The following is a 126,338-nucleotide window of genomic DNA, read 5'->3' on the forward strand; positions in this document are numbered from 1 at the left end:
TGGGCCTCTTCTAGTAGGCTTTCAAACTTCCATTCCAGCCTCTTTGATCATATATCACCTGCCGTCACCTCAGCCCACCTGCCTCTTGCTGCGGCTGCAGATTACGGCTGCCTGAATTGCTCACCTTTTAAAGGAAAGAGAGGCAATTTGGGGAGAACCCAGTCTCCAAAATGCCCTGTGGAAGAGGTCTGGGCTTGCCCGGGCCCTTGGAGGCCTGGTATGGTCAGCATCGCCGCCAGTGGCCAAGAGGCCTTTGGGATGTTCTCTCATTCTGAAAGAATTCCCCCCACTTGGTGGGTCTCGGTGGTGTCTGTCTCTCGGTTTTGGAAGGCTCTGCAGCTCCCTCTCTCTCTCTTCTCCCCCCACCCCCCTTTGATCTCCTCCGAGTGTTTGCCCAGTCGATCAACCCAGACAGGGTTAGCGTCTGAGGTCAGTCGCTTTTCCATTCCAAACTCCCAGCCCATCGGTGAGAGGGGAGGAGATTCCGGTTACACCCCCCTCCTTGCCTCTCTTTTTCTGCTCACCCCAGACACACACCCGGGAGAGCTGCTTTATAACTCTGTTCCTCCCTGACCCAGGAACTTAATTTCCCTGTTGATGTGCTCGCACTCTCTTTCTCTCTCCCCAAGGTTGTTCACCAAGCCATCTTCCTTCCCTAGAGAAATTTCTTCCCCTTAGCCTCTGGCCTGCTGGCTCCAAAAGATCCAGCACTTTGCCATTTGCCCCTGGGCCTGGATTTTATTATTTTTATTTAAGAAAAGAAACTGGAAGAGAAGGCATTGAGTGAAGAGAAGAAGAGGAGGATCAGGAGGGCGTACCCCACAACTGGATGAAGTTCGAGGGAAGAGACTGGGAGCCCCACTTGCTGGTGAAACATGGACCTTTCCCTCTGGACGGCTGCGCTTTAAGTGATGCTGATTTTTGGAAGGCCTCGTGTCTGGCTGCTGGTGGCAGAAGGCAGAATGGACACTGGCTCGTCCAGGACAGGCGATAAAATGAGGAGTGTGTGCTGGGGGGTGTAAGAGCGGAGGGGAGGGAAAAAAGAAGAGCTTTCTTTGGTTTCTAGTTATTTCCTCCTCCTCCCTTCCCTTCACCTTCCTCTCCCCACTCTCTTTCTCTCCCCCCCCCCCAGCCGCAGCCTCCTTGCAAATGTGATTGTTTTGTCTATCACACAAGGCAAAAGTGGAAGACTCTTCCTGGGTTTTGGGGGTGGGGGAACACACACAAAAAAAGGAAGGAGGCGCAGCAGTGGCTGGCAGGAGCTTGGTGGCGCGGCTGGATGCCTTTTTGGACTTTCCTCGGGAAGGGCTCGAAGCGAGAGGGCGGCCAGCGACGGCTCGGAGGAGAGCAGCACCTTCGCGACCCCATGCTGCCTTCACTCATCCTGTCTCTGCTGTCTCTCCTGGCAGAAGGGGCCAGCCTGCAGCCAATCAGGATGAGCCACCTAGGGGTGTGCCCCAACCAGCTGAACCCCAACCTGTGGGTGGATGCGCAGAGCACCTGCGAGAGGGAGTGCCAGGCCGATCAGGTGAGTCGGGGACGCTGTAGGTGAGCTCGCTCGCTCTCTCGCCCATCCGCTTTGCGAGAGCTTCGGCGCGCAGTTCCGGGCCTAACCAGCAGTGGGTGGTGCTGTGCTCCCCTCGGGTGAAATGCCCTTCTATGGCAAAAGAGTAATAGCTCAGCCCGGGAGGTCGCATCGCTCAAGGGTTTGTCACCGAGGGAGGCTTAGGAAGGTGCCTCATCTGAAAAGCGCAGGAGTGGCTCCCCTGCATTCGGGATCTCTAGGGATTCAACCTGGGACCACCTGCATGCAAAGCAGATGCTCTGTCCTTGAGCCACAGCCCTTCCCTGGTTTGTAGGCAGAAGGTCTGAGGGTCAGCGCCTGGCGTTTCCAGTTAAAACAGTCCCCGATAGGCATCGTTCATTCTCAACTCTGCTGAGACCACTGCCAGTCAGAGTGGACAGTGCTGTCCTAGACTGACCAATGACCTGATACAGCATCAGGCAGCTTTATATGCTCAATAAACTTTATGGTGCAGCTGAGAATCTGGCTTCCCTCGAGTTTTTTCGTTTTTGTTTTTTAAGACCTTCTGTTAAGAGGTCTGGAAAGAACCCTTATCTGAGACACAGGAGGGTCTTGATAGACCCAGTGGTCTGACTCAGAATTCAGCAGCTTCCTATGTTCCTTCTCTCTGCCACCAAGGGCAAAGGGACGGTGCCTGCATTTACTCAGCACTCTGTACGTGCTCAAAGGATCTATTTTATTTGCTTCTCTGGATGCTTCAGAGATGCTGCAGATTGTTAGGCTAATAAGCCTACATCATTTTAGGATTATTTTTCCATTTCTTTTCAGAATCTACACACCTTCCCTCTTTTGCATAAAACTCAAAACATCAATGTGCCTATGTATAAAAGTTGCAGCTGTAATCAATTTTCCCTCCATTTGTTTTGGGGTTTTGTGTGTGTGTGTGTTTTGCGCACCTTCTCTCACGCGCAATTCCCAGATGCAGGATGTCTGTTAGTCTAGATGGGTCACAGAAATAGGGGTGTCTAATCAAGTCATTGGGGCAAGTAGTACCCCCTCTTCACCTAACGATATGTTGTGCCCGTGGAGCAGTACAGGGTGGCTGACTCCTGAAGTGGTGACAGGTTTTTGGGTGCCAGTTAAGGATGGCAGAATGGGAGAGAGAAACAGTTTTGACCCATGGGGCACAATCAACCACGGAACTCTTATGTGCAATGAAACTCGTAGGAGCTTTGGATGAGCGCAAATGATATTTGCACAAGAAAACTCGCTAGTGCTAATCCTTCATGGCTCAGTAACAGGGCACATATTTGCACACCAGAGAACTCTGGTTCAGTTCTCCAGCATCTTCAAGTTGGGCTGGGAAATTATCCTGTATGGGAGCCAGCTTTAGACAAAGCTGAGCTAGATTGACCCATGGTCTGAGTAAGGCAGCTTTTGGTGTACCTCCAAGAAGGAGATCATATCTTGGGTCATCCTTGAGCAAATGCTGCATTTCCAAGGGGGGTGGGCAGTGGAGGAGCCAATGCTCGTGAATGTCTGCATGAATACATTCCAGTTTGGGAAACTGTAACATTTTGCTCAGCCTTAGGACTAAGCCGAAAGGCTGGTTCACACTGTCCCCTTTCCTCCTCCATGTGAACAGCCAGGATCATGGGAACTTCTGCACCTTATCTGTATGCAGCCTGCAGTGTACGTGGGTGCCTGCGTGCATGATAGTAGGTATATGCATAGCTCAGAATGAGCCAGGTGGCTCAAGGAGAAAAGGAAGTTGCTTTGTAAACCACACAGTCCAAGGGCAGTATCTAACGGTACTCCATCAAGTGTGGAAGTTGCTACAGTGTGCCTCATTCCCACACTCCTGAGACATGTGGAAGAAGCCAACATTGTGGCTCTTTCTCACACTTGCATTGCCCCAGGACAGGTGGCGCTGGCGTGGCAAGTAGACATGTCACTGGTGTTGTTAGTACAGCACAGGTGGGCATAGTGCCAATGCCCCTTGGGACTGGTGGGGTGGAGAGCAGAGAGGCGAATGGTAGGTGGAGTGCGAGCCAATGACAGGCAGTGCCAAATAATTCTCTCATGCACCCCACCCCATCCTCTGCTCTGCTGAGTTTTACAAGGGCAATGCTGAGACTCAGGAAGCTGATAGGCAGAACGACCCCCTAGATTGGTTCTAAGTAAGAGGAACAGTGGAAAAGGGCCAGCTGAGATGAGATAAGATAGCCAATATCTTAAGGGCTGTCACATGGAAGATGGAGCAAGCCTGTTTTGTCCTGCCCTGGAGGGAGATGAACAAATGGCTTCAAGTTACAAGGAAGGAGATTTCGACTAAACATCAGGAAGAACTTTCTGACAGTAAGAGCAGTTTGATAGTGGAGTGGACTCTCCTTCCTCTGAGGTTTTTAAGTGGAAGTTAGATGGCCATTTGTCATGGATGCTTTTGTTGAGATTCTTGCATTGCAGGGGGTTGGACTAGATGACCCTCAGGGTCCCTTCCAACTCTACAATTATCTGATTCAAAGAAGGCAGGCAAGTTGGGTGGGCAGACATAGGTTGGTGAGGCAGTTCCCTGTTCACCCTAATGGAGCAGTACCCATTCATGCTAATGGTGCAGTCGCCACTGATAGATGGGAATGGTAATTGCTGCTGAGGGAGTGGAAGCCCCTAAATAATAATAATAATAATAATAATAATAATAATAATTATTATTATTATTATTATTTATACCCCGCCCATCTGGCTGAGTTTCTCCATTTAAATATTAAAAACTTCCCTGAACAGGGCTGCCTTCAGATGTCTTTTAAAAATAGGGTATCCCATGCATCGTCATCATTTTCATTATTACATTTGAAACCATTAAGGAGCTCAAGGCAGCACACATGCTTTCTGGCTCCCCCCCCCCCCTTTATCCTCACAACAATCCTGTGAGGGAGACTAGACTGAAAAAGAGAGAGAGAGAGAGAGAGAGAGAGAGAGAGAGAGAGAGAGAGAGAGAGAGAGACTCAATGGTCACCCAGTCAGCTGAGTGAGGATTTGAACCCGCATCTCCCCACTCCTAATATGACACAGTATAAACCATCACATAGGAAACAACACACAATATGTTTCCATGTAGGAAAGTCTTTATTGTGTGAAGTGGTCCTTCCTTCCTGGGGAGGTGCAAGCGGTTGCTAGGAAACCAGAATAGGATCCTCCCTGACTCTGGCTTTAACACCCACCCTCAAATACTTGGTTAAGCCCCATCCTCTGCTTTTGCCATCCATCTCTCTTATCAGTCCCCCGCATAACTGGAAATTTATATATTTGCATATGTGATGGCAACTGGAGGAGGAGAAAGAGAGGACAGAGGGTGAAGAAAGAGCTGTGAGTGGAGGGAGGACTCTCTTCCCCACCTTTGGACCTCCTGGGAAACTCAGCAAACCTGCTGTACCTGGAACTGGGTGTGGAGAGTACAATTGAATGGGACACAGTTGTGGGTAGCCAGAGAAGGTGCCACCCACCTGCCTACAGAAAGCAAGTCTAGAGTGAGAGACTAGGGTGATGTCTGCTGTTTCCAGGAACTCTTCTCCCTGTAATACTTTTGTGGATGTTCTGAGAGTTTGTTTGGACCTCGGGTGAGAACCTGGAGGCTGAGAGGGAGGGCGTGTCAGAAGGAAAATGAACTGATACTGATTTTTAAAATATATTAGTAACTTTCTATTAATTTTTATATGCAGCTGTTTATTTTTTGTAATATTTTGATTAAGTTGTCTGTTGTTGCTTCAGTTTTCTATAAACTGCTTAGAAATATTTTTAATATATTAAGCAGTATAGAAATCAATCAATCAGCTTTGTCAAATCGTGGCTGTGCTACCTTGCTTTTGTCTGGGAAAGTTGAAAAATTCTTTCCAATTAATCTCTCCCTTCCTCTCACTCCCTTGTGTGAGAGACCATCCAAAAAATATTTTTTGCTCAAAGTGGTAAACTGGTTCCCCCATCCCCACCCCAGTCAGGGTCAATTTCAGTCAAGCAACTTCATACGTGATAAGGAAGCAGCAATGCCACCCCTCCCCCTCCCCCCCCCAGGTGAGAGCACAAGTACCTCAGAGGTAAAATTGTACCTCACAGCTTAGAGCATGGTTGGGGCTTGTGGTCCTCCAAACGTTGTTGAACGACACCTCCCGTCAGCCCAGCATGACCAACATGACCAATGGTCTGGGATGATGGGAGATGGATTCTGACAACACCTTGAGGGCCACAGGTTCCCCAGGCCAAAGCCAGATCTAGGGGAACTGGTTCAGTTGCACTGGGTGCAGATGCCGCAACTATGAAATGCAACAGGAGGCAAAGGGGCAGATTTTAGCGTTGCACAAGGCACCACTGAAATTTGAGGTTCCAAGGTCCTCCACTGACCAGGCCTGGTTAAGGGAACTGAAGGGTTAATGGAGCCAGAGCCAACTGAATTAAACTACAAGCAGAGCCACTAATTCTGGTTTTGTCCCCATCTTCCTCCTCCTCCTCCTCCTCCCCCTCCTCCCTGTTAAGTTCTACAGTGACAACACTGAGACTCAGGAAGGAAGAGGAAGATGGCAGGCAGGACAGCTCCCAGGACTGGTTGCAGTAAGAATGCAGGCAGGTGGCTGCAGGCAAGCTCAGCTTGATGGGCCACATTCACCCTTATGGACCAGGCTGCGCTGTAGATGTGTGTATTAGAGGCAGGTTGCTTGACAGAAGCATATAGGAAGACTTTGGGATGCTGCTTCTGCTAGGTCACAACCCAGAGGAGGCCCGTAGGCCCCATCTGCACTATGTGCTTAAATCAGTATCACTGATTTTTAAACATGACTTTTAAACAGTCATGGCTGTTTAAGGTGGTTATGCTGCTGCTGTAATTGCACTGAGGAGATGGGGCCTTACACAGACAGCTATGTATTTAGACACAGGGGCAGAGCGCAGGTGAAGCGGCCTGCTACCGGGGCATCCATTTTGTTCTCCCTCACACATTAGTTGATTCACGAGGTTAAAAAAAGGAAAAGGCCCTTTCCGCAAAAGCTGGGAGTTCACCAGGAGATGCTTCTCCTGTCTGAGCCTCTCCTGAGCTCTCTCTGTCTCCCTTTTTTGCTTCAATGGGATGCCAGAGGGAGGTGCTGACAGCCCTAGACAGGCCATGCTGCCTCATCCGGAGATGAGTGGCATTCTCTGGACCACAGACTTCCCTTCCTTCGAGCCAAATGATTCATCCCTGAACCTGCTCCAGTTCTCACTGAGGTGTTAAAAGGTTGGTGGGGGGTGGGAACTGAAGGGGCCTCCATATTCAAATTTTTTTAGTCCCCCTTGTGTGCGGAGGATTACTCCATCAAGGCCCTTTCCTTCCTTGCTTGTTTCAAGGGGTTTGTGGTTTAGGCCGCAATCCTAAAGTAAGATGAATGTCAGCTGAGGGGCCAATAGATGCTGCTTAACTGCTGCTCTGCCAACAGAGGGAGGCTCCCCCACAGAATGGCAATAATAATAATAATAATAATAATAATAATAATAATAATAATAATAATAATAATAATTTATTTATACCCCGCCCATCTGGCTGGGCTTCCCCAGCCACTCTGGGCGGCTTCCAAAAGAATATTAAAATACTATAATACATCAAACATTAAAAGCTTCCCGAAACAGGGCTGCCTTCAGATGTCTTCTAAAAGCCTGGTAACTTAACATCACTGGCACACCCACAGAAAACCCTCAGAAGCTGCCTTATACTGAATCAGGCCCATTGGTCCATTTAGCTCGGTAATCTCTACATTGGCTGGCAGCGGCTCTTCAGCCTTTCAGGCAAGGATCTCCCCCAGCAGCACTTGGGAGAGGCCAGAATTTGAACCTGGGACCTTCCGCATGCAAGGCAGATGTTGAGCTATGACTGAGCTACTATGGTCTTCCCGCAAAAGCAAAATAAGATGCCTTATATTGAATCCATCCAGCTCAGTTCTGTTGACACTGACTGGCAGCCGCTCTCCAGGGGTTCCAGGCAGGGGACATTCCCAGTCCTAACCTGGAGGTGCTGGGGATCGAACCTGGGACCTTCTACAGGGGTGGATGTGTCCGTGGTAGTGTGTAGATGTGTGGAAACAGGGCACTTTGGGGGGCAAATGAGAATCAGCAAGACCTCTTTGCTGCCCTTCGTGTTACCCCAAAGGGGCCCTCAAGTATGCCAGTCCTGCAGCCGGTGTAACTAATTCCCTCCCATTCACCACAACTTGAACGAGAGAAGCAGAATGTGGGGGTTAAGAAAAATCATGGCCACAATTTAGAGAAGGAAAAGGCTCCGCAACACCACTCTGGCTGCAGTGAGCCAGCAAGGTTTTGGAAACCACCACAGAAGTGTCCCCTCAGCCAGTGGCGTAGCGTGGGGGGTGCAGGGGGGGCCGGCCGCACCGGGCGCAACATCTGGGGGTTAGGGTTAGGGGGCGCAAATCCACGGGTTAGGGGGCGCAAATTACTTGCCTTGCCCCAGGTGCTGACAACCCACGCTACGCCACTGCCCTCAGCACCAGCATAGAATTAATTTATTTGCCCAGGTTTCTCCTGACCCATGAAATTGGGCCCTGGTTTACGTGTATGAAGCCCCTGAATCTGTTTTATTTGCTTTTTATGTTTGTTTTATTGATTTTAAGCTGTATGTTAATTGTTGTTTTTTGTTAGTAGTAGTAATAATAATAATAATTTATTATTTGTATTTTTCCCACCCGAGGGCAAAGCCTCATAAGGCTACAGTACCCCGCCCATCTGGCTGGGTTTCCCCAGCCACTCTGGGCAGCTTCCAACAAAGATTAAAAATACATTAAAATTAGGCTGTTTTAATGGGAGCTGATTTCATTTTGCACTTAGTGTGCACTCACTGCTTATATATATATATATAGAGAGAGAGAGAGAGAGAGAGAGAGAGAGAGAGAGAGAGAGAGGGAATGAGAATAAAGGCTTCCATAGTAAAAGTAAGATACAAAACCACACATAACTGATTAATAAGAAGCCAGCCAAACCACCACCAGTCAAACCAGCCCCCAAATACAAAAATCCAGCTAAAACTCACCAGCTGTCCAATAATAGGATTGCTCTGCCAAATAGTAGCAGGGTTTTTTGTTGTTAAACTTCTGGTTGTGAACTATTTTTTAATGTGATTTAATTGTTATAGGAGATGCCATTTCTTGCATATTTTGTTATTTCCGTGGAGTGGGAACTGCCTTGAGAATGGCTGCAGTTCCGTAATAGAGCATCTGCTTTGCATGCAGAAGGTCTCAGATTCAGTCCCTGGCAGGGCTGGGATAGTTCCTTGTCTGAAATCCTTGTCTGAACTAGTTGGGCTGAAGTTGGACTCCAGTATAAGGCAGCTTCCTATATGCATATTTATTTATTGAATTTGAATTCATACCCCACCTTCCTCCCTAAGGAGCCCTTGGTGGCAAACAGTTACACAACTTAAAAACAAAGCAGAAACATTCTTAAAATGTTAAATCTTACAATTGAAAACATTCTAAAAGCAATAGCAGTTAAAAGCATACTTCCATCCAGCTATCATATTATTGTAAAGTTGGAAGGAATCACGAGGGTTATCTAGTCCAACCCCCTGCAATGCAGGAATCTTTTGCCCAACGTGGGGCTCAAACCCACAACCCTGAGATTAGAGTCTCATGCTCTGCCAATTTAGCTATTTTATCTCAGGATTACCAGGGACAGTATTCTTCATCTACCAGATATGCTTGTGTGAACAGGTGTGTTTTAAAATTCTTCCCAAAAGTTAATGGGTGGAGACAGGCTCACCTCACAACAGAGGGCATTCCACAACTGGGGAACCACCACCGAAAAGGCCCTGTCACACCTAGTTTGGTGGAAAAAACGATGCCGATTCACTCAAATCTAAAAGTTCTGTTCCTCCTCTACAGGACTGCGAAGGCTTTGAGAAATGCTGCACCAACGTCTGTGGCCTGCGGAGCTGTGTGGCAGCCCGCTACGCGGACGGAAGCCTCTCCTCGCTGGAGCTGGTGCAAGAGGCCACATGCGAGAGCTTTGTGTGCACGCAACAGGGCTCGGACTGTGACATCTGGGACGGGCAGCCCGTCTGCAAGTGCAAGGACAGGTGCGAGAAGGAACCCAACTTCACCTGCGCCTCCGACGGACTCACCTACTACAACAAGTGCTACATGGATGCCGAGGCCTGCATCCGGGGCATCAGCCTGGCTGTGGTGCCGTGCAAGTACATTTTCACCTGGCCCAACACCAGCCCGGTGCCGATGGAGACCACGGCTCACCCAACGCCCGGCGCAGGCACCGAGCTGCCCATACCGCCGGCCCTCTACAACAACCCCTTCCACCAGTTGGTCTACGTGGGGGGCACGGTCAGCTTTCACTGCGATGTGAGTGGGCGGCCGCGTCCTGACATCACGTGGGAGAAGCAGAGCGACCACCAGGAAAACTTCATCATGCGGCCCGACCAGATGTATGGCAATGTGGTCGTGACCAACATCGGCCAGCTGGTCATCTACAACGCCCAGCCGGAGGACGCCGGGATCTACACTTGCACGGCCAGGAACTCCGCCGGCCTCCTGCGGGCGGACTTCCCGCTGTCTGTTGTCAAGAGAGAGCACTCCAGAGGGGAGCCGAAGGCATCCAGCCCTCCTCAGCTCCCGCCCGGCGAGTGCCTGAAGGAGCCTGACAAGCAGGAATGCGAGGCCTACCAAGTCCGCTGGCATTTTGACTCCAAGAGAGGCTTGTGCACCACTTTCCGCTATGGTGGTTGTGGGGCTAACCAGAATCACTTCGACACCTACGCAGAGTGCCAACTGGCCTGTGTCAATAACGCCGTCAACCTCTGCACTCTCCCCATCGTGCAGGGCCCCTGTAAGAACTGGGAGCCCCGCTGGGCCTACAACCACCTGATGAAGCAGTGCCACTCCTTCATCTACGGCGGCTGCGAGGGCAACGAGAACAACTTCGACGGCAAGGAGAGCTGTGAGGACGTCTGTCCTTTCCCCAAGACGCTGCAGTGCAAAGCCTGCCGTCTGAAGAGCAAGATGGTGCCCAGCCTCTGCCGCAGCGACTTCGCCATTGTGGGACGGCTGATGGAGATCATCGAGGACCAGGATTCTGGCATTGCCCGCTTTGCCCTGGATGACATCCTCAAGGACGAGAAGATGGGCCTCAAATTCTTCAACATCAAGTACCTGGAGGTGACCTTGACAGATATGGACTGGAACTGCCCCTGCCCCAACATGACCACCGAGGACGGGCCCCTCATCATCATGGGCGAGGTGCAGGAAGGCATGGCGGTCCTCGACCCCAACAGCTACGTCCGGGCCGCCAATGATAAGCGGGTCAAGAAGATCCATGAACTGCTGGAGAAGAAGACGTGCGAACTTCTCAACCGCTTCCAGGACTAGCATGGGCAGCAGTGACAGCTGCTGCTTGTCTGTGGCAGAGAAGGGAAGGCAGACGAAGGCTTTCCCCAAGAGACTCTGCTCTCCTTTTCTTGTGCTGTGCTGCAGCTATGCAAGGACTGGGTTGGAGACTGGCAGGACAAATCTGGCGCTCCTGGAAAGCCCATGAGCCTCCAAGTGGGTCCAGAGTGCAGAGGGGCGAATCCTTATTCCATGCCACCTCCACGGACCTGCCTCTCATTTTTAGATGTTTTCAGTTATTATCACTACTGTTTCAATGAGCTCCATTATTGCTTGTAACTACCTATTGTCTGTTTTTGTGTGTGAGAGAGAGCTGTAATTTATCTGCGCCTGTGACATCCCTCCAGCCCAGCCTATGTGGAATTAATAATAATAATAACGAAAAGGAAATCCTGTGTTCCTTCTACACTGGAGGTTATTCTCTACCAGCCCCTTTCTTTCCTGTTGTAAAAGCAAATTCTGCTTTTAGCCCAGCGTTACTAGCGAAGAAGGTCGTGAGGACTAGCCTCCCATCAAATGGCAAAGGGGAGGGGGAGAAACAGGCTTACTGTAGCCGGATGCGGGTGGGGAGCAGAGTTTGCAAAATGTGAGAGGGACCTTCCTAAGGAAGGAAGAACAATTGCTAAAGGAGAAACAGAAAGTGACAACCACCTGTCCCAAATGTGGCTGGATGAGGAAATTAGATCCTCTTTGGCATTGATTTGAAGTGCTCATGTGGCTATTCCACTTTTGGACTTGTTCTTAAGGCAGGGATGGGGAAAGTGCCCTCCGCATGGCTCGGGATGGTGGATGTTGTAGTTCAGCAACATCAAAGAACTGAAGGATCCCCAGCCTGTCTTAAAGCAATATTGTCGGTCTACAGCAGTGCTGGCCAAAGCAGAATCGCCTCCCCGTCACAAGCAATCCTATGTAGAGCCACACTTATTTGGACAATCAGTTTGGGGTTATTTAGCTGTGTGCAGCAATGGACAGAAAAACAACCACTTAAAGTCTGCAAGAAGCCTTTTTTAGTTCTACTCTGGGAGGGAAAATGCTTCTGATGACTGCCTGATGCTGGAAGCTCAAGAGTGGAGCGTGCTCTTGCTCTCAGGTCCTGTTTGAGTCTCCCTGCCTGGGCAACTCTCAGAACAGAATACTGGACTAGGTGGGTCATTTGCCTGATCCAGTAGGCTCTTATATTCAGAGATGGATTCTGGATCAAATTTTATCTTCTCAGGTTACATATTGCAAGGTTTACTCCTTTGTTATGTAAGCTGCTTTGAACATTATTATAACAGAAAAGTGGGGGTACAAAGATTTAATCTAAACTTTGGCTTTGCTTATCATCAACCTAGACTACATAGGAGAGTAAAGCTCTGGTACTTCAATCGAGTACAGTAAATGAATACATTTCTCACAAAGCAATACCCAAGCAATATATTTATTTGCACTCAAATGCAGTAGCGTCCACACAGCACTACATCCACACAGATCTCCCCGGCAAAGTTCTTCCTGCTTGCTATTCCCACAAGCTCAGCCCTTAGCTATACATTGTTGCTGCTCTAGTGGCTGATCACCACTAGAGGGAGCTATTACTTCATACAGATTTTTTTAAAGATGTGCTGGAGTGATTTGCTACCTCTTGAGGAACACTTGGAACAGGCAAAGGGGGGGGGGAATTACTCAGCTGAAGACTTGTTAAAGCTGCTAGACTGTAAGCTAACCTACAGATGCAGGTGGGTATGTTGTTATTGGGGTGGTAGCGTTTTCAGAATACAGGAGTGGAATTACATTATTGAATACCCAGTATTTTAACAACTTTCTTGTAAAGAGTCTGTAAAGAATACTAGTCATCAAATCCTTCTTTCCCATCTAGCTCTGCACGATAGCCTTCAGTTACTTGGGGAAGTGTCATTCTGAGCTTTCCTTCCTCCCATATTCCGTAATATTTTCTACTCCGAAATCCCCTCTTAACCCAAAAGTCACAGTTACAGGGTCAAAGGACATTAAGGTCTCCATCAAAGAAGGCCTGAAAAGAAAGCCTTCACTGAAGCAGGCGAAAGGTAATAATCATGCACAAGAGACAAAGGTGTTTTGAGATGGGTACATGGATGCCCATGTCTAACCCACAACTTCGAAACCAGCAGCGAATACCAAAATCGAAGCCTGAACGGGCTAGTTGGGGGACCCGCAGGCCCTCCAGATGTGCCTGGGCTCAGTTCCCTCCATCCCTGCCTCCTCCCCTGGCCATGCTGCCTGGGGGCTGATGGGAATTGGGAGTCCAAGCACATCTGGGAGGACTGCAGCTCCTCCATCCCTGTGCTGGCTCAACACTGGCCAGAAACCTTTGGGCAAAGCTCCATTCTCTGTAAAGGCTTTTCTCTCCTGATGCAGATTTTCATACAGGACATCATTCCCATCTCACCAAGAGCTATTTTCACCCAGGAGCCGAAGAAGCTACTAGAAACCTGGTGGGCTTGAGCACGACAGACACAGAGCAAATTTGGCGACGGCAGGCGACACTTTGACCGTCCTTGGTGGTCCCTTCTCCTTGGCAGAGAAAGTGGATGGGCTGGCTTAGTGTTTGCGGAAAACAAGACACTTGTTGTTTGCAGGCATGTCGACCTGGAAGCAGAAAATCTTGAGGTTACTTGAGACACTTGGCAGCCACATTATACGGACGCAGGCACACAGTTCAACCAAAGACACCACTAGGCCTCTTCAGGTGTCTCCCCCTCCAAGCCAGATTCTCATTGCAGGGGGTGGGGAGAGTGAGGGGCACATTCCCTAGAGCCTCTTCCTCCCTTGTACGACTTTCTCCTCTCCTGCAGCTCTCCACATGTTGGGGGCTGCAGTTCTGCACTGGCAAACCTGCCCTGCTCCTGTAGGCAATGACAATAATTCGGTGGTAGGGCATCTACCTGGCATGCAGAAGGTCCCACACTCAATCCCTGGCATCTCTGGGCAGCCCTGGCACAGAACCCTTTCTGACATTCTGGAGAAGCACTCAAGCGCAGGCAATACAGAACGGGATGTACTAATGGTTTGACTCCATATAAGGCAGTTTCTTAGGCTCTCCATGCAACTCAGAACCCTGGAGGGCCAGGAACCTAAATTGCTTGGAGAGCCCAGCATGTGTGGGGAACCTCTGGAAGAGGCGGTTGTAGGGTGGTGGAACCATTACAATGATACTGGGTGCCACAGTGCAGGGGTGCCACAACAATGCTAAAGAATGGAAGGTGGGGACGTCAAATTTTTGTGCTGCACTGGAATTTAAGAGCCCAAAGTCTGCAACCCCCTTTAGCCATCCAGCTGTTGACGAACTATACAACTCCCACCACCCCTGGCCGTTGGCCATGCTTGCCGGGGCTGATGGGAGTTGTAGTTCAGTAACATCTGGAGGGCCAAAGGTTCCTCACACCTGACCCACAAGAATGTCTAACACACTCTGCTTCAGAACAAGACAAGAAGAGCCCTGCTGGATCAGACCAAAGGCCCACCCAGCCCTGCATTCTCACCATGTCGAACCAGAAGACTGCCAGGAGAACCTCAGCTACACACTCCCTCCAGCTGCTGTTCCCAGCAACTGATTCCCAGTGGAGGGAGAACACAGCCACGGTGTTCTCATAGTGAAGGCACTCGCCAAGAGACAAATTTGCTCCTCCCAAATCAATTTGCAACACGTATTTCCCCCTCCCTCACCCACAGATATCCTGCTGCCGTTCGCGGGGGTGTGCTACTCCACACCTGGCCAACAACACTTCAGTGGTGGGAGAAACCAGCTGGGGAACCCCAAAGGCACTCCCAGGGGAAGAAGGCTCAGAGCCAGGGGGTTGGTGGTGGGATGACAAAGAGTGGTCAGAGGCAGAAGAAGGAGCAAACTGGGAGGAGGTGTGGGAAGATGAAGGGGCAACAGGGTTTGGTGAGCAGGAAGAGGCTGTGGCAGAGAGCAGTCCAGAAGAGGAGACTGGAGAGGAGAGGGACTAAGAAGCAGAGATGAGTCAGGCTGGTGAAGAAGTCAGGGTGTCACCTGCTCCTACTGCGACCAGATCCCCTCCCCACTGGTCTCCCAATTGCTTGGGAAGGACCATGGGGAGGAGGAGATTTAGAGAGCTGTGGAAGGCAGGGACCTTCAGTTATTGCAACTGCCTCATTAGGGCAATATCTGCTGGGAAGAGTTGCTGTGATTATTACGCCTAGCCTCCGAAGCAGAACTTGCTTCCTTGAATAAAGAATTAACTTTACTGATGTCGTGTGACTTATGCTCCTGACACCCATCCCTGACAGGTGCCCATCTTCCCAGATCCTTGAGCCACGCTAGCCAGAGCTAATAGGAGCCAAACAACAGTAGTGGGGCAGCACACTCCCCCTTCCCCCAAACCTATTTTTAGGTTCCTATGACACCTACCATCCTCTCCAACCACATCCTATTGATCTCAGCAAGCTGCTGCAGCAAAGCCGTGTCCCGGAGGCCCCAGGCTGGATTTCTGTGGTTGGGAGTGGAGGGGAGAAGAAAGAGAGAGAATGAAGTCTATCACTGTATTCAAGAGGTGCTTCCATACAGAGAGCAACACTGCTGCCTCCACATGAGGGTTTCCTACCTAAACATTAGGAAGAACTTCCTGACAGTAAGAGCTGTTCGACAGTGGAATTTGCTGCCAAGGAGTGTGGTGGAGTCTCCTACTTTGGAGGTCTTTAAGCAGAGGCTTGACAACCATATGTCAGGAGTGCTCTGATGGTGTTTCCTGCTTGGCAGGGGGTTGGACTCGATGGCCCTTGTGGTCTCTTCCAACTCTATGATTCTATGATTCTATGATTCTACCCACCCATGTCAGAATCCTGCTTGAGGTGATGCCTACAATGGCTTAACAATCACTCCCTCTTCCCAGGGAATTCTGGGAATTGTAGCTCTGTGTGTGTGGCTAACGATGGCCTGAATTGAGCCATGTCTGTGCCTTATATGCCAAGCAGTGTTATACCGCTTTAGCAGTCATGACTTCCCCAAGTGTGGCCAGGAGACCCCGATTTCCCTCACACAGCTACAGTTGTCAAGAATCCCTCTTCCCCGGGAACTCTGGGAACTGTAGTTCTGTGAGGGGAATGGGGGCCTCCTAACAATGCTCAATGAACTACAATCTTGAGGATGCTTAGTGGCAAGCCATGACTGTTTAAAGTGGTATAAGAATGCTTTGAATGGATGGTGCAGATGTCAACCAAGTAAAACTCAGGAGTAGAGCCACACTACTCTTCCTTATTTTATATACTGCTCAATCAAAAATAAATAAATCTCTAAGCCATTTGCATTTGTTGTTGTTTAGTCATTTAGTCGTGTCCGACTCTTTGTGACCCCATGGACCAGAGCACGCCAGGCACTTCTGTCTTGCACTGCCTCCCGCAGTTTGGTCAAACTCATGCTGGTAGCTTCATTTATACCATTTGCATAAAATGGTATAAAATAAACATTTAAAAATAGCAAAGATAACCCCAAAACCCAGAGACTTGAGAAACAGTAGACATAAATAAAACCACCCAAATATACATAAAAAACCAACAGATCTTTGAACCTGATAAAATTACGTGTCTGGCTAGACTTGCTAAAACAAAAACAGAAAGGGGTTGTTGTTGGGTTTTTTTACCAAGCATCAGCCATAGTGCTTAATATCAGCAGGCAGGGAGTTCCTAATGATACCTACTGCCATGCTGAAAGTGAAGATTCCTTGCAGTTGCAGAACGAACATTATGCAGGACTTTTGAAAGTGCCTTTTCTACAGATGGAAACAGCTGAAAGGGCACAGTAGTTCCAAAGCTGCTGAGGGCTTTATATGCTACGAGTAACTCCTTTGATTTGGCCTAGCTCCTCCTTACCTCTGCCTCAAGTAGCAATCAAAGTCCACGTTGCTCTGTGGGTAGATGCAGCCATTCACAGCATAAGGCTTGGTGTGGAATCAGGCAGGGGAAAAACACACCAAACAGTTTAAGACAAAGTGGTATCAAACAATCAATATTTTTTTTAAAAAAATGTTGTTTTATTAAAAAATCAAATAATGTGTGCCACCCCTTAACTCAGAACTGGCGGGGGGGGGGGGAATCTAAAAATTGAGACAGCTAAGTTCCTCTTAATGAAGCTTTCAGAAATTATGGAGGGCTTAGATTACAGAAAGCTTAAAAAAAAACAAAAAACAGCAACCATCAGCCCTGTTACCTCAAAGTTGCCAGTGTGAGAAAATGCACCTTGGATTTTCTGCAGAGCCAAGGCTTGCCACAAGGGGGGGGGACACGGCCTACTGTTGGCAACGAATGCGACCAACTTCCAAACCCCCCCCAAACCCGACACCAAAGCAAAACATTGCATACACAGAAACACTAGGCTGTTGCAAAGGATAAACCTGAAGCCCTCAAGAGGTGGTTAATGCAGCTGCCCTCAATCTTAGCCAGAGTGACCAATGCCAAGGATGTTGGGAGTTGTGGTCCAGTTACATCTGGAGTGACACAGGTTCTGCACCACCACCAGAGGCCCAAGAACGGCAGCTTTGCGTTCTGGTTACTTTAGAGCAGCCTTCCCTGAGCTGGTGCCATTCAGATGTTTCAGCCTACAATTTATACTCCAAAACATCTGGAGGTTGCCAGCTTGAGGGAAGGCTGTTCTAAGGAGACACAACATAAAGGAGTTCAGGGTCCTTGTACCATCACGCCTAGGGTCAAAACTACATGTGGCATTAAAAGCATCTTTGGGGAAAAGAATAATCAACGGTTTTTTAAGAGAAGTAAATATAATTTCTCCCACTCCTCTTTAAGTCATGAGAAAAATCCTTCCTCTGCTGCTACTTGCAAATGGAAGGACATTTCCCAGTGCATTATCTGTATGTACCGTATTTTTCGCTCTATAGGACGCACCTTGTTTTAGAGGGGGAGAACAACAAGAAGAAAAATCTCCCCCTCTCTGCTCAGCGCCCCTGCAGAGAAGCGGCAGGAGAAATGGAGCCCCTTCCATTTCTCCTCCCGCTTGGCTGAAGGGGCGCTGAGCAGCTCTCCCTCTCTGCTGAAGCCAGGAGAGTCTTGCTCTCCTGGCTTCAGCAAAAGGAACCTGAAGCCTGACTAGCACAGCAGGAACTCGTGCTGTGCTCCGCAGGCTTCAGGCGGCTATCCCTGAAGCCTCCAGAGCGAGAGGGGTCAATGCGCACCGACCCCTCTCGCTCTCCAGGCTTCAGCAAAAGCAACGCGAAGCCTCCAGAGCGCGGAGGGAGCACTCCCTCTGCGTTTTGGAGGCTTCACGTTGCTATCGCTGAAGCCAAGGAGCCTGCATTCGCTTTACAGGACGCAGACACATTTCCCCTCAATTTTTGGAGGGGGAAAAGTGCGTCCTATAGAGTGAAAAATATGGTATGTATGTAGCCAAATTCATGCAACAGAGGGAGAATTTAGCAAGTTGGGAGGAACTGCAAGTTTTGCACAATGTTTTTTGTTTTCTTTAACTGCTGGCTGGAGCTGACGGGAGTTGTAGTCCAAAATATCTAGAGGCCACCTACTTGACAAAGGCTGCTTCAGCAAAAGCAGCATCTAGATTACAAGGATCCTGACTGACAGCTTACCCCGTATGTGACCATCACCGCTTTAGGCTTTAACAGCTTTCCTGCTCCTCTGAACAAACCCTGTGGTTGTGGGCGGGGGGGGGGGGGCAGGGAATAATTAAACAAAATGCAAAGGAAATAGGTTAACAAGCACATTTGGAAAGAGCGGATTTCATGAGAATCACAAAGCGTTTGCAGGATATGTATAAATATTAGCAAGAAAGTGGCAACTGATCTTTCCAGTAGGATCTTTCCTGTGTATCTAAATTCTATTTCTTGCAGATTCCTTACGGAACAGTAAAAGAGCACAGTGTAAGTTTTGCAAAATTGTGGTTGGTTTCCAGAGCAAGAGGCTCCTTAGACTACCTCCTCTCCATAGATGCAGTTGGTCAACAATGGTGAGGGAAATGGACTCTACGTAGACTCAGGGGTGCTTCCTTTAAGCATGTGCAGAGTGCATTTCTCTCACTGTTGCATCAGTTTATTTGTAGGAATGTACGCAGGTCCTGCTTTCTGAACATTCAACGTGTGAAAATTCACTTATCCAAGCACAGTGAATTAGTACTCAAACCTTACTATACGCACCACAGATTCAGATATCGAAACAAAACCTTTATTTTTTATTTCCTTGTTTGCCTTTTACAGGTTGGCTGAGGAACAGAGGGAAGAAGGGAGGGAGAGTGATTGGACAAAATCAGAGAGCATGCTTTTTATATTTTTTGCTTTCGGGGGTCAAAATTCTGTGGTCAGGAACACATTACAAATTTCCCCACAGGAGTTGAATGGAAATGGAAATTTGGAAAAATGGAAATTATCAACTCATTATGCAAACACACTCATAACTAATAATATCTAGGGAATGCACTGTTTTCGGTAAGCAAGACTTGCGTGTACTTCTAACCTGCCAAATCATTGAAAAAGGTCTCATGGCAGTGTAATAATAAATTTGTTAAACCATAAAATTTCAAAATCATAAGATACAGGAGATATGACCAACACTGAATCAAATTAATTCTCTAAAATCACTTGGGAAAACAGAAGCATTTTCTGCAGGCAGCAAAATATCAGAATTGTTAGTGTTGGTCTGATTTCAAAGGGAATGGCATTCCAAAGGCCTGGTGCCACTATACTAAAAGCCTCAGCTGGCCATATGGTGCACCACTTGTAGGTGTATAAGCAACTGGGAGGAACACACTAGATTTCTGCTATTGGTGATGCCGGTTCCCTAAACAGCCCAGGAAAGGTTGTTAGCTAGAAGGACATTCAACCAAGAACCACAAGATGGCGCTTGCATTAGCTACACAGAGACCACTCAAGTCCAAAAGCAAGGAAAGTGTAACTGCCTTCATTGCAACTCACTGATGGGAAGCTGGAGAAGGCGCATCCAATCAGGGCAGCAGCAGAGACTAAAGGTTAAAGCCCCCGACTCAACCTTCTCCCAATCCAGCTCACTCTCCTCTCTTTGCAACGACTATTTGTTTTTGAAAAATCTTGAATGCCATAGCTGATCATTTGGGCTGCAAAAAGTCCAGGAGCTGGTAGGAACTCTTGGGTTGAAGATTAAGCAGAAATACAAAAACAAAAGTGGGAACTGATAGGACTAATACCCTGAACTCCACGGAACACACTCCCTGTTCCATTATTCCAATGAGCAAACTAAGGTTTGTCTCCTTCCTTCCGGTTTTTGTTTGGGCCTTTAACATGCAGCCTGCTGAAGAACCCAAACAAACCTGAAAGCTTGCTTTCTCTCACAGACCATTTGATAAAAAGGGATTACTCTACTGTTATTTTGGCTTTCATCCCCTCCCAAACGGATCATTTGAGCATATTCCGAGAATTTTCAAATCGACCATCTAAATCAGGGGTAGTCAACCTTTTTATACCTACGGCCCACCAACGCATCTTTCTTGATGGTAAAATTTCATTATCTCCCACCAGTGCTCGATGGAAGGAGGATTCAGCTGGTGCCGTAGAACCTCCTACTGCCCACCTAGAATCCTGAAACACCCACTAGTGGGCAGTAGGGACCAGGTTGACAATCCCTGGTCTAAATGGATGTTGCTTCATTTAAAAGCAGATTGTTAAAATCTTATTTTGGGGGGGGGGGGATTACGTGCCACCGTTCTTGGTGCTGTCTATGATTATATGAACAAGGCTTGGTAACATAAGTAACTAGAGACTACAAGGTTCTGCTGCTAGCACACAGCTAAACATGAATCTACTACTACTTATTAGTGCAACACACACTTAGTGACTTTAAAAGGAATTAAAAATCACTTTTTTCTTCCAGTTTATAAGCATTTCCTGACTTAATGGCCTGTTGTTGCTTACCAGTAGAAACCAGTTAAGGAGCTACTTAGGTATAATTTGGACCTACTGCCAGGAAGCTTCTAAGATATCCAATCAAAACAGTTAGTGTCATCTTTCCCCAACCTCCAGAATTGGATTTAGGGTTGTGCAGGCGGTTCACCTGTAGGGCATTGAGCCAAGGGGCCATAAAATTGAGAAGATCCATACTTGAGAAGATCCAATTGGCCCCTGCCAACCTGATACCTGCTTCCAAATGTTGCTGGACCACAACTCCCACCACCCCTGACCAGTGGCAATGCTGGATGGGGCTGATGGGAGTTGGAGTTCAGCAGCATTTGGAGAGCCAGGGTTGGGCTAGGTTCTTGGTCCAGCAAGCATTTGGCTCAGGTGGTGCCTGGCAGTCTGATTCTATTGGTGGGCGGGTTCAAAGGCAAAGGTGGGTGGAGTCATCAGTGTAAATTTTACCTTTGTACAGCTGACTACTTTTTTCATTCACACACCCCTTTCTCTCCCTTGATCAGGCAGGCAAAAGGCATTATCCAAATTACCCTGATAGAAATGGGCAGAAAAACGTTCCCCGTTCCCACTATATGCACTTACGTGGGAGTAAGAGGTGAAGACACTCCTTTTTACCTTCCGGTACCCTAGATGGATATTTTAGGGCCTTACCTTATTCCTGTGATTGTGTTTTAAACCTTTTAAATAAATTGCTTTCTTTTGCCACATATAACATTATAAACTTAAAAGAGATACAGAAATGAACAATGGCTTGCCTGTTTGGTGTCATATGGTCCACAACTTTAAAAAGAAAATGATACAGTGTGGACAAATGGTTATTGCAGAGACATAAATCCAATGCTACAAATAATATTATGATTCCATGGAAGCGCAATGGAGCAGTCGTTAATAAGTCCTGGGATGCAACCAAATTCACGTAAAATCATACTTTGCAAGAACTTTCCGGCCACAAGTTTGCCTTTTGACGTAAGTTAGGTATTATCACCCTGTAGCACCACATTTCAAACTGTTTTTAGCATGGTGTTTCTGTTGTTCTAACCCGCCCTGGCACCTTAGGGTGAAGGTTGGGTAAATAAATCAGAATAATATGAAGTCCCATTCAGCTAAGTGGGCTTGACTTCCCAGCAGACACAGTACAGGCTTTCACTGCCAAGCGGGCTGACAGGAGCGTGGCCTCACCTCCGTGCAGCTCATGTCCGAGATATGAATCATGTTGATGTTGACAATGAGGTCCAGAGAGTCCGGGCGCAAGCCGCCCCACGTCTCCCAGCTGCGCGATGCATCCAAGTAAATGGGTGGTTTGACATTCGGGAGGCGGTACGCCCTGATAAATTCAGAAATGCTAGAAAGAGAAGGAAGAGAGCCAGACTGCAGATGGGGCAAGGGTCAACGGTAGAGCCGGCACCAGCAGTTTGCTCTCAGTAGGGACAGGGGTGCCATCAGGGTGGGAGACTCTGGGGTACAAGTCCAGGCCCCTTCTCAGCAGGAGAGCCTCCAGGCAAAGCAGGGGTGGATGATCTCATGTATGAGATGCCTATTGCCATTTATAGAGGAGGCCTTGCACAAGTCCATTAACTGCACAGTCTGAATGTGGGAACACAGGAAGCAACTTTTGGTCCACCAAGCTCAGTATTTTCTACAAGGTTGGCAGCAGCTCTTTGGGGGTTTCATGCAGCCCTACCTGGAGATGCCGGGGACTGAACCTGGAGCCTTCTGCATGCAGGGCAAATAATCCTGCCACTGAGCTAAAGGCCCATTCCTAAAATGGCTTCATTGCACCAGTTGAAAGCATAAAGCAAATCCAGCTGATAAATGAAGTGCAAAGGAGGTTGGTTGTGTTACAAGCAAAGCTGCTGAAGAGTTCAGAAGAACCCTTCCAATTAATCAATTAAACCTGCATAAATTGTGCATAGGACGGAAATGACCCACAGGCTTCCTAAAAAAAGGAAAGAGCAGCCAACGTTGCCCTTAAAGAGGGTCTTCTCACAGACAGAACGCCTCTTCCCAGATCGCACTTGCCATCCACAGCTTTTATAAACACTTTTAAAATGAAAAGTACTCAGGCCTCTACCAAGGGCCACTGCGGGGCTGTCTCTCTCTCTCTCCCCCCCCCCTCCTGGAAACCTGTCCTCATCCATTGGCCAATTAAGCAGCAGCTGGCTTTCATCTCCTCTCCCTATCCTGTTTTCCTTTTATAGCATGTCTAGTAGAGTGTTAGCTTAATATATGAATGTGCTTAGGACATTTTAGGTGCCAATTGAAACTTTGCTTTCAGTGGAAAGAGCAAGTTGTGGGTTTTTTTGGGAGGGGGCTGTTTCTGGATCAGAACTGCAGTGGGAATAAAGTAGTAAGGCCCCTGTACCCATCAACCCATCCTGCTAGGAACCCAGTTCAGATCCTGTGACTATGATTTACTTTAATTAACAAAAAAAAATAATGCCAACCACTAAAGCAATTGCTAATTACACAAGTGATGTAATATTAAGGTAAAGGTAAAGGGACCCCTGACCATTAGGTTCAGTCGTGGCCGACTCTGGGGTTGCGGCGCTCATCTCGCTTTATTGGCCGAGGGAGCCGGTGTACAGCTTCCGGGTCATGTGGCCAGCATGACTAAGCTGCTTCTGGCGAACCAGAGCAGCGTACGGAAACGCCGTTTACCTTCCTGCTGGAGCGATACCTATTTATCTACTTGCACTTGATGTGCTTTCAAACTGCTAGGTTGGCAGGAGCAGGGACCGAGCAACGGGAGCTCACCCCGTCGCGGGGATTCAAACTGCCGACCTTCTGATCAGCAAGTCCTAAGCTCTGTGGTTTAACCCACAGCGCCACCCGCATCCCAATGTAATATTAAAGGTAAAGGTACCCCTGCCCGTACGGGCCAGTTGTGTCCGACTCTAGGGTTGCGTGCTCATCTCGCTCAAGAGGCCGGGAGCCGGCGCTGTCTGAAGACACTTCCGGGTCACGTGGCCAGCGTGACGCAGCTGCATCTGGCAAGCCAGCACCAGCGCCGCACACAGAAACGGCGTTTACCTTCCTGCTAGAAAGCGGTCCCTATTTATCTACTTGCACTTAGGGGTGCTTTCAAACTGCTAGGTGGGCAGGAGCTGGGACCGAACGACGGGAGCTCACCCCACCGCGGGGATTTGAACCTCCGGCCTTTCGATCAGCAAGTCCTAGGCTCTGTGGTTTAACCCACAGCGCCACCCGCGTCCCATGATGTAATATTAGTTTGGTACTAATTTCAAAGAATTATAGGCCTGACACTAAACTATGGTCTGCGCCATCCCCTAAACTAGGGGCTCTGACTTCAGCCATGCGTGGTATACTTTCCTCCCCAGCCCCACCTGCCCCAAGGATTCTTCTAATATGTTTCAGATTTGCAAAACCAGAATGAATACTGAGATTTGCTGAAGAGTTAACGTGTAACAGAGCAGTGCTCAGTGATCCTGTGTTTAGAGGCATAGGAGGTGCTTTGCTGGACGTGGTCAAGGTCCATTGAGACCAGCCTTCGTAGCAAGAATCAGAGCAACCAACTAACCATGAAGCTGGCCAATTATTATGGACAAGCTCACTTTCAAGTACAATTTAAGGGACACTTTTTAACTACTGCTTTACATTAATTTGCCCAACCTCAACTGTCACCAAGGAACAGCCATTCCACCAGGCTTTCGGATTTGTTTCCACCCCTGCTGGTAATTTTTAGAACAGCAGCTTCAAAAGCTGGAGCTTGAGTTTGCTTTTTTCCTCCTCCTTTCCCACTCTTTTTTCATTGCGTGTTATCTCTTTTTTAGTATCTGGTGGTTTTTTTTTGTAAACCTGAAGGGAAAAAAGAAAGAAACCTTCAAGATGCTCTTTCAGTAAAAGACCAGTTAAAGATGCTTAGAAGAAGAAGAAGAAAACAAGCAAACAAATACAGTAACGCTCACTACACGGCGTTGTCTTTAAAGGCAGCTCAAAAACACCATTTGGTACAGAACACAGCTGCCAGGGTGCTGGTAGGAGCTAGAGACCAGACTTATTATGCCAATCCTGTATCGCTTACATTGGGTGCCAGTTTGTTTCCAGGTTCGATTTTAAGGCACCTTTAATTTAAATCCCTTTAAATAAATACAAATGAAATATTTTATACTGACCGCAGCCCTAAAACCATTAATTTCCAGCATTAGTCTTACAGGTGGGCACAGGCTAATAGGAGATGTATTTCTTAACTATTGTCTATAATGCAGAGAAGATTCTGTACGTCCATTCTGCGGGGTGGGGGAGCGACAGAGAAAGCGAGAGACCGGAAAGCCATCGTGCCATCCTCTTATGGATGCAATAACTTCACCATGGGGTGGGGGGGTGGGGGGCTTATGATCCCTTTCCCCCTAACCAAGCCCACCTGCTGCCAATCTGCTGGTGGCATTGCGTGACGTCAGCTCATGGGCCGGGTAGTGGTGGCAGTGGGGCTCAGTCCCGCTGGGCACGGCTGCTTCGCCAGTGTGTTTCCTGCACGGAACTCACTGGCAGAGCAGACTCCCGCCCCCGCCAGCCAGCTGTGGAAAGTGGGTGGGAGGAGGAGCAGCACCCACCACCTACCAGCCACATGGCATAGTCCGTGCATTCAATGTATATGGTGCACATGAGGCCTGAAGCGCGTCAAGAACACGTTTCAGACGAGACCCAGGATGCAGGGTCTTCCTCGTGTCCAGACTGGACCGGCGGGGAATCCCGTGCAAGTCCACTCCGACGATCCATCCGACCAGCCTCCCAGGTCCGCCCCAGCAGCGAGGCTCCTACGCCTCGCCTTACCTCTCGATGCATTTCGGGTCCACATCCGAGGGCTGCCAAACCACGTTGGGCATCATTTGGGCAAAGTGGGCCGCGTGCTGCCCGGAGCCTGAAGCCACTTCCAGCACCTGGACTTGCGGCTGGCAGGGGCTCACGTAGTCCCGGAGGACCCTCAGGATAGGCTCCTTGTTCCTCTCCCCCGCCGCTGCTACGAACGCGGCACTCATCCTGCAAAAGAGGAGTGAGGGGGGCTTTGGAAGGGACTTGCCGCTTGCAGAGCAGAAGGAGAGCCGCAGGGCGCCTTGCAACAGTTTGGCTGCAGGATCCGCTTGGGCGCCCCTTGCAAGCAGCCTGCAAGGACTTTCCTGCTCGTCCTCTAGGTCTACCTTTAAGGAGGCTCGCACCCCCGCACCCAAGGATTGCAGGCTGGGAATTTTGTCCTCCGAGCTGCTGGGAGGGAGGGAGGGAAGGAGATCGAGGAAGTTAAATGAAGCCACAAAGCAAAAGACTACGATTCCCAGAATGCAGCGCGGGGGGAGCGTGGCTATTGGTTCCACTTCTGCCCCTCCTCCTGGTAGAGATGGTTTTGCAAGCGGGTGCTTGGAAAGTCCGGAAACCAGGTTTATGGAGGGATCGTGATTTTCAAACGATAGGAAGCGCGGGCTTCTTGAATGCGTGTTTGGACTTAGCAAATAAACCCTAGTAAGTGCCTGCGCTGCTGGTAAGTGCCTACTTCCTAGTAAGTGCCTGCGCTGCTGTAGCTAATTCATGCCTTACAGGTTCCTTTGAAATTTCGGCTGCAAAAAAGAAACGGGATATTTCAAGGTGCTAGTCCGCAGGGCTCTTTATTCCTTTTTGCTGCAGTAGCCGGTGAACTGGTGTACTCCTCTGAGACATTGTTGTTAATAATAAAAACAATTCGTATTATTATTATTATTATTAAGTTTTCTTGTGTTGAAAGACTTCATATTCACTGTCTAAATTATAATCCAACAACCCTGTAATATAGGTTTGTATTATCCTTTACAAATACTCTACAGAATTAAACTGTATTGGAAAACAGGTTATTCTGGATGTAATGAACGGGGGTGAGCCCTGAATACAGATACAGTAGCTTTTTCCCGTTCGTGTATACTCGAAAGTAATGCCCTTCTTCTGGGTTTAAGTGGGGGCTCTTCCCAGCTAAATATGCACGTAGAATTACAGCTTTAAACTCATGGAGCGGATATAGACGCAAAGCAGCCGCGTGACACAAAGGAGGAGAAGCGGGAAACTGTTATCACGAGTTTGTGCATGCAAATATTACATACGTATAGTGTTTGCGAAGTAAAACGAAACCAAAAATGAAAAAAATCCTGCGCCGCCCGGGAATCGAACCCGGGTCGCAAGAATGGGAATCTTGCATGATACCACTACACCAGCGGCGCGGTTAGGAAATTTGTGCTCTGGGGGTTCCTATCAAGCCGTAAGAGGGAGCCACCTATAGGTACGCAATGGTAAGCATCCTGTAATTTTCCCGTTAGTTTCGTGAAAAAATAACATGCTCCTGACTTTTCAGTGGTTTTTTTATTTTATACCAAAAAAAAAAGGGGCAAGTGACAAAATGTAACTTTTTTTCTGAGTTTGCAAACATTTAAAACTTACTTTGTTAATGTAGATAAAGTCTATCTTTATTAAACCCCATATTTTACAGGGGGGAGGACTGTGGATGGAAGTTATGTCAGACTTGTTGTTATACCCATTTTGCTGAAGGGACCATCCTGGAATGTATTAGTATTTTTATTAAAGATCTGTATCCCTTCCTTCCTCCCAAAGGAGCCCAGGGCAGCAAAACAATACAGCTTAAAATAAGACATACTTTAAACAATTCAAACTCTCCTAAACTTTTAAAAACTATTATGTTGTTAGCTGTTGTGGCTAATTTCATAGGCCAGTGGTTTTCAAACTTTCTTTTTCTGGGCCACAGTTTCGGAATAAAAAATTGCTTGCATCACGCCAAATATTTTATCGGTAAGAAATACATTGGAAAATAAAAAGAAACAACTAGCAGTGCTTGAGAACACAGAGCACAACTATTTTATAATTTGATCATGGGGCACCCAGAAAGTATAAAACAATTCAGCTACATAAGAAATGAATTATTCCCAAAATATAGTTATAAACGAGCCTCTTACATATGTACCTTACAAACTGAGAGATGTGAGCTTGCTTTTTCCACTAACCTCATTTATATTGGGTCTGAATTGAGACAAACAAGCTCTCATCTCATCAACACAAATGATACTTTCTCTTTTCTGATCTTTAAAATTTGTCAGAGTTGAAAATCCCAGTTCACAACAATATGCTGTGGAGAACCATAGAAGGTCAGCCAATGCTCTTGAAGAGAGGTGCAGATAATGTTTCTGATGGTATATCCAAAAAGATTTATTTTGAAACTATAGGATAGTACATTGAAATATTTAAATGTTTCTTTGATTGTCCTTGAATCTTCCTGCCACACTTGCCATCCTCTCCTGCCAAATAATAATAATAATAATAATAATAATAATAATAATAATAATAATAATAATAATAATAATTTATTTATACCCTGCCCATCTGGCTGGGTCCCCCCAGCCACTCTAGGCGGCTTCCAACAAAACACTAAAATACAATAATCTATTAAACATTAAAAGCTTCTCTAAACAGGGCTGCCTTCAGATGTCTTCTAAAAGTCTGGTAGTTGTTTTCCTCTTTGACATCTGGTGGGAGGGCGTTCCACAGGGCGGGTGCCACAACTGAGAAGGCCCTCTGCCTGGTTCCCTGTAGCTTGGCTTCTTGCAGCTAGGGAACCACCAGAAGGCCCTCGGCGCTGGACCTCAGTATCCAGGCAGAACATCCTTTGAGAACCACTGTCCTATGCACTTGGCTTCAAACACCAGCAGTGGGAGAACACTGGAGCCAGAGTGAAAACTAATGTATGCACAGCCATAATATCTCAACTGAACAACACTGTGGCTTAGAAGATTGTTGCCTATAATGTAGGACACTTGTTTGTGTCCCTCAGCTCCCAGAAGGGTGGAACTCTTGGAATTAATTTTGCATCCGTATGAATAGGGGGCCCGATACATAAGAAAGATGATCTGCCCACAACTTACGAAAGCTTCCGCATACCTTGGGATAATTTGTAAACTGTTTTCACCTATGGCCCAGACATTGGTAAATCCAGCTCTGAATCCACTTCATTCATGTAAACAAGCTCAGCTTCCAGAAGGACATGGACCTTGGAACATTTCCAGCTACCGGTGCAATTATATAATTTTTAAAGCACCACCAACATTGCTCTCTGATGTGAATCCAGCAGACCCTCAAAAATCCATGCTGTAAGAATTGGTGTTTCATGAGAATTGGGGTGCTAATGACACACACCCCTGTTGTCATTATGAAATGTTGATGGGTACGTACTGGGATTTCCCTTTCCCGCAGTTGCTCAAGGGCCAGACTAGACATCTTTGCATCAAAATGCAAGTTCCCATTTCCATTTCCTCCACATCCAGCGGGCTCCCATGGCTAGAGTTTGAAGCCACATTCACACAAACTTAGCCACAATCCATATTGATCCTGTAGATTCTTGACAAATACTGCTGTCTTTTTCTCAAACCAGCTCCAATCCGGTTAGAAAAGCAGATGCAGGGTAATATGAACATTTGAGCCAGCTGCCTGGCACAATGCACGTTTAGCTGAATAGGTATGCAAAGATGACAGCTTCGTGGATTGATTTGGGGGGGGGGGAGCTGTAGGGGCAAGGAAACCAAAAAGGCCATCCTTCTCAGTAGAAGACCTCCTCAGCTGCTTTCTGATGAGATGAAACTTTGTGCAAATGTGGTTTGAAACACAGCTGCAAGAAGGGATGACAATGTGATAGCTCAGTCAGTAGAATATGAGATTCTAAATCTCTGGGTTGTGGGTTTGCTAAAAATTGCTGCATTGTGTGTATGTGGGGGTGTCCCTTCCAGCTCTATAATTCTATGGCTCTAGGACTTTGCTGTGTCTTAAGTCCAGGGCCGTCTTTAGCAGATGCGGCACCGGGGTGCAAATATCCACCCAGCGCCCCCCAATTACCACAGATAGTGGGGGGGGGGGAGCTGCGCACTGCCAGCCATGGGGGGTTGCAGCTTCCATCCTAAGCCTCTTCAGGGATCGCTCTCCTCCCGTGGAGGCTTGGGAGGCAAGCTGCATGCCTGCCAGCCATATGGTTGACAGGGCACAGCTGGCGGGCATGCAGGGCAAGGGGAGGCCACCGGCAAAGCCCACTCTCTCCCACTCGTTGTGAGAGGCCAGTGCCCTGGCACAAAGCACCACTAAGCCCTATGGGAAGGACGGCTCTGCTTAAGTCACTAATGTGGACATAACCTAACATGCAGCTTTTGTTATATTATTATTAGGATTGCAGCAGGAAGGGAGGTGAAACGTTTGCAGTTTCAAGGGGGAAACCACCCTTTTTTAAAAAACTGCCACTTGTTTTTGAGTGGGTGTGCAGGGGAGTCACTGCATCTCGGCCAAAGTGGGGAGGGGGGGCACTTCTTCTCAATGCAAAATACTGTACCAGTTTCAGAAGAGTTTCCTCAGCACTGCAGGAGGGGAAGAAAGGCTTAAAATCCCACTACATATGGTCTTGTGAATTACCAGCCCTTCCCAGCTGTCGCAATCTACATTTTAAATATATATTATTAATTAATTAATTAGTTAATTAAAAAACTGCTTGTTAGGTGCAAAGAGGCACCCATCTTATTTAACTTCTTCTGTAGTTTGGCATCGAGTGCTCGTTAGGTAGGCTGGATTTGAATAGTAGTAGTCAATTGACTAGAGGGCATGTAATGCAACAGCGGGAGGAAAGCGGCACCTTTCACCTACAAACAGACAAAGTCACCCTTGCAACGTTGCCGACCTTTGGCTAGCTAGAGCAGGAATTCCCAAGGTCATCTCTGAACTTGGCTCACCTTGGAGCACATGGAGAAAGGTGAAGGCAAGGCAGAGCCCGCTGGCTTTCCCATGAAGCACTTCTCTTAATATACCTAGGAATATAAGAAGATGCATCATACTGTCTGAGTCATACTATTGGCCCATCAAGCTCAGTATTGTCCACACTGACTGGCAGCAGCTTTCTGGAATTTCAGGCAGGGTTCTCTCTCCCAGCCATACCCCGGAGATGCGGGGGCCTGAACCTGGGACCTTCTGCACACAGAAGCAGCTGCTCGGACAGTGAGCATCTGCCATCCTTTTTGAAGGATCTCAGACTGCAGGAAACAGCAGCACCAAAGACTAAGAGGTTTTATTTCCAGCTTTGGTGAGAGTAGAATCCTCTTCAGCAGAAGCGCCTTTGGCAGAAAATGCAGGAGGGGGGGGAAATCATATTTTGATGAAGCATTGAATTTGATTATTTGTGTTTTTCCTTTCATTTATGAATTGCTTTCTACAAAACATCACGAAGCAGTTTTACAATAAAACTGCAAAACCATAAAGCAAGTTCATGTATCAAAACAATGAAAATGATTTCACATATTCACAGAGTGGGATAGAAAATTTCACTTCAAAGGCTTGCTGGAGGGGAAGGTATTAAACAGGCATCAGACAGCAGAGACTGCGCTTGTCTGGTATATAATGGGAGGGAATTCCAAAGATATGTTCTCCCGCACTAAAAGCTGATTCCTATATCATAGGCAAGGTATCTCCTAATGAGATGATGTCTGCAGAATGCTCTCTCCTGTAGAGCACAGTGATAAGCTGGCTATATTTTGTTAAATTTATATGCTGCTTTTTGGCCCAAAGACTCCCCAAACACTAAACTGGTGGTGTAGCAGGAGAGGATGGTGTGGCAGGAAGATTCAAGGACACTCAAAGAAACATTTAAACATTCCAGTGTAATATTGTATACTATAGTATCAATTGCCTTTTTTATTTGCAGAATATGGATATTTTCAAAATGACAACAAGAACATCAAGTGATCACAACTAGGATTGCCATTCAAACAGAGTTTGAATCCAGAATTGCCATTCAAAATGAGTTCTAGAAAAGACTAATTTATAATTATATTTTGGGAATGGTTCTTCAAGAGCATCCTACAGTTCTCCATGACATATTGCTGTGAGCAGCGATTTTCAACAAATATGAAAGGTCAGAAAAGAGAAGGGCTTCTTTGTGTTTGTGAGGAGTTGAGAGATTGCTCATTTCAATTTAGACATAATATAAATGAGATTACCCAACAAAAGCAAGCTCACAGCTCTCCCTGAGTTTGTGTACATACTTGGGGCACACATGCACATATTACAGAGTGTGAAATACTGTTGCTTTCCTGCTATTGTCATCATTATCACAAATAGGCTGCAACAAAATATTGCATGTCCCGAATTCCGGCCACTCCATTCCATTCTCCTCTCCCCAGTTTATTTTATTCTCCCCTGAACACAATCAGGCAGCGTTCCATGGTCTCCAAACACGTTCAGCCCTCCCTGCCTGTTTTTGAGTCCCTCCTGTTCTACATTCCCCACGGTTGTTGTGTTTTGTGCTTCTGTGAATCATGGGATCATAGGAAGCTGCCTGCTACTGACTCATACTGCCAATCTATTTAGCTCAGTATTGTCTGCACTGACAAACAGCAGCTCTCCAGAGTTTCAGGCTGAGGATATTCCCAGCCCTACCTAGAGAAGCCAGGGATTGAACCTGGGACCTTCTGCATGCAAACCACTGAGTTACTGCTCCCCCCACTGCAGGCCAGCTGATGCCTCCCATTTTGTGTATGTTTGTGTGTGGTTCCATATTTTGGCAACATAAGGAATGGCACTCACAGCCTGAACATAAGAAACAGACAGTGGCGTAGCGTGGGTTGTCAGCACCCGGGGCAAGGCAAGTAATTTGCGCCCCCTAATCCGTGGATTTGCGCCCCCTAACCCTAACCCCCAGATGTTGCGCCCGGTGCGGCCGGCCCCCCCCTGCACCCCCCACGCTACGCCACTGGAAACAGAGCCAATTTATTATTATTATTTTGTGTTAAGAATACACAAAAAGCAAGCTGGTCTATGGGACCGTATTGCTTGACCCAGCAGGCTAGTCCTTAAGATGTTTTCACTGCACACAGGAAGATTAAAGATTGATCAGGAAATGGGAAGAAATGTCTGCTGATTGGCACATGCATAAACATCCCTTGATTTCACTGCATTCAGTTCCTCTACTCCAGCCTGGCTAGTAGAACCAGTTCACACATTTGGCCCTGAATCAGCAAGTAGAATAACTGCTCTCTTTTCTCTAGGCATGGGGCGGAATAAGGGGGTAAAACAGAGCACAACACTTAGGAACAGAATGAAATTTTTAAATCCTCCTTTCCATTAAAGAGAAATTAAAAACATAGCCATCTGTGACACTTTAAAGACAAACGCTTTTATTATGTGGCCCACAATCCACTTCATCAGATGTATGAAGTGTTATCCCATCAGTGTATACCTGCAACTCAAGATAACACTTACCTGAATCTGCTGAAGTGGACTGTAAGACCTGAAAGCATATGTCATAACAAATGTGTCTTAAGTCTTGTAAGGTGCCACAAGACTCCTTGCGTTTTTTGCTGCAATAGTTCACACAGGAGGCTACTCTCCTTAAAAGTAAATATCTAGTATGTGTGGGTGTACTGGACTACAGCCCTGATGTGGTAGTTTTCTCCTTGCAGGGAATTATTTACATAATGAAACATTCCAGATATTATTCCTGGTCAGCTGCCATGAAGCGGTCCAGCCCACTTTTATGCAGCTCAGGATTGCTTTGGGGGTGCCGAGAATCCCAGAAACCTGCTGCACTCGCGTGAATCAAGCCCAAGAGAGCCAAGAGAGTAGCCTAAGCGCACCTTCTCCCGCAGTTTCAAAGCCTGCTGTGCAATTGCGCAACGCATGAAAAGGGACCTCTGACTTGGAAAAGTTCTTGCACCGTCATCGGCAGACCTCTAGGCTGAGCCAAGCGCCGCGCTGCGCCTTTAAGAGGCGCGATGGGCGGGAGGGCGTGTTGCAGGCATGCCTCCTTCGCTCGCGCTCCCACTCGCCTAGTTAAAGGAAAACCGCGCCGCGTCCAGCTGCCGCCGCCGAGAAGTTAAAGTCAAATGCAAGCCGGGAAGACTTTGCCATTGCAACAGGCGGCAGCAGCAGCAAAAACAACAACACTTGGGAAGGTTTGCGGGGGAACCACCATCAGCGTAACGTGGGGGAGAAAGGAGAGCGCACAGAGGCATCTTATTATGATTATGTATTATTGCTTTTGTTAAAAAAAGCACACCTTGCCATGTAAAGTTGTGTGTGCAGGACACACACTTTTTTATTTTTTTAAAACTAAACTATTCTAGTTGGGCGCGCGCGTGCGGCAGATCGGCTCCTCCTTTCCCAGCCTTGACCCACATTTCAGTCATCTGGTGCTGCTTGGAGACGCAGATGATGTACACCATCACTAAGGGACCTAGCAAGTTAGCCACCCAACGGAGGACAGGTAAGGACGGGACAAGGAGGTGTGCGTTTATGTGTGGGGATGAATCTGCATGTGCGTAAGTGACTCCTCTCTCGCCCCCCCCCGCCCCCCGCTGCCAACCCGGTTGTGCTTTGAGAGGGAGGGAGGAGGGAGAGGACCCTCCGGAATCCTCCCCAGCCCGTGCCTCTGGGAAAGTTCCTTCCTTTGCAAAATTGATCCGTGTGTGTGTGTGTGTTGAGGGGACGTAAGCTCCGATCATTCAGCTCTCCCTCCAGGCCTGATGGGGCTCCTCTGGGCGGGAGGTCGCGCCCCCCCTCACCCCTTAAGGACGTTGCCTCGATTTCCCCCGCGCAGGTCCCACGCAGCAGGTGGAGAGCAAACTGGCCGACCTGAAATGCCGCCGGCGGCAGCAGCAGCAGCAGCAACAGTTCAGCGAGTGGCCTCTGTCAAGGTGAGCGAAGGCGGCCCTTGTGTTTCCCCTACCCACGCGCAGCCAGGGACGGGACCGCAGAGCTGGGTCCCAATGGCCGCCTGGGCAGCGGTGGGGGAAATCCTGCCCGGGCGGCCGGAGAGGACGATCCGGAGCGGCGGTGACCTTGCGCGCCGCGTGCGAGGCGATCTCCTTAATGCGGCGCCTCCTCCTGCTGCTGCTGCTGGGCCCTTCCAGTGACAGCCGCCCGGGGGAGTAGGAGGGGTGTGCGTAATCGCTGCGATCCCGCCTGGGCCGACTTGCTTGGGGAGGGGGCGTGAGTGGGGGGGGGCATCGCCGCGGCATGCAGCCCTCCGGTGTTGGGGGGGGGGAGACGGGGGAGGGAGGTGACCTTGTGGAAAGGTTACCGGGGTTGTCCTTGCCCCATGGCTCCCACGTGGAGGGCGGGCTGCTTTCGTAGGAAACGAGTAAGAGGCGAGGCGGGGGGTCGGGGGGGTGGGCCGGTGCGGGTGGGAGTGGGCTCAGGGCCCGCTGGGTGCAGGGACGCCCATTGGCACGTGCGTGCACGTGTTGGGCTGCGAGGGGATCTCCTTCGCCACGGCGGGGGTGTTTGGAGGCGACGTCATTGGAGCTGGAGAGGGAGGGGGCGCGCTCGTGTTTCCAGATCGATCGCGAGCCCGTGCCCAGCGGGCGACCTTTCCCCTGGAAAGCGCCGAGGAAGCGGACACACCCCCTTGCAAGGGGGCGGGACCAAGGAGGGGGTCCCAAAGACGGGGCTGGGCCGAGCCCAGCGGGGCCCCCTTCGGAATTGGTGACGGCGAAGGAATCTGGAGCGGAGGAGATCCTTGCCTCTTCCATCCTTGGCCCCTCGGAGGCAAAAGGCCCTAGGAAGTGGTGCGCTCGCGAGGTTTTGTAGAACAGATCTTGTGAGCCCTTAATTTTAAAGCTAGCTCGTATTCACTCTCTGTTTCTATTTATTCTGTTGGCTATTACATTTAGATCACACCCTTCCGCCAAGGGGCTCAAGGTGGCAAATTTGTATTTCCCCCCTCCCCCATCATAATTAAATTTGTTACTCACCCTCATGGGTGTAGCCAGGATGGGGGGGGGGGCAGAACCAACGTGATTTGGTCAGTTAAGTACAGTATTTCTATTGTCTTGCTCGATGGGGGGGCAGCTGCCCCCAACCCTTGGCTATATCCATGCTCATTCTTCACTGGAAAGTTATCTTCACAGAAACCCTCTGAGCTTTATGAGGAGCAAGGATTTGAGGAATGGAGGGTGAGGCCCTGAAGTTGTGGTCTGGCACTCCAACCACTAGAGAACTCTGCCTCTATTAGCCTGGAGGGTGGCGTCCTCTTTTACTGTTGAAATTTAACCCAGGAACTCCTCAGAGCTGGGACTTTCCTGCTACACACACACAAAAGTGCCCTGTCCTGTCTTGGATCTTCCTAGAAAGCCCTGGAAATTTGATTTTTAAATGGATAGTGTTAATTTGTGAGTTTCTATCCATCAAAAATTGGGTGAAGTCATGTCAAAGTCACATTTTGGTCTGCCATCTTGATTCAGAATGGCGCCTGGTGTCCAAATGTTGGCAAAGACATCACCCCCACATTGGGAACCCTCATGCCAAGTTTGGTAACAATATCTTGAGAGGCAGCCCGACCTATAGAAAACAAACAGACAAACTGTTCCCCAAATATATAGTAGCCAGCAAGATGGATAGTTAGATCGAGCTTGTATTACTCTGTGAAGGAACACTGATAGTGTATACAGGACTTCAGGCAGGGAATATCTCCCAGCCTTTCCAGGCAATGCCCAGGATTGAACCCACAACCTTCTGCATGCCAAGCAGCTGCTCTGCCACTGAGCTGGGGCCCTTTCTTCACTGCAGTTATCCTCCTTGTTGATTGCATTTCATAATGCAGGTAGCAGCAACATTAACAACTCACAACAAAATAGGCTCTTATTTTTGTTTATTTTTAAAAGTAAAGGGATCTGTGTCATTTGGCCAACATGCCTGGTCCGATAGATCCATTTCACCGATAACTGTCGCTATTTAGAGTGTATAGCCTGTGAGCTGAGGAAAGAGACTGGCAGCTTTGAGACTGGCATAATCCTGTACCATAGGAAATGGGGATGAAGGGGTGTGTCTTGGCAGCCCTGTTGCTTCCCCCAGCTCACCTGACATGGTCCACTTGGCTTGCACAAGTGTGTGCTTGTTAATTCTGGATTAATTATGATGATGATGCAAAATACACTAACATGGGGTTAGAATCCTTGCTCCATACCTAAACGTATGTTGAAATAATAGGATGAGACGGGGGGATAATCTTTACTCTTTCCCAATGGTGTGTTCACCCAGTTTTCCTGACACACGTTCGTTCCACTGATCGCACATGGAGCATGAGTCCAAATCTGTATTTGCCCTCAGTGAAGACTGGTCCATTAGGGCAAATGGGACCCTGCCCCCATCATGATCAGTTTGCTTTTGGCCACCCCCACCTGCCTGCCTCCGTACTTACAACCAGTCCAGGGGGAGGTCCTGCCTGCCAGCTCCTTCCTCTTTAGTCTCAATGTTGCCCTTGTAGAACTTAGCCAGGAGGTGGAGAATGGGGACCAGACCAGAATGATTCATCTCCGCCTCTCATTGGCTCTTGCTCCCCCTACTGTTGGGCTCCCTGCCTTTTGCCCTAGGAGCCCCAGTGGGCACCAGCCTTCCCTGCTCCCCATGCACCTAACATTTGGGAGAGAGAGTGAATTGGGCATGGAGGGAAAAGCAAGGAACGTGGCAATTGCTCCGTTTTGGGGGACTGCTGGATTTGGCCTGGGGACAATCAGGTCACGGTTGCGGTCTCCTGATCTAGAGAACTAATGGATTTGGAAGATGTTCAGCATTGCATCCTTGATACAGTACGTTCTTGAACACAAAGACAGCTCTTTCTTTAAAAAAATTAAATCAACGAGTTTCCTTGTATGACATTCTGGTTTTTTTGTATGAGCTGGGGAAAACTTGGGTGGCCTCCAGACTATTAGGATTTTGCAGCAGGGATTCAGTTGCAGGCCATAAGTTTAAGGTTTGCTCAATTAAAGCACTGCAAAGTCCTATTTTTATAAACAGGCTTTTTGCAGTCAGGAAAGTGATGGGGAAATGCATTGAAAAGTGTGGGGTGAACAAATGACTAATGGGAAGACCTAAACCACTGTACAAGTAAAGTGGGCTGAATGGCCGTTGCCCTATAACCACCCCAAAAGCAAATGAGAATAGACAGTCAATAAAGACTGGATGTAGTTTGACCACTGCATAAGCTTTGTGGAAGCAGATCAGGATGAAAACATAACAAATGGGTTATGTGGAGGAGCCTGGCAAATTCCTTATTCCGTCACATTGTTAAGGTTCCCTTATCAAATCAACTGCAGTTTCAGGATACAATGGCTCTCCCCACTTCCCCTTCCATTCTCACAACAACTCTGTAAGGTAGGTCAGGCCCAGAGACTATTCCCAGCAAGGGGAGGTTTGATCCCTGGTCTGCCAGCTCCTAGTCCAGGATACAAGACACTACATGCCCTTGGCACACCTATTTGTTCCTTGTTTCAAATCTTCAATGCCCTGCTTTACATACACAATTTATCCCTGTAAAATTTGCAAGCAGCGATCTGTAGATCTTTGATTTATTCATGCTGGGTGAGCAGATTGCACTATTTTTTCCTCAGCAGCTGAGTGGATAGTTGAGTATAATAGCTCATGACAGGAACCCCACCCCAACCCCAATCCAGCACCGCCTTGAGCCCAATGCCCGGGGCAATCACCAGGGTTCCCATAGAAATCTATTCTGCGGCTGATCTTTTTGAAGAATTGATAACTCACCCACCTCCACCCATAGCTAAGATGCTCTGATTGCCCTCGAGCAAGTATTACGGTAGGTGCCAGGCCAGGTATTGCCTTGTAAGCCCAGCAGTTTACTGAACAATAAAACCATTTTTATTGGGCACCTGAGATGGAGTGTTATAAACGTATTGTGCGTTGCCTTCCCTCACCATGGGCAGGTTGCAGGGCTCCTGTTCTCAGCAACAGCCTTACAGGAGGTGTCAAATCCTCCTGTACAGCTGCCTTATTTGGGCAGTGGACAAAGACATAATCTCTCCTAGCTGGGGAGAAAGAAAATACTGCAGAGCAGGGAAGCACCACAAGCAGGGTCCAAGGGAGGCACAGGGACTGGTGACAAGCGGCAAGGGCCATTCTAGTTGTGGCTTCCCTTCTGTGGAATGCTCTCCCCAGCGAGGTCCACCTGGCACCTTCACTGACATCTTTTTAACACCAGGCCTTTTGACAGACTGAGATGATGTTGGTTTGTTATTAGCATCCTGCCAAGTTTCCTGTGGGGGTTGTTTGTTCTGATTTTATTGCATTATATACTTAGATTTATGTCTTTAATGTGTCAGTCACTTGGAGACATAACAAGTCTAATAATAATAATAATAATAATAATAATAATAATAATAATAATAAAATAATAATAATAATAATAATAATAATAATAATAATAATAAACAAATGTAGTATTTGAGGTGTGTCTGGTTTCCTCACTGTACATCTTTAGGCAAATGCTTTGCTTTGAAGGCTTGAATAATAACAACAATGGTGACTGTGGAAGAATAAACTTCTCTGCCTCTGTTTTGGCAGCCCAGCTCCAAAGCTCGTGTTCAACAGGGTAAATGGCAAGAGACCCCCACTCATGACCCCCCCTACGTTGGCCACAGAGGAAAACTACACCGTGGCACATGAAGAAAATGTTCGGTTCGTGTATGAAGGTAGGTGAGCTGCTCTGTTGAGCCCAGGAACAAGGTTTTTAACCTGTGCTTGTTTTCCTTACAGCTTGGATGGAGATGCTTCTGTCTAGGTGTGGGGTTTGGGATCGGCAGTGGTTGGCTTCATTTCACAGGGCCCTTAGTCTCACCAGTCAATGTGGGCTGTCTGTTGCTCTCTGGATTCTTCCTTCTGGGAACTGGTCCCTCTTCCACTTTGTGGTTGTGCAGGTGCCAGAGACAAAAGCAACCCTGCAAAACTGCAAGCTCTGCCCACCTCTGCCTCTGGCCACACCCAGACTCCCTTTTCCTATTGGTCAGTGGCCCTGAATAGGTAAATGGCCCTCATCACCCATCTATGGCAGCCTGGTCTAAGGAGATCTGGTGTAAAGGAGTTCAGGGTCCTCACACCATCATGCCTACGGTCAAAACTATATGTGACGTTTAACATGTGTCTGTAGATTTTTTAAAAAAAATGTAAATAGATTTTTTTGAAAGGGGAAATTCAACAGGTGTTGCCTTCCTTTCTCCCCACCCACCCAGCGGGTCTAAGCCTTAGATTATAAGGATTCGTCTACACTTCTTTTCCTGTGCCTAGAAAGCATGTGTCTGCCCCCACCACGTTCCCTGGGAAAACCCACTCTTTACCGCTGAATTGGAGCAAATGTTAATAAGCGGGAAACCTGATTGGCATTTGCTCCGATTCAGCGGTAGAGAGCAGGTTTCCCCAGAGGAAAGTGGCAAGACAAGTGGAAGTCTGGACGAGTCCTGGGATAAGAAAACAAGCCGGCAGATGTTAGTGAAGGTCAGTCCATTAGGTCAAGTGGGGCACTGCTCCCGCCAACATCAGCCTGCTTTCAGCCGGCCTCTACCTCCTGTTTCCTTCTTTCCAACCGGTCCAGAGGGTGGCATTGGCTGTCAGTCTCCTCCTGCTTAGATTCAGTGTTGCCTTTGTAAAACTCAGCGGGAAGGATAGGGACAAATCTAGAATTAGTTGGCTATGCCTGCCTATTATTAGCTCCATCTACTTTTGGGCTAATGCCCTCCCAGTCCCAATGGGTATTAGCCACCACTGTCTGACATCACTGTGACATCATGTGATTGACAGGTTAGCAGCCCCACCCACCTGTCAAACTTGATCTACAGGCAAAGGGTGATAAGGATCCGGCCCATAGGCCGGATCTGGTTCCCCACTGAAAGTTACATAGTCTTTGGCCTGCAAAGGGGCCAAAGCCTTCTTCAGGAAAGGCGTCAGCAGCTCAAGTTCTTGTCAGCCAGAAAATGGGGCCTCCATGAGGTTTGCTGCTTTGGAGTGTCCTTCTCTCCTCATGTGCCCTCCTCTCTCCCACCCTCCAGCCTGGCAACAGGTGCAGCAGCAGCTGGATGGCGTCCAGCAAGGGGACAGCAGATCTGGTCCAGTGCAATACACAGAAAAAACACCTGGCCCTGAATTGAAAGGTAAGTAAGTGCGTGTGGCCTGCCTTCAAGGAGTGGCATGGAATCAAGTGCCGTGGGATACACAAGAGATGTCAGCCAGATCCCCAGAACCAAGAGGCCATCTTTACAAGCCCCTAGATTCTTCCCCGGCTCAGGTTAAAAAATCCAAGCTGGAAAATAATTCTCAGCTTTCTTCCCTTGCCCGCACCCTTTCCCCCATCCGAGAATACTTAGACGAGCCACTGTTTAGTGGTAAAATGCCATATTTGCATCTATATTCTAGTGAATCCCTACTCAGTTCACTAATACATATTGCAAGGAGACCCCCCCTGGTCCCCTTCCAGGACCACAGTTCCCAGACTTCCCTGTGAAGAGGGATTGGTTGTTAAACAAACAACCCCTCTGGAAATGGTTACCAGGATTATTGCACCTCTTTACCCTGGTCTTTGAACTATTATTGTGATGAATACATATTGCAGAATACACCCACAAAAATCCCTCCAGGCTGGAGAAGCCCTCAGTCTCCTGTTTCTAGCATAGTAATTGGGTTGATGGATGCAAAATAAGTGCCTTCTTTCTGTGGGCAGGTTGTGTTCTACAGCATTTTAATGTATATACAGTCGTACCTTGGAAGTCAAACGGAATCCGTTCCGGAAGTCCGTTCGAATTTCAAAATGTTCGAAAACAAAATCGCAGCTTCTGATTGGCTGCAGGAAGCTCCTATAGCCAATCAGAAGCCGCAAAAGCCTGACATTCGGGTTCCAAAAGAATGTTCGCAAACCGGAACTGTCACTTCTGGGTTTGTGGTGTTTGGGAGCCAAAATGTCCAAGTTCCAGGGTGTTCAACAACCAAGGGATGACTGAACTTTATATTGGTTTTAATTTCCGTGGCCATTTTGAGTTTGACTCTACTAAACAAAAGAAACTAAATTATTTGAGAAGCTGTAGTTTTGATATTTTCTTAGCCTAATCCTTCAGATTTTGCAGGCAGATTTTTGTTCTGCGCGTGCTCTTAAATGGACCCAATCTTCTTTTTTTCCAGATTTTGTGCCCATAGACCTTGAGGACTGGTGGGCCCAACAGTTCCTGGCAAAAATCGAGAACGGATCTTAACAAGGGGTTATGCAGAAAGCTTAAAAGAAAAAAAGTTTTAAATTTACCGTAAGGAAAATATGCACCCGTCCAAGCAAAGAGAAAAGAGAGAGAAAATGAGGAACCCCTTGGCAGTCCCACCCTGGAGCCCACTTTTGGGGGCAGGAAGGAGAGCGACCGACAGCGAACTGCTTCCTTAGAAGCTCTGGATTTTTTTTTCCACCGGAAGATTCAGACAGACTGAATGTCTGGAAGTGCCATGGCAACGTGGGTTTTAGGGGGAGGCTTAGGGGAGGGTCTGGCAACCCTGTCCTACTCCCACTTGGAGCTGGCGCCCTCTGGAAAGCCAGCGCTGCCCTGTAAAGCCAAGACTGCATTCTCAATAAAAGCACCAATGTGCCAGTGGAACAAGGCCATATTGCGTGGGGAGGAATTATGGCTGGGAGCGGGCCAAGGACGCCACTCCTGCAAAAAAGGAAACGATTACAAAAGCCTTTGCTGGTGGTGTTCTGCTGGCTGGCAGATGAAGGGCAGGGGGGAGCTGGTGGCGCAGGGGAATTCAGGTTTGCTTTTGCCTCAGCTGCTAAGTGTTGCGCTGCCGTTTGGTCAAGGCAGGGATGTAGGATCGTGTAGTCCAACCCGCCTGCAATGCAGGAATATGCAGCTGTCCCATACGGGGGATTGAACCTGCAACCTTGGCGTTATCAGCACCATGTTCTAACCAACTGAGCTATCTCTTCTGACAGTATTGTTGCTTTTCACTCTGTACGTCATCCAACACCCCCCCATGCATGCTGGGAGGTAATACAAGTGCTTAGGCAGGAACAACACAGAGTGCAAAGTCCTGCTCTTGCTTCAAGTTTTAGCTCAGGAGAGGATAGTTTCTATGTTCTTGGGTATTGTTCTATTTAAGAACATCAGGCCCATGTAGCCCACCACCCTGTTCTCACAGTGGCCCACCAGATGCCTCAAGCAGCATTTGACCACAAGAGAGCTCTCACCTTCTGTTGGTTTCCAATAACTGGTATTCAGAGGCATTCCTGCCTCCAAACTCAGCAGAGCTGAGCTACGATTTTCGCAGAGCAGCAGCTGACGCCATGTAGTTATGCACAGCACACACACCTGCTAAGTATGTTACACTCTCTGGGATGTGGGTGTGCATGCATGTGTGCGCACAAACAGATACATACCCCCCCTCCATCTACCATGACAGGGGAAAAATGCAGAGTCACTATTTTGAAAATCCAGTTTATTTTTTGAGATGGGGGAAAATGTCACCACTACAACTGACTGCAGTACATAAGAGCCATTGAAGAGCAGATGGACACACACTCACATGTCTGAGACATGGACTAACCCTGCACCCCTCCCTTTCAGAAGTCCCTGTATCCTCCTTAGTGTTTAAAAATGTATTTTCATAGGCAGGCGCGCACGCACGCACACACACACACACACAAAACCAACACAAATAAAAAGTGAAATATGGGGGTGGGGAAGAAAAGGGGCATATACATTGGGAGGACGCAATAGCTAATGGGTGGCTTTCATGGTTTTGATTAGTGCTCAGTTTGCCACTGTTGTCGTGTGACCAAAAGCAGCAAGAGGCGATCTCCGCTGGTTCCGTTTGCCTTTGCAGCAAAAACATTTCAGTACATTGTGTTTGGGGGGTTGGTGCAATAACAGACCTGAGAAATTTCAGAGCACAAACTGGATCCATAAACACACACACACATACAATTGTGCAAAAATGCAGTGACTTGTGCAAGACGAAGGGATTTGCTGTGTAAGTCAAAGTACTGAAAACAACAAAACTGTGACTATTTTACAGTCTCGAGACATCTAAAGCAGTGGTTGTCAAAACTCCCGATCCCCAGGGAACCAGTCTGCTTGCATGGAAGCCTCACCACTGCCCCTGTGAAGTAACTGAGTGCATACCTGGGAACACAAGGGGGACACCCCCACCCTCTGCTTTACTCATTTATTTCAGGGTTCTGTTGCCTTTCACAGCAACTGTGATGTGCAGGGGCAGAACCAATGAAATAAAAAAGGGAGAAACTCAACACCTCAAAGCCCTCTGTGGTAGCACAGGGATATTGCTAATAGCAGGTGAGCCACCTTCCAAGGAAGCCTGTTTGCCATTAGTGATCTCACTGAGGAAGGCCTACTGAATAAGGTTCCTCAAGAAACCATGGGAGGTTTAAAGAACCACAGATCTAGATCCCGTGTGGATGGACAAGCAGGGGGGTCCCAGGGGAGGGGAACAGCTGCAGAGTTTAGTGTATGGTAAAGCAAAAGGTGGACCAAGCAAGAGTGAACCCACCCCCTCCATAAAAGGTACATTCCACATAACACTTGAAGACTTGCATCGGTTAGATGCACCAGCTCCCTAGCAAATATCCACTGTTCAGAGGACCTGGTGGGTGACTGCCACATGCTTATAAATAGTGGTGGTTGCAGCCCATTGGGGCTGGTAGGGCAGAAGGCAGGGAGCCCAACAGTAGGGGGAGCCAGAGGCAAGGACAGGCATTCTAGTTTTGTCCCCATCCTCCTCCTTGCAGAGTTCTAGAAGGGCCAACACTGAGACGGAGGAGAAGGAAGCTGGCAGGCTGTGCCACCTTGCTGGGCTGGATGAAGTAAGAAGGCTGGCAGCTGGAGCTTGGCAGAAGTTGACGAGGCAGCGCCCAGTTTGCCCAAATGAAGCAACCCCCGCTGTTGCCTAGAAAAGCCAGTGTTGAGTGCCTGTAAAAACCTGAAGCAGTTCTGAAAGCGGATCAGCCCTTATTAAGAGCAAAGGCTGTTCTCCAATCTGCACGAAGCAGATCAGAGTTTCCCTTTGGCTTTGCAACTCTTTTGTTCGCCAGAAAGCACCTGGGGGTGTGTGCGAAAAAAGGCCCAGGGGCCCAGGAGGGAAGGAAGGCAACGGAGCAAAAAAGCACCTGCACAGTCCTCTACTGGCTCTCCCTGCGAAAGGGGAGCTGCTTCTCCACCAGTGAACCTTGCAAATTTCAGCTAAGGCCTGCACCAAGTAATGAGCAGCTGAACCTGGTGTTGGCCTTGTCTAGGTTAGGTGAGGTGGCTGCTGCTTCTGGTATATTTTTAATGCTTCCTAGGACGGTGGAGTGGGGGATAAGACAGGTGGACTGAGCATCTCCATGTCAAGAGAGGCCACAACAACCCCATACATTTAAAGAGCATGGCTTTCCCCAAAGGATCTGGGGAACAGCAGTTGCTGGGAATTGTAGCTCCATGAGGATTAAACTACAGCTCCCAGGATTCCTGGAGGGAAGCAATGCATTTTAAAACGTATGTTGTGTATGCGAGCCACGGCTTGTGCAGGAGAACCTCTTGGTGGACTGTGCCTGGGTTCACTAGGAGGAGTGGCACCTTAGGATGGCCTTGGCCAAACTGGACGGAATGTGATTGAACACGGAAATGGACAAAAAAAGGACACCACTAACACACTCTTAAAAAGGAAGACAACAAGGAACATGCACCACCTGAAATAAGTAGTTTGAAGCGCCTTTCTTGAGTAAGCCAAAGGCAGGGGTGGTGATAGAAAGGACTGACTAGCTCCCCCACACCATCCCATTTGCTCACAGACATCATAGGACTGGGTTTCTGCCACATGGAAGAGGCTAAGCAAACGATGCACACAATGCACAGAACTCTTGGATGCACCTAGGACGGTTCGACTTGCGCCCGGGGGTGACCCAAAGGCACCCCTTGGAAAATGCAGAGTTGGGTTATTCTGAAGAGCCCCGGTGGCCAACCTGATGCAGGGAAGTGCTTTAACCACACCGTGGTAATCTCACCCCCGTTTCTGCACCTTTCCCAGTACTAGGATAGCCTTCTGTGGGACGCAGCAACCAGAACTCTTATTTAGATAATAATAGAATTATAAAATTGTACAGTTGGAAGGGACCCCAAGAGTCATCCAGTCCAAACCCCTGCAATGCAGGAAATCTCAGCTAAAGCATCCATGACAGATGGCCATCCAACCTCTGTTTAAAATTGTGGCCACATGGCATCACAGTTATTAAAAGGGCCATGATAAGTTTTGAAAACAACAATCCACAATGCCACACACAAGGCTGTTGAGTGGCAAAAATAGCCCTCTGTCTTCCAACTCTTTAAGCAATCTGATACAATCACAACCAGTGATGTTGGTCTGCAGATACACACTTTCTAGAGCACAGACCATCTTCATACTGGTCCTAAAGTGCAACCCGTTGACAAACAACTACAAGCACAAAGTAACCCCAGAATAAAGTACTGCTCCCTCTTTTCCACCTCCAGAAACCTGATCGCTTCCACTCCAGGGTCAGCTAACCAGTATGCAGATGGCTAGCTCCTCAAAGATTGGCAATACACACGTCCATATCAAGAGGGGTCCAATTCTCCTTGGCCTGAAGAACCCATTCAGGCAGCTGTCAGTTTTTAAGCCAACTGAAGGCAAGTGCACAACTGCCTTAAGTAGTTTGAAGGAGTACTTTTCTGGCACCAAACATGATTAGGAATCATGGCCATCCCCTCCATGGAATTCCCTGTATAAGAAGAACGGGGGCAGATGGACCACTGTGTGCCTAAAAGACCCAGATTCTGCTCCAATGACAGGCATAGCTAACACATCTAGATGTATTACATTAACGTGCCTATGTTTGCCTATTTCATTCCACTTCTGCTAAGCCATGTGCAGGGACGAATTATGAAGAGCACTAGAAACATCACCCCCTCAGAACTGGGGGGCCTGCATAGCCCGTCACACGTCTTCTGGTATTTCAACTGCATTTCCAAGCTTATTTCTGGAGCACTAAGGGATCAAAACATTGTTTTATGGTAATGCAAATTAAGGATTCTGCAGATGTGGAATTCTCTTCCGGATATCAAATTTTACTCGGCTGCAGGTGCAAGGAAATGCATGAACCCAACAAGGACTAGCCAATGGCTAAGGGTTGGTGGCCAGGAATTATCTCCTTGCTAGAGAGCCTGGGAATGAAGAACTAGGCCACTTCCTGCCTGATCTGCTGGCAATCTCCGAGTCTCATTAAAACCTTGAGCACTGCAACTGCCATCATTGCCTTTGCAAAAATAGGATACATTAAAGGAGGGACAAAATGGAAGGGTTTGTTGTTGTTTTTTTGCTGGGTTCCCCTCTGCCCAACTTGGAGCTGCAGATTTGGGTGGGTTTTGTTTTTTTGGTGATCTAGCAAGCAGCATACAGAGGGCTCAGTGCAGAGCAGATGCTTAGTTAGCAGGTGCTGTTCAAGTCTTGACAGGTGCATGCAGTTAGGCCCACATTTATCTAAGGCAGGATTTTTAATTTTTTTTGCCGGGATGGGCACTTGGGCTGCAACACACCTGGCCCTACAAAATGCTAGTCTCCAGAATTCCCCATTTGGACAAGCAGAATAACACCTTGCTAGGACCCTTCACTCTGTTCCTTAATCTTTCCTCAATGCAATACAAAAGGCAGGTTTTAACATGGTGATTTCTATAAGGCGCCCCCATGTGGGAAAAGCAAGGGACAACCACAATAATGTCTGCTATGACATGGTGGGATTTCTCTCATTTTTTCCCTCAAGGGGAATGTGCTAACACACCCTAACAGAGGTGATAAGGCTGCCATGGGGAGCCTGTCTTCCTAATGTTCTTGGGCTGCAGCTCCCATCACCTTCTGCCTGCATGGCCAACGGTTTTGGGATGATGGGAACTGGGGTCGAAGAGGCATTTGGAGAGTCTCAGGATTCCCCTGCCCTGCATTGGGAACATCCATCATTCTGGGGAACCAAGGGCTGAGCTGGCCCTAAGTGGGAACACATCCTGGTCATTTGTTGAGACAAAAGCAGCACTACAGAACATATCCTACAGTGCAGGTGAGCACCTTGAAACTGGGCGTGAACTTCCTCCTCACTCCAACTCCTTGGAGGGATTCAAAAGCCCTGGTTCCAGCAGAGCACCTTAATATAAGTGGCCGCCTGTCACCAACACCTTCACAGCCTATTCTTTCTAGATTTCAGAGGAGGAGGAGGACACGGAGATGCTTCCACCTGACAACAGCCTCCGCTTCTGCAAGGCTGACTTGGCTGCTACAAACCCCAAAAGTGCAGAACAATGTCCCCACCTGGGTCCAGAATCAAGCCGTAACAGAGCACGTGATTAGTTGGTCCTGGAGCATACACAGACAAAATGACAGGTTGCCAAGTGGCAGTTCCACTTCTTTGCAATTGGCTAGGATTTCATACAGCAGAGAACTCTCCCATGATCCGTGGCTGATGGAAGCTTTTGGCTAGTTCTCTAAATCAGTTCTCTTCAGCCTTTGGTCCCCAGATGGTGCTGGACTCTGCCTCCCACCATCCCCAGCCAGCTTAACTAATGGTTAGAGATCATAGATTTGAAAAATTGTAGAGTTGGAAGGAACCCAAAGGGTCATCGAGTTACAACTCAATCATCCCTGACAGATGACCATCCAACCTCTGTTTAAAAACCTCCAGAGAAAGAGAGCCCAGCAGCTTCTGAAGTAGCTGAATAAGCTCTTACTGCCAGAAAGTTCTTAGTCAGAATCTCTTTTTTTGTAATTTGGATCCATTGGTTCGGGTTCTACCCTCTGGAGCAGGAGAAAACAAGCTTGCTCCCTCTTCCACGTGGCAGCCCTTTAGATATTTGAAGGTGGCTGTCATATCTCCTCCCCCTTTCCTCTTATCCTGGCTAAACCTACCCACAACCTCTCACAACCGTTCCTCGTAAGGCTTGGTATCTTTATCATCTTGGCTGTCCTTCTCTACTCATCTTCCAGCTTGCTCATATCCCTGCAGGTGATAGGAAGCATAAGCAAACAACATCTGGGGATGACCAAAGGTTGAAGAACATTGCTCTAAACTACAGCAAAACCACCTCGAAGGAGATTCTCCATGAACATTTAAGGTTAGTGACATGGATGAAGGAATGTGCAAGGGTGGTGCCCACGGGATTCCTACTATGCTAAACTCAGCCTCACAGTTGTCTGAAAAGCAAAATGCATTATCTCTTCCCCCCCCCCCACCCCCGGCTCCACCTGAGGAAAGCGAGTGGCGAAAAGGAAGTCGGGCTGGACGGATACGCCACACGGGGACGTTTTGTTTCCTCATACAGACATGGGCTGCAGACAGACAGACGTGTGCGTTGCCAGTGCCTCATTTGCAGAGGCACACTGGGCCAATGACATAGATGTTGACCCAGTGGAAGTCCTGGAGGAGAGGATGCAAAAGACAGGGTCCACCAGTCATCCCAGCACCAGGAGTGCATTACCTGCGTGGTGGTGCAACACTGTCCTCTCTGGTTGGCTTAAAGGCGGAGGGAGAGCTAGTTAAGACCCACAGGCTGGCTGTGCTGCCTTGAGATGCAGCCCTTTGCTGCTCTTTCCCATGCCTCGCCACATGCGGACGTACACCATGACACACACGCACACATCATGCATGCTCTTCCTCTTGATCCCGGCACTGCGGAGAGCAGGAGATCTCGCCTGCCCCCCCCCCGCTTCGTTGAGAATGTCTGTCCTTTTGATGCATTGTTGAAGACATGGCTGATAATATAAATTACTGTCTCTATATATACTATGTATAGGCAGCAGGGTCAGTCCGTGCGGAGCAGGCAGAGGGGCTCCGCCTCATTTCCCTTGATCCTCTGTGTAGTGCTGGAAACGGGTGAAGCTCATGAAGACTTGCTCCAAGGAGATTTGGCTGACGGAATAATCCTCCATGAAGTACTTCTCTTTGGCTTTCTCTAGTGCCCCGAACACCTGGGAGAAAAGAGACAGCAAAATCTTGGTGAGAGGCTGAGGAGGGAAGCACCTTCCTTCAAGCAGCGCTTTTGAAAGGTTTGTAAGAGGCCTTGGGTTGCTTTTCCAAGATCTTCCCTTCTCCCCAAGAACAAGCCAGCGCCTCCTCTTACTATGATCTATTCTTACTGCAACATCCATAACATGGTAGCGGATGTTTTGGTGGTCTTTCAGCTGATTCCCTGGTGGCCCGCTGGAATGCGGAGTTAACCAGAACTATCAACTGTCTGGCTCCGAAGCGCCCTCTCCAACTGCATGGAGCCTGGATAGCCCCGTGGTTTTCTCCAGGGCTAAGGGTGATGAAACAATTGCTGAGATGGCTAGAGCGCTGGTGGTGGAAAACTCATTCTGAATCAGACCAGACACAGGTTAGAGCTGAACGTCAAGCCTACCAAGTGGCGATAGCGACGGTGAAAAGGACCTTCTTCACCGCCTCTATTGCATCTGCAGAAAACAGCAGCAGGAGACTCTTTCAGGTGGTTTGCAATCTAATGGAACCACCTTTGCCATCAGGGCCCAGTAAGGACCCCAAGATCTCCTGCAATTATTTTGCAAAGTTTTTTGCAGATAAAGTCGCTCAGATTCGGAAGGAGGTAGAGAGCAGGGCCGGGGTGGGAGAGTGCTGGAGTCCTGTCTAGTCAAGTTGCATGGGATCAATTCCAATCTTTTACCTCTTGAGGATGTGGACAGGCTGCCTGGATGAGTGAAACCAATCCTTGCCCATTCTGGCTCATAAAAGAGAGCCAGGAATAGCTGAGTGATGGGCTCTGCAGCGTGGTGAATGCTTCCCTCTGTGAGGAAGCCTTCCCAGACCCACAGCAAGAGGTGGTCATTAAACTGCTTCTTAAAAAAACATCTTTGGACTCAGCCAATATGGCCAATTATCGCCCAGTCTCAAATCTTCCATTCTTGGGAATGTGTGAGTGGTTACTGAACAACTCCAGGCACGCCTGGAAGAAGTGGACCATTTGGATCCCTTCAGTCAGGATTCAGGCCTCATCATGGGAATGAAACTGCTTTGGTCGTGCTGGTCAATGATCTCTGGCAGGCTAGGGACAAAGGTGAAAGCTGTTTCCTAGTTCTGCTGGATCTCTCAGTGGCCTTTGATATCATCGACCATAACATCCTTCTGGACCATCTAGAGGAGCTGGGAGCACTGTTATACAGTGGTTCCACTCCTTCCTCCTGGGCCATGTCCAGAAAGTGGTGATGGGGGATGAGTGTTCAGACCCTGGGCTCTCACTTGTGAGGTGCCTCAGGGTTCCATCCTCTCCCCCATGCTTTTTAACGTATATATGAAACTGCTAGGAGAGATCATCAGGGGGTTGGGGCTGGGTGTTCATCTGTATGCGGATGATACCCAACTCTACCTTTCTTTTAAATCAGAACCAGTGAAGGAGGTGAAGATCCTGTGTGAGTGTCTGGCTGGAGGATGGATGGCAGCTAACAGACTGAGGCTGAATCCTGACAAAAGAAAAAAGTACTGTTTTGGGGGGACAGGGGGTAGGCTAGTGTGGAGGACTCCTTGGTCCTGAATGGGGTAACTGTGCCCCTGAAGGACCAGGTGTGCAGCCTGTCAGTCATTTTGGACTCACAGCTGTCCATGGAGGCACAGTGGAATTTGCTGCCAAGGAGTGTGGTGGAGTCTCCTTCTTTGGAGGTCTTTAAGCAGAGGCTTGACAACCATATGTCAGGAGTGCTCTGATGGTGTTTCCTGCTTGGCAGGGGGTTGGACTCGATGGCCCTTGTGGTCTCTTCCAACTCTCTGATTCTATGATTCTATGAGTTCAATTCCATCTGGTATGCAGGCTGAGACCCTACCTGCCTACAGACTGTCTCGCCAGAGTGGTGCATGCTCTAGTTATCTCCCACTTAGACTACTGCAATGCACTCTACATGGGGCTAACTTTGAAGGTGACCTGGAAACTCCAACTAATCCAGAATGCGGCAGCTAGACTGGTGACTGGAAGCGGCCACCAAGACCATATGACATCGGTCCTGTAAGACCTACATTGGCTCCCAGTATGTTTCCAAGCACAATTCAAACTGTTGGTGCTGACCTTTAAAGCCCTAAACGGCCTCAGCCCAGTATACCAGAAGGAGCGTCTCCACCCCCATTGTTCTGCCCTGACACTGAGGTCCAGCTCCAAGGGTCTTCTATTGGTTCCCTAACTGTGAGAAGTGAAGCTACAGGGAACCAGGCAGAGGGCCTTCTCAGTAGTGGCGCCCGCCCTGTGGAATGCCCTCCCATCAGATGTCATGGAAAGTTTTTAATGTTTGATTCTATTTTTAATATTCTGTAGGGAGCCGCCCAGAGTGGCTGGGGAAACACAGCCAGATGGGTGGGGTATGTATGTATGTATGTATGTATGTATGTATAAATAAATGATAGATAGGTAGGTAGGTAGGTAGATAGATAGATAGATAGTATTATTATTATTATTATTATTATTATTATTATTATTATTATTATTATTATTCACATATCCTTCACCCAGGGTGGGTGACAACGAAAGCAACTTACAATCACAAAAATTTTAAGAAATTGAGACCTAATAATATTCATCTCAAGTGTCAAAAGTCAGGAGCTGTATAATGAAGAAGTCCCACAACTACAGAGGATGCTATCTCCTGCACCACCACCCCAAGCTCAAGAGGGCAGAGAAGAATGCTTCTGGCCCTCAGAAGTTTTTCCAGGTGGAAATGTGGCCCTCGGGCTGCAAAAAGGTTCCCCACCTTTGGTCTAGCAAACCTGCCCCCCCCCCGAGTACCCCTGCAAATTATCATGAATGTACAATAAGGAGGACATTTAGGTGGACCTTCAGAAGTGGCCACTGCTCAAGCCCACCTTCAGCCCTTACCTGTGCCCAGCTGAGGTTCTTGTTGGTGAGGTGATAATGGACCATACTCTGATGTTCATGCTTCAGGATGCTCCCTGGAAGAGGAGAAGCAGAGATATATAGCCAGCATAATAACACCAGAAAATTCCTGCTGGGATCGGGCCAATGGCCCATGCAGTCCCACATCTTGTTTTCACAGTGGCTAAGCTGATGACTCGATGGAAAGCCAGCAGGAAGGACCTGCTCAGAGCAGCACTCTGCCCACCTGTGATTCCCAGCCACTGACATTCAATTTTTAAATATATATTTAATATAAAGCACATACAAACTGCTTACACACACACACACACACACACACACACAGTAGCTCCATCTGAAAATGGGCAATTAATCTACGTTCAATCATTTCTTTAATACCATATGCTTAAGCATTCTTTACTGCATTTGCTATTTATATATTGTAAACCTTTATTAAAAATGGATGAAGGCATCTCCCCTTCTCTCACACAATAGAGAGAATGCCCTCTTCTAAGTCAGTGTTGGTTATGAGACGCATGTGCTTCATCTTGCTTCAGAATCACTTAAGTCACATGCAAATGTATGCAAATACATATGCAAATTCAAACACATTTGTATAGTAAAATTTGTACAAAGTCAACTGATTGTTTGACTAAAACCCATTTGACTACATAAAAAAAAGAGAATTGCTTAATTTCCCGGCACCCTAATTATTATGATTCAGGTCCTCACGAGCTTGTCTGTACGTACCTGGGAAAGTCTTCTCCACAAATGTTTTGAAGGCCTGAAGGTTGTCCTCATCATCGCTGTGGGTTTTTGCCAGCAGGGTGTACCCACTGCCAAATTTGCTCTTCAGGTGCTGGGGGCTCCCCAGGCATTTGAACTGCCCATTCACCATGATGGCCAGCCGGGTGCACAAAGCCTCACATTCTTCCATGCTGTTGAAAGGAGACAAGGATATAATTATTTATAGTCACCATTATTTAAAAAAAGAAAACCCCAAAAGTAACTCAAACCAAATTACATTAAAACCAACATACAAGCCATGGAACATGCAGTGGTCGTGCAAACATGCATACAGATTTGGGGAAGATGTGATAGAGAAGATTTCTGAAATAATAGGTGTACTGGAGCCCAAACTGTCTTTCATTAATTTTCAGTGGGTTGAATAAGCACTGCCCTTTTTCTCCCTCGATACCCCTCCCCTTCCCACCATGCTAGTGCAGGCTAAGAAAACGGTCCCAACCTGTGTGAAGTGATAATGATGGACTTCCCGCACTCCCGCGTCCTGGCAACTGCATCCCACAGTAGGCGCCTGGCAACAGGATCCATGCCGGTGGAGGGCTCATCCAGGAAGATGACAGGGGGGCCACCAATCAGGGCTATCCCCGCACTCAGTTTCCGCTTGTTGCCACCGCTGTGGAAGAAGACGGTATCAATGGACTTTGCCTGTTACAAAGCCATCAAGGGATCGTTCTGCCCCGGCTGCCTTCACCCACAATTTACCCATTAACAATGGACTTGGGGCGAGACACTAAATGAATCTTTGAATCGGCAGCTAGGATTACCCCTTCTCTCGTGTTTTTTTTTAACGAGCAGCTGCATGAGGAGGAACAGGGGGTGGGAGGCAAGCAACTCTTGTCCCGGGGGGCACATTCCCTTGAGAAGTTCTCCTGCACAAGCCTCTCTGAAAGGAAACAGGAAGTGCACAAGAGCGAGAGGAAAGCTCTCCAGCTCAGGGATGGGTCAACTGTGTGGTGAGGACTCTCTGGACTGGATCCACGGCAGGGGGCTGAGCTTTGGAGGCCAGCATCTCTCTGCCTCACCTGTACGTCCTGATGAGCTTGTTCGCATGTGGCTCTAAGAGCAGGCCTCGGAGCATGTTCTCCACACAGCTGCCAATGTAGCGCTCGGGGATCCCTCGCAGCCGGGCGTACATGCTCAAGGTCTCCCTCCCGGTCATGTGATCCAAAAGGGCATCAAACTGAGGGCAGTAGCCAATCCGCTGCTGGACCTGAATGTAAACGACAGACCAAAGTCAACAGAATTGCCCGGCAACCTCCCTATTGATGGTTTCAGTGCCCCACCAAACCCAAAACAGCCTCTTCTGGACCTGCACTTGATGAAGGTGATCCAGGCTGCTCCAGTTTGCTTCTGTTAATCTGAGCTTCTAAGAGAGAAGCCCTGAATGTGAAACAGGGAGGCCACAAAGCCTGGCACCCACCAGCGACTATAGGGTTGGTTCCAGGGTTTGGAGGGGGTGCAGGTCTGGCGACAAATAAAAGTAAGGAATCCAGTTTGTTTGTATAAAGCAGAAGGAGCTGCAGAACAGAAGTGACAACCAACAACTTGGAAAAAACGACTGGACAAATTCATGGAGAATAAGACTTATCAATGGTTTCTAGCCATGGCGGCCTTGTTCTGCTTTCACTGTCTGAGGCAATATGCCTCTAAATACCAGTTTCCAGGGATCACAAGTAGGGAGAGTGCTAATGCGCTCATTGTACTTATTTATCTATCGCATTTACATACTACCTCCCCGCCCCCACTCAAGGTGGCATACATGGCCTTGCCCTCCTCATTTGATCCCCACAATAACACTGTGAGATAGGTTAGTCTGAGAGGCCGTGACTCTACCCAGTGAGCTTCATGGCAGAGTGGAGATTGTAGCCCATCTCTCTAACCCACACTGGCTCTCTCATGCCAGGCTTGTGGGTTTCCCAGAGGCATCTCAGAGGCCACTTTGACAACAGGATGCTGAATTGAGGCGAGGTCTTTAGCCTGATCCAGCAGGGCTCTTCCTACTGTTTCAACCCTTACCTTTTTGATGTTGGCCAGGATGCTGTGCCCATCCACATAGGCGTCTCCCGATGTGATGCTCTCATCCCCTGTCAGCATCTTGAAGGTGGTGGTCTTCCCTGCCCCGTTGAAGCCAAGAAGACCGAAACACTCGCCTTTGTTGACTGCTAAGGATATTCTGTCCACGGCCAGGCATGAGTCCCTGTTGCTGTACACCTGGAAGAGCAAAACAAACAAACTGCTGGGTTGCAAGATGGCTCCTCCTCATTCCTCCCAAAGAAGTGATGCCATAACTTGTGTGACTGGTGCCCACTGGGACTGGTAGGGTGGAAGGCAGGGAGACCAACAGCAGGTGGAGTAACAGGAAGAGCCACCCCTTGATTGGAAGAAGCTGGGTGGGGAAGTGGTGGGAGGTGGCTGAAGGCAAACTGAAATTGGTGGGGCAGTGCCCCAATTGCCCTAGTGGATCAATCTCCACTGGTATCTCCCCACTTCCTCCAGCTGGGATTTCCTCCAGAAGTTGGGAGGACAAGACTCCTTCAATCTAGAAAAGTGAGGGGAGGGTGTAGGGCACACCAGCAAATAATCACCTCACATTGCCTCCAACTGGGAGTATAATAAATGAGAATAGTGGTCATGTTGTGGTTGTTGGGGCCTGGCTAGTCTTACAGCCTTAAAAATGGTCTGATTTGGTCACATACCAAACCTTTGGTCACACACCATACCTTTAAAGCACATTTAACACACATGGTGTTGGGCTTTTTCACTGACAGGACCAGTGTTGCAGAATGCCCTCCCTGTTCAAGAGGCCCCCATTGGTATTGGGATTCTGTTGGCTCCTGAATACACTCTTTTCAGGAAAGCATTCCTCTGAATTTGAACTTCCTGACTTAATTGTTTTAAGCTATTTTTATTGCTACGCTTTTTAACTGGTTTGTTTTATTGTGTACAGCAGGCTTCTTCAAACTCAGCCCTCCAGATGTTTTTGGCCTACAACTCCCATGATCCCTAGCTAGCAGGACCAGTGGTCAGGGATGATGGGAACTGTAGTCTCAAAACATCTGGAGGGCCGAGTTTGAGGAAGCCTGGTGTATAGCATAGTACAATTGATTTTATATTGGTAAACTGCTTAGAAGCCACTTTGGCATGTAAGCGGTACAAAAATTAAATAATAATAATAATAATAATAATAATAATAATAATAATAATAATGTCTTCAAAGAGAGGCTAAGCTTTAGAAACCACATAGGAGGGTCAGAGGTTTACCTTGGTAAGCTCCTTGATGACTAAGGGACTGTTCAATGATGAAAGGGATGCTGTTGGTGACTCCAAAACCTTCTTCCTCTCATCTGCAACATCCCGGTCTTCTGGAAGGACGGGGACTCTGTTCAGCAGCATTACCTGTTGTAGAAAAAGCCAACAGAATGTAGACGATGAGCATACTGCAGTAATGCAAGATTCTGGCGCAGCTGAAAAAGTAATTAGCCTGGTTCACACACAATACTAAGCCATGGTTTGTTTACTCAACTACAACTTAACCACCCAAAATTGTTTCTCCGAAGCTTGGTTTGTTTTCCAGCCGGTCCTTCCTTGTGACTTTGTAGCTTGATGAATATCTTACACTATATATACAGCCCACTGGGAAGCTTGGCTTACAGTTCTGTCAACCCAGGAACGCTTCTTCCTTCCAGGAAATCCTTACCCACTTCCGCCTCCGATGCACGTTGCAGACAAGGTTCTTCAGTCTCCAAAGGATGTTGGTCTCAATGAGGAAGAGGAGGATGAGGAACACAAGCCCCTGTACAGCCATGGCAGTCAAGTATTTGCCAATCCCAGGGCTCTCCCATGCAAAGTAATTGGTTTGGAAAGTAATATCTGGAATGGTAGGAGAGAGGGGAGAGAGAGAGAAAATACTGAAGGGCACTGTCCAATCCCAAACAAATACTTTAAACTCACCAAATCCTCTCACAGAGCGACAATTTTCACATGGTCTAGTCCTTCCCCTGCCCACCCCCTAATATTCTTATGAGGGTCTCTTCTCCAGTCTTCAGAGAGTAGGGGAGAAGTGGGGAGGCAGAAAAAGGTCCTCCTTTCCTTTACCTTTCTGCCCTTCCACTCTGCAGTTTTAATCTGAAATCTTAAGTGTAGTACTGTGCCCGGAGCTCAGAAACTGCTTGCACTATTGAAATCCCCTGCTGCAAAATGCGCCTAGAACAATGGGAATTTCAAACACTGGATAGGATGGAGACACTGCTGATAACAGCAGCCCTGTTTGAGACCTTTCTCTTCTGCAGTGCCTGAACATCAGGACATGGGTAACACTGAATATGCACAAGGGAAGGGAAGCAGTGAGCTTGATGCAAGGCTGTTGTTTTCAGTGGCAGTCCTGGGGTGGGGTGTGTGTGTGTAATGACTGACATCTAATGCCCTTTTAAATGTGCTGCAGAAGGGGGGATTATTGGGTTATCTTTGTTTTTATTATGTATTTTGAGTTCTTTAATACAGTGGTACCTCGGGTTACATACGCTTCAGGTTACAGACTCCGCTAACCCAGAAATATTACCTCAGGTTAAGAACTTTGCTTTAGGATGAGAACAGAAATAGTGCTCCAGCGGCACAGCGGCAGCAGGAGGCCCCATTAGCTAAAGTGGTGCTTCAGGTTAAGAACAGTTTCAGGTTAAGTACAGACCTCCGGAATGAATTAAGTACTTAACCTGAGGTACCACTGTATTGCAATCTATGTTGTGAACCACCTTGAGATCTACGATTATAGGGCGCTATACAAATTTAATAAATAGTAATAATAATAATAATAATAATAATAATAATAATAATAATAATAATAATAATAATAAGAAGAAGAAGAAGAAGAAGAAGAAGAAGATGTTTTGACTTGCTGCAGAAGCCAGAGACGAAAAGATGAATTCTGGATACTCACTAAACACTTTGCAGACAAGGAGAGACTCAATTGAGGAGGTGCAGAACTGAATGAACTCATAGTTCTGGTAGAATTTGCTGATGCTTTGTCCCAAGCAGTAATTGGGCAGGATTAAGAAGACTTTATCCAACATCCTTGAGAGATCCACCATTCCAAGTTCTGTAAGACAAACATGGGAAGGTCAGGGAAGTGGCCTTTGATAGTCAGGTATATTAATGAGTCTGCCCTGTTCATACATAGAGGGTGGCTATGCTTGTGTCTAATAATTCTTTTTCTCCTCCTCTTTACATCAGGCTCTTTTTTCTCCTGCCCAGTTTTGGGAGCTGGGCTGCGTACTTTAAGAAACAGAGCACAGTGATTCAGAAAACAATGACAATTAAAAACTTTTTAAAAAGTAGTTAAACTCATTCTTCCATCCAATGATCTGAGGGTTACCAGGAGCAGTATTTTGCAGCCACCAAATTGGTGGGTTTGAAAACAAGGTGTTCAAATTCATCTTGAAAGTTAATGATAGGGGCACATCACTAGGGAGGGCATTCCACAACTGCGGAACCACCAGCAAAAAGGCCCTGCCATGGGTCAGTGATAACCAGGCAGCCCCGGCTGTGACATCTCCAATCTTAGTTGTGATAAAACTTTAGTATTTGTAGGTGTTTTGCTTTAATGGGGTTGGCTTATATACTTGCATTAGCCATTAGGAAGGGACATAATTATAAATATTTTAAACAAACAAACAATGAATGTTAAAATGTATTCTGGATGGTGTCAAAGCTGGACATTTGCCAGGGCCCCACAAGATCAGAAAAAGGTCCACCATGCTAACAGCATTGCAAATTTCCACCTTGTAGAGAGTATCAAATATCAGATATAGCCTTAGATATAGCTCCTCCAGACTAGTGTTTATATTGCAAATGTATTCTGCAGCATGGTCCTGACACAATAAAAGTGTCTTAAGGGTGGGTTTGTTCTGCTTTTTTAGTTGCGACAAACCTATCTCATTTATTGCCATCCAGAGGGGCAATAGTGCAATGAAAGTGGGACACACACCCTCGCCCTAAACCCCAGATCCTTTGTGGTGCGAAAAGTTACAGGAGTTCAGCAACATATTGAGTAATTTTGCACTGATTGGGAATGAAGCAGTATGACCGCCCCAAAACTTTCTCAGGCACAAACAGCATTGGGGGGAAAGACTCACATATGACTAGCCCAATAGCATTATTAGCACAAATTGTCATAGAAAGGATGCCTGGAGTTTTCCTGCCTCTTCCAGGTTAGAGTGCCATGCCCTGGAAACAGCACTGACTGAAATCACTCTTTGTGTGCACAAGGATATTGTTGAGACTAGGAAATGCGATCAGCAACAGGGGTGGGGGTCCCCGATCCCTTACCTTGAATGCTCATGATAGTGACTGCCAGGAAGGTGGCTGTCCCTGAGAAGATGTTGAAGATGGTGAGGCGTGTGTAGGCCGTAGAAGCCACAGAGAAGAAGAAGCTGAGCAGATACATGAGGGGGATAGTGGCCCAGCCGTAAAGGAGGAAGATCTGCATCACATCAACAAGGTGGTTGTCCTGGGTGAAGGCTTTCACGTCGAAGGCTTGGAATATCACCTGGAGAAAGGGATCAACCAATGAAACAGGGGGAGGGGAGTATTTCAGCAGAAAATGCACACGAAAATACATATTTTAGGGGGAGAAATTCATACTATTTAAACATTATTTTGCTTATGTTTTTTTTTTGGGGGGGGGGTTAATTGCAGAAGAATGGGCACATACAAGACTGAGATGAACTAGAAAAGAGTTTGATCCATTCATCCCTGTCAGGTATAGGGCTTTCCCATTCCTGATTCTTTTAACTGAAGAACATGCCACCAGACAGTTTGAAGGGATCCTGAAGGTCATCCAGCCCAACCCTGGAACTGCAGATGCCTGAAACTGAGTTTAGGATTTTCTGCATGCAAAATATCTGTCACTGGCCCAGTTTGGGACTGATATGATCACCATGGCTATAAGAGCAGCAGCAGGAGGAGGCATATGAACTTACACCTCTTAGGAATAGTCAGCATTCCTTTGCTTGAATGTTCAGCTTTCATCGTGGGGGGGAAATGATCTCTAGGATTCTTATTGCGGGGGGAATACATCCAGGCAGTATTCTATCCAATTGCTAAGTAAATGAGCTTTTGATTCAATTTTTAATTATTGGTTCAGTCATAGATTTACTTAATCTAATAAACATAAACAAATCAGAGTGTTTGAATTTATGTTTTGCTGGTTTGCACTGATTATAATGCTCTTCCCCACACAAATCTAGAAAACAGGAGCACGGGAAGTCAGGCCATTGGGTCCATCAAGTTCAGTATTGCCTACACCAGGGTTTTCCAAACTTGAGTCTCCAGATGTTTTTGGACTACACTGGTCCTGCTAGCTAGGGATGATGGGAGCTGTAGTCCAAAAGTAGCTGAAGAACCAAGTTTGGGAAACCCTGGCCTATGCTGAATGCCAGTGGCTGTCCAGGATTCCAGATAGGGAGTCTCCCCCAGCCCTACATGAAGATTCTGGGGATCAAACCTGGGACCTTCTGCATGCAAAGTGGAGATCTACCACTGAGCCAGTTTGCTTATGTGCCTGAGTAGCATGTCCTGCCCCCACCCCTCTGTTGGATTCTTTCAGCATACATCTCCTGGTGCATTTTTGCCAAACCACCGGCAAAGAACCTCCTGGGGACTGCAGCTGAGCTGACTTACCAGCATGAGCACACAGGGCGTGAGGTAGTTGATGAGGTCCCACAGGAGGGCCGAGAGCCAGAAATTGACGACATAGACCCCGCTGACAAACTGGACGTGCTTGGCCTTGATGGCCCTCTCGCTGACAAGCAGGAGAGCGAAGGTGCTGGACAACGAGGCCATTCCATAGAGCAAGTTGATTGCAATGGCGAAACCCGTCTGGCCTCTGATGGGACATTAAAGACAGCAAGGTGAGCAGGACCAGGGATGTTTATTTGGAGGAGCAGCCCACCGACCCAAAAGGCTTAAGGCAAGCAAGAGCAAGAGCAAGAAAAGATCCAATCAGGGGTTTTATAATGTAGAACAAGTATATCCTAGGAACTCCAGCGCAACAAGGTGAGCAACTGGCAGGCCCTGGACCAAGTCTAGCTCATGAAGGGGTGACACTTGCACTTTCTCCATGTCTTCCCAATCCAAGGGGGAAAGGCAGGTGTGCAGGGAGCAGCAGGGATGAGAAAGGGATAAAGCCAGATTTCACCAACCAGCTGCCCATTGGACGCCATCAGGACTCCAACTCCAACCAGCAGGGGTGATAGGATTTGGGAGTCATCCAGAGGGCACCAAGCAGGGGAAGACTGGAATAAGCCCTATTGGGGGTGGGGGAAATCTCCCTTCCCATCCTTAAAAGGACCCTCTGGAAGAACATTTCTATGCTGCTATTTCAGCCTAAAGGCACCCAAAGAAGTTCACAAAACAATTTAAAAACAAAACACAATTAATACAAGACAAAGTAATATTTTTTTTAAAAAACAGTGATCCATCACCGTTTATACAGTGGTACCTCAGGTTAAGTACTTAATTCGTTCCAGAGGTCTGTTCTTAACCTGAAACTGTTCTTAACCTGAAGCACCACTTTAGCTAATGGGGCCTCCTGCTGCCGCTGCGCCGCCGCTGCACGATTTCTGTTCTCATCCTGAAGCAAAATTCCTAACCTGAAGCACTATTTCTGGGTTAGCGGAGTCTGTACCCTGAAGCGTATGTAACCCGAGGTACCACTGTACTAATATCAGGAAAGCCAGCTCTTCAGGTGCCAGGCCTTGCAAAGCCAACAGAACTGCAAACGCCATGTGTAAGAGAGAGTGGTAGTGACAGACTCAAGGGAATCCTGAGGTTTGTACAGGGAAAATTCAAGGAGAAGGGGGAACGGGAACTCTCCAAAAACACTGAGTATGCTCTGTGGGCATGGAATGCTGGCTGACTGCTGGGAAGGAAATGGAATAGAGTCGCAGGAGATCTGCTCTCCAAGTGGCAGCCTCAGAGGGTTGTTGTAAGGCTAAAAAGAGAGGCGAGAGGACTATGTACGCCACTTTCAGTTCTTTGGAGGAAAGGCAACACTATATATAAAGGACTTAAATAAAGAGTGAATTTATCGTTGTTCAAAAGAGAGGAAGCATCAACTCACTCCATGAGCTGGTCCTTCGCGGTCTCTGTTGTGTTGCGGGGCTGTGGGTAGTTAGCCACAGAGATGGAAGCATTGGGGTCAACCAGCAGCTTCAGCAGGGCGTTGTCAACCAGGAGAAGGGCTGCGGCAGATGAGTGGAACGCCTGGTTGTTGAAGAGAGCTGTCACCTTCACAAGATCCCCGGTTTCTTCGAAGGACGCTGCCGCAATGTAGCGCTCGTTGAAGGCTCCCCCTTCTTCAGCGGCTCGAGAAATCAGGTATTCCTGCAGATCACCTGCAACAACACTTTTGTCAATGCAGCAGGCCTCCTAAGTGGTCCTTCCGTTGGCCGATCACATGCTATTTGAGATGAACCGTTAGGAGATATTGCTACAGGTGTTTAGCGGAGGAAGGTTTTCTCTGCAACCCTGAGGTCTAGAAACTTGCTGTTTGAACAGAAACGGGGATTTCCAGGAAACCAACAGGTGCCAGAAGCTGGAAACTAGGCCAAATTTTGGCATGATCTGAAGCCTCAAGTAAAGCAGAATATCTATAAATAATGTACATGAACAGCCTATTGAAGCTTGGTGTTTGCTGACAGCATCTTGTTTTTAAGACTCCAGCAGCCCCAAAGTTGGTTGGGTGTTTAACTTTACATGGAAGTCTATCTTCCTCCTCTTTTTGCTCCCTTACTCCACACTCCATGTGAGACTTCTTCCCCACAACCTTCCACCCTAATCCCTTGCTCCCCAGTCTCCCTATCTGCCAAATGCACCAAGGCAGGCACACACCAGTCACTATTGTTCTCTCCCTCCCTTCCAGCATCTACTTTGATATTGCACATTCTGTGACTGGGCCTTCTCCCTCAGGTGCTTCCAATGCCCATGAGCATTTTGCCATATCCCAGCTGCTGAGCCACAGCGGCAGCAGCTCCTATTTGTTCTCCTCTCTCTTTCTTGCTGAAAGGGCTTAAAAACAGACTAAATATCTGTTCTCTGTCCTGGTTCGGCTACTCACCCACTACCTCCAGTGGCCCTTGGTGCTGAGAGTCCACAATATCCTTATACTGCTCTCCTAGTCTCTGGGCCAGGGTGGATTCTTGGGAGACAGAAAAGGGCACTGTAGTCTGTCCATACGGATTTAAGGTCATCTTGAGCAAGGAAGAGTCTCGTGGGCCTGGAAAGGTCTTGGCCACAATCAGGGCAAAGGCAGTGAAGATCAGAGGCACCAGGAACTGCGCTGCCACCATCTTCCAGTTGCGCCAACTGTAGACAGCCCTCTTCATAAACATGGCATAGAACTGCTGACAGCAGAGGTAGAACTATGAAGACAAAGAGCAGGCTAAGGATACTGATAAGGTGGGTCCCCTTGGAAGATTAGATAAACTTTGATATTAACAGGGCATTGTTGCTGTTATTATTTATATGCAGGCGGTGACTATTCCCTGTGGGGGTTCCATTCCAAGCCCCTGCGTGTGTCGGTGGAGCGTATATAAGCACATCCCGCTCTGTCCTTGTTCTGCCTTCTTCTGGGTCCAAAGGACCTGCACATCAGCAATCACACATCCATTGGACACCACCTGTATTTTGTTTGTATACTGCTTCAATGTAAAAGCCTTTGAGCAGTTTACATAAAATATGAATTAACAATTATCAATAAAAATTGAAGCATTCCCCCTTTTCATTTAATTTTTTTATAAAAAAATTAGTGATGTGTTTTTAAAACTACAAAGCCATTCTTGGATATGTTTAAGTACACAGCTGCGCCTAATGCTTCCAAGAAATTTCACACCAGCCGTCAATAAGCAGTATCATGATGAGTGCTTGACAAAATCACCCACGCTGAATTTGTCTGGCTTTGTATACGTATGTAGCAATAATGAACATTCATTTAGGTCATATACAGTGGTACCTCCAGTTACGGACAGGATCCGTTCCAGAGGTCCGGTCGGATCCCGAGGTTTCTGCAACCTGAGGATCGCTTCTGCGCATGCGGTGAAACCCGGTCAAATACTTCTGGGTTTGCCGCTTTCTCATCCTGAAGTTTACGTAACCAGAGGGTTACGTAACCAGAGGTACTACTCTATTTGCAAAAGCAGTTTGAGCATGTGAAGAACCATGGGTGAGAATTTTAGTCAAATATAAAATCAGGCAGTTATCCTAGAAACGATGATCATCTTCCCAGGAGGCTGAAGACTCCAGTGTCCTTGGTGCTCTGGCTAATGGTAGAGGCTGGATTCAACTTTAGGAATAATTAGGAAAGGGGCTGGAAATAAAACTCCTCAGAACTAAGGCATGGCCACATTCGGGGTACTACTCATTCAAGCCACAAAGTATGGTGAGTTCCATTTTTGTCAACACCCACGATTAATCAATTGCTATGTTCACAAGGGCTGGTGGGTCCCCATGGCACCAGAGCAACCAACCAGAGCTCACCCCCGTGTTCAGCTTGATGTTGGAGCAATCTTCCGTGATCAGAGCCCCGCTGTCATCTGTCATGTCAGTCATCCCACTCAGGCTGCTGGAGTCGTCCATGGCCCAGTCATTGGATCGCCGTTCATGCTGGTACTGCAAAGCCGGCAGCTGGATGGCTTGGATGTCCATGCTGGAATCAACCAGCTTGCCAACTCTTAAAGGAAGAGAGTGAATCCATGTAAGCGAATGCCATCGGCATTAGGTGGGGTTTGTGGTTTTGTTTTGTTTTTAAAATTAAGTCACCCCAGAGGTTAGCTTCCCAACAACCTCAGCGTCATACCTGTATACAAGTTTTAGAAATGAGCCTCTTCTGGAAGCTCACTTGCCACATTTCTGAGTCATGCACAATGTTCTGGACCCATTTCTGGTTGAAGCAGCAAATGGGCTTTCACAGTGTGAGCAGAGTATGCATTGGGCAGGTCTGATTGGTTCCCCTTTGCTTCAATCATAAAACAACCCTCCCTCTTTTCAAAGCACGGCTGATCAATCAGCTGTGATGGCAATCATGAAGCCACTGTCCCTCCTTCTCTGTGCCCCCCCCCATTGTATCAAAAGGTGGCAGTGCATGTGGGTTGCTCATCTGATGCAGAGGGAGAAGGGACGGCAGGTTGTTCAGACTGCAGAGAAACAGGGATTTGACCAGAAGTTCATGGTATTGATCCATAATTTGAGGAGAAATGTTTTTGTGAAATTATTCCCACCACTGCCAAATTTTGTTTTGCCAAATCATTTCAGCATCTTGTTTACTTGAGTCCCAATGAACTCAATGGGGATTTCTTCCAAACTGCACTGTTAATAGAACAGCACTGTTAATCTCAGATTCCCTCCCCCTCAATATACATCCGAATCTTATTTCAGAAAGAAATTAAATCCAACATGTTTTAACTCACACTTACTCCTGCTGAAAGAGCACATTTACCTTCCTTGCTAGTTTCCCCAATGCCCTACCTGAGAAAAACTTCCTCCATAGTGGTGACTGAGGCTCCGTAACTGGCAATGCCCAGCTCTTCCCGGCGTAACTCCAGCTCCGTGAACAGAGCCTCAAACCTGGAAAAGCAGCAGGAAACAGGAAAGAACTTCAGCATTCAAAGCGTATTCTTAACATTTCCTATATTACACAGAGGAAGTGCTTCCTACCATTTTGGCAAAGGCCTGTAACCTGGGGTTCTTGTGGGGGAATGTGATTTCCATGCACTTTCAATGCACACAAGAGTTTACCAGCTGCTGGGAAAGCAATCTGCACGGCAGTTCTTGCCAGCCCAATTTCACAGTTTGGCCACACCCACTCTTGACATGTGATCCTTGGAGGGCGAAGTCTTCGCCTAGAGAAGGTGAGCTCTCACTGGCCTAGACACACACCCCAAATTTGCAAATGCTAGAGAGAGCCCCGGCACTGCAGTTTCACAACAGACAAAGCTCCCACACCAATGATGACCTGGCAAGCCATCTTCAGTTCTTGCGGAGGGTGACACTACCTGTGTGTACTCTCTTTGGGAAGGATGAAGGACAGCTCCGCCCCAGCGTTGCTCTCCAGGGTGGCGTTGGGCACATAGTGATAGATGAGACGGGAGATTTCCCCCAGGTTGCAGCACGGCTCCTTCACCATCACCATGTGGTATCCTGCACCTGAAAGGGAGCAGATGGAGATTTTGAAGGTGGGGGGAAGAAGTGCAGGAGAAGAGAAGAGATTTTTGTGTGCACATAGGAAGCTGCCTCATACTGAGGTTGCATTTATTTTGTTCCACTTCCCTGACATTTTACCTAACTGTTAATTTCCGCATTATGTTGGAGCTTTAATGTGATGTAAAAACCACTTCTGGAAAACTAATGGAATGCAGTGATTTATTTGCTGTTTGATTCCATTAAAAAACTGTCTGTGCCCCTTAACCCATAAAATCACTAAAATGGTGACATTTGGGGAAGGATATTGGCATACTATTTTTTATTGTCTGTGTTTGTTCATCAAGAAAACTAATAAAAAACTAAAAATAAAAATAAAAAGGGTATTGACATACAATTCTTTCTGCCCTTTTCATGGGGGGAATTATGGGGAAACAAAAGCAGGTATATGAGGAAAGGGTTGGGGAGGAACACTATTGTCCAATTATGTTGGTTCCTGTGTCACCGCACATCCACTTGGCGTGAATTTAATTTAGTGTGACATGTCGGTATATCAGTAAAAAAGCCACAGTTCCACAACAGGCACTGCAGTGTGAAAGTGACATTGGAAATAACAACAACAACAACAACAACAACAACAACAACAACAACAATTTATTACTTATACCCCACCCATCTGGCTGGGTTTTCCCAGCCACTCTGGGCGGCTTCCAACAGGAGATTAAAAATACATTAAAACATCGTCATTTTTTTTTTAAAAAAAACCTTCCCTAAACAAGACAGAAGTGCTAGCGTTATAATCAGGAAAATGGAACGAAATATTTCCCATGTCTGAATCCACCAGACTGTTGGTCCATCTAGCACAGCATTGCCTAATAGTACTGCCTCGCAGCAGCAATCCAGTGTCTGAGACCAAGGATCTTTCCCTGCTTGAAGATGCTGGGGATTAGATCATAGAAATACAAAGCTGGAAGGGACCACACGGGTCATCTAGTTCAACCCCCTGCAATGCAGGAATCTTTTGCTCAACCTGAGGCTTAAACCCACAACCCTGAGATTAAGAGTCTCATGCTAGAACATGGGACCCTCTGCAAATAAAGCAGATAATCTACCGCTGAACTCCATCCAGTCAAGAAGCAATCAGGGGTGTTCAAACTACATACCAGCAGGTTGCCCTGCAATAACAATTGCTATGTTGAAATTGCCAGGTGCCTGACAGGTTTTTGGGGTTTTTTGAAATGCAGAATATATACACACCATTGGTGAAGGCACTCACATTTAAAGCCCCTCTCCCATACAGGTCACTAGGCTCTTCCCCTTCCAAGTCTCATACAGAATGAAATAATCCTGTGAATGCTACCAAAGGGGAATGCCACCCACTGCAAGGTCCTTATTTCTTTGTGGGCTTCTTCAAGTCAGGTGTTGGCACAAGGGGGATTCTCCTTACCGTATTTATGCTTGAGAAAGAGCGAAGACCCACAGCACTGGAGCTCCCCCTTCGCCATAATCGCAATGCGGTCGCCCAGCAGATCTGCTTCATCCATGAAGTGTGTGGTGAGCAGGATGGTGCGGGTGCTCCGCTGCTCCTGCAAAAGCTCCCAGGTGGCCCGGCGGGAAACCGGATCCATGCCTGAGGTTGGCTCGTCTAGCATCACCACCTAGACAGTGCAGAGAGAAGAGGCCTCAGTGCAAGGTGAAACACAGCTGGCGTAAGATAGGAAGGGCACATACCGTATTTTTTGCTCTATAAGATGCACCTTTTCCCTCCTAAAAAGTAAGGGGAAATGTGTGTGCGTCTTATGGCGCAAATGCAGGCTGCGCAGCTATCGCTGAAGCCAGAAGAGGGAGAGCTGTGTAGCAATCCCTCTTGCTGTTCTGGCATTTGATTCAGAATATTTTTTTTCTTGTTTTCCTCCTCTAAAAACTAGGTGTGTCTTATGGTCGGGTGCGTCTTATAGAGCGAAAAATACGGTGCCCGGAATACAGAAGAGAGACAGTGTGGCGCAATTGTTAGAGGAGTGGGGGGCAGCCTGAGGCCTAATTTCATGCAGTGGCAGGGGGAAATGGAAGCAAATGGGGTGGCAGAAAGAATAACGAAGAAAGAAAATGGAGGACTCTCAAGACTCACTTTGGAGTCTCCAATGAGTGCGATGCCAATGGAGAGCTTCCGTTTCATCCCCCCAGACAATGCTTTAGACAGAGAGAAGCGTTTCTCCTGTAGGCTGAGGATGTGCAGGATGCGGCTAATCTCCTCTAGACATTTCTCTGCAGGAAAACCTTTCAACTGAGAGGAAATAGAATGGAAAAAGAGTTAGCACACGGGTTGACAAAAATTTCTTTTTTTGCTACTGCTGCTGCTTTCATTTAAATCAGGGTTGGGGAGTGTGTGACCCATCCCTACGTATTGGTCATGCTGGCTGGGGCTGATGGGAGTTGGAGTGAAACAGCATCTGGAGGACCGGAGATTCCTAATCCCCAGCTAGACAAAAAGGTTTAAAAAAAATGAACAGGTTTCTAGTCCCTGTAGTTGACAACTGCTGACCCCAGAACCCTATTGCACTTTGTCCCACATTGTGGCATCAGCCTAAAGGTGCATCAATGCTGCACATAGGAAAAGCTCATGTGTGCATTCACAAGCCCAAGAAATGTGAATCCATCATCTGCATCTCCCTCCAGCCTGAGAGAGAAGTTTGGTGTTTGTACGGCCTTTGCTTTTACAGAAGATCGTGATTGCCCGTGTTCTAAGTGAGAATATACACCATTCATTTAATGTAGGTTATCTCCTGAAGAGTTACACCATGCTATGTAACAAAGGATAAAAAGAAGCCTCGCAATATTTATCCGAGATTACCCCAGCGTAGAAGTACAGGTGCTCTTCCACTGTCATTTGGTCAAAGAGGACGTCGTGCTGAGGGCAGAGGCCAAGACTTTTTCGGATCAGATTCATGTCCTGGGAGATCTCATAGCCATTGATGTATGCTTGGCCACTTGTTGGAGGATACAGTCCTGGGGAAAAGGAACAGCTTTCAAATTAGTGGCTGTTAGATTAGATGGATCCCCTAAAATCCGAGAAGGTTTAAAAGGCATTTTATAGTATCCCTGCCAAGACTGTCCACAACTCTCTCTTGGGTGTATCCAATCCCAGTTTGCTGCCTGTGTGGTACATAAACTGAATCTCAACCATTTCAAACCCCGTTAATTACTGTAACCTATTACCAGGTGGGGGGGTGTGTGAATTCCCACATTTTGTAAGCAAATATAGCGCATTTCTGTATCTTCATTAATATGTTCCTTTTTATGCACACTTGCTCCTAATAGATGCATTTTTGTAAATATAGCCTTGACTCATTATTCAGGCTCAGCATGGTGATGATGATGATCCTAGGAGCCTAGGAAGCTGCCTTATGCTGAGTCAGACCTTTTGGTCCCTCTAGTTCAGTATTATCTACTGACTGGCAGCCGCTGTCTACAGTTTCAGGCAGGTAATCTATCCCACTCCTACCTGGAGATGCTAGGGATTGAACCTGGGACCTTCTGCATGCAAAGCAGATAGTCTACCACTGCCCTTCCAGCCTAGTCCCAACAGCCCAACCTCACCTGTGAGCATGGACAAAGTCGTCGTCTTCCCAGCACCATTGTGCCCCAGAAGCACTGTGATTTGCCCCTCATACATGTTCAGGGTCAGGTCCCTTACGGCTTCCTTGGTTTTGTTCCCCACCTTGAACACCTGAGGACAGCCAAGTGAGAAGTATACATAAACAGGCATTCAGATGCTCTTTCCATAAGCTGCTGTTGCACAACTCAGCTTTCAGAGTGCGGCATCCCAGAAGAACCCACCTTGGACAGGTGCTTAATTTTGATCCCTGAAACAAGGTCCGATGGCTCCTCTTCTATGTACTGGCTTTTCAGGGCCTTCTCTGGGTCCTCCTCCTCTTCTTTCTCCTTTCCCAGCACTGTCTGAGGATTCCCACACCAATACGAAGGCTAAGGAGAGACAAACAGGGAGGCTCTTATTGTTGCGAACAATTGGAGTTTGCCAATTATTTCATTGATGGGGTGAGGCAGCTTTTTCAGTCTGAGGGCCACATTCACCCTTCCAGGGGCCACATACCAGATGCTCAAAAGAATAAATTGCAATAAACTATTGACTTGCTTTTGTTTTAATATGTATTTTGTGTTCGCATTTTGTATTTTTATGTTGTAGACCACCCTATAATCTTTGGATGAAGGGTGGTAAACAAATCTCTCACTCTCTCATACTCTGCTACTTATTTATGCCAGCTGAGGTCCTCTGTCTATTTTGTTTGGTTCCAATGAAACAGGGTGAACTTCTACCCCCAGCGCCAGCCATTCCCAATCTGGTGTCCTCCAGATGCTTTGGACTACTGCTCCCATCAGCCCCAGCCTGCATGATGCAAGAGTAAGAATGAGCATCAGGGATTCATGAAGAGTCAATATTCATTTTAGCTATTCATAGATACCAAATGGAGCTCACATATATCCACTTGGTCAGATCAGGAAGCCTGGTAGCAGAACAAGTTGTTGCCACTAATTGCTATTATGATGTCCTCTAATGAAGACAGAAATAGATCAGCTACTATGCCTTGTTTGTTTGCCTAAAACAGAGGTTTTAAACCTATTTGAGTCCATGGCTCCCTTGACCAACTACATTCTTTCTGCGGCACCCCTGTGGGGCTCAGGAGCCCAGTTATGTCACCCCTTGCCTGCAGAGCTGGCAGCCTTTCACTCTTTTTCGAACAACCTCCCTTGTGGAGTGTTCCCTCAGCCTCCTCCCCTCTCCCCTCTCCTTGGGAGTCATCTGGGCAGCCGCTGCTGCCACCCCTGATCACTGAGCTACCCACCCACCCCAAAGAAAGGTGCTTCCTCACACTGCTCCACAGGGGCCTGGGAAGCCTCCCCTAGCCAGCCCCAGAGGCACCATCTGCCTGGGGAGCTTATGATCAGGGCTGCTGCAACAAACAGCTGTGCAAGTCTCTGGGAGGCAGAGACGCAAGAGGGCATAAGAGGAGGGAAGGAAGGAAAGAGGGACAGAGGCCGAAGAGGAGATCACAGTTGCTTTGCTCCTCTTCCTGTCATTCTTCTGCTCGTTTGGTTTAGCCTGCCATTCAATCCCAGAATCATGGTTTGGCTCTCTGGACAAATCATGAGCTGTAAATCATAAAAGAAACCTTGGTGGCAGCTTATGGCTAGTCCAGAGATAGTAAAACCAGGTGTCCAGGTTTGGGTGACAAACCAAGTTTTTCTGCATGTGTCCTCACAGCGTCAAACCCCACCACAAACGTTCCATTTCTCAGTTCCACAACTTCTTCTTTTTCTGTGCTCCTGAGAATCGTCACAGCATACCCTCAGCACTGTACTCTTCCCCGTTACTAAGCTCCAGATGTTTTCAATTACCACGTGCAAGTTGTCGTCCAAAGCAACTGGAGGGAGCAGGTTGGCAAAGGCTAGGCTACACAACAGCTGGTCATTGGGAGAGAGAGCAGCACAGGACTCACCATCAAGAAGAAGTACCAGGGCTGTGGGATGCCATACTCTCCTGGGAAGACGGCCTCCACATACCAGGCCACCAAGCCATACAGCACCGAGTCCAGGAGTAGCATCCCTAGGACGTGAGCCACAGTGAAGTTATCGTCCACGCTGACTGGTTTCAGAAGGTCCCTCCACTGCACCCCAGTGCCTGGAAAGCAGAATAATAATAATAATAATAATAATAATAATAATAATAATAATAATTTATTATTTATACCCCGCCCATCTGGTTGGGCTTCCCCAGACACTCTGGGCGGCTTCCAACAAAATATTAAAATACAGTAATGCATCAAACATTAAAAGCTTCCCTAAACAGGGCTGCATTCAGATGTCTTCTAAAAGTCTGGTAGTTGTTGTTCACTTTGACATCTGGTGGGAGGGCTGTTCCACAGGGCGGGTGCCACTACCGAGAAGGCCCTCTGCCTGGTTCCCTGTAACTTGGCTTCTCTCAGCGAGGGAACCGCCAGAAGGCCCTCGACGCTGGACCTCAGTGTCAGAACAATGGGGGTGGAGATGCTCCTTCAGGTATACTGGACCGAGGCCGTTTAGGGCTTTAAAGGTCAGGACCAACATTTTGAATTGTGCTTGGAAACGTACTGGGAGCTAATGTAGGTCTTTCAAAACTGGTGTTATGTGGTCTCAGCATCCAAGTTCTGTTTTGCATCCAACAGCGCAAAGTGAAAGCAGGCTGCTAATACATTACTGAGACCTGAAATGTGAGGGGCCAGGGTGGGGAACAAGACATCCCTTTCTTCTGACCCTCTCCTCCCGAATTAGGGATCCCAAAGTTGTTTTTGTTTTAAATACTTAATGCTACATCATTGTGGAGGATATTTACTAGCCGGTTTGGAGTATACAAGAAATATTTCAACACAACAAAAGATTCTGAGTGTCCTAACCACATTGCATGCACTATCTTGGGTAGCTTTACAACAATCTTACGAGGTAGTCCAGTATGATGGTGGATTAAGAACCTAAGAATGTGAAAAGAGCCTGCTGGATCAGGCCAATTACCCATCTAGTCCAGCACCCTGTTCTCACAGTGGCCAAACAGAAGCTTGTGGGAAACCAGCAAGCAGGATTCAAACACAGGAGACCTCTCCCCTTCTGCAGTTTCCAGCAAATGGTAATCTGCAGCATTTCTGCCTCCAACCATGGAAACAGAGCGCACAGATTTCATGGCTATTGCAGATAAGGACCTGAGACAGGGTGGGTGGCGAAGAAGATGGGGACAAAGCTAGGATTAGTTGCCATGGGCTCTGGCTCCACCTGCTGTTGAGCTCCTTGTCTTCTACCCTGCCACTCCCAATGGGCACCAGCCGCCACTGATTGTGGTGGATACTTGCAGACCTGATTGACTCTCCCTTGATCCTTCACACTCCAACATTTGCCTCCGAGAGAGCCTCCAGGCCTTTACTTACTTAAAGTCCTTCCCCAAAAACAGTTCTTCCAGGAATCCTTTAGACAGGCTCCAGACTGTGTGCTGGAAGCCACATTCCTCTCTGCCCCCACACCTGATATCACTTGCGACATCAGGTGATGAGGAGGTGGCCATGGTTTTGAGGAAATGGCTGCACCAGCTAAACTTCTTTCCCTGTTTATCCCTGCCTCCATTATTCCTCCCTGTTCTTTCCCTGTACGTGTTTTAGACTGGAAACCTCTTGGAGTAGATACCTATCAAACCTGTTCTTTGCAGAGCACCATGTACACCGAAGACGCTTATAAATAAAAAATATTTTAGCCCACTCTAGCCCAATGGGATGCGGGTGGCGCTGTGGGTTAAACCACAGAGCCTAGGGCTTGCCGATCAGAAGGTTGGTGGTTCGAATCGCTGTGATGGGGTGAGCTCCCGTTGCTCGGTCCCTGCTCCTGCCAACCTAGCAGTTCGAAAGCACGTCAAAGTGGAAGTAGATAAATAGGTACCGTTCTGGCGGGAAGGTAAATGGCGTTTCCGTGTGCTGCTCTGGTTCACCAGAAGCGGCTTAGTCATGCTGTCTGCGGACAAACGCTGGCTCCCTCGGCCCATAGAGCGAGATGAGCGCCGCAACCCCAGAGTCGGTCACGACTGGATCTAATGGTCAGGGGTACCTTTACCTTTACCTTTAGCCCAATGGTTGCCATTAATTTGATTTTGAATTGATTTTAGAATGAATTGATTTTAGAATGTATTTCAATTAACTGATTGTGATTTTATGTAATCTGTGTTATTTTTACTGTTGTTAGCCACTCTGAGCTAGGCTTCAGCTGGGGAGGGTGGGATATAAATAAATTTTTACTATTATTAATTATTAGTATTATTATATGCTGCACTTTTGTTTGTTTGTGTTTTTTCCCAGGCGAAAGAAAGAAAAATGGAAGAAATATTCAGCCCGCTTTTAATTCCAGCCAGAGCTGGAACAACAAGAGTATTGCAGCTGAACAAACATTTACCAGTTGCTCAATAACCAGCTGGGAAGTCATGTGAGTTGGTCTCACACTGACTCCTGCTTGCAAGAGATACAGCAACAGATACAGAGCCCAGCCCAGGACAAACCTATGGCTGCCTGTCTCCTGATGATAGTTAGGCAATTCGCACCGTGGGTGAATACATTCTTTCACAGAGTACTAATCTCACCACCCCCTTTTTGGAGCTAATCACGACCAACGCAGCAAACAATCAACATTTCCTGCCATTCTCTTATGGTACAATCTGCATTAATACAATTAAATTCCAACTTTCCTCCAAGGATATCAAGGTAACTGCTCCAAGGGGACACCCAGTGAGCGACATAGCTTAGTGGGGATTCGAACCCCGGTTTCCCAGGGTCCTGGTCCAGCGTTCTAACCACTACACCACACTGGTTGCTGCAACCCACGCCATGCCATAAAGACATAAGAAGAGCCTGCTGGATCAGCCCAATGGCCCATCTAGTCCAGCATTCTGTTCTTGCAGCGGCCAACCAGATGTCTGTGGGAACCTGAGCACAAGAGCAATTTCCCCTCCTGGGGTTTCCAGCAACTGGCATTCAGAAGCATTGCTGCCTCCAGCTGTGGAGTAGGGCTGGCCGATATCAGCCTTTCAGCATCACAGTATATCACCAACCAAACATCGCGGTCTGGCGATGTTCAAAAACAAGCTGCACTGGCCTCAGCAACTAGCAAAACCGACTGGAAAACTTAAGAGGAATGTCAAACCAAAAGGTATTTAGGGAATGGAAAATATATAAAGAATGCTTGAAAATGTACTGTACGAACTTGCAGAAATAGAGTGATACTGATAACCAAGAATTGTTCAAAATGTAGTACAGTGGTGCCCCGCAAGACGAATGCCTCGCAAGACGGAAAACTCGCTAGACGAAAGAGTTTTCCGTTTTGGAGGTGCTTCGCAAAACGAATTTCCTATGGGCTTGCTTCGCAAGACGACAATGTATTGCGAGTTCCTGCTGGGTTCCCCCCCCTTTTTCTAAGCCGCTAATCCGCTTATCAGCTGATCCGATCAGCAGATAAGCCGCTAAAAGCCGCTAATAGCGCTAATCCGCTAATCCGTTAATGGGCTTGCTTTGCAAGACGAAAAAACCGCTAGACGAAGAGAATCACAGAACGGATTCTTTTCGTCTTGCGAGGCACCACTGTAGTGGATTATCTATCTATATGCAAAATAAAATAATGTGAATCTGTGCAAGGAATACAGATAACATAAGTAGTATAATGAGAATTATTGGAAGTTACATATTTTAATTTGTTATGAAAGTGTAATATATTGTATTTGCTTATGTTTATTTTTCTAACTTTCCTTACTTTATTGTTTTTATTCATTTGTATTGTCTTTTGTACTATATGTTATGTATATTTGTCTATGTGAAAATTATTAAAGATTTTCTAAAGAAAAAAGAAAAAAAGAAAGGATATTGCCGCAGCTCTCACAGCGGGAGCTGAGGAGGGTTCATCCTAGTGCCTAGAGGGTGGGGCAAGGCAGCTTCTTTGTACAGCTCACCTGGGGCACGGGAGGGCTCCCAATCCCCAGCTCAGTCATCCTCGGTGCTCTCCCTGCTCCCTCAGCCAAGCAGTTAAAAGATGCAGAGGAACAAGCTGTTATCGGTGCCTCGCCGATGAAGCTTTTTTCTCCCTCTGCACAGTATGAGGGCAGAGTGGAATGGCAACGATCGCTGGAGGAAGCACAGTGGTACCTCAGGTTACAGACGCTTCACGTTACAGACACTTCAGGTTACAGACTCCTCTAACCCAGAAATAGTACCTTGGGTTAAGAACTTTGCTTCAGGATGAGAACAGAAATCGCACAGCGGCAGCAGGAGGCCCCATTAGCTAAAGTGGTGCTTCAGGTTAAGAACAGTTTCAGGTTAAGAACGAACCTCCAGAATGAATTAAGTTCTTAACCCGAGGTACCACTGTAGCTAGCGGAGGGACTCGGAAGTGATGGCGGTTTCACCAGCAATATACCACTGAGTGAAGCTGACATCATGGTCTACTCCTTGTACCAATCCTGGGTGATATATTGATATATTGCCCAGGCCTACTGTCAGAGCACTGCCACCATGGCTAGTAGCCATCTATAGTCTTATCCTCCATGAACTAGTCCAATCTTTTTTAAAAACCACCCAAGTCGTCAGCCATCATTGCCTCCTGTGGGGCAGAGTTCCACAGTTTAACAATGGGCTCTGTGCATTCCTGCACGTGCACAAAGAACAAAAGCAGCTTGACAGTTTCTGCCAGAGGAGGATTTGCATCCACAAAAACTGGCAGCCAGCCGAGAGGGTGGGACTCTCGCCTGGCCAGGAGCATCCTAGCCAACTCACCTTTCCCTTCGAACATGCCGATCAACTGCGCTCCCATAGCCATGGCGACGTTGGAAATGAGGCATGACGAAAGCTTCTGGTTGTGTGTCATCGTGTCGTAGCGCGGGGAGATGAAGAAGTATGGAATGTAGGAGAAGAAGTAGAGGAAGCCCCCAGCAGCTGCCGCCACGTTTGCTGGGAATGCAAACAAGAGAGACAATATTCAGAGAAAATAACGGCAACAGCAAGGATTCATGTGCACTAACAAATTCAATAGGAACTCTTTGTTTCGTGGAAACCCAACTTGTGGCATCAAAACCAGTGTATGAAGGAAGGGGCAAAAGAGGGTCATGTGGTCCTGACACCTTTTTTCCTAGACTCCTTAAACTGTGGAGCAAAATGCAATATGAAGGGGGACCTGCAAAAAACATTTGCAGCATGGAGTGCTCCTGCTCAGGACCCCAGCAAAATAATACCCTTTTCCTGGACACTCCATTGCAGTCTCATTTTCCTTCCCTGTTTCCCCAAAACAATCAGTCAGCATTCTGTGTACACTGAGCATGCTCATTACTCCTATATGTGGTTCCAACCTCTGCGCCAGACTTATACTGTATGTCTAAATCTTTTTTTAAAAAAAGAAATATATATATGTATACAGTGGTACCTCGGGTTACATACACTTCAGGTTACAGACCCCGCTAACCCAGAAATAGTACCTCGGGTTAAGAACTTTGCTTCAAGATGAGAACAGAAATCGTGCTCCGGCGGCATGGCGGCAGCAGGAGGCCCCATTAGCTAAAGTGGTGCTTCAGGTTAAGAACAGTTTCAGGTTAAGACGGACCTCCAGAACGAATTAAGTACTTAACCCGAGGTACCACTGTATATGGCGTCTCTAAAACCTTTCCAGGAGTGTATCACTACAGAGTGCAGGTGGGGCAGTCTGAACATGATCTGAACACTCCGCCAAGTTAAAACACACATACACACAACTCTTTGCATTTGGAAAGCTAGCACATCAAGGAGAAGGTCAGGCTCAAACTCTTCTCCTTGACATACTCACATTCCATATGCAGGGAAACTTTTGACTGGATGCATGCTTGACACACATTCTATCACTGTTTATATAATAAGTAACAATGTTTTTATTTGTTAACTTTTTCATCTGTTAAAAATGAACAAAGCGCAATTAAAATTGGCATTGCTTTTGTGACTTGATGTGCAATGTTTTCTACTAAGAAGAAAGCGTTGTTAATGCACAATGACAGGTACACTCAACTTGTAAACCTCAAATGAATTACGTCTGCTTGGCTGGAAGGTTTCAGTATAAAAAGCATCAAAATGAAAAACTGTTGCATGGGTGGGCTGAACAAGGGTCTGCGTCTGCATTCCCACAGTGACAAACTTGTTCACTGTGCTTAGTCACATCCCGCCTCTTCCAGAGAGTGAATTACAGGCGCAACTCTGAAAACCAGGGGCAAACAAGATTTTCAAGTTTTACTGTTGCAGTGACACACTAGACCTGGCTGTTTTTCACTCTGCAATCTGCTCCTGGCACAGTCACTGCTTAGGCCTCAAATTCCTGGAGTTGCTTTTGACATGTAAACATTGCAATCCATTAAACTGCCAAAGGTGGGGTGTTGCTGCCAGCACCTTCAACAGGGACTAGCTGCATTTGCAGCTGATTCCAGTGGGATTTCCAGGTACCGGGTGCAAATCCTGATTTAGCAGGGACCGGCTGCACTCGGAAAAAGGACACCTACCAAATCAGGAGCCTCATCAGGCCTAATTAGGCTCATGGGCTAGAAGTCCCCAGCACTGCATTGAAGTGAGGCATCGTTTCCCAGGGTTGGCTTAGAGCATTACAATAAAATTTGTTGTGCTGGAAGTTTTCTTACTCCCTACATATAATTGCATCTCCTCCCCTTACAACTTGTGCTTTAAAGCTGCGATCCAATTAATACCATAAGCATGCCATGGGGGGGGGGGCAGGGAGAACAAAGCTCAAAGATCAAAGCCCTCTGATGTTTCCACAGGCAGCTGCTTCAAATGCTGAAGAAGCAAGCCACATTTCATTTCAGATTTGAAAGTGGAAAGGTGGCTTGCCTCTTCGGAATGCAGTGGCTGAGCCAAAGAAACCTCTTGCTCTTTGGCACCTCCCTGTGTGATGATAACCAAAGACTTGGGACTAGTCGAAAACACACCAGGGACTGGCGGTGGTTCCCAGGGCAGCATTTATGAATTCGTCTGAAAGGAAGCCATGTACAGCTCCTCTTCCTTGGTTATCTCCACCCATACACCCCACTTAATAATAATAATAATAATAATAATAATAATAATAATAATAATAATAATAATTTCTAATAAATAATTTATTATTTATACCCCACCCATCTGGCTGGGTTTCCCCAGCTACTCTGGGTGGCTTCCAACAAAATATTAAAATACAATAGTAATTTTAAAAAAAGTTAAATCTGGCATACTTTGCAATGCTCAAATCTAGCAATGCCATCATCTCAGGGACCATTCCACACCCTGCTTTTTGGCACACTGCAGGGGCAAAAACATTGATGGGAGTGGGGATGCATTATGTTGCAAAGGAGGGAAATTCGGTGTTATCAGCTACTGTGGGAAACAGAATACTGGACTGGACTAGCTAAGCCTTTGGTCTGACCTACAGGGCTCCTTTCTTATGCTTTATTTAGGGGAAGAAAGCTGAGCCTACTATTCAGCAGTACAGTAGCAAATACTATACGTGCATGGATATTATTGAGACCTCCCAGTTCTTTCATTCACTTCTATCCCAATATGTGGTGGTGGGGAAGCAAAAAGGCATCAAGGGATCCGACAGTTAGTTTTGCAAAAAAACAACAACTAGAAAAAAAGTCCTGAGCTGCTCTGATGCTTGAAATAGCAACTTGATCTTCACAAAAGAGCAGGGGATGATTTTGCAGTCCCAGTGGCAACAAGCACTATCGACTACAAATCGAGCTGCCATAGGAACCATGGCTAAGTTACATGCAGTGGGTAACCCAACCTACTTCCCCTGCCTGGGACAATCCTGTATCTTGAGCGGGCCAAAGCAGTAGAAGAAAAAGGCACGTGTTTCTAGGTTTGCAAAGAGGCAGTCCACACCCCTGGGGAATTTCCACTCAGCTGCTCGTCTGTTATCAGCTATCATGCACATCACTGATGCTCCTGCATAACCTCATAATTAACATTTCAAATCCAGAATATGACGAGACAAAGCGCCACCAGCTTCCTGGTCTTGTGATCACCCTGGGAAACTAGGAGGGGGAAATTGCCAGGCCAAAAGCAAAGCAAAGCAAAACAAAACAAAACATGGCTTCTTGTACTTTCAACTTGGAAGCAATAAAGCTGTGGAATGCCACACCAGGGGGCTGAATAAACAGCAGTTAACTGCCTATGCAACTTAAGAGCACAGTCCTACCCATATCTGCTCAGAAATAAGTCCTACGGGATTCATTTCGGATTGCCTATAGATAAGTGAGGTTAAGCTTGTGGCCGACTCTCTGTGGATTGCAAGAGGACATCCTATCGTTGGGCTAAAAACAAACAAGGGATGAGCATGTACTTCCGTTCCTCCCCACAACCTTGGGCCAAGAAAGGAACCATCATGTGAGCCTCAGAATTTGTTTTGAGTACCAGAACTGAACTGAACTCAAAGCCCTTCCAAGCAAAAATCCATGGCTGGCCACCCTCTCTTTCCCATCGCCTTATTTTACTTCATCTCACTAGTGTCATAGCTGTCAACTTTTCCCTTTGCTTGCGAAGAATCCTATTCGGAACAAGGGAATTTCCCTTTAAAAAAAGGGAAACGTTGACAGCTATGGCTAGTATAATTTGCAGGGAGAGCAGTCCTTCTTTTTTCCTTTCAAGACTACTTATTCTCCTTAGACACCGCAGTATAAGAAAAAGAAATCACAGCCAAGCTATAAAATGCAAATCAAATAGCTGAAAACCATAAAAACCAACAGGAAATGGGACAAAAAAAACCACAGGTGAGATTATTACACATTACAGCTGATAACAATTTGCAAAATTGGACAAAAGAGTCAACCAAGGTCAATCAAATTGTTTTCTGCCAGGATGGTGGATGTCTCCCAGTATCAGATGTTGATGTACACAAAAAGGGTGCCCAGACTGCACCGTGGTTCATAGGGTTTGATTTGCCTTTCGTGGTTCTTATATTATTGGTAACCTTCTCTAACAGGGCAATAATCCAGCATCTGTCATACCATTTATCAACAGAAATTTCATTATCCGCTTTCTAGTAATGTGAAATTGCGAGCTTAGCAGCCATTAACATAATATGAAAGTGATCTTTATTGGGTAGGGCTTCATTAGGGAGGTCCATTTTCTTGCTGCCATTCTTGGAATATTTCCCAATCTCCTCCAGGCACCCATGTTTATCGGCTTCGAAGCACAAAGGGATCTGCCAGCAGATCTGGATCCACTTCCACTGACCAAAAGCAAGGCCTGAAAGGCAACAAGCTTTTCAGCAAACTTGGCAACAAACTTTTCAAACGTGGGCTAAGCAGCAGCCAGCAGATTCTGCCAGCCTGAGAGAAGTGGTTGTGCAAATCAGTCACTCTTACATCCTGACGGACAAACAGCCAAGGACACTTTGCTTACCTTTGGAGAAGAAAGTGCTGACCATGAAGCTGAAGGAGATGGATGCGATGGAGAAGACGGTCAAGAAGGTAAACACCAGAGTGGGGTCACTATTTGTGAGCACCGCTCCCTGTTTGCTCACCTGCAAAAATCAATACCCTGCGGTTAGTCCCGTTATCTACTCAGAACTCAGCAGCAACATACAGACTAAAGAAACCTTGAAGATGGAAGGGAGAGTGTGCTGCCAACCCTGATGTGTGTGTTAGGTTTCAGTGCCAGCTGGGAGATGCTCACCTTTACGCAGAAGAGGATGGTGACAAAGAAGTTGGAGACCAAGAGGAAGAGGAAGAACATGAGGAACCAGGCACTCCAGTGCAGCCAGTTACTGAGGCCCATCATTCGCATGTACTCCTGCGGATGCAAAAATTCAGCATAACCTCATGCAAGCCATTGGGTTCTTCTAACATTGACTCCTTCCCAACATTATTCATCCCTTGAATCCCATAGCCAGTTTCTCCCTTCCAAGGAGCACTTATGAACGTTTATAGTTCTTTTCCGCAGATAAGGGCAATCAGCAAACACTGGACACGTTCTTCTGCCCAAGTTTGTCTTTTCTAATCTTTCAAAACCAGCCGTACCCCTACAGTTCCATGCAAAAGATTGGTCAATATAAACTGCTCTTCAGTTTTCCTGCTCGCTGTAAGATCACTTACTGTTTCCAACACATATGCAAGCCAGAAGCGAGCAGCTACCTACCTTTTTCTAAGAAATATGACTGCTTTAAATGTATAGTGCAGATGGGACCTCAATCTCTTTCCAAAAAATGGATGGAAGACAAGGGTGGTATCCAGCTAAGTCCTACTCAGAGTACACACACTGAAATTAATGAACATGACTAACTCAGGTCTAGTGGGTTTGCTCTGAATAGGACCTAGCTAGAACCAACCCTATGATTCTTTGGGGATAAAAAATTCTGGGATTAGATTCCCAAAGTCAATAGGTGTTTGGTGCAACTGCAAATTCAGTTATATACACCGCAGATGCAGAAATCCACACAGACAGCCTTGCTGCCTAGCCTGGACTGTCAGAAGCACTTATCACTGTATTACCTTCAGCTTCTTCTCTTTCTCATGCACCACAGAACGGACTATGTTGAGCGAGGTATAGGTGAAGCTCAGCATGAGCAGCAGGGGAAGCTGGTTCTGAATGGCCAGCACAAAGAGGTCGTTGACGTAGGGTGGGTAGGGAAAACGGCGAATGACCACCATGAACCTTTCCAGCAGACTTTCCGCAGAAGTGTTGGTGTGAGACTGCAGGATTGCCCTGTCCACAGCATGCTGCACTGCCAGGAAGCCTTCTCGGTAATACCCTAAGGAAGCAAGAGGAGGGGGTCAGAAAGGACATCACAGGAGTTGTCTGATACTGAGGCCACATTCACACCACAAATCACTATCATACCACTTTAAACAGTCATGGCTTTCCCCTCCAATCCCCCACCAAGAATTCTGGGAGCCACAACTTATTAAGGGTGCTGAGAGTCCTTAGGAGACCCCAGAGTGGTTCTACAGCCAATCCCTCTTCACTGTGAAATCTGGGAACTGTAGGAACTCAGTGAGGGGAATAGGGGTCTCTTAACATCTCTCATCACTGCTCGGTGGTGCAGTCACCTCAAGTGGCAGGCTGGGGACAGCCACAGGGGGCAAGTCCAGGCCCACAGGAAAGCACTGCTTGCTGCCTCCTGCACTCCTCCTCCTCCTCCTCCTCCTCCTCCTCTTCCTCCCCTGCCTGTTCCTCTCCAGCCTCCTTTCTGCCCACCTCCAGGCCTGGATTAAAACAGCTGGAGGCCCAGGGCTAGGAGGTCTTAGAATCATAGAATCATAGAGTTGGAATAGACCACAAGGGCCATCGAGTCCAACCCCCTGCCAAGTAGGATCATGAGAAATAAAACCTAGTCCTCTTCTTTATCTGCTCAATGGAAGTAGAACGTTGCTGAATTTTCAGCATTGATTAAATTGTTTACACATTTATAACCTTTAATAATTTTACAGACGTATGGAATTAATGAAGACATTCACACAGAACATTCATAGGGGAATCATACCTATACTATAACATTTCACTATATACAAAGTCAGAACAGTTTCCTTCGAGCTCTTTTTGACGCAAACTTCTCCATTATATCATTAAAATCAGGAAGTTACAGTTTATCATTTTCTAGGCAGTAGAATGCTTAGATCAGACAACCATTCTGTTTGTAACCATTAAATACAAGAACAATCTGAAGATTGCTTCCACATTTGGAAAAGTGGTCCAAATTTTCTGCTGGAATATTATTTGATATATATCTTGGTGGCTTTTCAGCATGAGCCTGTACAGGTGTACAGGTGTGAGTGCAAAAGTTCATCTTTGGATACTCTTGCACCAACATCTCAATGCCATTGTGAATCTGTTCCTTGGTTGCTTGCAGCTTCAACAAAAATGAAAAATTGCCAGTCACACTCCTATTCACTGCTGCTCTGCTGCCTAGATTGGCTTCAAGAGCACCCATGACAGGGATAAATGAATTTACCCTAAACCTATCTCTTGGAGAAAGTTCATCTAAGACTATGGGTGCTGTCCCATCATTAGGTTACCCCCCCCCATACTTTCTGCCTTCTTTTGACAGTTTTGTACTCTACATCTGGTACAGTAAATTTTGCTTGCTATTCAATCTCATCAAAATTTGCCAAATAAAGACTGGAAGAAATTCAAAGACTATCTGCAGAAATACTGTAAAATTAATGAATGTTAAAATGATGTTGGACTGAAAATAAGTGGTTTTGGTATTAAGGCTAATAAGAATATGTAAATATAGATAGTTATATGGATGAAAACTTATAGTTATAATAGGTTAAGAATATAGAGTAAAGATAAATGAAAGAGGGTAAGGATTTGCTGAAAGGACTTTGTAAATGGGAATACAAAAAGGGGAGGTGCGAGGAGGTCAAGGAAATAAGCAAATGAACCTAAAGATATTGAAAAATTGATTATTTCTTTTTGAAGATATTTTTTTCTTTTTTTTCTTTCCCCCCTTCTTTTTCTACTTTTTTAAATGTCTGTTTTTCTTTTTGTATTTTTTATCACACTGTTTTTTTCTTTTGTGTAAAATCTCAATAAATATTTTATTTAAAAAAAGCAAAATTTGCCAAATAACTCCCTGAGGTATGTGCCTCCAAGTAATCTTGATATGCTTTGATTCACACTCTTCGAGTGTTGATGAGAGCATTTGAGCACACTTGCTTGCTTAAGTATGTTAGCATAAGGTTCATATGATTTTTAGAGTTTGCACAAGATAAGCCTGATGCCAATCAATGAATCCAGTAGAAGCTGAAGCTGTAGCTGAGGAAGTTTTACTAGAGAAAAGTTTGCACACCAAATTTTCCCTGGTCTCCTTCAGTGACCTCAGGCACAGAAGGAGGGGAAGGAAGAGGCACCATTTTCTTTTTTGCCTCAAGCGGCAAAACATCTTGGGCTGGCCCTACCCATCATCCTAAACAAATTACAGTTCCCAGAATTCTCTGGGGGAAGCCAAGGCTGTTTAAAATGATATCATAGTGTTTGGGTCCTGCCTGATGGTTTCCCACAGGCATCTGGGAGAAGGGGATGCTAGACTAGATAGGCCATTGGCTTGACCTAGCCAGCTCTAATTATGTTCTTATAATACAGAACTGTTCCATAAACAAATCAAAATGAATGCTCAATAAAAATGAGATATAATCTAATCCCTGCATAAACTTCGTGTAAGCAAATCTGGATGAGTGCTGAATAAACAGGTTACAGGGAGGTCAGCGCCTCTCAAAAAATGACCAGGCTCCCATGCCCTGTCTAATTAACTGACTTATTTTAACTGTGGGGCTATCTTCCTCCACTCCCTTCCTCTTGCCTTTGCTTCACATGTCTATTAACACTATAATCCTGCAGGCAAGATAGTGCAATTATTGTTAGTAATCAACAAGGAAGGCTAAGTTATAGTAGATGTTCGGACTCTAACAAAATACGGAAATTTATTTAAAACAAGCAACAAGGATTCAGCCCAAACAAAGCCTGTAAATCAAGCAAATACATCTCACGTGGCAAACATCTGCATAACTTCTTATGCCAGTTACTGAAGTTCAGTGTGGAATTACAGGCCTCTCCTAGCCGCTCCCACAGTTTAAGGCCTATTAGTTCCAGCACTCTCTATGATCTCTACTCACCATTATAATTACATACTCAATCGCCAACCTAGTATTTTATTACAACAACAAAGTAATGTCTCACCATTTATATCACCTCAACAGTTTATACTATTGGTGGTATATAAATAATTCTGCAAATGCATACATACATGCGGACATGAGACTTAAAAGGTCACATCCACACCAATGCATTTAAAGCACATTTAAAGTGCATAGCTTCCCCCAAAGAATCCTGGGAACTGTAGTTTACCCACCCCAGGGCTGCAATTCCCAGCACCCTCAACAAACTACAGTTCCCAGGGTTCTTCTGAGGAAGCCTTGGGTGCTTTAAACGTATCATGTGACTGTGATCAAAAGCTGCAGTGTGCTCTCTGGGATCCTCAAACCTCATGGAAACCTAAATTCCTACAAGTTAGAATCACAGCTGAGATATTATCTGTAAAATCTTGAGCCACCTTGAGTCCATGCCAGGGGAAAGGGCAGGGTATAAATCAATATCACCATCACCATCACCATCACCTCTGTATTTTCTTTCCAAGCCCCCTATCCTCCTACCCCCATAAATTCCCTTCTATTGTTGAAACGACATATCCATGCAGTTTGCAGCTAGACCTAAGATGTGCATATTAGCCGCCAAATGTCATTGTGTCTTTGCAGCAGAAGAATTTCACCAACACTGTTCCAATTAGGAGATGACTAACACGGAAACATGCCAAGCCTAGGTGCCGGCAGTTCTGCCAACTCTCTGCAACTGCAGCCATTTGTTAAGCTGCTAATTAAATGCATTCCGCCGCTCACTCCTTCAGCGTAAGTGAGCCAAGGAGACAATGAAAGTGGGTTCGAGAGAGAGGCAGGCGATGCACACAGCTTGTCCTTTAAATGATAAACAAGTAGGCAGCTGGAAACGAGACCTCCTGCTTCTCACAGCCTGTGCTGGCCAGCGATGCCCTAGTTTTGTGCCGGTGCCTGCCACCAGAGGCTTCGTGGAGCAGCGTGGCTGTGTGTGTGTGCAATGCAGAGTGGGTCTGCTTTTAAGCACTTTCTAGTTGCTTTGGAAAAAAACAGCCATTTATGGATTGTGTATTTACCCAAAGAGCCTTGCTTGCCATCTGATGAGGGCAGCCCTCACCCACATCTATAACCACACAGTTCATTAACTTAACAGCACAATTTGTTCTAGGAAGATCATACATCAGCTATGACAGCTGAATGCAAATTCAATTTTTTTAAAAAGAGGAGGGCATCATATTTTTATCTTTCCTCCAAGGGTCTCAGGGGGGCTGCGAGATTCTACTCACCTCCATTTTGTCTTCACAACCACAACAGCAAGGGTGGAGAACCGGTGACCTTCCAGGCATTTGTTGGGCTACAGCCTCCCATCAGCCCTGACTGAGGGCTAAGGGAGCAGGAGTCCATCTACATTTGCAGGGCCACAGACTCCCCAGTGGTAGCTGGTGCCCATTGGGACTTGGTAGGGCAGGGGGCAAGGAGACTCACTCTGGGTGGAGTCAGAGTCAATGATAGGTGGAACCAACTCTAGTTTTGTCTCCATCCTCCTAGCTACTGAGCTCTACAAAGCCAGGTGGCAATAATGTGGTAAAATTGGGACGTATTGCAGAACAATTCAATGTATTAGTATTAGTATAGGTAAAGGTAAAGGGAGCCCTGACGATTAGGTCCGGTCGTGACTGACTCTGGGCGCTCATCTCGCTTTATTGGCCGAGGGAGCCAGCGTACAGCTTCCGGGTCATGTGGCCAGCATGACTAAGCCGCTTCTGGCGAACCAGAGAAGCACACGGAAACGCCGTTTACCGTCCCGCCGGAGCAGTACCTATTTATCTACTTGCACTTTGACGTGCTTTTGAACTGCTAGGTTGGCCGGAGCAGGGACCGAGCAACCGGAGCTCACCCCATTGCAGGGATTCGAACCGCCAACCTTCTGATCAGCAAGTCCTAGACTCTGTGGTTTAACCCACAGCGTCACCCACGTCCCAGTATTAGCATGCAAGGTCCTAAATGGCCTCAGATGCAAGAACCTAAAGTAACACCATCTCCAATAAAAACCGCAGAACAGAATACATACTCACACAAAAAAACACCAGCCTGGTAGATCCCTTTGGGGAGGGACCATCGTTCATGTTACAGATAACTTTCTTTGCACACAAGACGTCCCAAGTTTCATACTTGCCATCTCCAGTTTAAAATGTACTAGGCAGCACAGAATATGAGAAGCCTCTGCCTGAGACTCTCCTGAGCTACTGCCTCTGTTCCTGTGCCCTGATGCCCATGTAGTTAACCTTCCCCATGAACTCCCAGCCCAGAGATTACTCACCTGGTGTCCCTCCATCGTGCAAGTTGGGTTCTCTGGGTCCTGGTAACTGGAACAGCGGGAAGAGGTAGCTGGTGTGCCAATCACGGTCCAGGTTAGGGTTCAGGCCTGTCTGCTCACTCCGAGGGGCATTCCTAGGGCTGTATTTGAAACGCAGTCGGTAACTCACCTGCAAGAGGAATTATAAATTTAAAAACCCACATAACAATATAGAAAAACGGGCAAAAGCCAATCTCCCAGCAAACAAATAAGAATGATTACTCATTACAGTGGAACCTTGGTTCCTGAATGGCTTAGTTGCCGAACAATCGGCTTCTGAACGCCGCAAACCTGGAAGTAAGTGTTCCGGTTTTTGAACTTTTTCAGAAGCTGAACGTCTGACGCAGCTTCCATTTGAGTGCAGGAAGCTCCTGCAGCCAATCAGGAGCTGTGCCTTGGTTTTCAAATGGTTTCAGGAGTCGAACAGACTCCTGGAATGGATTAAGTTCGACAACCAAGGTACCACTGTAAAAAGCCAACTCTAACCTCCCTGCAACAAAGCAAAAAGAATGCTCACTATAACAGGCTGCCTGAAAGCACCTGCTAATTAACTGTGCATTATTAGCTGCCACTCACTGGCCAAGTTAAATTTTCCAAGATGGCTCCCAGCCCACTAAAGTCCCCCACCCCTGCTTCATCAACTTGAGGAACCCTGCTCCCGTAACTCCTTACCTGCAGTGGCAGGGGCTCTTGACTGTGAGCTAAGAGGTTTTCGAAGACAATGCCAGCCAGAACGTTGCCAGAGCGGTTGTCAAACCTGATGTAGTCTTCAAAGGCTTTCTCAGAAGGGAAGCCTCGAACTGCAAGGAAAACGAAATACGCAATGAGTGTGTGAGGTGGGGGTGGGGAACAGGAGCGGCAAGGTGTTTCATTCAAGAAGTGGTGACTGGTGTCTATGGGTTTTTGTAGGGAGGAAGGCAGAGAGTCCAACAGCTGGTGGAGCTAGATCCAGTGACAAGCAGAGCCAGCTAACTCCAGACTTTTCCCCATTGGGACTGGTTGAGCAGAAGGTAAGGAGCCCAACAGTAGACAGAGTCAAAGCCAAAGACTAAGAAAGAACGCCAAGGGGTGCCCCACTCCTGTGCTAAGCAGAGGCATTATGCTACAGAGGAGCAAACATTTGCACATGCAGACAACCTTGCCTAGTTCCTGACCTTTGGTATTGATTTCCAGTGCCTTCGCCACAGTCTCCACGATGCTCTTCACAGCCGTGTTGTTAGCAGGAACATAGGCCAGCTCCAAGTTGTATGGGTGCCAATGAGGGGAGACAGGAAGCTGAGACACCGGAAGGCTGTGATAGGTGGTAGCATTCGGGTGGTCAACCGCCTGTACTCTGTGACGGAGGGCAATGAGGATGGCAGCAAACAACAATGGCAGGCAGATCTCTATGATCGTGACCAAAATCTGTCGCTTCTGCAAAACAAACCAGGTATATGTGTTTAGCTTGGCATGGAATCCTTTCCCCTGGGTGGGAAATGGCTGCAAGTGTAGATCAGGTGTTGCTATCCATGCTGCACCCCCAGCAAGTTACTCTTTGCTGCTGCTAGAACTTAAGAATTGACATGCTGAACCATCAACGAGGGTCTGTCTGCTAGCAACCGACATGAGAACAGGCCTTCTCAGTGCTGGCTCCTTGCTTATGGAATGCTCTCCCTAGGGAGGCACATCTGACACCATTGCTGCCTATCTTTAGGTGCCAGGTCAAAACAGGGGCGCCGACTTATAAAAAATATTGGGGGGGCCCATACCGGGGTCCTGCCGCTGGTTCGCTCGGGTAGCCGGGAGAACGCAGTTCGAGGTGGCGGTGTTGGGGAGAGACCCTCGCTCAGGGCGCCACTAGACTTGGCGGCCGGCGGACTATCTGGGGGGTTTTGGAGCGTATTTCGGCGGAGTGATTGGGGAGGAGGGGGCTTGTTGCCAGATTCTTCAGCTGAGCCGGAGATCCGCTGCTGGGGGTCCCTGGGCCGAGTTGTGAGCACGGCCTGCTGAAGGGAGATCCAACCGATTGCGCGACGGGGACGGCCGGGGCTCTCCGGCTAGGGCGCGCGGCTGGCTGGCTGGCAAGGGAGCAGGTGGGGAGGAGGCGGGGGTCCTCACTCTCTTAGGAAACGCACCCGCGCGCCCGATTGCCACGAAGTCCGAAGGGTGCGTGTGTGGAATTAAAAAGCAAAAACGAGATACGGGCAGGGCAGGCAAAGAGTTTTCTGCAAGAGGATGGAGGGCAGGTTGAAGAGAAAATCACTCAGGATGAGACAGTCAAATCAGCCATGATAAAATGGGCTCAGGATATTGGGTATAACATCATGTTTGAGGACTGGGAAAGGTTATGGACCACCGGAATGAAATTCACGGCATGTAATGCCTTGAAGGAAAATATTATGAAAATGATTTATAGGTGGTACATGACCCCAGTCAAGCTTGCAAAAATATATCACCTGTCTGATAATAAATGTTGGAAATGTAAGGAGGCTGAAGGGACATTCTTTCACCTCTGGTGGACTTTTCCAAAAGTGAAGGCCTTCTGGGAAATGATCTATAATGAGTTAAAAAAGGTATTTAAGTATACCTTTCCCAAGAAACCAGAGGCCTTCCTCTTGGGCATTGTTGGCCAGAAAGTGTTAAAGAAGGATAGAACTTTCTTTATGTATGCAACTACAGCAGCAAGAATACTTATCGCAAAATATTGGAAGACACAAGATTTGCCCACACTGGAAGAGTGGCAGACGCAATTGATGGACTACATGGAACTGGCTGAAATGACTGGCAGAATCCGAGATTTGGGAGAAGAAACAACGGAAGAGGACTGGAAAAAAATTAAGGACTATTTACAAAAACAATATAAGTTGTATGAATGTTAAAAATTTACACGATTCGGAAACTATAGCTTCAGCAATTAGATTTGGGAAACAGGAAATTATATTTTAAGTAAGAAAAGGTCAAAATCTAAGGTAATACTATGTTTAATTTAAGATATAAGTAACTGATGAAAAGTATGTTAAATTTAGAGGTATAGTATTTGAAAAGTACAAAATAAGGTACAAAACAAGGTAATAATTTGCTGATATCTTTATTATAAAGAATGCAGGGTAAGGGAGATGCGAGGAAGTCCAGTTAGTTATATAAAAAATGTGTTGAATGGTTGGTTTTCTTTTCTTCTTTTTCTTTTTTTCTTTTTCTTGTTCTTTTACTTTTTTCTTCAGTGTATGTTTCTAACTTTGTATTTGAAAACTTAATAAAATATTTATAAAAAAAGAAGAAGAGAAAATCCTTTCGCTTTTCTGGGGCGCAGGGAAGTCTCAGAGCCGGAGGTTGGGGAAGGGACCCCCTTTGCTCTGCCCTCTTCTCCCATCTTAGATTCGCATGGGGGTCCCCGCCCGAGCTTGCCTGGCCACTGGGCCACACAAGGGCCGCGCTCTACGCGGCGCACCTTGCTAGCCGCGCAGCTGTCCTCCGCGGCTGCGGAGCGGCCCTGCGCCGGTGCCCAGCCCCTCTGGGCGCCCGCTGCGCTGCCAATGACAAGCGGGCGACGTCGCGGGCGGGGAAGGCGTCGCTTTCTTTCCCGATCCTTCATCCTCCCAGTCTTCCAGCCCTTTTTTGGGTTGGAAGCTCGTCTCGTTCGCCCTTCTCCTTTCTTCACCCTGCGCGCAATTTTCCTCCCTCGTCTCCCTCCCCATTTCTCCTTCCTTCCTGACTGACTGACTGACGGGCTTGGGCTTGGGCTCAGGCTCCGGGTCAGGCTCGGGCTCAGGCTCGGGCTCGGGCTCCGGGTCGGGCTCAGGCTCGGGCTCGGGCTCGGGCTCGGGCTCGGGCTCGGGCAGCCACAGCGTCGGCGGTGTTGGCGATCGGCGGCGCGGGGGGATGGCCCTCCCGGGGGAGCCGGCGCTGCTCAATGGGGTTGCCAAGGAGACAGGCCGGCCGCCCCCCTCCCCCGGCCCGGCGCCCCCCGCCGCGCCGGTGCCCGTTATCGAGCTGGTGCGCGCCAGGCGCCCTATAAAAGCCGCGGACGCGCCCACCGCCGCCCGAGATTATTGGGGGGGCTGAGCCCCCCCAAACGAATTTTTGAGGGGGCTCGGGCCCCCTCAAGCCCCATGGAGTCGGCGCCTATGGGTCAAAATGTTTCTTTTCTGCCAGGCCTTTGTTGTTGGCATTCGTCTTTAATTATCTATTGTGCCCTTCAGTGGGTGGGACGTTTTAGGCCTCCTTTTTTATAAACTTGAATGTGTTTTTAGCTTTAAGTGTGTTTTAGTTGCTTTTACTGTATGTGCTATTTTGTTGTAAATCACTTTGCTTTTACTGTTGCTTTTACTGTATGTGCTATTTTGTTGTAAATCACTTTGAGTTACATTTTATTAAAAAAAGGGACTAAGTTCATTAAATTAAAAATATTAATAACGATAACGACGACACAACTTTCTGTTTCTGCAGTAAATTATTTGCCAACTTATTGAACTATTTCTAAAAAGCAATTCCAGGGCACTGAATTTTCATCTTGGCCATTTCTCTTTCATACCTGTAATCAAGTGAGATCAAGACCGTATCCAAGGGATCACCTCTAGATCAAGTCCAAAGAGCACTGCAGCATCTTTGGGACCAATAACCTTTTCAGACAATGGCCTCATTCAGCTTAATAAACTGAGATATGGGGATGACTTGCTCCTCTGCAAGCCATTTCGTGCCTCCTTTGAGCTAGCAAACAAAGCATAGAGAGCCAGTCTCTGCTCATTCGCCTTTACAGCAACTGCAGATAGAACTTGCCAAGGCATCTAGATCTTCACCCATGGAGAAGAGCTGCCAATCCAGTCGTAAATGCTGTAGACGTGCGATCAGGAGCGACCACAGCTTTTGTAATTGCCTTCCATATGTATTACTACACTCTACATATATTACTACACTCTACACAAGACTTTGCAAGCAGATCAAGTTACATGGCAGATAAAAAGAAGGCCAAGAAATGGGGCTCTGGGGGTGGGGTTGGTTTGGATGAAAAAGGTGGGTGGAATGGGTGGATGTTTCGGAATGACATTTATTCATTAAGTAAAGTACAGGCAGTTCCGCAATCTCCAAAACAAAAACAAACAAAAATGATAATGGTTAAGCAATGAATTGCCAAGGAAATTCATAAAGCATTTAAACCATTTGCCCATTCCTCCTCTTTGCTGGGTCTATCAATGTGCAGTGTACATAGGATTTCTTGTACCTATCAGAGTGGGCTAGCAATCCCATACATTCACATAACTTGCTGGGATCATGCGGAACCTTTTCCTCTGCAGTCATAATGCAATTCTCTCACCTGTGGCTTGAATCAGGATAAATCACACGGACACACTATTTGAGCCAGTTACCTAACCAATGTCAGGATGTCAGTGTATTGTGGGATTGGTGCATGAAGCATTCTCCCCCCTCCCATTGCAGCATCCACATGGCACTGACAGCATCAAAATGCCACCCTGTATAAACCCCCCCCCCCAATGAATCAGAATTTACCCTTTCCATGCAAAATCCAGTAAGTTCAAGAAACTTGTTTGCCAGTAACTTGTTTGCAATAGGTGAATGACTTGTTTGAAGTATTAAACCCTTGCCTGGAGGTGCCTTCTGTGAATGGTCATTGCTTATTATGTAATTGTTACTGTTGAACTTCAGTCTTAATAATCTGGATTGTTGGTACTCTAGGGTTTGGCAAATTGCCTTCCTTGACAAGAGCGCTCATAAACTAAAAGTATCTAAATGGCAGAACTCAAATGAACCTCCCACCACCCCATATGGCATGACGTAATTTCTTATACAAAAACTGAGGCACATACTCGGTAACACTAGTATATATAAAATGTCTGGCTCATCTATGACTTTATAGAACCTTTATTCTCAATAATGGAATTCACAGGTGGATTGATTTTTACATATCTTTATTATTTGTGAAGGGAATATTTGTATGAGTTAATATTTTATTATCCCTTTGGAGATATCCCTTTGTACTTTTGCCCTTCCTGGTTTTGACACTTTATGGTTGACATTTCTCTCCCTCTCCCAAGCATATGTATTTATACTAGCAACGCAGGAAAATGCTTCATCCATTGGGTAATTTGAGCTATTCTCCACTAATTTTGTTAACTGTGCCACAAGATTGTTGTTTACACCAGTGGCTCCCAAACTCCCCCCCCCACTTGAAAATTCCTGAGGGTCTTGATGGAACAAGGAATAATTTTTCTGCCTGTTGTAGCAACTGTAATGCATTGTGCTAGATGCTGTATGATTTTAATTGCATTTTTATGGATGCCACTTGAATAAACCCTGTGGTTTGGGAAGCCTTGGTTTATGCTACCTTTGTTTCATATGCAGTGTACAATCATCGTTGGGAGGAAGTCACAGCTCTGGAGTGGAGCACATGCTTTGAGGCAGAAGGCTCCATGTCCCATCCTGAGCACCTCCACTGAAAAGGATTTCAAGCAGCAGAGCTTGGAAAGGTTGCACACAACCCTTCAGAAGCTTTGCCAGTCCCCTGGTCAAGGGGGATTGATGGTCAAGATGGACTTGGTATAAAACCAGCCTTCTATGCAAACTGACCTCTGATACAGTGCAGATGAGGCAGATGAGTTGTGCAACTAACACAGTGATACGCAATTGTAGGCCACCACCTTATGACCTAGTGGGCTCTTTGATTCGCAATGGAAGATCCATTTACACCTGACAGGTGCAATAAGAGTGAGACTAAAGGAGATTAACCTTGGCAAGGGATCATAGGATTAGTCCATGGCCAAAATCTCAAATAAGAATCTTTCAATCCAGCCCACAGAGACGGATCAACGTTTAATGCAAAGCAAAACAAACACACCTTAGTTAGATATGTTTGCATTGCCCAAGTCTTGTACGAGCTACACAGGAATAAACACTTTCCTTCCTAGCTGTTCGCATTGGTTATTTGCTTTGCATTGCTCTTGAAATAATGCCTTGTTGAAATTTTATTATTTCATTTTATCGCTAGATCAAGATGGCGAACAATTCCCTAAGTGGTTTCACACTCTTCCCAATGAACTCTGGAAACTGTAGCTCTATGAGGGGAATAGGGGGTCTCCTAACAACTCTCAGCAGCCTTAACAAACTACACTTCCCAGGAAGCAACGACTACTTGGTTGCAAGTGGTATGTCACAGCTTTAAATATATGTGCTGTATAGTGCAGATGGGGCCTTAAAGCGAGGTACACTGGGAGCAAAAATGCAGAGGTCTGACCTCCACATCTCTGTTCTCCATTTCCACCCTCTTGCCCATGTTGAACGACTCTTTGTAATCTTACCTGCAAGATGTAATTCTTCCAGAGAAGAAGCCCAAACTGCCGTAGCAGAACCATCTTTCACTTCGGAAGGGAGGAGCCACAAGCTTCCAGGACTCTGAGGAAGAAAATGATTTGAGCTTTCAGTTAATCATGCAAAGCAAATTCACAACCAGACAGTCATCTTATAGAGAGACCTACTCCAAGAAGTGTTCTGCTGTCTCCTGTGTTGGAAGAAATGGGCAAAATTACAAAACAAAGAGTTGCATGTCTCAAGAAGAGCCTAGGATTAGAGATGGAAAATACTCTAGATACTACACTTGATCTTAGCCAAAAGAACTGGAAAATATTCTAGAAGTAATTTAGCTCAAACTGTCATCACCTTGGCTACTGGAAGATTCAGGAGAGATAAAAGGAAGTACCTCTCTTCACATATAGTGCGCAATAAACCTATGGAACTCACAGCCACAGGAGGAGGCGACGGCCAGCAATTCAGATGTCTTTAAAGGAGGATTGGACAAATTTGTGGAGAGTAAGGCTAAGAATGGCTACTAGCCAGGGTGACTATGTTCTACCTCCACTGTCAGAGGTCGCATGAGAGAATAGCCCCTGCTAACTCCAGCATGAAAGCCCTGAACAACAGACCTGGGTGTAGATTCATAGGAATCCCGGCAGCAAAACTGATGCAACAAAATAGCCTGCTTTAATAGGACGTAAGGCAAGGCAAGCCTGAACTCGCCCTGTATTCAGGAGCTGGCCGGAATCAGATATCCGTAAATTCCCTTTTGGAGATAGATGTTTCCTAATTCAGACAAGGACTGAGAGAGAAGATGAGAAACAGAACCTGCAACAAAATGCTGCAGTTTAGATCACACACATCATGTGGGGATGTCCAGTGAGGAAAAATGGCGGGCACCATGGCAGCGAGCAGCTCCTGAAGCCAGCCAGAGCCAACTGCGCTACCAGGCTGGCTCTGGGCTGCTGAGGCTGCTGCTGTCACGTTTCCCAGGGACAGATCTGCAAATCCGGGGACTGTCCCCGGAAACCGAGGGCGTCTGGTAACCCTATACCAAACATGCTGTGACTTCATTGGGTTGGGCTGTTCTTTGCTGGGAGTGTGTGAGAGAGAGACACCCACCCCTTCAGGGTTTTTTCCCCCTGAAGGATTTTTGTGCTTCTGTAAACCTCTGGCATGGGACACGGGTGGCGTATGGGATGCGGGTGGCGCTGTGGGTTAAACCACAGAGCCTAGGACTTGCTGATCAGAAGGTCGGCGGTTCGAATCCCCATGATGGGGTGAGCTCCCATTGCCTGGTCCCAGCTCCTGCCAACGTAGCAGTTTGAAAGCACGTCAAAGTGCAAGTAGATAAATAGGTACTGCTCCGGCGAGAAGGTAAACGACGTTTCTGTGTGCTGCTCTGGTTCGCCAGAAGCGCCCAGAGTCATGCTGGCCACATGACCTGGAAGCTGTATACCGGCTCCCTCGGCCAATAAAGAGAGATGAGTGCCGAAACCCCAGTGTCGTCCGTGACTGGACCTAATGGTCAGGGGGTCCCTTTACCCTTTACTAAACCTCTGGCATTTTGCTGAACATCTTCCTTCTGTCTGGGTGGTGTCATTTTGGCTACATTAGGATCAGCGCCAGCAGAATGAGCTTGTTACGAGTTACGTATGATATTTAATCTCTGGAATTTAAAACATTACACCAGTCCTCCATGACAAGGACTGCTTCTCTTCCAGAAAGCGAAGCAGAGAAGAACTCTTCGGTCACATTCACACTATACATTTAAATCACTATGATATCCCTTTGATGTTCATGACTTCCTACAAAGAACTCTGGGACCTGCCGTTTGTTAAGAGGGGTGGGGCTAAGTTGTTAGGAGACCCTATTCTCCATCAGAGAGCTGCAGTTCCCAGAGTTCCCTGGGACGAAGGACTGAGCATTAAACCACTATATTAGGGAACACTGTTTTCCAAAATATATGTATTTAGCTTCCCCTACTGAAGGGGTTCTTCCCTAGATTGCAGATTTGGGGTTGGAAGGTACTGGTGAAAGCACTCTTGGGTCTCAAGCTACTTGGGGCTTTGTAGGCTAGTACTAACACCTTGAATTGGACCTAGTAGCTCAGAAGCAGTTGGAGCAACGGTACAATGACAGGCGGTGCTATGATCTCCATTTGCTGCACAGTGCAGTAACTTGGAAATTGCATTCTGCAGTATCTCCAACTTCTAGAATATCATCCAGGGAAGTCCCATGAAGAGTGCATTACAGTACCTGAGAAATTATTAGAGCATGAATCTCTGAGGCTAAACGCTCTCAGTCCAAGAAAGGCTGCAGCTGGTGAACCAGGCAGAACAGGGAAATGTAGGGAAATCCGTAAGTCTGAGAACTTCTGATCTGGGATGCTGTCTAAAAGGCTGCACTCAAAAGGTCAAGGGGAGGGGAGACATTCAGTCCAGTCATTCCAGATGCTACATTGATCAGGATCAAAGCACACCATACATTCATCCCACCACAGAATACATTTGTACCATTTTTTATTTTGCATGTGTCTGTGTCTTCTATATTTATGCAAAGTATATTTATGCAAAAGGGAAATAAAGTGGAATTCTATTACCATGGGCTTTGATTTAAGCACAGGCTCCTTTCTTCTGTACTGTGCAGGCAAAATGAAAAACACTTTACAGAACCAATAATAAGAGGACGTATAAACTCCAACGGCCTGAGAGACAGACGGCACAAAGCTCCACAAAACGCATCTTTGCACAACTAGACTCCATGTCTGGAGGCGACAACAAACAGCCATCAAAGGTAAAGGTCAGCAACAGTTTCAAAAATAAATAACAAGAGACCCAACAGATGAAAACATCTCGCTCCCTAAAAAGGTACCTGAAGCAAGGAAATCTCTTGTGGGCCCCAAAGCCACATCACGGAGTGTGTAGGAACTATACGTTGTAGACCACAATGATATATTTTTATGATACAGTGGTATATAAATATTATTTTACAAATTACATACTGGCATTGGCCCATGTGTTACTACATCCTCAGCCTGCCTACTAGTGTCCAGCTCATCTAACACCAGCAGCACAGGGAGCAAGAGCTGCAGCTCAGTGACAAAGCCTCCGCCTTGCATGCACAAGGTCCCAGGTTCAATCCCCAGCATCTCCAGGTAGGATTGGGAGAATGTCTCCTGCCTGAACCCCAGTAGAGATGCTGCCAGTCAGTGCACACAACACTGAGTTGATGGACCAATTGTCTGACTCAGTATAAGGCAGCTTCCTATGATCCTATGCACTACAATAACCCAAGTATTATTTTGAATTCTTAATTATCTGTTGTAAGAAGAAAAGAAACCTCCTACGCCTTTCCATAACAACAGAAACCGCCCTCTTGTCTTTCAAGTCAGCTTAGGGCAGCTTACTGAAGAGGAAAGAAACACAACAGGCTGAGAACTTCCTTCTGAGTGAGAGGAGACAGCCCAGGGCTTGGGCAGAATAGGCTCCAAACAACATCTCTATCTTCACCTGTGTAGTGTCCTGCAGACCAGAAAATGCTCTTTGCAACACCTAGAACATTATACAGTGGTACCTCGGGTTACAGATGCTTCAGGTTACAGACACTTCAGGTTACAGACTCTGCTAACCCAGAAATAGTACCTTGGGTTAAGAACTTTGCTTCAGGATGGGAACAGAAATTGTGCGGTGGCGGCACAGCAGCAGCAGGAGGCCCCATTAGTGGTACCTCAGGTTAAGAACAGTTTCAGGTTAAGAACGGACCTCCGGAACGAATTAAGTTCTTAACCTGAGGTACTACTGTAAAATGCTTTGTGGCAGGAAGTTCTCAGGTGGTGTATAGTGGTGTAGGAAGGGGGGTGCGGTGGGTGCGAGCCGCCCTGGATGTCACCACCCTGAAGGGGGTGACAAAATGGCTATGGGCTATGTAACACAGTGGCTTGGGCACCTGCAGGCTCCATGCTGCCCAAAACAGCAGTGTGGGGCTTGCATCTGCCCGCTGCCTCTCCCTCAGCCACCCTACAGCTGGGGGGGGGTGACGAAGCTCGATGCAGCGCGCCCTGCCCCAGTGCACCCTGCTCAATGGGTGGCTTGTCCCGCCCCTGGGTGGAAGGTGCACGTGATGCTCCGGGTGCCTGAGCGGCTAGCTACGCCGCTGGTGCTGGTTGTACCGATTTAGCAACACACTCAGGTCTCGTGGTCTGTGACAGGTCCCTTGGTGACAGGAACATAGGAAGATGCATTGGCCCACCTCCAGTACTGTCTGCTCTAGAAGCAGCCATTACCTCCTACCTGTTCTGGGATCTTTGGCCTGCAAAGCAGCGTCTGCTGCCACTGGGCTAAAGGTCACTTCCAGACAACCTGTTTAATGAGCAGGCATCCCAATTTGCTTGTAAGGAGAGCAGATGATGTTGCATCAAGCAAGTCTTATCCCTGTCTAGTACATCTCCCCATCATTTTCCTTTTTGCACAAAATCCAGTCTTTTAGACGAGCAGGGTTCTTTCACAAGAGCTCCATACAGTGGTACCTCGGGTTACATACGCTTCAGGTTACATACGCTTCAGGTTACAGACTCCACTAACCCAGAAATATTACCTCGGGTTAAGAACTTTGCTTCAGGATGAGAACAGAAATCGGGCTCCGGCGGCACGGTGGCAACAGGAGGCCCCATTAGCTAAAGTGGTGCTTCAGGTTAAGAACAGTTTCAGGTTAAGAACGGACCTCCGGAACGAATTAAGTACTTAACCCGAGGTACCACTGTATTTGTTTTAAGTGTGCGGTTTGAGAGTACATTCATACCAAACTTCTAAAGCACTATGATTCAACTTTAAACTGTCATGGCTCCCCCTAAAGAATTATGGGAGCTGTAGTTTATTAAGGGTGCTGAGAGTTGCTGGGGAATCCCTATGCCCCTCCTGGAGCTCCAGTTTCCAGAGTGGTTTAACAACCAATTGAATTATAGCTCTGGGAGCGAAGTGTGGCCTAGCAACTTTCAGCGCCCTTAACAAACTACGGCTGCCAGAATTCTTTAGGGGAAGCCATGACTGTTTAAAGACATATGATAGTGCTTTAAATGCATGATGTGACCTGAATTTGCCAGGATAGGATTGAATTCCAACCCAAAACTGTGAGAGTCTGTAGAGCCCAGTAGTCTAATTCCTTGCTGATCTTCACTCATCCAAACAGTACATACTGGAGAATTAGCAGAGTCTGCACAGAATGGGTAGAATTTCAATGCAAATAACTTACCCAGATAGTTCTTGCATCTGCAAGGTTAGTGCTAAATAGCATAATAAGCAACAAGAGGCTGTTTGAACAAAGTCCAACATTTATCTTATTATTTATGCTGCCTGGGTCAGCTCAGCTGAGAACAGCTAAAGTGCTACTTCCTAGCAATACGAAATTTGGAAAGGCAGCACCAGTCAGGATCCCTTTGAAAGTGCACCTTTCCGGAGTGGTGGGACAGATAACAGATCCCGGGTGAAAGGCAGAACACAGTTTTTAGAATGGCAAGGGCTCAAGCAAAGCCATGTGCGCTGGCAATACCTGTGCAACTAACTGGTCTAAATTGGACCAGATGTCTACAAAGCAGAGTACTTTGAACCCTAGCCCAGAAGCCTGTGACATTGTGTTGCAATTAAGCAAGGCTAAATAATATACTGTAATCATGCAATGCAATTTTGTCTTACCAGACCGCAAATCTGCAGCATGGATGTAACACCCGCTCAGGTGACACATATTGCCAATAAGAGCATTACAAAATGTTTAAGGGAAGAGCCACTGAGGGATGAAAACCTGGTTGAAGTAACACCAATGGGAAAAGCTCTGTGGTAACAGCAGCTTTTAAAACTTTGCATCTGCTCAGCAGTATTTTATCTATTATTTTGAAGTTCAACTATACTTTCAAAATGACTGTGCGGTGGAGCAGGAGACTGGGATAAATGAAGCAGGTAATGTTTAGCACCCATGCACTACATTTGCCAGCACTGACAGGTTGCAAAGTTTTTAATTTTGATTGTTTCTCATTTTTAATACCAGAACCTTTCCTGATCCCAGTATAGCTATTTTATGGCCTATGAAAGTCAAGGGCTTTGGTCCCTCACTATAAATCACAACGACTTCCATAATCTTCCTGAAGACATTTGGGGTAAATAATTTTTCTATTTCGCAGCTGTTATGTTTCAGCATACTGTGGGTTGAGTACAGTGTTTATTTTCCCAGAATATAATTCTAAGGCTCTTGCGTAACAAGTACTTAAGGGGTTATAAATCCTAAGGACTTTGCTGGGTTTGCAGGTCATTAACCAGTCGGAAACTGATACAGTCGCCTGAGGTGTGTCAGAGGCAAGCTTCACCCTGCCCACATTATTTTTTCACCAACAAAAAGGGATAGAAAAACTAAAAGAGCAATAAATAGAAATTATTTTCTAAGCAGGGAATACAATGAAGATGATGCTCAAGATCGCAAGGCCAGGAAGGGATGTGAGGCCTAAAGCACCTTCTGATGTAGACTTGGCTGGTATGTTGAGAGAGTTCAAGGGGCGGCCATTTTGAAGTCGATCCAGTGGTTCATTTTCATGATTGAGGTGTGATGAGGGTATCATCCCACTTCTTTTCAGGCAGACATAATTTAGTTTGGCTTCACTATCATCTCACTTTGAGCCATGCTGCTGAGTGACAACATCCCTCTCAAATTCACCAGTTTTTAAGGTTGAACTTCTGAGGGGTTCGTGGGGCAGGGCTAAACAACAGTTCCTCTGTCTTGTTCCTCTCTCCAATTTATTGGCCCTTACCCAGCCCATGGCCACTTCCAGGCACTGATTTAGGGATAAAGTGGAACCCTGAAGGAACGCCAAATGCAGAAATTCACCAACAGCATCTTCTGAGCCAAATGCTACCCCTATAGTAAACAGGATTTTGTCCCCTTGTGGTGCAAATTAGCAGCATCAAGGTGGAAAAGGGGGGAAGTCAAACCCGCCTTTTCCCAAAAATTACAGTCCCATTCTGACTCCCCCTTGCCCTGAGACTCTTTTTACCTTTTGGGGGGAAATCCCCAGGACAGAAGATCCAGCCCCTGGCCTTTTGGTTTTCAGCATTCAAGAAGGATTTATTTTCTTTCTTTTTAAAAACATGGTTACATGAAAGTATTAATGCATGCACCCCCAACCATCTGAAATGGTCTGGTCTTGGGAGGACTTTGTTGTTGTTGTTGTTTAGCTGTTTAGTCGTGTCCGACTCTTCGTGACCCCATGGACCAGAGCACTCCAGGCACTCCTGTCTTCCACTGCCTCCTGCAGTTTGGTCAGACTCATGCTGGTATCTTCGAGAACACTGTCCAACCATCTTGTCCTCTGTCATCCCCTTCTCCTTGTGCCCTCAATCTTTCCCAACATCTGGGTCTTTTCCAGGGAGTCTTCTCATGAGGTGGTCAAAGTATTGGAGCCTCAGCTTCAGGATCTGTCTTTCCAATGAGCACTCAGGGCTGATTTCCTTCAGAATGGATAGGTTTGATCTTCTTGCAGTCCATGGGACTCTCAAGAGTCTCCTCCAGCACCAGAATTCAAAAGCATCAATTCTTCAGCGATCAGCCTTTTTTATGGTCCAGCTCTCACTTCCATACCATGCAATTTCTCTAAACAAGTAGACCGGCACTAAGTCCAACATTACAGATCAGGGATGGGGAATTTTGATCACCCTGAGGACTACATCCCCTTTTGGGCAACCCAGGGGCTACGTGGTAGTGGTGGGTGGGGCCAGACGCAAACATAGGCAGAGCAACAAATACTGCCTCTGTACAGTAGGCTAGTTCCTACACACATCCCTTTCTGTCCTCTAACCAGGGAGGCAAGAGGCATGATCAGAGTGCAAGGACACAGTCCAGCCAGGCAAGAACACACAAGGAGGGCAAAGCAGGGCTTGGGACAGGTATGGCCTGGGACAAAGGGGTGTGGCTAGGGAGGAGGTGTGGCCTCAGGAGATTCCCAAGGACCAGATAGAAAGTCTTGGAGGGCTGAGACCCCCCACCCATATTCCAGATCTCAGCACAGCTATTTCTGGAGTTCTCATAAGAAATGGAATGGTGCTGTAAAACATGAGTGAGAGAGTTCCTTTATCTTGCTCATGCATTTCCCCCTCTTTACCTGTTTCCCAAAACCAAAATAGCCTCATCTTTGCTGCATGAAGAGAAGTTGCCAACTTAAAGGGAAATAAAGGAATAGCAGCTTGCCCAGCCTCCCCCCCCCCCGCAACATCAGACAATTCTGCTATCCTCCTTCCACAACACAAAGGGCAGCTTTCCTCTTATTGATTTAAGCGGGTAGCCATGAACCGACAAGAAGCCTTAATGTTACCTTTTCCTTGTCTGAAAACCAAAAACGCCCTCATCAAAGAGATGGGCTTCCAGAGACAAAACCGCCATAATCTCACTTTAAGCCTCAAACCACCAGAGGCCCAGACTTATAGCATCGAAGAAAACCAGACAAATCAATGAAAGGCTAACAAAGCACCATCTCTGATCTTTCGCAAGACAAGGATGCTACAGAGGCAACAAGGGATGAAGGAGGAATTTGATTCAGTTTGCATTTAAAGGCAAACCTACCGAATCCACATTTCCTGAAACAAAACACGAATTGAAACACAGCCATGCTTTAAAATTCACATTTATCCAAATGCTGAAAGCAGCGTGCACAAAAATGCATCCCATCCCCTGTTTTAGACATGATTAGGAAGGGGGAAAGAAATTTAATTATTTGCACTTACTGGTGAACCTATTTAATTTTCACTTTCCGAAACAACACACTAGCTGAAACACAGACATTCTTTGAAATTTGCACTTACCTGAATTTTGTAATGCAGTTCTCCAGCTAAGTAAAGTGTACAAATATGCACAGAATGGGGGTAAAGAGTGCATAAAAATGCATGTATCTGTGAAAATAACATGCTAAATAGCATTACAGTAGGAAAAACTGGTTTGGGGGGAAAAAATGTGTGTGTGTGTGTGTGTGTATATATATATAAATCAATACTATAATGCTGGTGAAATTTCATAAGGACTTTATTTTATACTGCAAACCAATGTGGAAATGTAGAAAACTCTACTTAAGATTGGAAAAATGAGAAACTGAAACAGACAAATCCACCCACTTCAAAAGACAACACTTTGCAGGTTTTTGCAGCCTGAATTGATTTGATCTACAAAGAGATTCCCATGGCAAAGAAGCAAAAGCAGAAAGAGCAGCTATCCATGCACAAAAGAGCCTTTTCTGTGGCAGCACCCTGGTTGTAGAATCACAGGAACAGCTCCACCCCTGTTGACAACAGGAGTCAAATAAGCAAGATTTCCACAATGGAGGCTTCCTCTCAATGCAAAGAGGGATGTCATTTTTACCAGGACTGTGGCACAGGGTGGAAGGGATAGACTCTCCCTCCTCTATGGTTCCGATTCTGCTCCTCCCGTCCCCCACAGCCGCTGCACATTAATGGAATTCACACAATTAACATCGCATCTGAGGCTCAAAAGGCATGCATAAGAAAGCAACCCGGATTATGCCCTGAGTTCCGTTACCTTGATTCATTATGCACATAAGCATGCATAAGTTTATTCTGCATAAATAAACCGCTCTGCTAGTAACAAGGAGAGGTTAAGTGATATGTAAAACCCTCAGTATTAATAGCTAGAATCCTTTCCTGTGCAGCTCACCTAAGATTTTAACAAGAACCACCCATGCAGGTCTCTTCATCAAGCTAACCTTTGCAGGACTGAGGACTAGAAACCTGCCTTTTAGAATCAAAGCAGTCATGCTCAGGTGCTGCTGTTGTGGGTATGTAATGCATCTCTGCATGTAGTCAGAAGTTTCTACACAGGCATACACAGACACACAAACTTCTCCAATCTCTATCCAAACAAGCAAGAGGCATTACTGCAGTTTGGAAATGCACTCCAGCCAGTGAAAAGGCTCAAAGCAGGACTGGTGAGGAGTGGAGCCTGGGAGGGTCCAGAGGGTTGAGATTTGGAGGGCTGCATTTGGGACCTGGGCTTGAGATTCCCCACACTTGCTTTAACCAAAAATGCCATGTCTTGAAACGTGGGCAACTACTGAGTTATGGACCCACCAGCTGGCACAGTGGGGACAGATCAGGCTAGAGAGAAGAGCAGTGCTGCAGCTAGGTAATTTTAGACCCCCTACTTCTTCAGAAGGTATTATTATTTACTGATTTATATACCGCTTACTTGCCAAACATAGTCATGTTTTTAAGTAATGTGTATAACTTCACGTTTGGGGGGGCTCATTATGCTGAATAAAATTTGACCTTCTGTTGCAGAGTTCCATGGCCTCCTCCGAATTCTCATGGGCAAAGTCTTCCATTTCTGTCAGCCCTAAAGGAGGAGATGGATCCACATTCCCTGGTCTGTCCCTTGTGGAGCTGGGGATCCTGAAGCCCATATCTTTTCCCCCAATGAGACCCCTCTGCCACTAGATTCTCATTACTGATCCAGCAGTTGTAGGGAAAAGTACTGCCCCTTTAACTGACCAAGTATTCAGTATTCATGAGGTAAGCTGGGGCTTCTAGCAATTGAATACCTAATCATGTGATAAAGATCTGTCAGTTATTAAAGGGCATTGCTGAGACAACATCTACTTTATGTCTCAACTGCAGACTCACCGGCTGTGGTCCTGAAACCGATACCTTGATCCCTCTCCAAGGTGCTGATCTTGCCTTGTCTTGCCCCCTGGGAATGACTGGCCTCCCCTTGCTTGGGCCATCACAGTGGTGGGAACCCCTGTGGATTAGGACACAAAGTCCTGACCTGACAGCACCACTAGGAATGAGACACATGTGCACTGCACATGTTGAATAGTTTACCTCTCCTTAGCCCTTCATAGGGCCCATCACCTCCTGGCAAATAGAAGGGGAAGAAATGGAGGCAGTGAGAGATTTTACTTTCATGGGCTCCATGATCACTGCAGATGGTGACAGCAGTCACGAAATTAAAAGACACCTGCTCCTTGGGAGAAAGGCGATGACACACCTAGACAGCATCCTAAAAAGCAGACACATCACCTTGCCAACAAAGGTCCGTATAGTTAAAGCCATGGTTTTCCCAGTAGTGATGTATGGAAGTGAGAGCTGGACCATAAAGAAGGCTGATCGCCGAAGAATTGATGCTTTTGAATTATGGCGCTGGAGGAGACTCTTGAGAGTCCCATGGACTGCAAGAAGATCAAACCTATCCATTCTGAAGGAAATCAGCCCTGAGTGCTCACTGGATGGACAGATTGTGAAGCTGAGGCTCCAATACTTTGGCCACCTCATGAGAAGAGAAGACTCCCTGGAAAAGACCCTGATGTTGGGAAAGATGGAGGGCACAAGGAGAAGGGGATGACAGAGGACGAGATAGTTGGACAGTGTTCTCGAAGCTACCAACATGAGTCTGACCAAACTGCGGGAGGCAGTGGAAGACAGGAGTCCCTGGCGTGCTCTGGTCCATGGGGTCACGAAGAGTCGGACACGACTAAACAACAACAAGCCCTTCATAGCCATCCTCTGGGCTCACCTTTGCCTCTTCACATTATCTGTAAGCTGTGCTTTCTCAGCATCAGTAACACACTGAATCAATAGCTAGAAATCCAAAGGCTGCTATAAGGACATACAGCACTGTATTATTCTGCGCTAGAAATAAATCACAAAAGATGTGTTCCCTGAAAGGAATTAGACCATTTCTCCACACAGCATTTGGTCTATATAGCAATCTTGGAAAAGATAGCATTCAGACTGATACAGGGTAAAGGAAAGCTGCAAGGACTTCATTCAATCTACCATGGATCAAAATATGTACATCTCTTAGCCAGAAATAGCCAAGTCTGTGTGAACATGATAGATTATGCCTACAGACTGTTGATGACTGTCCCACTTCCTCTCTGTTACCTGTGCAGCTGAGTCAAAACAATAGCTTTTTAAAAGAGAGAGAACATTTATTATATATAACAATACTGCATTATATCCTCAGCTACACCAACGTTTGGTTATATGCCTTTTCTTCTTCATATCTGTAGTCTTATCTTGAAAATCAATAAAAATACATTAAAGTTCCCAGCCACATGGCTGGCTACAGATGAGCTCTGCTGCCAAGCTATCGCATTGCAAGGAGGGCAAGCAAGTTCAAAAGCAGCTTGTGGAGAGACAAGAGGTTCCTTTAAAGCCCTCGCCACGTTCTTTGCTCTTCTGATGCACCGTTTCCATAGGAACTGGGGCTGCAAAAAAGGCAGCGTTTCAGCTCACTTTGATGCAGCCGTAAGGTCTGGAGAAGCTGGGATTCTGACCTGAACGGTTACACCAGACAGCCTTGCATCATGGGAACCTCGTCTCTGCCTGCTTTAGCAGCATCGGGACCACTTCCTGTCAAGTTTTGGGGGTTGGGAAGGCAAAGGCAACCCTGAGGCCAGATAGCCTCTCACAAGGCACCGAGAGCAATCAAGGAGAAAATAACGGAGTCATTTAGCAACATTTGTGTACCGTGGGTTATTTTGCTCCCTCCCCCTTTTGGTCCCACGGGCCTTGAGCATTTAATGTGGCACAGATAAGAGGGGTCAGTGCAAGCATAGAAAGCGGCCCTTACAATGAGACAGACCACTGGGCTCATATGGCTTAGTACCATCCACACTGACTGGCAGCAGCCCTTCTGGGTTTCTTTCTCTTCCTTGGAGAAAGTTGAACCCAGGACTTTCTGAATTCATTCATTTAACAGAATTTATACACCCACTTGATTGCTGAAGAAACCTCAAAGCAGGTGCTCTTATCTCAGAGCTTTGGGCCTTCTGCACTGGGACACCAGCGTAAGATGAGCTTGCCACCAGCACCAGCAAGCAGGCAGAAGAGGTAGAAACATTCTTTTACAGGGGGACCCTTGAAAACACCAGCAAATATGATGGGAGGGACGTCACTTATGTCTGGGGAATTTCAACAAGTTAGTACACATTGTACTCAAGATCTCTGGAACAGAAGGAAAACAGGGATTCTTTGTTCTGCTTTTAAGAACACATCTGCTTGGGAGAGTCAAGAGCCATGCGGTTGCCACATAAGAGGCAGAGAGTCAATTTCCCCTGGTTTTGCTAGAGACTTCCTCTCTGGTCTTCAGCAACAAACCCTGTAGTGACACACTTCCCCTTCTGCCTAAAGAGCCAAGTCCTTAGGAAAGGTACAGGCTCCCTCACCCTCTCCAACCCTCTCGTCCGGCTCTCTTAACAATAATTTGGTTAAAAACAGGGGCAGTTTGTCCTTTATCACCAAATCATTTATTTCTGTATTAAATTTATATCCTGCCCTTCCTCCCAAAAGGAGCCCCAGCCAGCAAACAGCAGGAGATAAACTTTAAAACAATTACAATATATATATAGGCAGTCTTGGAAAGATCTCAACTTAAAAGGCTTGTTGAATGCCTTCAGTATTTGCTGAAAAATTCCACGCCTCTAATTTTCCAAGGGCAGGTACCACAACACTAAAGGTCCAATTCCTACTACATTGTGTGGAGCAGACGTCCTGATAAGATGGCATTTGCAGGAAGCCCTCACCTGCAGACCACAGTGATCGATTAGTTATATGATTACAGTGTGTGGGACAGAGACTGTTAACGCCCCAGATGTAAGCAATGATGAACAGTCACAACATCTGCCATAGAGAGACACTTAAGATCTGGAATCTATTTACATCCATTTGTTTACAGAGACTAAAGCTCTAGATGGGCAACCTGTGGTGCTCTAGATTTTGTTCGACTCCAACTCCCATCAGCCCCAGTGTGGGCACTGGTCACAGATGATAGGAGTTGCAGTTCCCAAAAATATATGGAGAGTCACAGGTTCCCTCCATCCCAGGCTTAGCTTGCATGCTTTGGTATGTGGCACGAATAAAAAGCAGGAGGACTTTTGGTTCAGAGATAGCTCTTTAGCCAGTTTTGTGTGAACTCTCCCCAGCAGAGTTGGGTTTGCTAGCATAACACTCCATCATCAAGGTCCATTACGCTGGAGATAAGCAACAGCAATGAACGGATGGACAGACAGAATTTTCCACTAAGGACACAATTTCTTTCTGTCCTGCTGGTCAAACAGGTTTTGTAGGTTTCTGGAGCATGACAGAAATCTGCAAATAACCTGTCAACAAAGATAAGATGAGGCCAATCCCTCCCTCTCAGGGGAAAATAAAATCAGCTTCCATCTTTACTGCTGTTTAAATTTCACTTAGAGCCACATAGCACACTACATAATTACAGTAGTACCTCTGGTTAAGAACTTAATTCGTTCCAGAGGTCTGTTCTTAACTTGAAACTGTTCTTAACCTGAGGTACCACTTTAGCTAATGGGGCCTCCCACTGCTGCCACACTGCCGCCGCGTGATTTCTGTTCTCATCCTGAAGCAAAGTTCTTAACCCGAGGTACTACTTCCAGGTTAGCAGAGTCTGTAACCTGAAGCGTCTGTAACCTGAAGTGTCTGTAACCCGAGGTACCATTGCACTCACAAAACTTACAAGGGAATAGGCTTTTCAAATAAAGTGGCGCCAAGGAAAGTGTTCAGCAAGAACTGCAAACTGATCCAGAATCAATTCCCACTCAGCCATGAACCCTGGACCAGTCACTGCCTCTCAGCCTAGCTTACCTCACAGGACTGATGTGATGATTAAATGGGAAAACCATGCAGGCCTGTGCAGAGCTTGTTTGAGGCCCCAGGAGGGAGTCTAATTCTTGGCCTGACATCGTAAGTCCAGCAGGCCCCTGGCGGGGGCACCCGGCTAGCTTTTCCCCTCTGAGGTTCGGGACAAGTGTACCCAGCTGCCCCTGCCTTCTCTGCACAGGCCTGGAGCCACATGCACTGCTTTGCGCTCCTGAGAGGAAACACGAGGATAGTCACATGTGAGAGAGCTCTGTTGTCTTGCTTGCAGGCTTTCCATTGGCGCAGCTGGTGGTCCACTGTGAAAACAGGATGCTGTGGCTAGATGGGACCTTTGGCCTGATCCAGCAAGTGAGAAGCAATGAAAGCACTCCCAGTGCCCACGTGAGAAAAGAGGAAGATGTAGCTAAATAGAAAATGGCACAGTGTGGTTACTGTTGGAGACGCTCGGCAATACAGTGGTATCTCAGGTTAAGTACTTAATTCGTTCCGGAGGTCCGTACTTAACCTGAAACTGTTCTTAACCTGAAGCACCACTTTAGCTAATGGGGCCTCCCGCTGCTGTTGCACCGCTGCCCCGCGATTTCTGTTCTCATCCTGAAGTAAAGTTCTTAACCCGAAGCAATATTTCTGGGTTAGCGGAGTCTGTAACCTGAAGCGTATGTAACCTGAGGTACCACTGTACAGGGGTTTCCAAAATGTTAAAGGTGCTGAGAGTTGCTAGGAGACCTCTATTTCCCTCCCAGAGCTACAATTCCCAGAGGGGGTTTAACAACCAGCCCCTCTTCCTAGGGAATCCTGCAGACTATAGATCTTTTGAGGGAAATAAGGGGTGTGTATGTTTCTCTCAACAACTCTCAGAATCCTTAAAACAAACCAGAGCTCCCAGGATTCTTTGGGGGAAGCAGTATGTTAGCGATGTGAATCTGTAGGTGCAGATGGGTTCTGAGCCAGATTTTGACATTGGTGCAGCAACTTGGAAAAGTAAGAGTGATAACTGCATGTACACAGGGACTGGCAGGCAGGCTAAAGAAAAGGAAATCAAGATGATTTATTCAATTAATAAGATTTACGTCCTGCTTGATTGTGAATAGAACATCTCAGGGGTTTATCAACAGATAAGTTGTACATCTTCCTCCATTCCCTTAAGGTATTCACTAGATCTGGTATAACTTACACTCTTGCATTATGAATAAAATTGGGAACAAATCCAGGAAGAAATAAAATGTTCTCCTGAACACTCTTATTATCCAATGACATACCTCTCAAACACACACACACTCTCTCAAACACACGCACACAAGCTGTGGTTTAAAAGGGACAGCAAATGAATAATTGCCACTCCAAAAGTAGTATCTGGAAATCTCCTGACAGCAGGAGGAAGAGATTAAAACTGTCAGTCGCGCAGAGAAGTAGGTGAGGTGTTCTAAGGCCAATGGGAAGGAGATCTTAAGGGAAACCTGTAACAACTTGCTGAAATTTCCCAAACATATTTGCTGGTGTTTTCCAGGATCTTTTTAAAAGAATATCCTCCGCCTGCCTATTACTGGCAAGATCACCTATCACTGATGTCACAGTAGAGAAGGCCCATAGTTCAGTGGCAGAACAGCTGCTTCACATGCAGAGGGTCTCAGGCTCAATTCCTGGCATCTCTAGGTAGGGCTGGAAGAATGTCCCATGCCTGAACCCCTGGACAGCCACTGCCAGTCAGTGCAGACAACACTGAGCTAGATGGACCAATAGTCTAAGTCAGTATAAGGCAGCTTCCTATGTGTTCAAAGGACCCATCCACGTGACTGGAATCAATGTCACAACTCTTGCAGAATCAGATGGGCTGGTCAGGAATTCACACCAAAGAGCTTGCCACTCAGGACCAAATGGCATGGTGTATTAAATATGTTATTGCTAGGGAGGAGCAGATTATTCTGTTTCCAGACTTGCATCACTCATGATCATGTGCTCACCCATAGGTATGCTCCATCCCATCTCTGCGCATATAAGAGTCTCTCTCTCTGCTGTGAACATACCCTGAAAGAATATTCCACATCCACTGGTCCAAAGTATTACGTATTTTGGAAAGTGGTTTGCCTGCCTGTCTCTCTGTCCATCCATTCTCTATGAATTTAGATATTGTTGCCCCGCTTGGCAATGAGGTTCCCCGGTGGAGAAACTGGTTTCTGTCTTTGTTTGGAAACTGGTAGACCCTCCATATGGGGTTTTTTAAAAACCCTAATTAAACAACATCCCTCCCCCAATAATTATTTGACCCAGATGCAGATTGGGCCAGTCCATGGCTCCAGATCGGGACCCTAAGTCAGGTGTGCACAGCCCTAGAAACTAGCAAACGACACTTTCTGAGCCACACCAGGTGCTTTCCACTAGTAGTATGTAAGGGAAAATTGTATCTATCACTCTGCATACTATAATTTCCAAAACAAGACATCAAGCACAACCGCTGCATTATTAAAGGATGTAACTCAGGTCTAGACAGCTGGGGGGCAGAGGGCAGACAACCCAGCAATCAGGTTTGACCTTACATTCAGTTCGCTGCTCTATCATCACTGGCTCATTTCTTTTTCAGAGTATCAGAATGATGCTTTCAGCAAATACCCAAACAGCATCTGGAGACGTCAGCTGGTTCAGAATATGGCAGTCAGATTACTGACAGGGACCCATTATATTTTAAAAAAAGAAAAGAAAAGCTTGTTTTATCAGCATTAAGAGATCTACCATGTGCTCCCAGGTGTAATTCAGAGTGCTGATGATCGCATTTGAGTTGGAAGTGATTCTGGGGGGTCATCTAGCCGAAAGCTACCTGCACACAAACTTAATGGAGGGTATGGTACAACTGCACTACCCCTGGGAAATGGCTGACCAGTCTCTGCTGAAATGCCTCTCATGTTGTGGCCCCTGTATCCAGAAGTGACCTGGTCCCATGTCCAGGGAAGTCGCCACAAGGTCCCATGACATCCATAATATATATATATATATATATATATATATATATATATATACACACACACACACACACATATATACATATATACATACACACACACACACACACACACACACACACACACACCCAAAGTGGAAAAGCGTTTTAGTGATAATTATAATGATAAGATCAATTACCAACTATTAAATTAAATGATGATTTAAATGTCGTAACGTTACCCACCAGAAGTGTTATAAGGAATGTGGGCTGCGTGGTGATAGATTAACTTTTCCAGTATGTCCCTGCCCGTATCAAAAGGTTCCCTTTCCCAATATGTCCCTGCCCATACCAAAACCTCACCCTTAAAACAAAACAACACAACAACAGAGCTGAAGGCATCCACATCTGTGGAGATTGCACTCCCCTTCAATTCTTCAGCGTGGGGGCGAGGTGGAGGATTGACTTTCTGCCGTCTAAGAAAAGTTGGAAGAACCACTGGGAAGTTAGACACGAGTGGACAAAGCACAGCAATTCTGCATTAAATGCCTGGTAGAGAAGCACCTGAGCTAGACTTGAGTTCATGAATGCTTATGCCAGGGGCTGCCAGTGTGGTGCCTGCAATGGCACAGGTACCCTGAGAGGCATTCCCTGGTGGGTGGTGTGCTCACAACAGCTTCTCTAGTTTGCAAACATGCAAAGGTTAATGACCCTTCACTAACACCATAATGAATTTGTCAATAAAGCATCACAAGACTCTTTAGTTGCTTTTGCTACACATGCTGGCATGGCTACTTCTCTGGAAATTGTTTTATAGTATTGTTGGAACTGATTTATTTTGCTTTTTTATATATTAAAAAAACCTGGTTAACTCCCTTGCACAGCTTCTTTACAAAATGAGTATTTCCTGATCTATTATTTCAATTTGTAGTACCAACCTGGAAAATTCTCTGTGGTCTCCCTGGGATGCTTTGCATTCCAGCGGCTTTGAAGTCTTCTATTCCCTGCACTTTTGCATGCCTAGCTTGCTCGCAAGGAAAGAGCTTTTGCAGCAGACGGAACTCCAAAGTAAAACTGCAGAAATCTACATTTCCTCCTCCCCCAACCACTGTGCACTGCAGTATCAAGATAACTCGCCCTGGAGTAACCTGCAGCAAAAAGGCAAAAGTGAAATTGTGCCAGAGGAGGAGGAGGAGATGGTGGTGATGATAAGCGCCAATGCAAACCACGGCTCCAGACCAGGCGGCACATTTGAGATGGGTTTTATCGGAAATTACGAAACCAAGGCTGTGTGGAAGAGCCTGGAAGAGTGCAGATGGCATAAGACACTTGACATTTCAGAGCGCATTGTGTGTGAGAGACAGTGACCTCATTCAGAGACCTATTGCATCCTAATGAATCCCACAAGGAGGAGGCCCAACGTTACCTTTAGTTAAACACCACGTTCCGCCTTCCTCTCCTGACAAAAGCTCTCTTTTATTCCCAAGGGACTTGTTCCCTCTTAAGAGCCCAATTTTCTAGCTGTTAAAATATTGATCCTTTCATCAACGCCCTCTTCACATTTCCTGGAGTGTTTGTTCAGTTGTGCAAGCCACTGAACCCAGAGACAGAGTGTTGGCTCTCTGGGGGTGAGCCTCCTCAACCTGAAGCCTTCAGGGTGTGCCAATCCATTCTCCACCCCACCCCACCCCATTTGCTAAGCTCACAGAGGCGTCCAACCTGGAGCCTAGATCCATAGAGCTTGGTAGGGCTACAATCCATCAAGCACAACACCCTCACATACATCCAAATCAATCTACACTACAAACCATGCATTTAGAGCACATGGTCTTCCCCCAAAGAATTCTGGGAATTGTAGTTTGTTAGGGCTGCTGGGGACTGTAGCTCTGTGAGGGTAAAACTAAAGTCCCCAGGATTCCTTGGGGAAGTCTATGTGCTTTAAATGTATGGTATGGATCTGCTCTATTGCAAAAGTCCACAGAGACAGGCAGAAATCAAAATCTCTATATGAATCTGGGAGAATAGAAACTATATCACCTGAAATTCAAAAAAGAGGAATTAATATTTTTTTAAAAAACGCAGTTACTTTTGATGCCCTCCTTGTTCTCAGACTCTCAAGGGCTTGCACTATTTTGTAAATAGAGAGCTTTTCTCTGTTTGCAGCAGGAGACAAACAAGGTAGATAAGCCATTCTCTGGGCTGGGGCTGGGGGGCTTTCTGCAATAACCTCTGCTATTTCAGTCTAGAATTTTAAACTCAAATAAAGAGATACAAAGTGCAAACTAATATTACCAGACTGGAGCAAAGTTCATATGGGTAGATAGACAGACATATACACATACACACAGGACCATTGGCTGTCCTGGCCTGAGATGAAGGGAGTTGCAGAAACAACATCTGGAAAGCCACCAATTCCCCATTCCTGATACATGTGTGTTTCCTTTGAAGCTAATAAATGCTAGTGGGGACCAAAAACACCACTGTCACCAAACCTACAATCAGGTAAGAATCATGGTTGGTTCCCAAACAGGGAAACCGATGGAAATTCAAAACTGTCTAGAAATTTCACCCTCAGACTCCCTGCCTATTATCTCCAATGAATAGGGGCAGGCTTTGGTTACTCAGCAGTGAGAAAAGAGCTTTTCACAGGCTCTTTGGAGTCATTCACTGATGTGAACTGAGCCCTAGCATTATAGATATTAAGGCAACCAGCACAAAACATTCCAGGGCCCAAAGCGCAAAAGAAGAAGAAAAAGGCTACATTTCCCGCTAACACAGGAGCTGATCCACTTGGAAGTTCTGCTTTGCAAATCCCCACTGAAATGAGTGGAAGTTGCACAAGAATATGGTCAGGAAACATGGGACCCATTTCCCCAAAAAACTTCTCCTACACAAGCCTAGTTGGAATAAAAAATAGTTATGCCCCTACTGAAAGATCTGAACAAAAAGACCTGGAGAAAGGAATGTAGAAAGCTGTATACAGACCATTGGTCCATCTAGCTTAGTACTGTCTGCACTGACTGGCAGCAACTCTCCAGGGTTTCAGGCAGGTAACATCCCCTGCTCTATTTGGAGATGTCAGGGATTGAACCTGGGACTGTCTGCATGCAAAGCAAATGCTCTACCACCGAACCTTGCCACCCCACCCCCAAAGACCATAGCTCAGTGGTAGAGAACTTACGTTGCATGCAGGAAGTCCCAGGTTCAAATCCTGGTAGTTACTTAAGTTTTAGAAAGGCCAGTGGACTAGATAGAGAGGCCAATAGGGCTGCACCTGGCCTGCAGTCAAGTTGTGGAAAACCTCTGCCAGAGATGGAGAACTGCTGCCAGGGAGGATAGTGAGCTAGATGGACACTGTGACCCAGTCTATTCCTCTCACTCTGTTGCCATTACGACACCCAACTGCTCCCATCTGAAGCAGCCACCGTGGCCAACCACCTGACCTTAAGAGCAGATGCCAGGGTCCAGGGAGAACTCTAGGGACACAGGAAGCTGTTCATAGCAGCTCAGACTATTTGTCCAAGGACTGTCAAATCTGTCTAGCAGCTCCAAGGCAGAGAAAAGTCCGTCTCATCAACTGCTGTTGTGACATCTTTTTTAATGGAAGCTGCCAGGGATGAGTGATGGTCCTTCTTCACAAGTGTTATGGTCCTGAATAAAACTTCTCCAGCACGTACCTTACACAGTCCAACTATTCCACCTCCTGGAGAATCCTTCCTTACAGAAGAGATATTCTCCTCCCATCCAAAACAAATATCAAAGACAGAACTGGAATTATACCTCTATTCAAAAAAAGACGAAGGCCAGAGATCTTCCTCAGCAGAGCTACATTCAGTGATGAACTGGTGGGACTGGAGAGGCAGAAAGTGCAACACTGACACCAAGAAAGAAGAATAATTCCCTTTGAACTCACATCTTATCTGTTACCAGCTGCAAAGATGTTAATGGCTCAAAACTTGAAAGTTGCATTACTCCCTTCTTGGAAAGAACAGCTAAGAACTGCAAGTGAACATATAACTGCAGTCTAAGAACTGCAAGTGAACATATAAATAAATTCTGGGGAAACTGGTTGCCCTGTACAAATATTGTCAATAAAATAATTCCCGTGAATGCAAATTCAAGTAGGTTTTGAATTTTCTGGAAGGGAATGTTGTAAATTTATATTAAGTCATATTTTCTTACAGGATATTATGGTTTGATCCTTGCAGCCCCCCCCCCCCCCCGGGATTAGCTTTGTTCATTATTGTTAATAACTATCAAATGGTTTTTAAAAATTAGGGAAAAAAGGAGCGGAAACTGACACCTAGTGCTACCTCTAGCCCTGTGGTAAGGATGAAGGCAGGCAGGCAGAGGCTGGCTGAGAGCACAGTGAGGCTGCTGGGGCACTGCCCCACTTGCCCATATGCACCAGCCTGCACTGCAAGTCGGGAAACTGCTTTGTTTACAATCCAAGCCAAAGTCTTTGGCCCTCTGGCACAGGCCAGCCCCAGCCCCAACAGCCGGAGCAGATTCACCAGCTGGCTTTACAGGCCCTCTGGCTTCCCCCTGCCTTTGTGTCAGAGCAAGGCAGGCCCCACCATCCTACCTGAATCTAGACAGAGGGAGCCTAAGCCAATTCCCCCAAGGTCCTACCTGGGTAGCAAGGAACTGGGTCGACACCCCATCCCTGGATGAGGTTCTCAGCAGCAGAGGAGGGTGTGACGTCATAGGGAAGGGTGCATGATTCATGCGCTGCTTAGAACATACACCCCCTCTCTTTGAAAGCGAGGGCGCCCGTGGGGGAGGGGGAGAGGGGAGAACTTGCACGCCGACGACCACTTCTGCACCCCCTCAATACACGGGGGGTGGGTGGGTTCTGGGCAGCAGGAGGAAACACGAACAAAGCACAGAGGAGGAAAGCGGTGCTCCACGGAAATTGAAATGTCTCCTAGGAGGGCGGGCAGGCAGGAAACAGAAATTACCCAGGGGAAAGGAGGGAGGCAAGGAGGAAGAGCATTTTGGGAAGCCCTTTGTATGCTGGCAACGCAAGGTGGGTTTTCAAAACGGGTAGGGGGGAGCAGAAGTGCGGGGAACGGGAGGGGTCTTTCCTTTTGATATACAGCACACAGCCTCAGTCCTGGATGGAGAGAGTGAAAAGGCGAATACCTCTTTATGGGAATTCAAGATCTTTCAGGTTCGGCGTATTACAAAAGCCACACACACACAAACATATAACAGCAGAACAAAGGGAAAATCACAGCAGCTGCAAAACCCGGTGAGGAGGCGCGCACACACAAACGAACGAAAGGAAGAAGCAGGTGGGATCGAGGCCGAGCAAGGTTATCTAAGCAAGGCAGAGGCAAGGCAGGCCGCCCGGGAGTGGCTGTGCCTGGAACGCCGGCGGAGGCTGCATCGCTGGCTGGAGAGCCGTCGGGAGCAAAGGCTGACGAGGCGGGTGGCGGGCCGACGCCCCTTACCTTCTCAGCACAGCTCTCGGGGTCCCGCAGGCGACGACTCCCCTTTACCGGCTCCGGACGCTGCCGGCACCGTTGCCATCCTGGCTCTGTTGGCTCAGGCCGGGGAGGCGGCCGCTCGTTGCCAGCTGATGCGCCCGGGCGCCGCCTCCCGTGACGCGCCGAGAGGGGAGGAGGCTGGAGAGGGTGGAGAAGGAGGGGTCAGAGGTGCTGGGGCGCAGTCTTCTCCTTCCCGTCTGCTCCGCCCCTTTGGGTTGCTCTCCGCAAGGGGATCTGCCGCAGAAGAGCTCGAAGAGGCACGTCTGTAGGAGTTTTGGGGACACCCCGCAAATCCCCACCCTCAGAAGAGAAGGACTTCTTGAGCAAAGCTTGCAGAGCAACGGTTTCGCATGCAAAAGGTCGCAGGTTTAAACCCAACTGGGTTTTGGACCCAAAGCACCTTGTGAAAGCTGACTGGCCATCGAAATTAGTGGGTTTATTATGAGATGGGCGCTCATTATACATGCAGGGTTTTTTGCAGCGTCCACATCGTCGTTGGCAGGGAAAGATCTCTCCCCCGTCACACACACACACACACACACACACAAAATATTTAATCCGGATTTACCCTTTCCCGGGGAAATTCCATGTTTTAAAAAATCTGTTACCAGTGACCCACTTGTGCTTTGTGAATTATTTTATTAAGCACCAAACAGAGCGGCAGCATGTGCCCTTAAATGCAGGGAGCGGTGGACAAACACGAGTCTGTAGTCCTTAGTTGGATCCCACCCCTTTATTTTGGCTTGCAAGTTGCATAGGAAAGAATAAAATTCCTGACACGCGCAAAGTTGTTGAGCTTTTTGTAGGAAGACCCCCCAAAAACTTGGTTTTAAAATTGTGGAGCTGTTTCCACTGCTTTTTCCATCACACATTGCCATACATCCGGGTTTCCCCAGACATTTTGCCTATTCGGCAATTCCCCCCCAAAAAAACAATTTTTTTTTGCACCCACAAACCAGACATGTCAGGAATTTTCCTGACGTATGGCAAGCCTAGGAAATAAGAGTTCCATTTGCAACAATGTAAAGTCGTTCACTCGTTCTCTTTCCTCCACCCGCAGCCAATCCTAAGATTACCAACTGACGGGGGCGGGGGAGAACTGAATTGCCCCGCTCTTGCGCTTTAAACAGCAGTTTTATATGACTGATCACCCTTTTAGTCCCTTTTAGCAGTTGTGCAGGCTGTACAGAGGAGACGGATATCCTCTGCAGGCTGCAGCAATAATATGGATAATCTAGCCCTATGACATGCCAGTGGAACAAAAATCATTCGGCACCAAGCTTATTAAAATAAACTATAATCACAGATACTGGGTAATAAAGTTTCCACCTGCAATTTTTCATAGAGCGTTGAAAGACAGCTCACTAGCGCCCCTAATGGTCATCAAGACCTAGGAAGCTCCCCTATTCCATGTCGGACCATTGGTCTATGTAGCTCAGTATTGTACACACTGACTGGCAGCAGCTCACCAGGGTTTCAGGCAGGGAGTCTCTCTCAGCTCTACCTGCAGATGCTGGAGGCGGAACCTGGGATGTTCTGCACTCAAAGCAGATGTTCCACCACTGAACTATGGCTCTTCCTATTGCTGTTATGTAAAATACACACCTGTTTCAGAGTGAGGGAAGTTAAGGGTGGCGACACACACACCTCCTGTCATCGTCTTTGCTGCCCGCAGAAGCCCTTCCACCACAAGTACATATTATCTTTAGTATCAAACACAGGTTTGATTTTGTTTCAGACACACAATTCTGCCTGCATGGGAAGTATGGAGAAATAGTTAGGGTTCTCATTTGATAAAAGAAAGCATGTTCCGTTAAACAAGGAGGTATCTTAGCAGAAATAAGCCTTGCCGTGTTCAAGGTGGGCTCACTACGAGGTAAGTATGTCTAGGATTGCAGCCTTATAGCACAATTCTAACTGTGTGTATTCAGAAGTAATTCCTATTGAATTCGAGAAGCTTATTCCCACGTAAACAGGGTTAGGATTGCAGCCTTAGTCAGCCAATGGGGGGAAACGACAGTTCTGGAGCAAAGAGCATACTTTGATTTCCATTGGAAGTGGCACTCCCCCCCTTGGAGTATGAAAATGGGGGTGGGCAGGCAATGGCAGATTAGATGGGCCCAGTGGTGCAGGAAACCCCCAACATGCACATTTAACTTGTGTGCATTCAGCTTTACACACTTGGGAAATTATTATTATTATTGTAATTAAAAGGGGGTGGAATGCAGGTGGAAACAAGACTTTGGCAATTGCACCCAGTGTGTGTGTGTACAAAATCTAGATGCCATCTTTTGGGTCCCCTCTAAACCTATGATTTATTTATTTTTTACATGGAAGATGGAATTTCTGCTATGAAAAAGGAACTGCCAAAGTGACCAAACCAGACCCTCTGCCCAATGCACCGCTGGCATATATATCACTGTGCCTCCCACTGCCAACCTGTAGGGCCAGCCTGGATGGATATCACGCTGGATGGTACCAAAAGCCACTGAGTGATCAAGGACATGCCACAGCGTTGCACTTAGGGAAGTAAAGAGGCAGCCATTTTTGTCCCATCCTGTGTCTATTGCAATCAGTGCTGTTTCTGTGCTACCCGTTTGGCTTCCACTAACACCTACATTGTTCACCTGGCTATCCGCTATGCCAAAAACTAGCATAATTTATTACACACCCAATTTCAATTGATGGGAACTGTGTCAAAAGCACAGCAGAGAATAATGAAATGATTTACATAATATTTGCAGGCCAAAATGATACCCATGCCACTCATGTTCATTTGCTTGGTTTACATTCCTGATCTCTGACAAACATGCAAACTGTGGAAATTTCCGCTCCCGTTTCTGATGGAATTCTCCAACGTCCCTAGTTGCACTCTCCTGTCACACTCCATGGTGCAATGGCAGGAAATTAAAATGTTTACTTGCATAAAACAATGGGTGATGCTCCCACCTGACCCACCTCTTGGCACCTGAAATGGATCAGAAAAGTTATTGTTTACTTATTAGATTTATATTTTCCCTTCCTCTCGAAGGGGCCCAGGGTGCTTAGTTTCGTAACATTATTTCCCTGCCTTTGGGTGTCATTTCTGTAATCGATGGCTGATTCTCAAGTTACGAGAAAAAGGTTCAAAAGCAGATGTACTGACCTCTTGTAACACAATCTCTCCCACAGAGATAGGTGCAGGTTCTAGTTGTGTATGAAGTCCACACCTCCCTCTTTGGAGATGTCATCATTCAATTCACAGGGAACATAGGAATACAGAGTCAGATCATTGGCCATCCAGCCCAGTATCATCTTCTATGTTGACTTGTGGGTTTCAGGGTTTCAGAGAAGGAGTCTTTCTCAGCCATATCTGGAGAGGCTGGGGATTGAACCTGGGACCTTCTGGATGCAAGGCTGATGCTCTACCACTGAGTTACAGCCTTTCTTGCCCATAAACATGCAGCAGTCTTGAAGGCTGGATCACACATTTATGTCAATATATCTATCTACACACAAACACACATTGCTCTTAAAATCAATTTATAACTCTTTACTATATAGAACAATGCAGTACACAATTGATACTAAGGTGACAATTGATGCAATCCTGTGCCTACTTACTTGAACTCAGTGGGACCTACTTCTGATCCTACACATCTAGGGGTTGCACAGGGTACACAAATGTCAAGGTGGTGAACAATAACAATCCATCAAAATGTAACTAAATAATTTAAAATGCTAATCCCATAAGAAAACAATCGTTACTAGATGCCTTGAGCAACAGCTTTTTGTCCTCGTGTGTGTGTTTACCACCACTCTTTGCAGGTAGTGAAAACCCATTCACAATGGCCTCAGGCTGGAGGGGAGTTGTATATATAAATAACCCTATCATTTCCTTGGTTTATTCATATGAGGCATCTAGAAGTGTGTGTTCTGCAGAGGATTCGGGAAGCTCAGTCATATAATGAATGCAAGTGGGACTCCCAACAAAATATTGCAGTGTCGGAGACTCCCAGACCCTCCAAATGTCCCTATTCTCCAGGGACAGTCCCAGATTTGCAGAAGTCATCCTGTTTTCTGATTTGATCCTGGAATGCCCCACTTTTCCATAGGACGTCCCTATTTTCATCAGAGAAATGTTGAATGGGTATGGAATTATATGAGCATCCTGGCTGAGAGGGCATTTGAATCCTGGCCTCCGAGGTCCTAGTCTGACACTGTAACCATTGTGCCATACTGACTCTCTTTTTTGTACCTTCTGCAAACCTCAGGGTTCTCCCAAGCATGCCAATGCCTCCCATCTTATCTGCTGTTTTGGCGACAATCCAAAACCGTGTAAGTTTATTTTTCGAGGGAGTTTCAATGAAACTTTACAGTTGCAATGCCTGCAATGGGCAGAAGATGGTGATGTGATGTCACAAATCTAAATAGAATTGGCAAGAATTTCCCACACATTAAAACATAATGATAGTGGGTTTATTTGTTTGTTTTTAATAAAAACACACACACCAATGTTTAGCCTATCGGGATTTTTACATACCAGTTATACAAGCAGCATCCATGACTCCTAAAACATTGTTCCTATTACGACTCATAATTTGACAGGTGTGGTTTAGGCACTTTGCACACTGGACCAGAAACAGTGTGTAATATTCTGCAAGGAATACTGACAACATTCTACTCCCCTTCTACCCATCTTGTACTCAGTAGTGATCATTAGTTTTCAGCCATGTTCTTCATCATGTTTTGAGTTGGAAGAAGTACCAGTTCCTTAGGACAGATACAGAATAAGAACGCTATCCTCTGTCGCCATCAGTCTTCCATTGGAATTGCTTGCTCAGTCTGCTTCCTGTGGTTAATAAGGCTTTAGAGGTTTGCCCTGCATCAGATTATGTCTTACTCATCTGCCAGTTGGAAGTAGGGCTTCCTTTCTCACATTTGCCCATTCCTTCCCTACACCGATAAGATTATTCTGCTTTTCCTGCTGGCCGACTTACCAACACTCCGAATTTCCCTGAAGAAGGCAGCGTGGATAACACTTGCCTTAAATCTGTCCATAGGGTTTGAACAAAACACACCGCCACCATCATAAAAAGAAATCTCCAGTTGGAAAGCAAGCAAAACAACTCAATTACGATGTTCTTTCCCAATAAGCCGCTGCAGGAGCCCGTCTCGTTGCCTGGAAACACGCCTCAAGGGACTGGCTTGGAACCAATAGAATAGTAAGCACTCATGTAAAACAAAACAGGCTGTTCCCCAGAGCTACATGCAGAGAGGCTGTGCTGGCTAATCAGGGTCTAACACAGGCATGTTCAAAGTCTGTTTCAGGGGCCTAATCCGGCCCGCCGGTTGATTTACCGGTAATCTGGGCCCCCGCGGCAGTATATGTCCTGTGGTAAAAGCCTTCAAAAAGCTCAACAACTTTGGTCGGCCCTCACGCATGTGCACTGCTTAAAATCTGGCCCTCTTTGAAAAAAGTTTGGGCACCCCTGGTCTAACAGGACAAAATTCGACATTCTCATCCCAAAAAAAGACAGATCTTGGGCTATGTTAACAAAAAGCAAAGCAAAATGAGCAACAAAAACAAGATGTTCTTGGGCCTGAGAACAGAAAAAAGTGGCAAGTTGGTTCTCTAGATGATGGGGATGTGAATGATATCCAAATGGCAACACACTCTTGGGTGCATCGTTCCTTCTATTACCAGTGTTCAGGTGTGAGTGCCACATCTTTATATAGCCAAAGCAGGACCATACACATACAAGAGGAAAGTTAGCAGCAGCTTTGCAGAAGTACAAAAAAACATTTAAGTAAAAACCCAAGGGGGACCCTACCCGCTGTAGTCTCTCTCCCACCCCTGCTCTGCAAAAACAACCACCACCCAGCCCATTGAGGACTGGGTATGCTCAATGATCACAGAAAGCTGACTGACTGCTGGCGGGGGCAGGAGAACAGAAAACTGTTGGGAGGGGAAATGGAATGGAATGTGCTGGAATAGGGCACGGCTGGCTGGCTGACATGATCAGTGAACAGTAGAACTTCACCGTGCAGCATTTTGTTACAGGTCCCACTTTACAAAGTCTGAAGGAGATATAGTACTGCAATATAAATTACATTCAATTGCTCTAATAGTGGATTTCAGCACTTTATAAATATTAATCTATGTCCTCCTATTTAACAAATGCTTTCACCATTTCCTCTTGCTGCATTTCAATTTGTCACTTGTCACCCTTTGTCCCCAGGGTGTTCTTTGCAGTATACAAGACAGGGAGACAGACAGACAGACAGTCAGACTCAGACACACACACACACACACACACACACACACACACACAACCCACTGCTCCCTCCAAGTAGTGCACACACAGAGATGGGGGGAAAGAGGAAAAGGTTCGAATGCCAGAGCAGGGTGCTCTTTTGTTTGTTTGTTCATGTTTTTTTACAGGCGAACAGGAGGAGGAACAGGAGGAGGAAAGGGGCTCCAGAAGTCCAGACTAGTAAGGAGCCAACTCTGACCAGCCTTCTTAAGCAACCTACCAGATTTGCTGCTTAATCTTATTTTTTTTATTGCCAGCCTGCTCTCTTGATAGTTGCTGCTGCTGAAGGAAAGGGAAACTGGAGGCGGAGTAAACGCTGCACATGGTTTCTCCATCCTTTCAGCCACAACTTGTGATTCCCAGGAGGCAGGGAGGAGCTTAGGTGGAATTAGCAAGGGCTGCACAGGAGGAGGTCTAGGCTTCCCCCAGCTTTTCCAATACCATCACAATAAATTGCCAGGTATTTTTATTTTTTTAAAGGTTATCACGATTTTCTCTAAATATTGGTTTTAAACAATATATTGATATATTGCACAGGCCTACAGTGGTGCCCCGCAAGACGAATGCCTCGCAAGACGGAAAACCTGCTAGACGAAAGGGTTTTCCATTTTTGAGCTGCTTGGCAAGACGATTTTCCCTATGGGCTTGCTTTGCAAGACGAAAACGTCTTGCGAGTGTTCTGATTTTTTTTTGCTTCCCCCCCCCTTTTTCTAAGCCGCTAAGCCTTTAATAGCCGCTAAACCGCTAATAGCGCTAATCCGCTAATAGGGTTGCTTCGCAAGACGAAAAAACCGCTAGACGAAGAGACTCGCGGAACGGATTAATTTCGTCTTGCGAGGCACCACTGTACTCCTCACCCCAATAGTATGAAGGATAAGAGAAACACAATTGTTGCAGGAATTTTCTTGAGTTTTTCAGAATCAACGCCGGATCTGAAGTCCTAACCAGGGATGCTGCCCATCATGAATAACAGATGAAATGAGTTGCTCCTGGAATGTCCTGGCTATATCTCAGGGGAAAAAATATCCTCACTTATTCTGGAAGAACCACTGTTGGGCCCTTTCCACATCCTTGCAGGGTGCTTCTGGGTGAAGAAAGATCTAGGATCTTTTATACTGTGCAGCTAGTTTGGAAGTATCCTCACCACTTTCAGTACAAACTTTTTCATCTCCCCACCCCAAAAAAAAAGCTCTGGGAGGGGGCGAAAATCAGTTTTGCGAGTCTGCAGTGTGATCCAATTTGAAACAAGTAAAACTGGCTGTGTGGAGGCCCTAGTGGCTTGTGCCCAGGATCTTAGCAACACACCTCTCCCTCCTATAGCCTCAACTATATATATATATATATATATATATATATATATATATATATATATGGGGGGTTCGGCTGTTTTTAATAAATAAATAAAAAGTTGACAGGCGATCAAGTGTGCCATTTTAAATTAAACAATAAAAAGTCAGAAAGCTGGCCTGGTGCATGAGTGGGAAGGCAAGACTGATAATTGAAGCATCGTTCAGCTGGCTGGTGGTATGTCTGTTATGTAAATTGTGAATCCAGGCCTACGTATTGAGCTAAAAACCTGCTGTGCCTGCTCTTCAAATATTACACTGTTTCTGCACACCAGAGAGGGAGGAAA

At 46.8% G+C, this 126,338-nt stretch overlaps 4 protein-coding genes across 6 annotated transcripts; 2 read left to right on the forward strand and 2 right to left on the reverse strand.

The window, feature by feature from the left end:
- The first annotated feature begins 486 nt into the window (after positions 1-486).
- WFIKKN1 (WAP, follistatin/kazal, immunoglobulin, kunitz and netrin domain containing 1) lies at positions 487-12,595 on the forward strand. The gene is made up of 2 exons (XM_081170983.1): positions 487-1,528; positions 9,436-12,595. Exons 1-2 carry the CDS (start codon positions 1,280-1,282, stop codon positions 10,927-10,929), a joined length of 1,743 nt encoding a protein of 580 aa, XP_081027109.1. The 5' UTR covers positions 487-1,279; the 3' UTR covers positions 10,930-12,595.
- On the reverse strand, positions 12,352-26,082 carry METTL26 (methyltransferase like 26). Of its 2 annotated transcripts, XM_081170985.1 has the most exons (7): positions 25,956-26,077; positions 25,614-25,916; positions 22,002-22,164; positions 18,516-18,575; positions 16,792-16,859; positions 15,335-15,413; positions 12,352-13,551 (listed from the first exon to the last, which is right to left on the reverse strand). In XM_081170985.1, exons 2-7 carry the CDS (start codon positions 25,817-25,819, stop codon positions 13,504-13,506), a joined length of 624 nt encoding a protein of 207 aa, XP_081027111.1. In that variant the 5' UTR covers positions 25,820-25,916; positions 25,956-26,077; the 3' UTR covers positions 12,352-13,503. The 2 variants fall into 2 exon arrangements, with proteins under 2 accessions (XP_081027111.1, XP_081027110.1); XM_081170984.1 differs by having other exon boundaries at positions 25,614-26,082.
- Positions 26,083-33,638: 7,556 nt separating this feature from the next.
- MCRIP2 (MAPK regulated corepressor interacting protein 2) lies at positions 33,639-46,414 on the forward strand. Its single transcript, XM_081169941.1, has 5 exons — positions 33,639-34,095; positions 34,429-34,525; positions 39,189-39,316; positions 40,667-40,768; positions 41,790-46,414. Exons 1-5 carry the CDS (start codon positions 34,041-34,043, stop codon positions 41,858-41,860), a joined length of 453 nt encoding a protein of 150 aa, XP_081026067.1. The 5' UTR covers positions 33,639-34,040; the 3' UTR covers positions 41,861-46,414.
- Positions 46,415-48,873: 2,459 nt separating this feature from the next.
- ABCA3 (ATP binding cassette subfamily A member 3) lies at positions 48,874-118,508 on the reverse strand. 2 transcript variants are annotated; one of them, XM_081169822.1, is made up of 31 exons: positions 118,374-118,508; positions 95,331-95,424; positions 89,196-89,454; positions 88,714-88,841; positions 88,006-88,171; positions 82,566-82,825; positions 81,751-81,867; positions 81,478-81,598; positions 76,846-77,019; positions 72,019-72,200; positions 70,340-70,486; positions 70,100-70,229; positions 69,354-69,508; positions 68,631-68,786; positions 67,950-68,160; positions 66,358-66,508; positions 65,831-65,929; positions 64,844-65,036; positions 63,426-63,729; positions 62,430-62,703; positions 60,989-61,193; positions 59,636-59,855; positions 58,248-58,406; positions 57,012-57,184; positions 56,576-56,710; positions 55,331-55,525; positions 54,337-54,524; positions 53,757-53,927; positions 53,261-53,448; positions 52,514-52,587; positions 48,874-49,613 (listed from the first exon to the last, which is right to left on the reverse strand). In XM_081169822.1, the coding sequence occupies exons 2-31, from the start codon at positions 95,382-95,384 to the stop codon at positions 49,482-49,484; spliced, it is 5,121 nt and encodes a 1,706-aa protein (XP_081025948.1). In that variant the 5' UTR covers positions 95,385-95,424; positions 118,374-118,508; the 3' UTR covers positions 48,874-49,481. The 2 variants fall into 2 exon arrangements, with proteins under 2 accessions (XP_081025948.1, XP_081025949.1); XM_081169823.1 differs by lacking the exon at positions 118,374-118,508 and adding an exon at positions 113,856-113,973.
- Positions 118,509-126,338: the final 7,830 nt, after the last annotated feature.

The sequence above is a fragment of the Podarcis bocagei genome, assembly GCF_964188305.1.
Source record: "Podarcis bocagei genome assembly, chromosome: 14".
Taxonomy (NCBI): domain Eukaryota; kingdom Metazoa; phylum Chordata; class Lepidosauria; order Squamata; family Lacertidae; genus Podarcis; species Podarcis bocagei.

What these genes read in the sequence shown, in the direction of transcription:
- WFIKKN1 (XM_081170983.1), top strand. Translation starts at nt 1,280, where the DNA reads ATGCCTTTTTGGACTTTCCTCGGGAAGGGCTCGAAGCGAGAGGGCGGC. An exon ending in GGGAGTGCCAGGCCGATCAG is followed by an intron (nt 1,529 to 9,435) that starts GTGAGTCGGGGA and finishes CCTCCTCTACAG; the next exon opens with GACTGCGAAGGCTTTGAGAA.
- METTL26 (XM_081170984.1), bottom strand. Translation starts at nt 25,819, where the DNA reads ATGAGTGCCGCGTTCGTAGCAGCGGCGGGGGAGAGGAACAAGGAGCCT. An exon ending in CGGTGATGGTCACATACGGG is followed by an intron (nt 16,860 to 18,515) that starts GTAAGCTGTCAG and finishes TTCCACACCAAG; the next exon opens with CCTTATGCTGTGAATGGCTG. An exon ending in GGATGTGGTTGGAGAGGATG is followed by an intron (nt 13,552 to 15,334) that starts GTAGGTGTCATA and finishes TTCTGCTTCCAG; the next exon opens with GTCGACATGCCTGCAAACAA.
- MCRIP2 (XM_081169941.1), top strand. Translation starts at nt 34,041, where the DNA reads ATGATGTACACCATCACTAAGGGACCTAGCAAGTTAGCCACCCAACGG. An exon ending in AGCCACCCAACGGAGGACAG is followed by an intron (nt 34,096 to 34,428) that starts GTAAGGACGGGA and finishes TCCCCCGCGCAG; the next exon opens with GTCCCACGCAGCAGGTGGAG. An exon ending in AGCGAGTGGCCTCTGTCAAG is followed by an intron (nt 34,526 to 39,188) that starts GTGAGCGAAGGC and finishes CTGTTTTGGCAG; the next exon opens with CCCAGCTCCAAAGCTCGTGT.
- ABCA3 (XM_081169822.1), bottom strand. Translation starts at nt 95,384, where the DNA reads ATGGTTCTGCTACGGCAGTTTGGGCTTCTTCTCTGGAAGAATTACATC. An exon ending in CCTGGTACTTCTTCTTGATG is followed by an intron (nt 70,487 to 72,018) that starts GTGAGTCCTGTG and finishes GTCTCTCCTTAG; the next exon opens with CCTTCGTATTGGTGTGGGAA. An exon ending in ACATCAAGCTGAACACGGGG is followed by an intron (nt 63,730 to 64,843) that starts GTGAGCTCTGGT and finishes TTGTCTTCATAG; the next exon opens with TTCTACCTCTGCTGTCAGCA.